Genomic DNA, 144,179 nt, shown 5'->3' with positions numbered 1-144,179 from the left:
GAATTTGTCAGTCCGGGCTGGGACCCGAGTTCTGCCTTTCCAACGGACTCCCAGGGATGCTTCTGCTCTCGGTCACTGGGATCAACCTGGGAATAGTGAGGGGCTGTGCTTCTCACGTGTGATTGCACACTGGACTTCTCTGGGGAGTGGTAAAAATTTTTGGTGCCAAGGTTCCACCCCTAGAGATTCTAACGTAACTGGTCAGGGTGTGGCCTGCACATGGACATGTGTAGGAAGCTCCCCAGGCGATTCTAGTGGACAGCCAGTGCTGAGAACCAGTCACACTGCGCTGCAGATGGCCTAGTTAATGCTTTTTAAAATAACCCGATGTCCCAGAGAACGTAGCACTTGCTTTATAATAATCTCCAAAGGGATCTTATTGGTACACAGCCAAACCTTCAGGGAGTTTAGACTGATTTTGCTCATCCTGTCTAGAAACAGGAAACAGGTTTTTGAAAGTCAATCCAATTAGAGCAGAGGTGGCTCTGGAGAGCCGGCTGGGGTGCGGAGTGCAGAGCTGGGAGGTCTGTGAGAATGACCCCGGGGGACATTCAGCCTGTGTCTGCCTGCTCCTCTCAGATCTCCGATGGGGATTCTGTGCCATTCTAAGGCCCTGTGGATGCTGGGCTGTCCTACTCCTCCTCTAGGGACTGGAGGCCATTGTGGCTAAGACCACCCGGAGTCAAAGTACTCGGGTATGAATTCAGGCTTGTGATTTATGCAACTTCCCTAAACTACCTGGGCCTTGACTTTCTCACTTTTGCAATGGGGATGAGTATAGGACCTTCCTCCCAGAGCTGTGGGAAGATGGACTGGTTCCCTGCACTTGGTGAGCAGCTCTAAGCATCACCGTTATTATAACTCTGTCACATCTCTGTCCCACCCTCTGTGCTTGAATCTCCCTGAACCACTTTGCATTCCTTAAGCCCACACTCCTGTCTGCTCCGGGGCCTTTGCACATGCTTGTGCTTCCTTCATGGAATCAGCCCCTTCTCTTTTAGACCTACTTAATGCCTGCTAACTTTCGTAGATCACTTCCCTGGTGAAGCCTTTCATCTCCTGCCCTTCTCAGCCCCATGCTGAGCAGCACTTGGTATACTTCATTCATTCAATACACAGTGTTTGAGTACCTACTACGTGCCATGTACTGTTCTCAGCTCAGAGAATACTGCTGAGAACAAAAAAGACTAAAAGAGAAAAAATAAAAGAGAAAATCCTTATTCTCATGGAGCATACATTGGGATAGGCTACCATGAACAAGGAAATGAGAGAAAAAAGAGAGCAGGCATGTGGGTAGCCATGAGGCCCTCCATGAAGAGTGATCATAGCGCAAAAACCTGGAGCAGGTATGGAGCAAGCCAGGTAGATACCTGGGGGAAAAGCATTGCACCCACAGGGAACAGGTTCATTGCTAACACGCAGCAGAGATTATAAACCCCATGGCAGTTGGGGAGGGGGAATCACACATTTCCGTTCTCCGTACTCGGCTGTTAGGCGTGGAGGAGGCAATCACGTACTATGTGTTGAATGAATGTACTCACAGAATATTCCAGATTCCATTCCTGGGGACCAGGCTGGAGAAGTAGTTATATATTCACAGAAATAAACCTGCTGCCACTCTTTATACTTCTCCCCTGCTCAAAATTAACTGTCGGGAGAAACATATCTTGAAATGGAGTGCTATGCTTTGTTTATGTGCTTTTCCTTTAAATGAGCTTCCTGATATCCAGCCGCAAGGATCCGTCACATCGGAGAGGATTAGGATTGTATGGCAAGAATGCAGAGAGGGAAAAAGAGCTGATGTTCAGATTTTAATTCCTGAAATAGGCACTTGAAACCCATTTCCCAGAATTCAAGTTATGAAAGGCCATGCTTCTGATGTACAAAACTGGTGTTTGTGAAAGAAAAACGTTGAATATCTTTATAGAAATGGGGTATTTTCTTCCTCTAAATCAAAAGGCAAAGCCATGAAGGAGGAGGGCATAAATGCATCTAAGAGAAATGGATTCAAAAGCAAGGAGATGCGGTAGGAACCCCAAGCTGGCCGTGAGAGAGGAGGATGGAGGAGACGGAGCAGGTGGGGCTGCTGGCGGCTGGAGGGTCCCTCAGAGACCAGACTGTCAGCCTGGAGAGGTGGCCGGTCCACTGAGCCAATCCAGGTCCCCAAAGGGCGGCCTACCAGAGACCCTTCAGTGAGGAGGCCACCACCAGGTACGGGCAGGGTGACGGAAGCAGGAAAGGAGGCAGAGGCCCCCTGGGCTGCACCCTGGGAAGCCCTATGCATCTCAGCCTGAAGAGGTGAGAGGGGCTTGGGCTTCTGAGCGCAAGGATGGCTGGCACCACGCGGGAGCTGTGGGAGGGCAGAGCCACTGCCTGAGTACTGGTGTGGAGGCGGGAAGGAGCAGGGAAGGAGGAACGGCTGCTGGGCCCTGCGTGGCCTAAGCCCCGACTACCCAGCAGGTGCTTGGTGGAGGGGGGCATCCTGCACCTCACCGCTGGGCCCTCCACTGAGATCCGCCACAGCCGCGCTGAAATTCCTGCCAAGCTCAGACCCACGCTGACAGCACCCCACCTCCAGCACACCCTCTCTCTGCCCAGGGTCTTCTCCAAAGTGGGAAGCCTTCTCAGTCAGGGCCTAAGAGAAGCCCAGGAATGCAAGGCTGTGGGAGTCCTCCTGAGCAGCTCATGGGCAAGTCCCGGGGGCACCTCAGCCTTCCCAGAGGTCGCAGCACATGCTTTGGCTTTGACGACACTCCCTGACCCTGACTTTCCCTCCCTCTCTGCTCCCTCACTCCTGAGTCGGGAGACCAGCTCTGCCACAGGGTGGCTGCTCTGGAGGCAGGCTCTCCAGATGGAATTTGGGGTGCAAGATGCTTTGTAGGGAATCAACACCTGTGAAAGGAAGGGGAAGAAGCAGGCCTGGGCACGGGGACAGGCTGAGACAGGATGCAGGCCTGGCAAAGCCTTGGGCAGCCCAGCGGGGAGCTGGAACAAGTCCTGGGAGTCCTGTTGGGCTGAATGGCCAGGCCTTTCCGCCCCCACCTCACTCAGTCTCCAGCTGTGAGTGCTGACGGGAATGCCAGCAGCCCCCCAAATGGCAGGCTGACCTTGGGCAACACAGCCACTCCCTGCCCGCAGGGCAATCAGTCCTTCCTTGAAGGGGGCTCTGAATGGGCATTGCTGCATTCACCACAACCTTTGAGACCCTAGTAGTGTTCAGTCCTGATCAAAGGCTCTGCTTGTGAGGAAGCTCAAAGAAAGACAGCAGAGGAGGCACTACCGGGGTCAGCGGCCCAGGCACTGAGCAGGGGGAGAATGAGAGGGAACAGCCTCGTCATGGGGGACCAGCACGTCCGTCCAACAAGCACGGCTCACGACCAGTCCTGGGCGTCCCAGAGAAGCCTTGTGAGCCTCGACTGCCTTCCTCTGTGACAGTCCCCCAACTCCAACCGCCCCCTGCGTCCCCTGGCCAACCTGGGAGGCCTCCCAGGACACTCAGAGAACCCTGCAAGAGGGTGTCTTCCTGCCCTTCCTCAGCAGGAGCCACACTGAACCTGCTGACATTCCCTTTCAACTGCCACCTGAGCTAGAGGGTCGTGAACTCTGCCTCTGTTTGGGGATCACCCAGTTTACATCATTACAACATTACACTGCAGAAAGTGTCGCTTCTGGCACCACCCTTTGCTTTTATGACGTCTACCTCATTTGCTAGATGGCGAAAGTGCGACTCAGAGAGGTTAAATGACTTACCCGAAGTCATACAGCCAAAATCAAGATAGACACCCTGACTGACTCCAGAGTTCATGCTGTCGGCATTACGGGGCACTGTCTCCGTGACTTCTCTGCCATGTACTCCCCCCATCACACCTGCTGAGGCAGAGCCATAGGCTGGGCTTCTCCAGTTGGTTCAGGATGGCCAGGGAGGCCAGACAACATTGCTGGCTGCTTCCTGCAGACCACCTGCCTATCTTCAATCACAATGGAACAACCCCTGCCTGTTCATCACTGCATTTCATTCTCTTGCCTCCTCTGATTTCTCTCCATATCCCTATGATGAGCCGTTGCATAGAGGGTGATTTACGGTCTCCACACTCATCTGGCTAGGGTTTAAAAAAAAAAGAGGAGAATTAAATTGGACAGAGAGCCCAGGAACCCATCTCTGGCTTCAGCCCCTCTCGTTTACCAGTGATGCGTCATGCTGTGTTCTAATGCGTCGTAAGGGGCAACTTAACCTGCCATTATACCAACTCTGGCAGCACCCCGGCCGGATGCCTGGGCCATTGCTCTGCCTGCTGAATCAGGGTGACTGTGGTCACGCCTGTCCTGAGATTGGTGAGGGTCCCAGGAGGAAGGGCTTTCTTTCTTCTGGGCTCACGAATTCAAATGCTATTGGGACCAGGGAGGCAGCATAGGTGAGGCGAGCTGGCGGGTGGGGGCTCTGGCCACCTGTTTAAAGGGGCAGCGCCGGCTCAGCTCTCTGGATTGTTGGCTTGTGGGGAGGATTTGGGTCAGATCTTCCAATTTCTTGACACAAACCAGGAATGCAGAGTTTTATGTATAATCCTCCCCTTTTAAAAATGTCAGCATCTATTTAAAGACATTTTTTAAACACCAGGCAGGCCAAATAAAACATGTCAGCCGGCAGCTTTGGACCTGACTGTGAACCCCGCCTCACAGAGACCCCGAGACTCCCCACTGTGTCCTTCCTTGCCCCAGAGATTTCCTACTGCTCTGCTCAGCATGGCTAAGAAAATAATAAATTGGTTATTTCACTACCCAATTAGCAGTCTCTGACATTCCTTCCTCTCCCCCCAAGGAGGAAAGAAAACAAACAGGAAAATCTGCCCTGTTTTGATTTGGGATCAAACCAGCACTGTTACTACCTATTGGAGGCACTGTGGGGCTTGAGTTCTGGAAACAAATGCACGCCTCTGCCCCAGACGGAGCCCGTCTTACACAGGGGTCCTCAGCGCCAAGCCACAGCCACAGCAGCCCTGCGGGAAAGGGGGCTCCGCGTGGGGGCAAAGCCAGGACTGGAAACCAGTGAGAGTGGGCCTGGGGGCACGGCTGGGCTGAGGGGTGTGTTGCTATGGCAACCTGCAACTTCCAGAACCATCTCCACCCTTTGGAGACCCCATTTATGGGGCTCGAGGGTTATCTTTCGGTCAGTCCTCTAAAGTCTTGAGAACATCAAGGCAACGTGTTCCCTTAAAATCCTGAAAAGGTGCCTTTCTTGAGAGCAAGTACCAAGTGTGAACCCTGGAGCTAAACCACTCAGGTTTGTGTGTCAGCCTCCACTTAGTAGCTGAGGGAACTGAGGCAAGACACTTAACTCTGCACCTCAGTTTCCTGATCTGTCAAATGGAGCAAATATTTGAACTGATCATCAAGGTGAGGATTAGATGAATCAGAACATGTGGCAGATAGCCCGTAGTTCCTGGTGTATAGTAAGTGCTATGTAAGTGTTAGGTATCATACTAATGAGAAGAGCAATTTTTTTTTTTTGAGAATCTGCTACCCCCTTTGCTGAGATGGAGTGTCCTCGATCGACTGGATCTCCCATGAGATATGAATGAGCTCTCTTGAGAAGGTCAGATTCTTCCTGCCCTAATAATGTTCTCTTCCCCCGAGCTTCTCTGCTGAAATTTCCTCCAAGTCTCAACCCCACTGCCAATACCACACCCTCCTCCACACTAGCTAACAATTATCTTCACCTTCCCCTCAACTCACTGTCTACTCTGTTGGCACAGTATACGAGAACACTTAACCACCATTTGTCTAGGACCAGAGCTAGGTGTGGATATGCCTTATCTCCCTGGAGATGGTGACCTCACCTTGGTCTTTATACCCATCCTAGCTCTGTATCTTCCACATAACAGGTGTTAAGTCAATATTTGCTGCAGATACGTTAAATGAATCCACGAATTGGATTGCCTGAAGTAACCAGGGAGATTCAGTCAGAGCAAGTCAGAAGTGTGCAAGCTAAGAGCCCAGAGACTGGATTTAGACTCAACCAAGGAAATTTCAGGAGCTCTCAGTCAAATAGCAATTATCAACAGCAACAATGGCAGCATCTATTGGGTGCCTGCTGTATGCCAAATGCTGTTCAAAACTATTTACATAGAATATTTCCTGAAATCTTCACAGCTGTCTTGTGAGACTTGTTCTGCTTTTTATCATGTGACTATTCTAGGTGAGGACGCTGACGGCCAGATGACTGGAGTGGTGTGTCCAAAGGTCAGTGGCAGAGAAGGGATTTGAACCAGAAATCTTGGTTCCTATGGAAATGGACCCTGACGCAAATATCGGAGCACCAACAGTTCACATGGGAGGTGGTCCCAGGGAGCACTGCAGGGAATGGGGGGTGAGATGGAGGGCAGCAAGCCAAGGGAATGCATTAGCATGTAGGTCATCTCCGTAGGCACCTGGGGCTCAGTCCGGCAGGGCCCTCAGGAGGACTCTACTGGACATGCTGGGGTGTTTATGCACCAACCCCAATTCATCTTTAGTCGGAGCTGCTCCCGGGGGCACATGTAGCTGTGCCTGGGTATGAGCTGAGCATACCCCTGTGGCCACAGAGAGCCCCAGACAGGTGTCCGCACCCAGCAGCGGCGAGTGCCACTGGGAGGGGGCCCGACATCACCATCCCCACCAGGACAGGCTGATCGCAAAGGCGTTCCTCTTTCCCCCAGACCACAGGCCAGTTCTGCTCAAGAAAAGGCTCAGACAGCTTTCTGGTGCTCCCGTCTGGACAGCACATGACTCATCTGTGGACATTTTAGTCAGTTTTTAGTAACCCCTTGGTGTCCATCACCTTGCTGCCTTACTTTATACATCTTAAAGCACACACACGCACGCACACACACACACACACAACCTACAATCAGATATGCAGGAGAGACAAGCTCCATTATGGAGGAAGTAAGCAGAACTTGCAAAGGTTAAATACCCTTCTGAAGGTCACATGGCTGGCTCAGGCCCAAGCAGCAGACAGGTGTAGGTCCTGTATCTACAGACTCAGAAATTAGGTTTTCTGCTTTCATTCATTCATTAAGGTGAAAATATTGGCCTATTGACCAACCTGATGACTATCATCATTGCTGGTGCAGCTGATGATAATGCAAGACACGTGGACAGGCTGAACTCTCACAGAGGTGTGTCACACAGACGTCCATGGGTTGCTTTCTTCCCTGACATTATTTTCGTACCTGGGAACACAGGAACAGAGAACACCAGCCAGGAAGCATCATTTCATCTCCCCGCCTGCCTTCCCAGGTAGCCCTCTGGCAGGCAGTGCAGGTAAGAAGTGACGAACTCAGACTTGGGAAACCAATGTGCCCAGGGGTGAGTTATTAAATCTCTTTGGGGTTTGGTTTTCTCACTAATAAAACAGATCTAAACAACAGTACCTGCCTCCAACTGTTATTGTGGGTGTTAAATGAAGAACGTGCACACAGCAGCTGGCCTACTGCCCAGCTGCCAATAGACAGGACTCGGTCTGGTTGGGGGACAACACCTAGGCTCTTTGGCAGTATACACGGAGCACTACAGACGAGGCTGAGGCGCAGAGGGTTAACCACAACCTGCACAACTTTGTTTCTGAGTTTTGAAGCAAAGAACTCTACCACATAAGAAGGTTTATCAACTATTAATGTATTAACAAGTAAGCACAAAAATAGCTGTATGACCGATTTTGTTGCAGCCAGCCATTGGCAAGAAAAGGGTCATTCATGGGAGCATGTAGGGATTTTGCCTAGTGATTTTCTTAGGGTAAGTTTACAGACCTCCTTGAATTCCTATATCCTGTTCACAAAAATAGGTGGCATGTCTGTAAAGATTTAAGCTATTCCAGATACCATTTATGTCTTTAATTTCATCAATGAAAGCACACTTTTAATATTCCTGAAACTGGTCAAAGGTCAATATTTACCCGTCCGCACACACACATAACCTCATTTTTCTGATACTACGGATGCTAATTCACACAGTTCTGGTTGTTCCTCAAGATCTGGGAAATAAAATGGCTTGCAGTAGCCCCCTCTAAGATGGGCCTCTCTGGCCTTCCATGGACCATTCATTTTTGAAAGGGCAGCTCTCCGCATCCCTGGGTATTAGACTCAGCTCTCATAATATCACATGCAATATGCTGAAGGACTTGAAAGACTATCAGAGACGTCACAAACCCGGACCGTAGTTAGCATTCAGTAACTGATAGTCAGCAGTAGCTCTTAGCATGCCCCCTCTGATTCTCCAGCATGATCTATTTTCAAGAGGAAAAGGCCAAAATGCTAAAAAAAAAAAAAAACAACAACTAAGAGACTGTGTAACTTCTATCCAGTTACCCCTTGCAAAGACTTCGATCAAGGGGAGTTGCATTTCCTAAGCAGCACATTAGGACTAAGAGCATTGGTTATAGTAATGCACCCTCAAGATTGCCCTTAAGAAATGAGGTATTTAGGGCCCCCGGCTGCTGGGAGAGCTGCCCACAGACCCAAGGGGACTATTTTAGCTAAAGAGAGCTGTCTAGTCACCCAACACCTCATCCCCTTGGTGTGTGTGAGGTGGAGGTAGGTGGGGGGCTGCATCTAGTGACTGATTGACATGGGGGTGTAAAGTCTTGACCCCACTCCCACCACAGCTCCAGCTCAGATGTCTCTGAAGGGTGCTCCCAGCAGAGAATTCCCTGCAGAGTTGGCTGAGGCCTTCCTTGTGGCTGGATTGCAGCTCCCCTTTTCCCTCTGCCTGATTCCCTTCCCTGCTCACCAGTCACCATCTCAGCATCTGCTTCCAGGGTTACTCAACATGCAAAAGGCAGACAGGGTGAAACTGAGCTGCAGCACAATGTGTGTTATTCAGAATGCCGATCTGGGGTGCATGGTGGGTCAGAGATCCTGATGTCTTAAGGGCAATGCCAGGAAAACCCTTAAAGCCAGGCCCCCAAGGGTCAGCACACAGAGGCAGGGATTCCCACATTCCCAGGCTTTCCAGTGCATAGCTGGGAGATACAGGATTCAAGCCTGTTAAAAAGAAACAGGCCCCAAATGGAGTCGCTTAGGGTTAAGGCCCACTGAGACTTAACACCTAACCTAACTGAGGTTTCAGCCTCTCCCAGGAGTGCAACTGGAAACTAATCAGTCTGGAATTTTCTGATGGTGAGGTAATCTGCACGACAAGCCCCCCATCCCCTCCTGCTAAGGGGAAGATGACATCAACTGAAATAACCCTTTCCTCCCTTTTGCTGATAAATCCCTCCTGTTCCTATAAAAACCTTCTGTGTACAACTCCTCAGAGCATCTCTCCGCTTGCTAGGTAGGACGCTGCTTGATTCATGAATCGCTGAATAAACCAATTAGATCTTCAAACATACTCAGCCGCATTTTCATCCTCTAACAAATCTCAGGCCAACTTGCCCTTGGGCTCTGTCCCTTCCCAAGATTTTTCTTCAAACATCTAGAAACCAAGAGTTCAGGAGCAGGGCTTCAACTGCAAATGGATTCTGAGGTGTTCAGAGGAAGCCAGGCACTGTCAAGCCCTACAGATCACTGGCTCCAACCTGCTACTGCCAGATGAGACAACTAAAGCCCAGAAGGCAGTAGAGGCAAGTTCAAGGTCTATACGACCTCGTGGCACGGTTGGGACAGAGGCCCAGACTGCCCAGCTCTGTCCTGGGTTTCCTAATTTACCTAACTCCTGATTACCTAGTTTCCTAATTTACCAAATTGTGAGGGAGGTAGAAAGGCAGATGGGGAGGATAGAACAAAGACTACAAACAAAAATCCCCCTGGCCAGGCGCAAAGCCTCCTCAATAATAACAATGGCCACCTTTTATTGAGCATTTACTATGTGAAGAGAATTAAATTAAGCACTTTGGCTCCTTTGAACCATAATCTCCTTGAATTCTCACCATAACCCAGTGAGAGTGGGTCCTCTTATTGGACCCATGTTTTAGGCGAGCAATCGAACTCAGAGAGGTCAGTTCCTCTGCTCAGGGATACCCAGCCCACAGTGTCAGGACAGCTTCACTTCAGAGCTCCTCCTTCCCCGCATAACTGACTATGCTCTGCTCTCTTTTCTAGTCCCCTGGGCAACTTGATTTCTGTCCTTGGTCTTTTACCACTCCCTTGCCTTTTAAAACTGTAAGAGAAGGGAAATTATCTGCCCTGTACGTGAGAGTTTGTGACCACAGCAGCCTGGAATGGAGGTGGGGGGCTGAGGGGAACTAGGGATCATAAGGTCCTAGATTCAAATCCTGACTCTTCCTTGCTAGGTCTGTCTCCTGTCTGAGTCTAGAGCTCCTCACTGGCAAAATGAGAAGTAGAAAACCCATGGTTATAAACCCTTGTATCCTATCCAAGCAAAACCATCCAGACCCTTCTGTTCTGATATGTCCTCACCCATACAGTTAGGAGCAAAGATGGTTTCAGGGCTGATAATTACTAGAGCAGGAAGAAGGATGGAGGAGGAGGCAGGCAGCTGATACTCAAAATATTCAAACTACCAGTGGTCATGGACCTTGGGGCTTAGTCCTCCCATCTGTACAGTGAGAATGAAGATAGCAGAAACCACCTCCTGGGCTTCCAGCAAGACTTGAATGAAATGATGCATGGGAAGTCCCAACCCAGGGCCTGGTATGCCACAATGAGCAGTGAAGGATAACACTTATCATCATCCCAGGACCTGTGGCTTACAAGTCCGAAGAGTCACCCTTGGACCATGCCAAGAAGCAGAAACGTAAGCTAGAACCTGGAGAAGAATCTAGCCTAGTGGTTCTCAAACTTCAGTGTGCCCCAAAATCACCCAGAGCAGGGCTGACTGCACAGGTCTGTGTTCTCTGCAGTAGCATGGGGCCCCATGCTGGAGGCCTCTGTGTTGGGTTCAATGCTGTGCTGTCCACATCTTGAAATTCTTAGTAACTTCTGAACAAGGGGCTCTGTGTTTTCATTTGGCACCAGACCCCACAAATTACGTAGCCAGTCTTGCCTGGAAAACTTATGAAAACACAGATAACTGGGCCCGCCTCCAGAGGTTCTGGTTCAAGAGGTTTGAGAGGTGGGCTCCCAACATTTGCATTCCTGCCAAGCTCCCAAGTCAGGCTGGGGCTACTGGTCTGTGGACCACATTTTGAGAACCAATGATGGAGACAGTGGCTGTGAACCCTAGCCTGGGTCTAGGTGGGAAAGACAAGAAGGTGATGGGGTGGCTACATTTTGGTGATGCGATCCCTCAGTTGCATAGTCTACGAACAACTTGGAAAAGGGCAACGTGCCTCAGCTCCCGGTAGTGCAGGAAGTCTTCGTGTCATTTGACAAAGCCGTATGTTAGAGATCGTTCTCAAAGTGGAGTCTGAAAAGTTCCCTCCTCTACAGATAAGGACTTCAGTGCGTGTTTAAGAGGCTGATACTCACCCCAGAGGAGGTCTTTTGCTCGACCCATCAGAACCTGGGCCAAAGACTTGGCCTCTATTCCTAGCCTAGTCATTTTCTCATTGTGAGACCCTGCATGACGTCAGCTGTCTTCTTGGAACCTATCTTCTCAGTAGCGAGACTGGCTTAGTGCCCATTGTTTCATGGCTGCTTCTGGACATCAGAACATGAAGGGTCTTTTGACAGCAAAATTCCACACCAAATATTGTTCCCATTATTTCTGCCTAATGTAACCCCTTCCCAACTTTCCCACATCTTCCAAGTAAAACAGACCAAGATGTGACATGCTTCATGCCCCGATCAATCCACACATTTGTACTGAGCTCCCCAAGAACTTATCATCAGCTGGGTGGACTGAAAATATAGACAGGGAAGAGACATTGAGCATGAATGGGAAGTGAGTGGTACAGAGACTACGTTCTTGAGGAGAACTTTCCAGAAAGTTGAAACCAAGGACAGTTTCCTGAGAGTGGGTAGAGAAGAGAGTGTTCCGGGTACAAGGTATGGGCACCATGAACAGCAAAACTGTACATACGGGTCAGCGAGGATTCAGGCTGACAGGAGGTGATGTTGGAATAGATTATTTTTGAGCTGCAAGGCCCCTAGACCAGCTCACTTCTGCAGGGAAACTGAGGCTTAGGATGAGGAAATGCATTGATGAAGCAGCTTTCAGTTACAGGTAACAGATACAACAGTCTCCAAGAAGCCTGAAGCACTGCCTATATAGAGATGATTTTTTGGCAATTGAAATGCCTGGCCCACCTGTAAGGGGTACAGTTGCCTACAAGCCTCGTTCGCCAGAGCACTGTCATAAATTAATCTTTAATTTCCACCGCTGGGTCTGTGGCGCAGCTAATCACGACCACTAATTGCAGCGACAAGCTTCTCCCTTCTTTTTTATGTTTCTATATTAGCCTGTTTAGTATGCTTTGTGTCTGTTTATTTTATGGCCGGAAATACTTTTAATAGCCTAGTAAATTGAAAATGGACTTTACTGCCATCTGACTTTACCAGAGTTTTACAACCATTCAATCAATGGTATCAGTAATCTTCCTTCATAATTAGGCAGTTAGTAGCTTTGTCAGGCACTGTTGTTAACTAAATTAGTACTCAGCACCCACCTAATCGTATTTTGGGGGGCTCCAAATGGGGAACTCTCAAGCTTGGGGGCTGCCAGGATGAAGTGCCACTATTAGCTGGCTGTAAATACCGCCTGCAAATATATGGTTTATTATAGTGATAACGGGTGTTTGTAGCTTACATAAATCTGAGCATTCCTGCTGACAGAGGAGAAATGGTTTTCCCTGGTTGCTAGGAAATAGAGTTAGTTCCTGGGTCTCACATGCTTCACTGCCTTTTCCCAGCAGCTGATAGATTCTCTACACAAGGGAATCGCAGCCGTCAGCTGCCCCCAAGAGCAGGTAGAGAGCATCAAATCTGATTCCCCTGGTGCACACCTCCAAGCAGGTCTACTCTGTGAGAGATGGATGCCAGTGAGCTCAAGTTATGTGTAAAATGCAAGCGGAGGCCGAAGCTAGAATACACAGCAATGATGATCTGAGGGCTGATTTTTAATGTCTGAAAACAATCACAATCTCATATGCCCAAGAATTTCTGCCAACTGTCGTACTTTGAGACGAGACAGATTGTTTAAGAACATGAAGAATCGGCAACTGGTAACATATAACCCAAGTGGTCCTATTTCCATACCTACAGCAATTAAACTCTCCAAATATATTTCAGTATTGAACAAAAGAGTATGCTCCTTTAAAAAAAGAAATAAATGCTCCCTCTTAGAAATAGTTCAACAACTCAAATATTTCTTGTAATTGAAAAAGCAAAAAGACTGTAATTTTGAGACACATGTGCAAGAAACATTAGCCAATTATCCAACAGATTTCTGACACTGTCCTGCATGTCCAAATAGTGGATTCCAAACACTGACTAATACTGGAATTCCATGTTTAAAATCTACATATCTGCCAGCTTTCCAAAACTTATGAATTTGGACAAGACCTGACATTTGAATGAGTTGGTCCAGAGGCCCTCATTAAAGGTTTGAAAAACAGGGTCTTGTGGGAACAGGAAAAAGTGAATAGATCTATTTGCGCTGAAGCAGTGTGACAGTTTAACTAACTTTAATGAGGAAGTCAGTATCGTAGAAGCGAAATAAGAGTTGAGTTATGATGTTGCCAATGCCTGCTACCAGCTGTGTGACCCTAGGCAACTTGCTTAACCTCTCTGTGTCTGTTTCTTTCTGCATAAAAAAAGGATAAAAGTATGTCCTTATGGAACTGCTGTGAGGATTAAGTGACAATGTAATGTAAAGCACTTGCTCTACAGGAGGTCTGACATCGATATTAGCTGGCATTTTCTCCTTGCTACCCCTCAAATGTCCTACCTACATTCCACCCCTCTGCATTCAGTTCAGCCAATGCCAAGTTCTGCAGAAGACCCCAAAATAAGGCCCTGTTCTCAAGTAGTTCTCATTCAACTGGACTTTTTACCTCCCAAAAAAGACTGTCATTGGAAGAGATGAGATCTTTTCTCAAATGTTTAAGGTGTCCATGAAACTTCTGTCATACAGGCTTCCCTAAAATTTGCTCCCAAAGGTGTGCATATGATGCAAATAAAGTAAACAGAGAAGCAGGAACTGATTCCGTGGCGGAGGGGACTTCAGAGAAAGTGATGGCAATCATCAGATCAGCAGTTGGCTGGTATTCATCCAGCCCCAGCAAAATCAGAATCTAATTGGTGGGCATGACTTTCCAGTCACTGGAAGACCATTCCCTGATAGTTAAGGAAAAATCACTTTCCCACTTTTATGGCCATAAAATGTCCTGCTCATTTGTAAGAAACTAAGGAAAAAAGCCAGAGAGGCACATAGGAAATGGGGCAGGCTCCGGGTAGCTTGGAGAGATGGGCAGGAGCCATAAAATAAAGGGACTTGTAAATCACTTGAAAGGTGATTTTATCTTAGGAGCAATGGAAAAGCATTACGGAGTGTGAAGTGGACGATTCACAAGGTCAGGAGACTTGAGAAGGTGAGAGAGGAGTGTAAGAACTCAGACCGTGGGCTCAGACTGAAGACGCAGGACACGCTGGAAATGTGCCAGAGCTGTTTTTCCTAAGGTGCGTGCTGCATGGGGTGGGGGTGGCAGCTGGAGACACCCCAAGAGCTGACAGCTTAGGCCTGGGAGTGAAAGCCTGTGAAACTCTGATGGGTACTCAGCTGTGTCAAGCTGAACTGAGGAATGAGGCTGTATACATGTAATTTATATACCTGTTTGAACCTTGGGCTTGCAAATAAATTTAGCTCCTGGCCAACAGCCTGAGCACGTGGGCTGGATGACTGCCATAGTGGAGGACAACCAGAGTGGAAATTGAGACCAGATGACATCCTGTGTGACTGCTCTTTGCACAAAAGCCCCCCACCCCCACCCCCCACCACTCTCCCACCCTGCGGAGCTGAGATCAGGTAAGAGTTCTTGGGACAGAGCCTCATCACCCCTCCTAGTTACCTCATCTTTTTTTCCAAGGTCACATTTACGAACTGTGCACACTTGGGCAAATGAATCTCTCTGTAGCCTCAGTTTCCTCACTATAAAACGGAAATGATAAAACAACCTACCTTATAAGGATTAAATAACTCATATGTAGAACACTTAGAATATAGCCTGACACTTATAAGTACTCATTCAAGGTGAGCTGCTGTCCTTATTACTGTCACAGTGACCTAATATAACACAGTCTTTGGACCCTGTTCATATAACAATCATTCAGCGCCCACCTTCTGTGGATTAGATGCAAGGCAAACAAAGGTAAATAACACACAAGGTCTGTACTCCAGGAGTCCCCAATATTTGCATTTTAAACTGGAGCTCTAAATAATCTCACCCAAAGATGGCAGAGAAATTTGAGAATTTCTTGCATTTTGGTAAAACAGTAGAAGTTTTGTGTACAGAGACTTTCTGACAGGTAATTGTTGCTTTTGCATCCCCTGAATGCCAGGAGATTATCCTCCCACTGCACCAGTGAGGCAAGCACTATAATTGGCACCCCTGTTTTATAGACTGAAAAGAGATCCTGGTCTTTGCTACACAACAGTTAGTTACACAATTAATAAGGACAGAGGCAGGATTTGGACTAATTATCTAACTCCAGAGCTCAATCTCTACAGCACTGTGGGTTACAGAGTCTCTCAGGGTAATAGGATGCGGATGCCCAGGCAAGTAGAAGTTGCTGTAAACTGCAGTAACATTAATTCAGGGAGGTATTTTTGAGAGCAGGGATTAAGACAAATGGGAGCCGGTCAGCCAGGGAGAATGGCGACAACTCTCTGTAAGTTTAATGGATTCTATCTATTAAGGCAAAAAAGTCAGTTAAACAATGTCTCAGGGCACGACACTGATCCATGGGACCCACGTCATCCTGCCACTCCAGGGCCCGGAGTTCTGACGTTACTGCCTTTATAGCCCAGGAAACCTTACAGCACGAGGACACCTTCTTATCAAATACCAAAGCAATAAAAGGCTCTCCCCTCCAACTCATGGCACAGCTCTGACCACGGGGTGAGCTTTAACATACCAACTATTAGACTGCTAATGAAGCAAGGTGATTAAAAGCTTAGAACCCAAGTTGGTTGCACTTAGGAGCAGTACCACCTTCCCCAGGCGTGTTTGGAAATGTGTGCTTGTCCAAGTGACTGGGGGCCCCGCTGGCATTTTGTGGGCAGCAGACACGGTCGCTACACATCCTACATGCATACGACAGTCCCACTCAGTGAACTGTTCTCTCTCAAATACCCATAGCAACTCTGTTGAGAAAACATGGTAGACATTTCCAGGTGCCCAAACCTTGCTGAAACCCACCCATGCGCATGAGGCTGTGTTGAGCAGACAAAGCCTAGCTCCCCGGTTGTAGAGCTGGGGATGGTGACCCGGAGCCACCCACTTGTGGACTCATTTTCCAGTTAGATCAATTTGCCCTCTGTCTTAGTCTGCTCGGACTGCCAGAACAAAACACTGTTATGAAGCAAAAGAAATCAATGTTCTTATAGTTCTAGCAGCTGGGAAGTCCAAGCTCAAGGTCCTGGCTGAGTTGGTTCCTGGTGAACTCTTCCAGCTGGTAGATGGCTGTCATCTCTCCATGTGCTCCTATGACCTCTTCTTTGTGCATGCACAGAGGCAAAGCAAGTGAGCTGTGTGTCTTCTCATAAGGGTGCTAATTCTATCCTGAGGGTCCCACGCTCATGAACCTTCTGATTGTCTCTCAAAGACTCCATCTCCAAATCCCATCACATTCAGGGTTAGAGCTTCAACATGTGAATGATGGTGGAGGGCGGGGGAGACAAATGAATCCATAGCAACCTCACTGGGCCATCTGCTTAATGGCTATCGGAGCCCTGAAGAAAGGGCAAATTAACTCTGTATCTTTTCCGTGCAAAGGCAAGAACCCTGGCTAAAAAGCATGCAACCGCATTCCTCAGCCACAAAACCAAATGCAGACATTTTACAAGAGAGGCACTAAGAGCAAAGAAAGTCAAGCTCTGAGAAGTCTTCATCAGCAGATGGGATGAAATGTTAGTGAAAACCCTGATGACTTTTCAGCAAACAACTGTAGCATCGCCCCCTGAAAATCCACTCCTGGGGTGCTCCTTTGCTTTATGAGCACTGAAACACTTCTAGAGATAAATTTTAAGAGCTTTTACTGTGTCATTTCATGAAGTCTGCATTTGAGAAGAAGGGGGCTTGGGAAGAGGTCTTCCTAAAATGTGAGGCCAGTGATGTCTTTTGAATCCTTTCTGCTTCGTGCTTCGTGCTTGTTCTCACAAATGAGGGCAGGAGCCGTTCTGTCATCCTGGTAAGACCACTGTGTCCTTTGGACAAGTCCCATCAGTGAAAAATAAGATTTGACGCTAAGAGAAACAGTTGGCTTCCCCTTCTCAAAGCCATGTGTCAAGATCCTACATTAACTCCCCTGGGGGTGTGTAGTCATGTCAATCAGAATCCAGCTGTTCTCAAGTGATGGAGCCCCCATATACCCACTTGCTTCGGTGACAAACAGAATCAATCAGCCTGTGTCATCAGAAAACCAGAAGATGGGTCCTGATGTTTTCAATAATGCCATCAGGAGGTCCCAGCCCCTCTCTGTGTCTCTCCATCCCTTCACTTTGATTTTGTCTACACTGATTTTACCTACACTGGCTTCAATCTCAGGGCAGCTGTTTTCCTGTCAGAGCAAGATGGCTGCCCTCCACCCACTTGGCGGTGTATAGTCCCCGGGATCCCGGGAACAAGCACATCCTCTAGACAGTGCTAGCAAAGTTCCAGGGCCAGCTGTGTTGGTCCAGTTGGGGCTGGGGCTCCAGGGCTGTCCCTGTGGCAGGAGATGACAGGGCCTGGGTCATGGAAGCACGCATTCTTAAGGCAGTGCCACTGGAACCTCACAACCTGAAACTGGGGACTGGGGCAAATTCGGAGGAGGCCCCAACTGAAAGGCCTGGCACGCTTCACTCCTACAGCCACGGCTTCCTAGTGAGGCGCCGGTGGCTGCCTGGGGGCTTCCCCCGAGAGGACAGCAGGCTCCACGCACGGGGCAGGGCAGAAGTGTCAGGGACCGAATGCCCCAGAGCAGCCCTCAGCCAAAGGCACACAGGAAATCAGGGGAAAAGACCCCGGCTTCCTCACCCACCCTCCCTCAGGTGGGACAACATGGAGATGGATTCTGCACTGTCTCCCAGAGGTCCCCGGAGGGACTGAGCCCTGGCTTCTGACAAGCAGACACCAAGATGGGCTTAAATATGCAAGGCCTTTATTATGGAAAAGACTCACAAGAGAGAACAGAGAAGGAGGTGGAAAAGCTAGGAGAGCCCCCGGTGCCTGCCTGGCCCTAGGGAATGAGCCAGGGAAGGAAGGTAGTGTGAGAGCATGCTAGAGTGTGTGCAGACCAAGGCAAGTTCACGGGGGCTTAGTGCCAAAGCCACCCACTAGTGCAGTCTGCATCTCTCAGGAATGGGTCTGCCTCAGGGTCCCCATTTGGTCATTGCTTGGCAGCAGTCTGTAGGAAGCATGGCTTTGGTATAAATGTGCAGAGGGCTCCCAGAGCTCAGCACCTAGCTAGCTACAATCCCTGCTGTGTGCAGGGCACACTCTTAGCAGCCGCATACATTATTAACAATTCCCCCACGCGCAGAGCATTCAGATGCTTTATAATACCTTTCCAAGTCCAAGCCTCAGAAAGCCTGTTTGGGGCTCAAAGAAGAGCACATCCATGAAAGCCAGTACTAAGAAATAAATAAATACACATATGCATGCATGCCCAAGAGCCAGTGGGGTTCAGGCTCCGAGGAGCATTGAAATGTGTGGCATTAATGTCCCAGCAACAGAGGATTCTGTCTGGAGGTAAAAAGCAGGCAGTGAGCAAAACCCTCTTTGGATGCAATGGCTCTGCTATCCTCTGCAAGTCAGAGGGCACAGCCCATTCTACATGTGGCAAAACCCCAACTCCCTATGTTTTCGCCTTTTTTTTTTTTAACTAGCACCTCTTGGACCATGTACGTTTGAAAGGAAATCTGATCACTTTAATGTCAGGGCCATTAAAAGTCATTAAAATCTCTCATCTTCTAGAAGCTGTTTCAGAAAGCCCTGCAGCCTCTGTGTGCATTTCCTTAGGAACAGAGTTGCCATCATTTGCTAAAGGTAAGTGAGGGGTGTTCAAGAAGATGCTCTTTGGAACCCCTCCCCATTCTAGAAAGAGCATTTGTTGTTCCTGCCCCGGCAGACCCCGTAACTGCTCAGACGCCAGGCCAGGAGCTGTCAAACTACAGGCCATGGGCCAAATCCACAAGCTGACTGGTTTTACAAATAAACTTTTGTTGGCACACAGCCACACCCACTGGTCAGTCCTCTGCCTGCGATCACCTTTACTCCACAGCAGCTGGAGTAGAGCAGTTGCCACAAAGACTATGTGGCCCACAAAATCTAAAATGTTTCCGATCTGGTCCTTCAATAAAAAGTTTGCTGGCTCTCGCTTAGATTATTTCCAAAAGGCAATCAGAGGGGGAAAACAGGAATACAGGAAAGCATAGGAGACAAAAAAGGACATACTGAAATGGGGCTGACACGAAATATGAGGAAACTGGAGGCATGAAGAGCTTAAAAGACTCGCTCAAGGTCATACAGTCAGTAAATAACAGACCTGGGATTTGAACTCAGGTCTCTCTGACACCAAAGGCCAGGCTGTTCAAAACTACCCTACTTGGGAAAGCCACCATATCACCAAGGGGTGACCTCAGCATGATTTTGTACCCCAGTCAAATACAAATAGTCATTAATATGAAATTTTTCTGAATGGTTTATGAAATTTGAATGGAGGCCCCTTTTAAAGTCTAAGAAAAGTCATGTGTTTGCTGTAGGCCAAGTCCGTCAGCGCTGAGATATAACCAAAGGAGCATCATTCTTTCATACAGAAATGTTGGAAACACACCTAATCAAGACTGCGTCACTAGGGCCATCTCTAAAAAATCATCATAAAGTGAATAGAGCTTGCATTCAGTGTCCTCGGATGCTTCCCACGAATGCCTTAACGATCCTGAGCCTCAGCTTCCTCTTCTTTAAAATGGGGATACTCAGAGTACCTAGCTCTCAGGGGTGTTCTGTTCTGAAGATCAAATGAGATAATCTGCATAAATCAAGCCTGCCTTTGTGCCTGGGACACAGCAGGTGCTTGATAAATGTGATCCCTTCAGTCCTAGGCAATGCCTATCTGGACCTGCTTTTAATCAAAAGTTCCCAGATTTACTGTTCTATGTTCTGAAGTAAAACTTCACAGTCCGGTACTCCTTCCCTCAACGCTTTGATCTGTTTTAAACAAATTATTTCCTGGGGAGTAGAGAGGGAGATGCATAAATAGTTATGGTTTCTGAAGGCATACTGTCCTCCCCAGGAAGACATTTAATAATATCCATGTGCCTGAAAGTCTCACCAGTTCTTCAAAATCAAAATGTTCCGAAGAGTATTCACACTCCTCCCCACTGACCTGTCCCGCCACCCGACCCAGATGCCTAGCAATGCCTCCACTCGCTTGGGCTTGAGCTTGGAAGCAGCCTCTGGCTTGGCCCCCTCGCTTGCACACCTCATTGGCCTCCTCACCCCTCTGCCCACGCCCTCCTGCTTCATTCCAGCTGCCTCGGCCCCAATTCCTGAGGCTAGTGCTCAACTAGTCCATTTCCTAACCAGTCTCCTGCCTCTAATTTCCTCCTCTTTCCAATGAACCTGATCTAGAGCTGCCAGACCCCACTCTGGCCAGCTCAGTGCCTACACAGAAACCTTCTAGGGCTCTCCAGAGATAAAATCCACACACCTGGGCTTGGCGCCCAGGGCCACTGTGACTGGCCTGGCTTCCCTCGCCAGCCTTAACTCCATCAGCCTTACTACAACCAGGGGCGGTGTTAAAATATTTGACAACCAGCCATAGGTACTGACCAAGTAGACTAAAAGTCACTGGTGCCCAGCATTAAGCCTTTAGCTTCTGGTTCAGGGGATGGTCTGGTGGATGACACCTGCTGAGCAATGGCTTTCTACCCATCTTTCAACACTTGGCTATCAGACCTCCTTGTGGCCAGACAGAATTTACTATCCCCCTAACATGCCCTTTACATTCTTCTCTGTATTATAAATCCTGCCTCTTCTTTGCAGACCACCCTGATTGCCACTTCACCATATAGATGGCACCTTTGCATTATTCTGAATTCCTAAGCCATTTCCCTAATGCGTCTCTTAGGGCACAGCATTGTCCCATCACATCACAGGTACCAGCATGTACATTACGTCCCCTTCTAAAACGGTAACTTAGATTTGTAAACTGACAATCCACAGACTCAACTCGGCTTGCAGAAACTTGCTCAACCTGGAAGTATTTTCTTTAGTGGGAGATTGCAGATTCCAAAACTCTGTGTTTTCAGCTTCTCTTGAGGCCTGGGTAAACCTGGAGATACTGAGTTTGGCCCCTGTTGTAGCTCCAAGGGGCTGGATCGGCGAAGCAGCGCCCCCTGCAGGGGCTGGAGCGCTCCACTTCCCCACAATGCCCGCCTGGCCTACTTGCCCTCCTCTGCATTTCCTTCCTGCCTGGTCCCTGTCAGCGTGTGTGTGGGTTTGCAGCCCTGCTGTGACAACTTTGAGGGCATAAAGTATCCCTTTTTTATCTTTTTTCATTGGTCCCAAACCTCTTACGGTCTTGCTTAAGGCTGACGGTCACTAGCTGTGCAACTTTTGGGAAGTAACTTAACCTTCCCTTAATCAGGTTTTCTCTTCTGTAAAATGTGAAAAGTAAATACCACAGTGCCTGCTTTACAGGATTCTCAAGATGGTGAAATGAGTTAATCTATATGCATAAAGTACTTAAAACAGGGTCTGGCATGTAGGAAGTAATCCAATGTCAGCTTTAAAAACTGGCAATAGTTGCAATAAGGGAGCAGAATATTGCTCACAGACCCTACCACACCTAGTAGGCATACGAACACACCTGGAGAAGACATTAAGAAATTAAGTAATATTCAAAGAGCCTCATTGACACCTTGGGCTAACCCAGATGAAGGCCTGGTATGATGGAATGCCCATCAACATGGGTAGCCTGGATATTTGAGGGGCTACTGGGTATTACAGGGCTCCCTCAAATTTTGGCCTATGCACGTATCAAGAGAGAAACCATTTTTGCTGAATGGTGGAGATTACAACATGAATTATCCAAGTAGCTAATAAAGTTTCAATAAAATTGTCTGAATTCCCACCAGTGGCTCTGTACAATAATTTTTATCCCAAGGGGCTGGGGGACTACATGGCGGAAGCAAAGGGGATGGCTTAGGGCCGTGGCAGGAGAATGTATCTGCTGAGAAGCCTGCTATTTTGATTCAGATTGTATGTTTCATTTGGAGGGCTGAAGAGGGTTAGTTGATGGAAATTATGGGGAAATTAAAATTCCTTCCTGTACCAAACCTCCTCCAGGTACAGCTTTCAGTCTATATCAGCTACCATACACTTGCTGAAGGAACTAGTCACGAAAATAACACTTACGTTCAAATGCTGAGAAACAGACATTCCGCTTCTAGAAATACCCCGCTCTCCGCAACGTCTCTCAGAAGGAAAAATATAATGGAGCATACTAGGGTGTTCTTGGCTCCATTCCTGAACCTGTGGTTTGGGATTCTAATGAAAAAATGATTTGTATCCCTATGGTGGATACTTTATGGATGCGATTTGGCCAAACGCAAACCAGAGGAGGGGTACTCCCTAAAGGAAACTTCATCATCCTCACAAAAGTCCAACAGCTGGAAGAAATTTTACACCCATTCTCATTAAGGTAGGTGATTTTTTTTTCTTTTTCTGGAATTCCTTCAGGAATGATCTCAAGGAGATTGATGTCAGTGGATTGTCATCTTAGGGCCAGACGTTCTTCCTTCTCACAAGACCCCAAACCCCACCTAAAATGGATCAGGCAAGCCGTGGGCACCCTTCGTCCGCAGGCCACGACTCAGCCCCACCTTAGTGGAAAGGTGAGCCCGGTGATTGTGAAAGCCGGAGCCCAGCGTGCAACGAAGCTCGTGTGATAACAAGTTCACAGCCCTGAATCTGGAAGATCTCCAAGGAAATTTCTCTCCAGAGGATCAAAGGAAGCCAAGAGAGATTACAACATCTGGGGCCATCGCTGAACATGTGAAGGTGATGATTGCTCAGGGAAGTGATTTACTGATGACCTGCAGGGAAAATGAAGTCAAGCAGAGGAGGCCACGAACGTGGCGGGGAGAACACGCCAGGAGAGGCTGCGCGTGTGAATCATAACTGGCCCCGGGCCAAGATCAAGTACCTGACAGTGAAGGGAACGAAAACGGGCAGAGAGAGCAGGAGACCTGATTCTGATCCCAGCTCGGCCACTGATTTCCTGTGACCTTATGTGACCCGCTTCTCTGGACCTTGCTTGCTTCCTCTATAGTGTGGGAGGGAGGAGATAAGTTAGCAGTTAAATCTCAAATGCCTTCAAGTGTCCCCATGGACTAGCTGATGCTCAGGTCACAGTCTGCTATAAGCCTCTGAGTGTCTGAAATCCTAAAGTGAGTCTACTAAAGACACATCTCCCACTCTTTCTTAAATGTGAAGGAAATGGGGCTCTGGACTGTTTGGATTAAGAGCAGCGGCTTCATGGCGATCTGGGGTTGAAGCCCCTGCTCAGTCACTAAGTACCATTCTGTGTTCCTTTGTTTGTACTTCTGACATTCAGCAACTCTGAAAACCAAAAGATTTCCTGTAGGTTTGTGGAAAATGCATTTGGAGGCAAAACGGACCTGAACTATTTAGAGGTATTATTTATACCAGTGGAAAGTTTTTTCCGTAAGGGCCAGAACATAAGCCCTATAGGCTTCGCAGGCCACAGCCACTCAGTTCTGCCACTATAGCATGAGAGCAGCCGTAACAAGTGGGCATTGCTGGGTTCCAATAACACCTGATTTACCAATCTTGCAGAATTTGGCCCTGCGTGCTGTGTTTGCTAACCACTGATACATAAAACTTAGCATGAATATTCATATGTTTTGACACAGAAATATGAATGATTCTGACTACTGGTGCTCTCCTGGACACCTCTGTGGTTATGGAAGACACAGTAACGGCCTCCAAAGATGCCTGCAACTCAATTCCTGAAGCCTGCACGTACATTAGCTTACATGACAAAATAAACTTCTGCAGATCTGGCGGAGGCCTTGGTGGGCCCAGTGTAACCACATTGGTCCCTACAGGATGCAGGCAGGAGGTCAGAGACATGAGAGTTGTGATGACAGTAGCAGAGGTCAAAGGTAGAGAGGGAGACTTGGGGATGCTATGCTACTAGACGGAGGAAGGAGCCCCTCCCTGCCAACACTTTGACTTTACACCTTCTACCTCCAGAGCTGTAGAACAATACATCTGTATTGTTTTATGACATTAAGTTTGTGGTCATTTGTACAGTAGCAATAGAGACAGAGAGATAGAGTGTAATATATGGTATATGCCCTAAAGTTCCTTTCTAAAATAGAAAATTTAGGAATATATAACTCTTGTCTGAAGAGTGTTAGATACTGGCTTGTGGAGTCATAGTCCTACAATCTTGATCAAGATCTTTCAGCCCCTCAAATCTCAGGTTTCCCATCCACAAGGTGGGTATAATACCAAATCTTTCCTCGAGGTCATTGTGAAGGACATAGTGGTTCTTCTCCTAGATCCCCCATTCAAGGAAGGCCTTGAATGTCCAAATGATCAGCAGTGTTGTTAGTACTAAACAGGTCAGCTGAAGAATCGACAGGCTGGTAGGGATTGTCCCTGCGGTGGAAAGCCCTTCAGGGAGAAGGCACATTTATGCCTACGAAGGCCTGGCCATTTCCACAAAGCTGAGAGTCAGAATTGCCAGCTGACAGCACACATCTCACTCTAAACTTTTAAAACTGGGGAATCCATGTGGACATATCAGAACAGTTTGCTAAGGTCATAAGACATACCTTATACCTCATCATCTAATATCCAGGTAGAGTTGAGGATGACAGTAAAGTTTTTTGAAATGAAGTGTAGTTTACCAGTTAATTATATAAATTAAAATCAAAGTATTTAAATAATTCTAAATAAACCAGTGTTTTCAAATGGGAGGTTATTTTTAAAAGCACAAGAATCCAATCAAACCATAAAAACACAAGGATATTCAGTAAGCGGTAAAAAACTCTCCAGGCCACTAGCTAAGCCACACCTACAAACTTTCAGCTAGCCCTCACAGGCAGAGCTGGATTTGCCTGACCCCAACTGTGATGAATGACTGTGTGCCCTCAGACTGCCATCCAAGCTTTCACCTCATGTAGCTTTAACTAGGAGAGACTGTATTGACCCTGCAGCCATTATAACTCAACATGCATGCAGAGGCCCTGTGGGAAGCTGTCAACAGAAACTGAACCAGGATTTAGAAACTTCTGGAAATCCCTAAGCAAAGAGGGGGAGAGGCTGCTTCAGCCAATCCAGCCTTCTTCCGAAACAAGGTGGGGAGGCTAGAAAAAGAGGAACCCTAATAATTCTGAATCAGTGACAGCTTAACACAAAAAAAAAAACCCTTCAGGTAACAAGAGGCTTTCCAAGAGAAAAAAAATTCCATGGCCATTCAATCGACACATTCACTGGAAGTCCCTGGCTTTCCTGTACATTCCTGTTCGGTGTCCCAGAAATTCCAGCAATAATCTTGGGTTGGGCATTGCCTTGTGTCCCTTCCAGATCCATGCTGTACCTTTTTCCATTTCATTCTGTGGCCTAGGTAACTGGACTCTGCCTTTCGGTGTCCCTACCCTGTGCTCACACTTTATAAAAGGTCCCTTTATTAAATTCTCCCCAAGTTATGCAATTAAGCCTTCCATTTGCTTCCTGCTGTGACCCTCATGGATATAAATATGTGGCAGCACTGTGCTGCTTAATCCCCCAAGAATTCCATGAAGGGGTATTATTCCACCTTACAGAGGATGAATCTAAGACCTAGAGAAATTACAATCGCACAAATAGAAAATAACCAGCCAGGAGCTGAACCCCGGCTGTCTGAGCACAAACTCCGATGTTAATCACTGTGCCAGACTGCTGTGAGGATTGTTAAAACCTCTCCATGTCCGCAACTTCAGCACATCCAAAAAATACTTTCAGAAACCGGTCCCCCACCCCCCACCAGCACCAAAAGTGGTACAAATAGATCAGTAGCTGGTCTACAGCTGATGAAAACGATCAGTATTGCTGATGACTTGCAGATATACTAACTCCATGTAGCCTGTCTACTTCTGAACCATGATGTCTATAGGTGCTGGAACAGAAGTAGGAGTGAGTGAGGGGAGAGAGAGAATGAAAAAGGTCTAGACAGGCAGGTCATGCTTAAACTTCAAGTCATTCCTATCCAGTCTTTGCTCTTCAATAAGGGGGCAGCAGATGTACACATTCTGAGTGTTGACCTTTGAAAGCAAGAGCACGCTTTTACAGACAGGATCTCAGTTTCTGCCCAGTGGAGGGAGAGGCTTCTGTGCTCTAGATAATGAAATTTTTCTCTGCCAAATGAGACCAGCCAGTGGTAAACCAGCGGTTCTATAAACTGTAGCTCTCACTTAAGGCTGCTCTAGATCTCTGTCGTCTCATCTCTCTTTTTCAAAGCCTTCTGAATATCTTGCACATAGACGACCTTCAGACTTCATTTAGCAAGTTCTTAAATCTAGCCTATACTGCTGGGGTTTGAGTGGGAAAACGTGGACTTTACGATGAATTTCAGGGAGACCCGCTGTCATCTCCATTAGGCTCTTTCGTTGTGGGCAACAGAGCCCAAATCCGGCGAACCTAACCGAGAGGAACTTATTGCAAGGACGGCGGGGGCTCGTGGGATTTAGAAGAGACACACATGATTTGTGGGGACTATTGGTCTGGACGGGACCTGAGGACATTGCACAATGCAGAGGAAACAATCTGTAACCTGCAACAGTCTTATCCAAACGCCTCTTACTCCACGAGAGACTTCCAAGCTATCCCTCCCCTTGAGCTAGCTGCTCAGGACTCACAGCGTGCCGAGCAAGTTCCTGGGGGGCTCGGCTGAGGTCTTACCTTCTCTGTCCCGCCTCGGCCCAGCCCTCTCACCAGCTGGAATGGAGAGAGGCAGGATCTGACTTCCCCAGTGGAGAATGGTCCCCTGAATTGCCCTCTGCAGGAACTGCTGTCAGAGTCCACCGCCATCCCCTCGGCCTACCCCAGAAGTCACCTAACAGGTTCACCTATACAGGACGCTCCTCTTCCTCACCAGAGTACCTTCAACCAATGAGGGACAGGGTTTGGGGGGTCAGGAACCCAGTTTCCCTGCTTCTTAGGAAGAAATTCTAGAATGTGTTCCTTCTCAAAGGGTCCTCAGTGTGGTTGAGCTCAGCTGATCCCCGAGTCTTAACGCCAGTAAGGGCTCCCGGCTTCCTCCGCCCCGTGTCCCAGTTCCGCACGCTCTCAGTGCCTCCTGGATCTTCTTCCAAATGAACCCTCTTCACTCAAATCCCTGCCTCAACGTCTTCCAGGGGAACCCAAACTAAGACATTTTAGCCAGGCTTTCTACATAAAGGAACAATCAAATTCCTAGTAGGAACTTGAACTGTTATGAAATAAAGGGAATTGATAATGAGCGCCTACAAATGACAAAACAGTCACACCCCTTAACAATAGTCTAAAAAAAATTTTTTTTAAGACTTTACGGAAAAAAATTCTAAAAGATGTTCCCTATTAGAAGCACTTATTTTGCTACTTTTTGAAGAATGAAATAAGATTCTCAAGTTGTGTCTTCATGTCATTTCGAAGTGCACCTGTATTAATTATCCATTGCTGGCTAAAATACTATCCCACAACTTGGTGGCTTAAAACAATAAACGTTTTCTATCTCAGTTTCTGTGGGTCAGGAATTTGGGAGCAGCTTAGTTGAAGGATACTGACTTGGGGCTCTCATGAGTTGCTGTTGAGGCGTCTCTGGGGGCTGCTGTCATCTGAGGCTTAGCCAGGGCCCCCAAGATGGCTCCCTCACATGGCTAATGGCAGGAGGCCTCAGTTCCTCACCATCATGGGCAGCTGACATGACATCACTCACGGCTTGAGTGATCTAAGCAGAGCCTGGGCCGGTGGAAGCAGCAATGTCTTTTGTACCTAGCCTCAGAGGTCACATCATACATTTCTGTGGAATCCAACTGGCTACACAAGTCAGCCATATTCAAAGCGGAGGAGGTCTACAGCAGGACCTAAACATAAGGCTATAAATATTAGGGGAGTGGTGAGGAATACTGGGGGGCATTTTAGAGGCTGGCTACACAGCACCAGGTTCTTCTAAAGCAGTCAAAGTGTAAATCTTTATAAAGCTGACTGACTGATAAAGATAGTCTACTGAGTAGAGTCAAGGACTCCCATCCTACATCCGGTTGGTCCACAGCTGAATGCCTTAGGGTAACAGTTTAATATGTAGCCAAACAGACTTGTGAAAATAAAGACCTCAGTGCCGTTCATTTCACTTGAGCTTATGATTCTGGCCTGGAGTCTAAGGATAACCATATCTCCACAACTGGAACCAAAATGTGACTTGTGCTGGACAGATGTAGTTTGGACAGACAATCTCTCCCCTTGCCAATTCTTCCCCTCCTCCTCCATGGTGATCAGATCCTAAACTCCAGCATGAAATAAACAAAAGAGGGAAAATTCCTTTGTCAGCCCACCAGAACCTAGTGAAAACAGAGCCATATGCTGCAGAACCCAATCCGGAAATTCCAGCTTAACATAAAAAATATAAAATAGCACGCTCAATGTGCCAAGCTTTTACAAAGATGAGTGACTTTGCCAACCCAAATAAGATGGGAGGCCAAATGAGTTAAAGCGCCAAGCACATTTTAGAATTACCCCACCCCCTGCCAAGTCATAAATGCAATGTAAGTAAGGCCTGCAGACGAGGGTCCAGGAGGTTATCTTTCACCCACCAAGCACCCAGGGCTTGGTGTGTGCATGTCTTGGATTGTACTGACCCCCGGCTCAAGGCAGAATAACACCATTACCTGAGAATCAGATCCTACAGATACTCTAACAAGGGCATTTGTCTTCATGAGAAGTGGATATTAGAGATATTTGGAAAAGCACTGAAATTTATACAATAGTAGTGTCATATGCATTGATTTAAATAGTGGGTCATTTCATTGCAAATTTGTAACATAAATACATTGATTCGGATAACAAAATGCCTGACATAAAACAGCATTGCAAAGCTCTTTCACAGAAATGTTAATTGTGTGCTCTCTGGGTCCCTAAGTCAGTAATTGGCGATTGCAACCATGTGGTTGCTCAGGGCAGGGTCATGGTGAGAGGTATGTTTTCTGGATCCATGAGCACATCATGGTATTTAAAACCATGGGCCTGGGACAGACCACTCAAGGAGGGTAGAGATGAATGAAGGGAAGGGCAGGGAGAAGGGTCTATGGACAAAGTCTTCGTGCACTTCAACATGTATCAACTCTGGGACCAAGGACATGGATCCCTGGAAAATGCACTTCCCTCATCAGTAAAGCGGGAACATGCCTTTAAAAGTGAATGGGGCCCTATGAAGTGCTTTAAAAATGGGAGAAACTCCTTATTTCTGCATCAAAAGGTAAATAATTCGAAACAAACCGATTACCTTGAGTCAACTGAAATATTTTATAACCAGTTGTTATAAAAATAAGTTGTGGTTCGGTTGGTTTCAACATAGCTCTTGTTTTCATCCTACTTTGTTTTCTTCTAGCAGTTTACACACTTGGGCACAGCCTGTGAAATGCCGTGTACATGTGAAAATTGTTATTAAAGGTGACTGTAAAACCTCCTTCCTAGTTCTCTTGTTCTGTGTTACAATTTACATCCCTGAATACCCTAAGGAAAAGGATTTGGAATATAAACATCTAAGAGAAGAGAGGAAACATGTCATTTCTTTTCTTGTCTTTTTTTTTTTCTTTACACTAAATGCTAGTCACCAAATTTTTAACTTCTTCCTGCCAATCATGAATTTTTAAAATGAGAAGAAAAATGGCTAACATTTCTTGAGCACCTACCACGTGCCAGGCCTTGTGATTACCATGTGATTTTTCTTTTTTTTCCAGCTCTTCTAAGAGGTGGGTATTCATGAATGCATGTTACCGTTGGGAGAAACTAGCCCAGAGAGCTTGAGTACCCTGTTCAGCTGGCCTGGGGCAGAGCTGGTTTGTAGACCGAGCTTACAGCAGCCTTGAAACACTTAACCTTTCCTCCTGCTGCTTTGTAATTGTGATCTGTGTTGCTTCTGTGCTATTACTGCTATAACCAACTACCACAGTCAGGGAATTAAAACAATACTTATTTAATACCTTACAGTTCTGGAGTTCAGAAGTCCAAAACAGGTCTTCTGGGCTAAAATTGAGGTGTTGACTGGGCTGTGCTCCCTTTGGAGGCTGCAAAGAATCCAGTCCTTGCCTTGCTGTGCTTCTGGAGTCTTACAGAGTTGCTGATTCAACAGTAGGTCCAGGGTGAGGCCTGAGAATCTGCTTTTCTTTCAAGTTCTCAGGTGATGTAGATGCTGCTGGTCCAGGGTCCCCACACTGAGGACTACTGCGGAACATGATATTCCCTCTGCTAAAATACCATGCATTCTATTTTCTAGTTGATGCCCCTGATTGAGTCCATGGCCTTCGCTAAAACAATGCATCACCCAGATCCCACCATTTGGTTTGTATCTGGGATGGGGTGAAGCAATCCCAACACCTACCTCTAACCTGGGCCTTCCCATGAGGCGGAATCACAGTTCCTTAGCTCGTGGCCTCTTCCAGCAATTAAATCACTCTGGCATCTGCTTCAGTCATCTCTCTGACCCCCCTGCCTCCCCCACCCCCTTATAAGGTACTTGTGATTTCAACAGACCCAATTATCCAGGATAATTTTCCCACCCCCAGATCCTACACTTAATAAATCTGCAAAGTCCCTTTGCCAGGCAAGCTAACTTATCATCAGGCCCTGGGGAGCGGTGTGGACCCTTTGGGAGCCAGCATTCTGCCCACCACACCTGCCTGGCAGCCCCTTCATGTTCCTCTCTTTCCACTCAAAGAGGAAACTGTGACAGAACATTCCGAGGTCTTCCCCCAGTGCCAATTCCCCTTCTGGGCCTGTGCCCACCTGTATCCGTATTTTTGGCACAGTGAATATGAGGCCCTCTGCCTCCCCCCAAAATTGGTCCCCCCATTCATTTCCCTTCTCCACGGTGGCTACTAGGACCCTGGAGAAAGTGGAGGAAATGGGTGTCCCCCAGCCTTCGACAGTCTGGAGACTGGACTGCTCCCACTTTGAAACCACTGCCCTCATCCCCACACCTTCCTCCCAAGGGAGGGAGAGAAGAAAGCAGACGAGTCTGACAGTGTGAAGGGAGACTGTCTCGGCATTCAAGGCCCTCTGTGGTTTGATCCTTTTCAACCACTATCCTGCTTCCCCACTAGCACAGCAAGCTCTAAGCACAGCCAACTCCATTCCAGCTCTGAATAGACCCTGCCGCTTCACAGGTCACTGCCTCTGCACACACGCCTCCCCCTCTTCCCTGGGCTCCTCTGATGGGTGGGGACTGACTTATCTTTGAAGATGGCGCGTGAATCACATCTTTCAGGAAACCTAAGTTGATCCCCCTCATCAGGATTAGTGGGACTGCCCTCTGCCTTCCCAAGCACTTTGCTCATATCTGTTTTCAGACAGGGATCCTCCAGCTACAAAGGCCAAAGCCCAGCTCAAAGCAGAGGGATACAGGGAACTTACTGACTCATGACCTCCAGGAGTAGGGCCAGCTTCAAGCGTGGCTGGATCCAGCAGCCGGGCAATACTGTCAATTTCATTAGTTTCCTCTCTCCTTCTGTCCACACCTCCCATCTCTTAGTTCTGTCCTTTTCCATATGTCCTGTTCTATGCAGCTTGGGACAACGACTGCCATCTATAGATAATCTCAGTTTAGCAAGTCTGGGAAAAACAGGACCCTGTCTCCTAACGCACAAATCTCACCCCTGGGGAGGCATCACTGCCCTGTTACACCAAAGCCCATCAGTGAACCCATCTCTTCAGCCAGGTAGGATAAGTTGTCTGTCTCTGACCACCCCTGATCACAGGCCTCACATGGCATGGAGAAGGCAGGGCACCTCAGGTCACCTGTGGGGGGCACCCACAGCTTGGGGAACAGATTCCAAGAGAAACATGCTGAACAGACCAAAATCACACTTGCCACAGACCTCCAGAGCCCAGGGCAGCACTTACCACTTTGTATTTCCTCTCATCTGTTATACAATTAGCTGTTACTCACCATCACTTCCACCCTACTGCTTGAGCCCCTACTTTTCATTCATTCAACGGACACTGACCAAATGAATGCCTATGCATGGCAGGCACTTAATCAGACTCTGCCTTACTCCTCGCAACAACCCTGCAGGCGGGGGGCGTTCATCACGCCCACATCAAAGATGGGAGAAGTGAGGCTCAGAGACTTCAAACGACAAGCCAAGGCTACACAGTTGGGTAAAGACAAAAGCAGAATCTGAAGGAACAGTTACTTGACTTTAAGGCCTGGCGTTTTCACACTACCTTGCGTGAATGAGCGAATGAAGGGATGTCACTCCTGGGGGAGAAGGGATGTCACTCCTGGGGGAGACCCGAGCTAATCTGCCTGAGACACTCGGAAAGGAGGTAAAGCTGCACTGGTGGGACCCTCCGAGACCAGCTTCTGCAGCGGGGGAGGGAAGCGCGGAGGGGATGACCGGCTGTGTCTCCATTTTGCTGACACCCTCTTCCTTGTTATGGGTCACAGAGTGTTCTGGATTGCACTGTGTCCCACCCCACCCGTCCCCACATTCCCAGGGTGAAGCCCCAGTTCCCAGCATCTCAGAGTGGGACGACGCTTGGAGACAGGGTCTTTGCAGAGGCAATCAAGCCAAAGTGAGGTCACTTCAACATGACTGTTGTCTTTTTTAAAAGGGAAATTTGGGCAGGGAACTATGCACAAGGCAAGATGACATGGAGACACAGGGAGAAGCCAGCCGTCTACAAGCCAAGGACAGAAAGGAGCCTGAACGAGAGTCTCCCTCCCAGCTCACCCTGACACACCGCGATCTCGAACTGACTGCCTCCAGAACAACGGGGCAAGAAACTTCTTTTATATTATCTAGCCAATCTGTGGAACTTTGATGCAGCAGCCCTAGGAAACTGTATCCATGGATTTACTTGGTGCATCCTACACACACACACACACACACACACACACACACACACACACACATTTTCTTCATTAAAATAAAAAAAGTCCCTAGTAAACAATGACACAATAATAATGGGCACTTCACATATAACTCAACCAGATTTCATTTATAATCATCACACCCTCCCCCCCATTAGAATAATTGGGCCCTTTTTAATGAAAGTAAAAAAAAACAAAACTTTTAGGTCTCCTACCTCTACATAAAAGGATCACTCTGGGAATCACTGTACGACATCCAATTTTATCCGGGTTTTGTTTGGGAACAGCCTCACCGGAATGCAGAAGGGGATCGAGAGAGGAGAGAGAGGCCTTCTGGACCCCACTGGAGTATTGCTGCTTAGGAGGGAGCCCATCAAAAAGCCAGGAGTGGCAAAGGTGAGAAACGCCACAAGGGCCACCGACCGTCTCAGTGGGCCTGGGATGGAGGGTTTCCCAGGACGTGGCGCTTTCAGGGCCAAAACTCGGACAGTTCCAGGCACACACGATGCTGGTGTCCCGCCCCTCCCTCGCAGGACAGTGTGGCAGGTTCTGAGAAGCGGATCTGGAGTCAGACAGCCTGTGGCTGGATCCCAACCCACTTCACAACAGGTCAAACTAGTTACCCGCTGAGCCTCACTTTTCAGAGCTCCCAGATGGAGCTAGTAAGATCATCTCTAAAGGCACCAAGAGATGTGGCAGTAGCCTCTGGACGTGCCCAGTGAGACCTGCCCCTGCCCAAGTGCAGGCTGGCAGCAGCGGCTCACTCGGCCTTGCTAAGCCAGGTGTCCTTATGCATGATGCTCCAGGGCTTTCTGTGCTGCAGGAACTTGCTTGGCCAGTGCCGAACGTGCCAGAACAGTAGAGGGGTTAATGCCCCCAGGTGCAACCTTCTATCATCTGGGTCTGAAAGCAGTGGATAAGGGCTCTAACCTCCTTGGCCCTCAGTGGACATTTCTGGGAGGTACTGCCTATGCTTCTCAGAGACCCCACTGCAATCATGCCCTGGGCCCTAGAGCAACAAACTTGGCAAACTGCCTTATGTTGGCCTGGTCTCCTTCTCCATGTCCCTCTCCCCACCATCACTATTTCCTGAAATCAACTCTCAAGTAAATCTCCAAGGCTTGCTCAGGCTCTACTCTCAGGAGCACCCAAATGTAGAAAGGTGAACAATCACAGGCAGGCTTAGCAAATGCCAAGCAGACATTTAAAAAATGCCCATTGCTATCATTATTCTTCCAGAGTCTAGAGTCCACGGGCACTGGGGAACCTTGTTTCTAAAGTGGACTATCTCAGAGGCCAACCTGTTTCCCAAGAGACATCTATACGCTTCCAGCAACAGGCTAAAAAATGGACTGTGTCCACCTGCAGATTGCTGTCACCTGGCTAAACCAAAATCTGTTCAAACTGGAAACACCAGGAAGGGCCTGAGGTATTGCATCAGGTCAGATGAGAAGGTTTACCCCTCTAACTCCATAGAGGTGTGCGTGTTTAAAATTACAAACTGTCCCCTGCTGGCTTTTATGTCCTTGGTGCTGCTGAGGGGGAGGAAGAAAAAAAGAAGTCTGCCTAATAAGCAAACACAATGGTGTGATATTTCCAGTGCCCAGAAGGACTTTTATTGTACCTTTCCAATGCTCATTAAGCTTTTTAGACAAATAGCTATAGGCAAAACCACCGTGTAACAGAAATATTCCTGAGTTCAAGGCACAACCCTTTTGACGTTAACTGAAGACTGATGTACACAGGTTGGACATGGCTTTAGGGTGTTAGGAAATCTTGCTACAGTTCCTTGGAATCACACTGGATTCAAAAGAAATGCCAATGGTTTTCCACAGCATGCCCATTTGAATATAAACCATTTACCATAAGTATTTCCACCCAATGCTTCTCCAGACACAAGGTCAAGAGGGTTTTAAATTCAGCTACTGGAAGTGTGGCTTCATTCTTGTTGGCAGTTGATCAATGGTGAGCTGTGCCGAGCTTCCCCAGCCATCAAAGAAGAGCCAGTTGGGAAAAAGACAGCCAGAGGCTCCAGGGGTCAGAAACAGAAGGGATTCACCTCTGAGAACCTCCTGCTTCCAGATATCTTGAAATAGAAAAAGCAAGAAGAATAAAGAGCGCAGGAACTGAGATCCTGAAAACAGCACTTCTGGCATGTTTGTGTAGATTTGAATCCCCTGGAGGTCTTGTTAAAAATGCAGATTCTGACCCAGGGGTCATTTCTAACAAGCTCCCAGGTAATGCTGATAGTTCCCGGACCACACTTTGAGTAGCAAAGCTTTAAAGCCAAGGGACTGTGAAACTGCCTCCCAGTAGACGCGGCGTCTGGCCCAGGACTTTGGTTCCGGTGCTGATAGCTTATTAAAGTCTCTCATCAAATCACCATTCCTGGGTGTGTGAGAGACAGTGATCCAGAGCCTGGAAGCAGAGAGAGAGGTAACGGTGGGGAAGAGGGAGAGGGGAGAGAGGGAGAGAGGGGTGGGGCAGGGACAGGGGAAGAGGGGGAAGGAGGGGGAGAAAGGGAGGGAGACAGACTGGAAGACATACGTCACAACTTCAGTGAAATCAGAGGACGGAGCTAATTTCTCCTGCTATTATGATTTCTGTACTGAGAGATGCTTTAATTAAATAAATACACTCTTAGTGACTATTTCCTAAGTAAACTGTCGGTACCTGGCCCGTTAGCAAGAGAAGCAGGGAGCGTTGGTCCTGGAAGGGCCCTTAGAGATCAGCTTATCGGATCCCTCCCGTTCCCCCCAACACAGGCCCTGAAAAGCAAACTACAGGAAGGGTCAGACCGCGAGGAAGGCCTTTGTCCAAAGCAGCCACTAGGACACCAGCATCAGCCTTCCCATCTGCGGGTGCAAATACGGTCCACCTTCGCTTTTGTAATGCTTCTCCCAATAGTGCCCCGCGGCCCCACGCAGTGCGGGCTCCCCTCACTGACCGTGAGTCTCTCCCTGTATCCGGGCCGCCACTTCTATCAACCAGGCTGCCTTTGGCTCATAAGGCTGAGCTCATTTTAAAGCTTCGATCTAAGATCTGACTCAAAGACTTGCCTGCTCCTCCCGTGGGCGGCCACAGAGGCCCTGGTGCCCTCTCCCGCAGCCCTCGGGCGATGGAGGGAGAGAAGGGAAGGGGGCTGTGGCTGCAGCCTTTGTTTCTATCATCGTTGTTTCTGGGCTATCTCTGGAGCTATTCCAAAGATTCCTCCGGGAAGTGTGCTGCGGGAGGTTGCAGTTGCCCACCCCTTAGAGCACAGCCTTGGCCACCTTCTTAGGCAGCAGAAAGCTGCAGACATCATGCCGTGCAACTTCTGAGCTAGGGTGAAAAACGTGATCCAAATCCCACCCTGCTCTGTCTTGGGAACCCTCGCCTGGGGACCAGACACCACGCTGTGAAGAAGGCCAGCAGCCCCGGAGAGGCCATATGGAGACGGACCAGCTGCCAGCCTCAGAGATGGTCCCAGCCAAGAGCTGCGCCCACCGCCAGACAGGCGAGCGAGGGAGCCCTCGCGGTCTCAGCCTTGGAGTCCTCCTGGCTGAGAATGAGCAGATCAGAGACAAGCTGTCCTTGCTGAGAATCGCCCAAACCACATATTCATGAGCAAAATAAGTCCTGCTGTTTTGTTAAGCTCCCCGGTTATGGGGAGGTTTGTTACACAACACTAGATAACCACAGCAATGGTTGGTTCTCTGGAAAGCCCAGGGGGGGATCTTCCTGTATATACAGACCCCCACCCCCCCACCCCCCCGCCAGACGCAAGAGATCTTGTTCAGATGCGACTTCCTCCTTTGCCCACCCCCAGGTCCTGCTTTGGGCCACCTGCTTCGCGGCTCCTGGCAGCTGAGATCCCTGCACCCAGAGGGTGACCCTCCCAATGGAAAGAGCCAGCTACTTTCGTTGGTAACCACTGGCCTGTGTGTCTCGGCCCATTCAGGCTGCTGTAACCACGCACCACCAGACTGGGGGGCTTATGAACGACCGAGCTTTATTTCTCACAGTTCTAGAGGCTGGGAAGTGCCAGATCGAGGTGCCAGCAGTTCAGTGTTGGGAACACTAAGGCCATTCATGGGGGCTTCATCCTCATGGCTTTAATCACCTCCCAGAGGCCTTGCCTCCCAATGACGTCATCGTGGGGGTTAGGATTTCAGCACACGAAGTTGGGGAGGTATGAACAGTCAGTCCATAGCACCAGGGGAGACGGCCACATCCCTGCTAGGCTTTAAGGTGGGCCTGCAGGCTACCCCACGTTTCTCCTATGGTCACTGGCTTGCCTCTTCCACCTCCCTCCTGCCCCTTTCTCCACATGCAGGAGCTCCTGAGCTGGAGCTTAACAACTTTGGGCCAAAGAGACCATCACTAGACTCGTCCCGCACTCTCAGTCTTGTAAGAGGTAGAGGGGTCAAAGGGAAAAGGCAGCTCCTGTCCCATACCTTCCTGTGACCCTCAAAGTACTACCTCCAAGTGGCTGGTCCTTGTTCTCAGAATGTTCTCAGAATTTGGACTGAGACGTGCTTAGTTAGCATCACGGCTGCCATGTAGGCCTGACCAGGTTGGTCACTGCACAGCTCTAGGGCAGAATGGTACAAACTTTTACCGTAGCTGGCCAAATGGTAAATATTTTAGGCATTGCAGAACCATTCAGACTCTGTCTCAACTACACAGCTCTGCTGCTGTGGTGCAAGATCAGCCACGCACAATACATAAACGAATGGGTATAGCTATGTTTCAGTTAAATTTTATTTACTAAAACAGTGAGCAGATTTGGCTCAAAGAGGCGGTTTGCCATCCCTCCCTCACTCTAGGGGATTCTATTCGCAAAGCTCAACACGCACAGTCCGAGCTGTGCCTCTGCTCAGCGCTGTCTGCTCCTGGGGCTCAAGTCTTAGGAAACAGGAACAATCCCAATGAGTAGCTATCACCTTCCTGGTGGAGTGGTTGGCAAGGAGGAAGCAGAATCCCTTGGCATCTTCCTTTCCTGAGAGGGAAACCTCCTGGGTTTTCATTCATTGAGAAGAAACCCTCTGAGCACCCGCTCTGTGTCAGACACTGTGGCCAGTGCTGGGAATGCAACCAAGAAGGCAGACAGGGTCCTGGTCTTTCTGGAACTTGCAGCATGCTCGGGAAGACAGACTTTGAACAGGTAGCCATAAATGGGATGAGTCTTACAAGCTAAGGGGCAATGGGAGCTCTCATAGGGGGAAGCAAGGCCATCCAGGGGGTCAGGTAGAAGCTGAGGTCCAAAGGGTGACAAGGCATTTGCCAGGCAAAGAACTGGGGACAGTATTGCAGGCAGAGGGACCGACATGTGCAAAATGAGTGGAAGGCATGTGGGAGGGAGGCTCAATGTGCTCTTACTCCATGTGGGGTCTCCCCCACCCTCCTTTTACCTTTTGTAGATCATCAAGACCAAGGTCATAACCTGGCATCTCTCAACAAGCCTGCACATCTTTGCTACTTGGTCATACATAGTTGTTAAACCATTAACAACTATTTGATAATACTGGAAAATCAAGGGATTGCAAATAAAATTTAGATCTCTGACTTCATGAACAAACCCTGGCCCCTGGGTCCCATTCCTGCACAGTGACAACTAGCTTGGAGCTCCTGGCAGCTGCCCCTTTAGATGGGATGGGTTTTGTCCCAGTCCCCATCACTCCCAGTCGCCTCGTACCAGGTCTGACTTATTTATATTGTTTGTCTGGCCCATGCAGGCATTTGAATTGATGACACAGAGAGATGTGGATTCAAGATGGTGAGAAAGGAGTCGTTTATAGAGGCCCCATTCTCCAAAAATAAGTATGCAGTGTGATGGAGATTAATTATGCTCACTAGAAAATCCAGTCACCATTGCCCATTCTGCTGAATTCCTCAGGCAACGCTCTTGAGCCCCAGTGCTCAACATGCACAATCTAAGCTGTCACTCTGCTTAGCACTTGGTTGTACACCAAGACAGGAAATCTCTTTTCAGCCCCCTTGCGGAAACCCCGCCGGGGCTTGAAGGCAGCAAAGGCAGGCTTCAGACACAGGGGGCTGAGCTAGAGACAGGCCCCAAAGGACACCTTCTTTTCTCATCAAATCAGGGCTCTTCGTCTCCAGAAAATCAGTTCAAGGGTGTGGAGGTTATTCTCCAAGGCAGAATTTATCAACGTGTGCCGGAGAAGAACGTGAGATCTAAACCATCCTGAGAGGTGTTTCAGAATGCAACAGCCCAAAGTCAGGGAACTGAGGTGGGTTAGGTCCCTGGAAGCAGACACTTAAGTGGAGGAATCAGGCAAGGGTGGGCTCCTGGGACAACCTGGAACGCGGGAGCAGGCGGTTTAGGAATCAGGCAAGGGCAGGGACTTGTGAGCGCAGGCAAAATCCCACAGGGGCAGCTGTGGGCTCTGCATTAGCCTCAGAGCTGCCCCAAATGGGACAGTGTGTTGGTCACTGGTCAAGGGCTGCCCTGAGGAGAGGAGGTCCCATGGCACATTCCACTCTGCCTGCAGGCACATGAGGTCCTGGAGGCTGAGGAGAGCTCTCTGAAAAAGAGCCCCGGCTGTTGTGAGAAGTGAAAGCACGCTGAAACGGGGTGGGACAGAAACAGGAACCAGGGATCTCAGGGGCTCTGGGTGGAGTTTTCTGTCTGCTCCTTGCAATTCTAAATGATTTACCAAATTAAAAATGTTCCTTGTCTGCGGAACTTTTCAGAGACTGTAATGGGCGCATTATCACCTCTACGGAAAAGGCTATGATAAGGAGCAATTCCCAAACCCATCTGACTATGAGATTCCCTTTTCCTTGAATTCCTAGAGATGCCAATTTGGGATAATATCACTCCAAAGGGCTTGTGGGGTGGGGAGAAGAGAGCAGGAAAGGGCTTTTCTTGGCCTCAGCTGACTGCTGCCCGGAGTCCTCTGAAGGCCCCGGGGAAGCCAGCCACCTGGCCTCGTGGCCTCAGGGGCGCTCCCCACCCAGCATGGCCCCGAAGCTCAGTGTAGGATGCCCACGGCACTGACAGCACAGGAGGCATGCACAGTCCCGCCCCTCCAGGGAGCCTTCTGAGGATGGCCCTTTCAGGCTTCTTTCCACTCTTCGAGAGCACCACACGTCTGCACCCCAACTTCTGGAGTCAGCGTTCTCCACCAACCGTCACATGTGACCTCAACCTAACCCTCCATTTCCATCTCTCACTACGGGAGCCTCCTGCACCCGCTCCCCCCAAAGACTTACCAGCCCTCTCCTGAACTAAATACGCTTGCAAATGGAACGTGTTACAACAGGCAGGGACTCGGTTTTCTTGCAGGGCTTCTAATTTTTCCCGTGCCTTTATGTGAACCTGCCAGACCAGGTTGGGAACTTACTATCATCACTATCTTCATCTTTGTTCTCACAGACGCATACTGAGTGCAGCTATTGGGCCAGCAAAGATGCTGAGAAGGGTGCTCCGGCGAGGAGCCAGGTGTGAACAGCTCTTTGCTTTGTGAACCCCCACGTGGGGCATCTCTCCCATGCCTGACCCCTGGAAGAAGATGCTCCATCCTGATCGCATCTCAAAATGAGCCATAATGTCCTTGCTTGTGGGAGAATGTTAACAGCATTTGAGAAATAACCTTGAGCCTTCAAACCCATTCCAGAGGATGTGCTGTCCTCACAGGGTGGCAACTTCTGGCAACATGCACCCCGTGACATTTACTGAGGAGGCCCTTCTATGTGCTGGCCCCTGAGGTTGGAGGGAGATCGGCACTCTGCCATCAGGTAACTGCTGTCATTCCAATCTTGCCTCTCTTTCTGCACGTGGACCTGGGACAAGGCACTAGAGCTGGGCCTCAGTTTCCATACCTGTAAAGTGGGTACAGCAAATGGCTTTTCACAACAAGGTGAGATACAGATGAAACACACACTTAAGGCACTTAGCACTGCGCCTGGAGCGTAGCGAGTGCCCAAGAGATGTCCCTGTCAATAAGTAACAATAATGAAAGGTGCTAGATTCTGGAACTCAGCCTTCACCCGCTTTACAATGGTCCTACGGCTGAGTCTGGGAACTCTTGTCTTTTTCCTCCTGATTGCTTTCTTGCCTCTTCCTTCCTTTTCCCATTTGCTTCCAAGTTCTTGGAGTCCACGGTGTGTTTCCAAATCCTCTGTGGAACTCTCTAAAATCAGATCCTCAGACCACAGTGCAGAGAGTCCGTGGGACTAGAGAGGCTCTGGGATCTGTATTGTGACAGACCCCTCAGAGAACATGGCTGTGTGCTGTGCAGTGAGTGTGACACGCTGGTAAATGGGTAACAGGAGCTTGGGGTACTGCAGGGGAGCCGTTTTATAGCGCTTGCTATTACTTCCACCTTGGCCAGTGTCAGGCTATTCATGCAACAATGGCTGAACACGGGCTGGGAAGTGACGTCCAAAACCGCACGACGGCATGGTGCTACAGGTACGAGGATGGACGCAGCTCCGAGAGCACCGAGCACAGTACCAATCACTGAGCTAACGAGGACGTGACGAGTTACTTACCACCTGTGTTTTCAATATCACTTACTAGGTAGTAAGATTACATTTAATATTTCATGTTTATGCTGATCAACCAGCTCACAAAATTCCTGCAAATGTAACCATTAGCCCTTGTAAGTGGGTGCAGGCCATCCCCAGCACCCCACCGCAGAGACCTGTAATGGGTGGATGGATACTCTGGTTCCCATCTCCCTAGCAAACTGCTCAGGCTGCCACCATTTTCCCGATATTCTTGGAGAATTAAAGATATCCCAAGCCCATCACAGGTTTTGGGGTGGTGGGGTGGTGGGGTCCCTGCCCTCCTGATTCCCTCAGAGCTGTCAGAGCATCCTGAGGGCTGGTGGGAAGGAGGGAGGGAAGGACTGAGGCAGTGTGGGAAAGGAGTTTTGTGATTTTTCCCGTTTCCCGTCCTTAGCCTCTGCCACCCCTGCCCCGTGCCTTGAAGTGATGAAGGGTGTCCCCACAGGCTTGGGGGAGCTCTGCGTCCCTGTCAGCTCCAAGCTCCTGATCTCCCTCCGGAGCTATTGGGGCCACCCAGCTGGTGCTATCTTAATCACAGGCTGGTGACAGCCACAGCGAGTCCAGAGGGCCAAGGAGGGGCCTTATCTCCTCTCCCTGCATCCGGCTGGAAGGCAAGCTGTTCTCTCTCAGCGAAGGGTTTGGAGCAAGAAAGAACAAGTCAGTGCCCTTAGCAGACACAGAGCCTTAGAGGGAGGGGCACAGGGCACAGGAACTCAGAGAAGCAAACGCCTACTGTGCTCCGTGCTTCCGAGTCATTAGCACGTTAAATCCGGGCGATAGTTTCTGTACAACTAGTATCTTCATTGCACAGAAGGGGACCCGAAGGCTCAGAAAATCAACTGGCCACTGGTAGCACACGGAGCAGCAGAGCCAGGATTCAGAGGCTCTTCCATTTTCTGCTCTTGTCCTTACATTGAATCCTCCTAGCAGCCACTGTCCCCACTTCCCAGATGAGAAGACAGCGATAATCACTCAAGGGCTCAGAATCTCAGGACGGGGCCCCGCCCTAACCAGGAGGACTCCCCGCAAACGGACGGGAGTCTTTCTGAGACTGCATTTCAGTGATAGCAGCAGCAGGAAGAGGAAGAGGCAGGAAGGGAGACAGGCAAGACTGGGCGGGGGAGGGGGGCTGCTGAACAATCGCATAAAAGAGCAGCAAGGGCGGAGGCGGCGGCATCTGCGCCTGGCAGGCAGGCTCCTGCTTCTGGCCTGGTTGGGGGAAAATTCGAGGAGGGAAGAGAGCAGAGCAGTAATGACTCCCAGGCACAGGGGCCAAGTTCATTGGATTTCTAAGATGAGGTCATGAGAGCGGCTCCCCTTTGTTCTCATGGCAACTAGACCTACCCGCTCCGCACCCCCAGCTCCAGGTTCACTAGGAACTGGGGGCTGGGGGAACGTCAAACAGGCATGCTGAGGGCTGCAGTCACCACCCAGGCCTCCGTTATTCAGAGGGTTACCTAGTGGTAACCATGGCAACTGGCCCTGGGCGCAGCCACTAAGAAGAGGTGGATCCCACCCAGGGGGCAGGGCTGAGAGCTGGCCATGCCACCTCAGGGTGCCCCCAGGGAGACCACCCCAGGCCCACCGCAGCCTTGCGCATGGGGGTCTCCACTGCTGCCACTCCAGGCTTCCTTGGCTCACATCTCAGGCTTAATATGTGGACAAAACTCAGGCGGGTCACCCAGCGCTGAGCCACTGACCCCTCTGGTCTCTGCAGCAGGCATTCGGTGACCATCACCGTCGCCATTGTCGCAGGAGAATGGGCAGTGTGGCTCGTCAAGGGATGGGTCGGACCTGGCCAGGAGCCCCAGTAACTGAGACAAGTCTTCTCTGGGTCCTGGGTTGCTTGCTGTACGGTGTGAGCCCATCATCACTTCTACGCTTGTCAGGGTATCTAAAGGACTGGCTGTGTGTCTTGGGCTGGTCTTCCCTGGGGGCAGAGCCTGATGCTGGGCTTGGGTGCAGGCAGTTTGATCCTGACAGCTCAGGCGGGGGGACTGGGAAAGTGATGTGGGAGTGCGCAAGGGGGAAGCCACTGGTGAGCAGGTCCTTGAAGAAGCACGCGAGCCAAGCCTCTGAATTGTCCCACCGAGGGACATGGAAATTGGGGTATTTTGATAACCAACTGCTGTGGCATTATAGGGAAAGAGGCCTCAGGGAGAGAGAGAGGCTGAAGTTTGAGGTGGGAGGCAGGCCCTGCGGCAGGTAAATTCAGAGGTAGACAGCAGGCTGGGAGGGATCAAGAGCCACCACAGAAAGCGCCCAGCGTGTGCTGGCACAGAGTGGGTGCTCCAGGAGTATGTGTGTCTCTGGCCCTTTCCATAAAACAATGGCCTGTTCTCACTCTGACTTCTGCCACTCACACGCAGACGTTTTTACTTTCCAGAAGCTACTCCTATTTCCAAAAGACCAGCCTAGTGGAGAGAGCCTGGGCGCTGGCCTCTTTGGCATAAGTCAGCCCGATACGAGGACCAGCTCTGTGTCTGTCATAGGCTGTCGAGGCTTGGGGAAGGGCCTGCATGCTTCTGAGCCTTTGTCTGCTCGTCTGTAAAAAGGGACACTGATAGTACTTAGCTCACAGGGTAACGATGAGAATTTAATAAGATAATGTACAAGGGATTGGCAAAATGTTTCTGTAAAGGGCCAGATGGTAAATATTTTAGGCTTTGCACACCATATGGTCTCTGTTGCAACTATCCAACTCTGCCGCTGCACCAGGAAGGCAGCTGTAACAATATGTAAACAAATGGGTGTGGCCAGATTCCAATAATACTTTTATTTACCAAAACAGGAAGTGGCCAGATTTGGCCCAGCAGCCATAGTTTGCTGACCCCTGACATAATGCCCAGAACGTCATGCCTGGTGCACAGTAGGTGCTCAATAGGAACCAGCTGCAAAATTATTGCTACAGCTTAGAGGTAACTCAGGCCAAAAGCTCTCTATGGGTCTCCATGGTAAGTTTCAACTTTAGCCTCTCCCAGGTCCCTTATCAAGCATTCCAAACACCAATCTGTGTGTTCGAGTCCTTGCTGCTCACGGTACGGTCCTCACAGCAGCGATAGCACCATGCCTTGATGTTCCTAAGAAATGCAGAATCTTAGGCTTCATCTCAGAACAAGCAGGTCAGAAACTGCACGGAACATGCCACGTGCTGTCAGTGCTCATTATAGCCCCAGCGACGCTGTCGGCATTCATCACCGGCCTTACCTTCCCAACCACCAAGGCCTTCTTGTGCCAGCCTCAGGGCCAGTTCCTCCAGCTTGCTCACCACCCCACTCTTCTCACTTCCTAATCTGGGTCATTTTTTGCCTCGATCGCAGGCATGCTCCCCAGCTGTAGGTCCAAACCCCTATGGTGAGCAGATCCCCCCCCTCCACATCATCCCTTGGATTCTGCACAGAGATGTCTGTAGTGCCTTTGCTCTGCCATGTCCCTGTCTGTTCTCCTCTCCTCCTTTCTTCTGCACGAACAAACCTTCCAACGCAAACACCCTGCAGGGTACTGGTCCGGCAAGGTGATGGCCACTCCCAACCTGTAGCAACTGAGCACTTAAAATGCACTCGTCCCAAGTGAGAAGCGCCTTAAGTGCAAAATACACACCGGGTCCAAAGACTTAGGAGAAAAAAGAGAACGCAAAATACCTCGTTAATGCTTTCTTTTAGTATCGACTGCAGGTTGAAATGATATCTTCAGTAAGAAAAATGTTTCAAGAATTATTTTCACCTGTTTTCTTTTTCCTTTTTTAATGTGGCTACCAGAAGATTTTAGATGATCTATGTGGCTCTCATCATTGTTGTATTGCACACTGCTGGTCTGGTGGGACAGAGTAAAGATGAAGCATGCAGGTACCAGAGTCCAGCCGCCTGTATTCTATTAGAGAAAAGTATTCTGGTACTTGTTAAAATAACAGGGAAGCCTTCATTCAACACTGTTGCAATGGAGGAGAGAGATCAGGCTCAATGGGGAAAAAAGCAACAAGTGGGGATTTACAGCCAATGAGCAAAGTAAGACAGTGGATGGAAACTACTAAGAGGAGACATTAAGGGAAGGGGAATTCTTGGTAAACTGACCTCACAGGATTCTTGGGTAGGGTAGGTCAAGGACTTAAACATCAAAGATGGAGCTTGAGTGAACATTAAGGGCGATCAAGTATCAAGAACAGGGGATTCTCTCTGAACAGACTCAGCATGATTCTTTGCTAAGGCTGGGCTGGACACACTCAAGAAGTATGGTCAAGGAAGAAAGTGGCAGTTCAAATCCCAGTTCTGCCACTGTCCTGCTGCGCAGCCTTGTTGAAACTGCACAACCTCTCTGTGCCTCATCTAGAAAATGGTGATCTCCAAAGCACACACCTCCAAGGTTGCTGTGAGGGTTAATGGAGATGATGTGTGTGAAGCTTGGCACTTTGCCTGGCACAAAGGCAGCACTCAAATCTGAGCTTTTGTTCTTGCTCTTTACCACAAACCCTAACACGCCGTAGACCACAGATGTCTAGAAGGGTTGATTCTGAGACCTCCAAGAATCCTGGACTCTGAGCATTGGAAATGATGACACAGATCACTGGCTTTGTCCTGAGTTACATGTGTCCCAAAGAGTCATGAGCACCCTGCACCATTCTCTTCCCACAGGTGATTGTTTCTATAGTCTACAATTCTCTCTCCCACCACGTGGCCATTTTCACCAGGAAACAAAAGTTCTACCATGTCAGGAGTTCCCCAAAGCTAGGATGCTGATAGCCATTTCTGCCCCTGCCCCACTACAAGACCCACTCAACCTCAACAGCCCCAGGATACACACTGTCCAAATCTGTGTCTCCTCAAAAGGGCAAATGGCTCCAGGTCAGAGACCTGGGGATCCTTCACATTAATAGTGGGTTTAGAATAGTCCCTTTTCTCTCTCTTTCTCTCTCCCTCCCCACGCCCAGTTTGAGATCCTCAGTAACCCCAGGGTGTGCAGATTATAAGGGAACATTTGTCATGGGCAGACAGGCAGGCCAGGGCCACTGGCCAAAGCTGGGCCATTAAACATCCGTCACTGTTGGGACGGGCGGCCTAAATCTCCAGTGAGGAGATTTAGAATTCTCCAGAGAGAAGAGAAATCCATTTTTTTTTTGCCAGCAATCTAGCTCATCCCATTAGCGAGGCCTTAAAAACACATCAAAACAAAGACAGCTGACTGTGGCACTCAGGCTCACATGGGTAAAGTCAGCCCCATTTTTTGGACCCAGACGTAAATTCTGTCGAAAGATCAGGCTCTTTGGGGAAAGGTTTTCCTGAGAGATCCTGTGCGCAGCAGAGACTTCAGGTAAACCCCAAACAGCAAAGAACCCTCCCTTCTGTTCTCTGGCATCCCTCTCTAAACTTACCTTTCTTCAGATGGCCAGACCCTTCATGAGAGTGAGTCTCTGATTAGAACGCACCCTACAATCACCCAGAATGTCAACTTAAAATACAGGTTCTGGAATTCTACTCCCAGCTCTAGAAGGCTGAAATACCACTCAGGGAATCTGTGCTTGGATAAAACACAGCCCAGCTGAGGCAGTAATTCTAACAGAGCTTCCTCCTTGACCCCTGCCAAGGTGTACAAATCCAGCTGGGCCTGACATCTGGCAAAGGCTGTGCCCTCTCTGTGCCCCTGAGGGGAGGCAATCTGAGGTCTACAGAGGAAGTTTCTATCCTCTCCCCACTCCCGCTGGACAAATGCCTGCGCTGACCAGTGAGGAAGAGAGTCTCAGGGTGCATTTGCTTTTGGTGTACAAGCAGGAAATTTGTTTTGATTCACAAAAGTGCCTCATGCTGCTGTGACTTGCTTTACCATTGTCCTTGACTAGGGTGACCCACGCCAATCTGGCCCCGTCCCCGGCTCACCCCACCCCTTAATCTTTCCCAAGATCTGCTCCCGAGTCCTTTTCCGCTAGGCCAGCAGGTCTGCACCCCTGCACCCTGGCTGCATGGGGAATCGGTTGCAGGCTTTTGTTTAAATGCCAATGCCCAAGCTCTCCCCCAGATCAGGAAGTTGGAATCTCAAGGAATGGGTGGGGCCTAGTGGTGGTGTCTTTTCACCCCCTCCAACCCAAGGTGATCTTAACAGCAATCAGGGTTACTCACGGTTATATGTCGTTTTCTGCCCTGGCTGCACAATGGACTCCCCAGGACAACGTTAAAAAACCCTGCTGATTCCCAGTGCCTGCCACCAGAGAGTCTAAGTTAATCGGTTTAGTGTTCTTGTCAGGCACTGGAGTGCTTTCAAAATCTCACTCGACTGAGAACCACTGTCCAGGCCCTTAGCTTCTGCAAGGGAAGTCCCAGTGCACCCTCTTCCTGGGGTCATTATTGACTCACGTGACATGTTCAGGCTCCTTTAGGTGCCTAGGAGTGAAGTTTTGCCCCTCCCAGACTCTGTGATGCCTGAAGACAGGGAGTTGCAGCACTCAGTTGGAGTGCCACACATGTCCATTGACAAAGAGGACTTTGCCCAGCCTGAATGCACATGCTGTAGTTCAGTGGTTTGCAATCTTTAATGCAGTGCTACTCAAAGTGGGGTCCCCAGACCAGCAGCAGCAACATCTGGGGAAACGTTAGAAAGGCACGTCTGCAGGCACCATCCCAGACCGACCAAACCAGGGACGGTTGCTGAGGTGAGGCCCTGCAGTTGGCGTTTGGCAGGTTGTCTGAATTCTGATGCATACCAATGCTTAGGAACCTCTGCTTTCATGTACGTAGGAATCTCTGAAGATGCTGAATTAAAATGCAAGATTCTTGTACTCACCCCAAAAGAGTTCAATCCTCGAAGTCTGGAGTAGGACCCAGGAATACATGTGATTAGCCAGCACTCCAGGATAAAAATGGTGCAGGGCCCAACTTTGAGAACCTCCAGAAGCTGATCACCCACAGAGACCTGCACTCCATCTGTTCACATTTCCCACGAGTCTGCAAGGACTCCACTCTTCTGCCCCAGGCTCACACCCCCACTCCAAAGCTTTAAGACACTCAAGCTCCCAGCACCTGCTGGCCTTCCCTAGAACAAGCACACCAGCTCCAGGAGGGCCTATTGAAGCTTCTGGGACCTCTGTTGGTGTAAAGAGCTGTTCGACAGGTTCCAAGAGGATGAAAACGTCCAAAGGCTCCCAGACGTTGCTGGCCTGGACACATTTATTTGTAACAGTGCTCCTGGCCACACACTTCTAGATGGACCATCCCAAAGAGAATGATTTGTTTCCTCTCATCTTCCTCCACAATGCATTTTGTGATTGCAGAGGGTCCTCTTGCCATGTGTTTCCCTCTCATCTGTAAGTGCTTTTCCGTGGGCTCAGTTCTTGGCAGCTCCCATATTTACCGAGGAGAGCCCATGCCCTCCACGGCTGGCTCCCGTCCAGCCTCCTCCAGGGTTCAGTGTTTGGAGGCTGGCAGCAGATGAAGCGGCATGGCCTCTCTCTCACTGGCTCAAACTTGCAGGGCGTTTTGCCCCTGGAGCTCGATTTCAGTTATCTTGGAGGGGGCTTGCCTTTTAATTTGTTTCTCAGGCAGCTATGCTAATAAATGGGACACAGCTGAAGAGCTGTCTGAGAAACAATAGCTGCTCAGCCAATTTGTCTCAGGCCCCTTTTGTTATGAATCCTCTGAGCCCATTAACCCCTGAGCCTGGGAGATGGTATCTCCCTATGGATGAATTACCTGCGTTTCCAGACATGTGTTTGCTCATTTAGCACCCTGTTCATAAAAGCAGCCCTGTTTGGGCATTGTTTTCAGGAAATGGAAGGGAAGAGCCTCCCCCACTCACAGGAAGGACACCCAGTTCAGGAAGAGCTGCTGGTCATGCCTAACAGTGACAGCTGACATTTACTGAGCCGTTTCTACCTGGCAGGCACCAGGCGGAGTGCTTTTTTGCATACTGTTGTTTCCTTACCACAATCCTGGGTTCTGGGTGGAACCAGGAACTCATTTTGCATTTGTGCTCTCTGAGGCACACAGAGGTGAAATGATTTGCCCAAGAACACTCAGCTTAAAAGTGTTGGGGCTGGGATTCAAACCCAGGCACCTGCTCATTTTAAATCCATTTATCTTAGCACCTGGCAGAGCTCCTACCCTTTATCTCTCCTCACTTGGGATGGGAACAGGATGAGACATTTGGGTCACAGGAAGGAAGAGTTCATTGGTCTGTAATGATTCTTACCAAAGGATTTCACTTGCAGAAAAAATATGTATTGCCCAAGGTGCCATATGTGACTATTTTTAATTTGCTTATTTTAATCCTGAATTTTATTTTTGATTATACCCAGTTTTATTCATGTGGGTAAAGGGACAGAAAATTGCAGTTAATATTTCATAATTCTGTCATCGTTCAGCTTGAATTGACATTTACCTGCATATGCTCCTGCACGTGTAGGATGTGACCAGGGCTCCTGCTGGTTTTGGGTGGTTCTTGCTCTGAAAACCTGATAAGATGGAAATGATTCATCTCCCAAAATTAGGTTTCTGATTGTTAGGAGCTGTGCTAGTTTCATATAACGCAAGTAAAATACCATAGTTTAAAATACAGTTTGTTCTTTTATGCAAGGGTTCATTCTTTAACACAGTGTTCCCAACCTTAACACATCAGAGTCACCAGAGCAGCTTTGAAAAATTACGATATTTAAGCTGTACTTTAAAAGACTGATTACATCAGCATCTCTGGAGGTGACACCTAAGCACCAGTATTTCTTCAACACTTCCCGGGTTATTCCAATGTGCAGCTGTTCTTAAGAACTAGTGCTCTAACATAAAACAAATCCTGACATCATTCTAGTGGTGATATATGGTGGCTCCAACAAAGTCAGTGAAAATCCTTTCTGTCTTTCTACACTTCCATCCTCAGCACCTGGCACTCATTCTCAAGGTGACCACATGGTCCAATACAGCTGCTGAAGCTCAAGCCATCACATCTGCATTCCAGGTGGGAGGAAAGGGAAAGGAAGGGAAGGAACAAATGACATAATGCCTAGCTGCTATGGACTGATTTCTCCCCAAGATTCTTATTTTGAAGCCTTAAATCTTCAGTGTGAATGTATTTGACACAGGGCTTTTATGAGGTATTTATGTTAAATGAGGTCATGAGGGTGGAGTCCTAATCAAGAGGACTAGTTGGTTGTACAAGAAGAGGGATAGAGATCTCTTTCTCCTTCCACCATGTGAAGACACAGTGGGAGGGGGTGCCAGCCCGGAGAGGGTTGTCACCAGGGAACCAAATTGGCTGCTGCCTTAGTCTTAGACTCCCGGCCTCTACAACTGTCTGACCATAAACGTTCAAGCCCCCCAGTCTGGGGTATTTTGTTATGCCAGTCAAGCTGACTGGCACACAGCTGAGTCAGCAGCCTCTTATCACCCTTTCCAGAAATTCCATTAGTGCTTCTGTTTTTACGTTACTAGCTAGAACAAGAAGGAAAAAAGGATATTCAGTGGCAGCTGGCAGTCTCTTGCCCCAGTGTCCTAACAACAAAGGGAGTAGGTGGGGTGGGGGTGGGAGAATGAGAGACATGAGCCCGCCTAGGAGAGAACACTTTGGAAACAAGGAAATTAAGCTTGAGTAAACTTGTATCACACATCAGGGAACACCAGAACAGAAGGCAGGATGCCTGAATCGGAGCTTCTGCAGGACCAGGCAATCCCGCTGCCTCTCCCAGAATCACAGCTGTTGGTAAAGAGGCCCCGTGTGCAGTCCAGCTGTCAGAAGAGCAGCCTTTCTCCCGGCTCGGTCTTGGGATGGCAGAGACGTTAGCACAGGGGCCCCTGATGTGCACAATGACTCAGACAAGCAGGGTTTTTCTCTGGCTTTATCCTGTGCGCCGAATGCGGAGCCAGCATAAGGCGGCTAGGTGAGAGCTGGAGAAATCTGAGGTGAATAGGCATTGCCGGGAAATACAGGTCAGTAGCCCCTCTTCTTTCATTCGGCAAATACTTGTGGACTTAGTACACGCTGGGAGTAGAGAGTGTGGGTGCTGAACAGAGAGACGGGTCCCTGTTCTCAGGGTCTCTGTTGCCAGAGGAGGAAGAGGAACAGTAAACCCATCAACAGATAAGACAGGGGCAAACGGGGGAGTGGGGGAAGGGTGGGCTGCCTAGACAGCGTAGAGGGGTTCTCTTTGCAGCGGAGGTCCTGAGCTGAATGGTGAAAGGGGCACAGGGGAACTAGGGAAAGAATGTTCCAAAAGAGGGAAGGACGCCAAAACCAGCAAATGTGAACAAGGAGCGGGCGGGAGGGGACGTTCAAGAGATGGCAGAAGCTGGATGATGGAGGGCGAAGACACAACGGGAAGATTCTGGTTCCTCACTGAAGGGCAGTGGGGAACTACTGGGCAGTTTGAAGCCAGGGAGAGACACCATCTGGTTACTTTTCTAAAGGTCGCTTCAGCTGCCCTGTGGATCATGCAGGGTCAAGGTGGAAAGAGTTTGAACAGGGAGACAAGTTTGGAGGCTTGGGACTGGTCCAGACAAACACAATAGGGGCTTAGAGTTGAACAGGGGTCAGCAAACTCTGGCCTGTGGCCCAGTGTTTTTGTAAATCAAGTTGTGTTGGAACACAAACATGCCCATGTTTACTATTGCCTATGGCTGTTTCTGCCCTAAAGGTAAGAGGCATGACTGTAACAGCCCTTGAGGCTGAAAGTACATATTCACTGGCTCTTCCCAGAAAGTGTGTCAACCTCTGGACCAGAAAGGAGTGGGGGGAATGGGGACACATTTTGGAGGGGGTAGACTGGGATATGTTTTAAAGGCAGAGCCAACAGGATTGATAATTAGGTTGGGTACGAGGGAGGGAGAGGGAGGGAAAGATGGAATTCAAGTTCTAGGCTTGTGACTTGGGGATTTGGCAGATGGGGGAGCCATTTACTGAGATGAGAACATCACGTTTGGGAAGGCGAAGTCTTTTCCGGGAATGCTGAGATGCCTCCTAGCACAGAACAAGCAGAGCAGAGGGCATCTTCCTGTACACGGTCCGCTTGGATTCTCATGCCGTTCAGACAACTCAGCGGCTATTACAGAATCACCCGAAAAGGGACCCAACCTTCTCATACAGAGGAGCATGGCCCCTGGGGTAGCCAAGAATCCAGGGTATGTTCACAGGTACAGAGTGGGAGACCTTGCTATGCTGAGAAAGATCAAGATAGCAAGAAGCTGTAATGATGTAAGCTTTGGATAAGGCCAGAAGGGCCAAGCAATGACTATGGTGGTGTTAATGTCCCTTTACTAATTAATAATGGATGCCAAATTAAAACTACAATGAGGTATCACCTCACACCAGTAAGGATGGCTGCCATCCAAAAGACAAACAACAACAAATGTTGGCGAGGCTGTGGAGAAAGGGGAACCCTCCTACACTGCTGGTGGGAATGTAAATTAGTTCAACCATTGTGGAAAGTAGTATGGAGGTACATCAAAATGCTCAAAACAGACATACCATTTGACCCAGGAATTGCACTCCTAGGAATTTACCCTAAGAATGCAGCAATCAAGTATGAGAAAGACCAATGCACCCCTATGTTTATCGCAGCACTATTTACAATAGCCAAGAATTGGAAGCAACCTAAATGTCCATCGATAGATGAATGGATAAAGAAGATGTGGTACATATACACAATGGAATACTACTCAGCCATAAGAAAAGGGCAAATCCTACCATTTGCAGCAACATGGATGGAGCTGGAGGGTATTATGCTCAGTGAAACAAGCCAAGCGGAGAAAGAGAAATACCAAATGATTTCACTCATCTGTGGAGTATAAGAACAAAGGAAAAAATGAAGGAACAAAACAGCAGCAGAATCACAGAACTCAAGAATGGACTAACAGGTATCAAAGGGAAAGGGACTGGGGAGGATGGGTGGGTAGAGAGGGATAAAGGGGGGGGAAGAAGAAGGGGGGTATTAAGATTAGCATGCATGGGGGGTGGGAGAAAGGGGAGGGCTGCACAACACAGAGAAGACAAGTAGTGATTCTACAACATTTTGCTACGCTGATGGACAGTGACTGTAAAGGGGTATATAGGGGGGACCTGGTATAGGGGAGAGTCTAGTAAACAAAATATTCGTCATGTAAGTGTGGATTAATGATAAAAAAAAAAAGCAGTTCCTGTGTGGTGACCTCCAATGAGTTCTACACAATGATATAAAGGGCATATAAAAGTGTAGGCAAAGGGTCTGTTTGTGTTTATACAGAGGATCAAAGCCTAATTTGGCTACCCCAAAAATGAACTAAGATACAATATGAAAAAGAACTTCCAACATCAGCACTCTCTGGAAGACTCATGCCAGAAGATGATCATCAAAAAACCCCAACAAAGATCCACGCACTGCTACAGCTGTAGATGCACTCATCCCACCAGTTCCTGGACTTGCCATGGGAATGAGGAAGGAGATATCTAAGCTGGCCTGTGCATACAGTAAAACAACAAATTGGACTGGATCTATACTGTTGGAACTCAACCAAGAATTAGGAGAAGTGCAAATTGTAGCGCTCCAAAATCTTAAAACTACAGACTATTTACTGTTAAAAGAACATATGGAATGTGAACAGTCCCCAGGAATGGGTTGTTTTAATTTGTCTGATTTCTCTCAGACTGTTCAAGTTCAGTTGGACAATATCCACCATATCATAGATGTTTTCACAAATGCCTAAGGTGCCTAACTGGTTTTCTTGGTTTCACTGGAGATGGCTGGTAATTACAGGTATGCTTTGGTTACATAACTGTATTCCTATTATGTTAATGTGTGTGCGCAATTTAATTAGTAGTTTAAAACCTATACATGCTGAAGTTACTCTACAAGAAGATATGTCAAAGAAATAATCAATCTTCCCATGTTTTCTTCCGCCTGCTACTTCTATAGCTTTTCTTCTTCCTTCTTAATTACAACCCTTAAATAGAATTTGTGCCTCATATTGAATTTACTGAGTATCATAATTCTTCCAAGTGGTAAAGATACCTCAAGACAAATGCTGGGCATAGAAGCCACAGGGCATAAATATGCAAAGAAGTAAAAAGCTAACCTTTTCAAACAATAAGGCTTCCCTCTCACCAACTTCACATTTCCCTGTATGGCCCCGGAAGATGACTGGTTAGCCAGAAACGGGTAAGATTCCTCAAGGGAGGAACAACCTAAGACAGGCACAGTCGCAGGGGGTCCATCAGGTGAGAAATTGGGGATCAGCAGAGGTGAGGCTTAGAACCTCACCCCCCCGTTCTGAGAGAAATCTTCTGCATACGTGGATGTTTTATTGCCCTTGTCTAGCTTGGATTAACACATAGTCTACAGGCACACACCTGATCATCTACATTTGCTCTCTTACAACACTAAACTATGTTTTCTACCTTTATCTTGTATCTACCTACCACTTCAGCATTTTATTAAAAATAATAATAATAGAGAAATGTGGTATCCACATATAAATCAAGTATAAAAATCAAATGAGTATTCATATTTGAACTGACTGTTTATAGTTCATAATGCATGAGCAAAACCGAAAGCTTCTGTGATGACTGCCCTTGTAATGTTCACCATGTAACTAATTCACTATGTAAGAACTTGTTCGTTATGCTTCAGAAGATTGGAGACTGACGAAAATTAGGCTTGGGGTGGATTAATGATTGTGCATTGAGCATTGACCCCCCTACACAGAATTTTATTGTTGTTAACAACCATTTGATCAATAAATATGAGAGATGCCCTCACACACACACAAAAATATATATATATATACACACACTTCCAATTGTAAAATAAATAAGTAACCGGGATGTAATGTATAGCATAAGGAATATAGTCAAAATATTGTAACAACTTGGTATGGTGATAGCTGGTACCTAGAATTATCATGTATATAAATGTTGAATCACTGTGTTGTACACCTGAAACTAATGTAATACTGTGTGTCAACTACCCTTCAATAAAAAATAATTATCTAAAAAAAAATAATAATAAAAAAAATAATGGATGCCAGCATTCTGTTTATGTCTCTACTTAAATGGTGCCAGTTGGAAGACTTCAGTCTCCTTTTTCACCCCCAAAACCATTTCCCTCCCTGAGCTGCATACCATTGTCTCAGATTTCTACACAGTCAGCCCCTTCTAGGGGTCACATCCTATATGCTCACTGGTAAGACATGGACGCTGCCTTTTACCTTGCCTGATGCAACCGTACACCTCCTTGCCCAAATGAGAAGCCCTGTAATTCCCTCATTCATTCATTCCTTTGAAATGTCTCCTAAATCATCAGTCCTCATCCTTCTGCCCTGAACCGAGACAATAGCTGCCTAACTTCCCACGTGGTTTCCAGGGGGACTGGCCCAGGACACACAGCTCATTGTAATGGACAATGGAAGTTCTGTCTGCCAAGAACAGCAGCTCCCTTCTCCTGGGGCACTGCTCAGCGCCTCTGGCCCTAGCATGGGGTTTTTGATGGGGCTGCTGATTCTGGTCCTCTGGCCACAGTGACAAGTAAGTGGATGACCCTGCGTGGGTTATTCAGAGATTTCCCACCCCTCCAGCCCCGGAGGTTTCGTCAGCACCAGTGGCACTAAGAGAAGCAAGCTTGCCTTTCCCACACAAGTTCAATGTTTCGGTTGACTGAGTTGACAGAAAGACAGGAGTTAAGCGGGCCAATGAGGGGAAGGAAGAGCTCTAAGAAAGGTGCTCTGGGTGGGTGGAGGATGCAACTGGGGCTGAGGCCTGGTGGTGGGAGGCAGCAGGGATCCCACCAGGCGCAGAGAGGTCCCGCAGCTGGGGTGGGAGCCAGGCGGGCGATGGGGAGCGGTGGCGCCGCCGTGCCCGTCAGCCCCAGCAGCAGCCCTGCAGCAAGCACTGATATGGTGACCAGCATGCCAGCCACCGCGCTCACCACTTTACACAGTGCAACCTTCAGATATACAGTAACACAACAAGGTCAAGATTATTAGCACCCCAATCTCACAGGGGATGGAAGTAAGACAAAAGAGGTCAAGTAACTTGTCTGAGGCCCTATATACCAGTGTGTGAGAAGGGCTACAGAGACAGGAGGGTAAAAACAGCAGGTGGTGGGCAGATGGCACAGACCCGGTGGGCACCGGACACAGAACACCCCCAGGATATTGGGCCGTGTGGCTGGTGGGGTCAACAGCTGGTTAGGCCCAAAGGGCTCACCAGTGCCACAAAGGGTAATGTCGGCTTAAGCAGCACTCCCCGGGGTGGCTGTGACCAACCTCTGTCATGTGTTCAGAGGCAGCCAGCTTTGTGCTGAGGCAGCATCGCCCCTCAGCCCTGTAAAGCCAAATGTCAGGGCACAGAAGCACCTACTGGAAATCGGGATGACCGTCTGAGCCTCACCCGGCAGCCACTCTGCCGATGCGAAGCAGGTTCCTGGATTTGCCTCCTGTCCCTTCTGCTGCTTTTCCACATGGCTGGATTTATTTTCAAAACAGTTTATAGTTACATTAAATATCAAAGCCACTTTGCAGGTGGTGTTTACTGCTTGAGGAGTTAACAAATGTATGTTGTGCTGTATGAATGGCAAGACCCAATTTGGAGCGCTGGATGCCTTGGGCTGGGTGATAGCAACACAACAGCTATTTCCATAGTTTAACAAGGCAGTATTGTCAGCGTGGCCGCATTATGAGCATTACATGACTGGGCAGGAGGGACACACAGGTGCCGGCTGAGCACTTTGCCGTGGATAAAGGCCTGTTAGCCTCCACATTGCTGAGTAGTTATTCATGAAGGCCAGGGTCCTTGGTCACATAAAGTCCAGGCCTGTATGGTGTCCTATTTTATTACAGTAATACTTTAATACTGTTTTTATTATGGGACCTCCACCATGTGCCCAGCACTGGGATGAGAACACTTTACTCTTTATATGACATATTCATTCCTTCTACACATGTTTATGGAGTACCCACCCTGGGCTAGGCACTGCACACAGAGAGAGACCTGGTCCCTGCCCTCCTGGGGTTTACATCTTGAGAAGGAAGACAACAAGAAGCAAATATGCAACCTCAGATATAAGTGTAGACTGAAGTTAGCACCAGGAAAGAAGTATGTGTGATGTAGAGACGTGCAGTATCATGGAATGGGATGGAGGTGGTGAGGGAAGGCCCCTCTGAGGAGGTGACATTTAAGCTGAAGCCTAAAAGATAGCAGGGGTCAGCCATGAGGGGAGTCAGGGAACAGAAGAGAGAATAAGTACAAAGGCCCTGGGGCAGCAAAGAGCTTGGCACAGTCTAGCAACTGACAAAAGACCAATGTCACACTGGATAGGTAAGAGCAGAGGAGGGGGTAGGTGATGTTATAATCCCCATTTTATAGACAAAGATTCCATGGCTCAGAGAGGTTAATTTTTCCAGCTGAGGTCACACAGGCAGTAAGGGTAGTTTCTGATTCGGCAGGTCAGGGGTGAAGCCCAAGTATTCCTGTATCTAACAAGCTCCACAGTGATGCGCATGCTGCTGGTCTATAGACCACACTGCCCAACACCAGGCCGACTGAGAGAGTTTGCCATCGTTGCAAGAATGGGAACCGAGACTGGAAGCTCTGACATGCCTAGCACTTACTCTGTGCTTAAATAAGTTTATGCTTATCTGTGTGATACTGAATTTTCAGAGCAACCCTTTGAGGTAAGTAGTATTATTGTCTCCATATCTTTATTTCTACAGATGGGGAAACTGAGGCACGGAGCAAGTGGTTAAAGTAACTTGCCTAAGTTCCCACGGCTAGTTCATGGCTGATCTGGGACTTGAGCCCACCGCTTGGGCTCCCGGGTCTGCCATCCAGTGTCTCTGAGGGAAGCATTTCTTGTTTCCTTGCCTCTGGTATCATTCACTCAAGTAATTAATTAGCTCACTGATTAACCTTGCAGTCTGCCGTTACCTCTGCAGCCCCCGGGGCACTGAGATTGTGTGCCCTGCACGGTGTGGAGGGTTCCTTTTCCCTTTCCTGCCTTCCTTTCCTGATTAGTTCAGCAAATATTCAGAGAAGCGTGTGTTCCCTGAGTTCCCTGTGACTGACGGGGGTCGTCGGACATCCAGAGAGCAACCGTCCGAACGCCGGGCCGGGTGTGCCTCTTGAAAATCCCCCTTTTGTTTATCAATCCCACACCCTTGAGGGTGGAGGGGTCAGTGCCCTTGAAGCCGATGGGATAGGCCAGGGGCTGGGCTAAATGTTTTCAAACTGTCAAACCCTTACAGCTAAGCTGTGACAGAGGTGTGATCCGTAGTCTCTCTCTACAGATGGAGAAACTGAGGTTCAGAAAGGCAAAGAAAATTGCTCCGAGTCTCATAACGAATGAGTGGCAGTGCCAGGATCTGATCCCACGGGTGGCCTGGATCCTGGCTCTGCCGGGATTGTCTGTAGTGAGAGGCTGAGAGCACCACAGCCGGTGTAAGAAGGGTCCAGGCCCCAGAGTCGGGTGCAATGGAAGGAGACTGATTCTCAGGGAAGAAACCCATCACTCAACTCTTCCAACACCATCTATGAAAGATGGGAAAATAAATCCCAGAGATGAGAAGCAATGAACTTCTCTTCTTTATAATACATTAATTCAGGCTTTTTCAACCTTGGCACTATTGACATTTTGGGAGGATAACTTTGCTGTGTGGGACTGTTCTACATATTGTGGAATGTTTAGCAGTGTCCCTGGCCTCTACCCACTTGATACCAGGAGCACCCCCACCCCAGTTTTAACAGCCAATGGTGTCTCCAGACATCGCCAAATGTCACCCGGGTGTGTGTGGGGGTGGCAGGAGGAGGGCAGGGAGGGGAGGGGTGGAGTGTGCAAAATTGTCCTGGGTGACAATCCTGTGTTAATCTGATCAGACCACTTGCTTGGTTAAAACTCCTCAAGTGTCCCATAGTTTTTCTGGACAAAATCTAAACTCTTTTACTAGGGCTATCAAACCTTCAGTGATAGGGCCCTGCCAAAACTTTGACTCTAGCCAGTTCCCTCCCCCACCCCAGTAAAAAATCATAGCTGCTGAATACTGAGCACTTCCTATGCATCGGGCCCTGTTCTAAGTCAAGTCCCCTCTTGGGGTTACCATCCCTTTGTCATAGCTTAGAAAACTGAGGTTTCTAGAGCCTAAGAAACATGTCCAGGGACCCCTGGTTAACAGCCGGCAGATATCTGACTTGAATCCTGGCATTCGGATGGTTCCTGATCCAGCCACTCTCTGCTTTATGATTTGGCAGTCAGCAATACACACAACCTGCTCCTCAAAAGCGCCCTGCCCGCTCTCTCCCTGTGCTGTGCTCTGTCAGTGCCCTTCCCGGTGGCGGATGCAGCCTCCCCACTTCTCTGCACCCGTGATTCCTGCTCTCCCTGCCCCAGGAGAGTGAGGACTGTGTCTGTAACCCAGTGCCTGGCACCCACCCAGGCTCTGCCAGGGTTTGTTAATTTAGGAGGCGTCAGGCCAGGCCTCACCTCGCCTGGAAGGGCTGTCTCCATCAGGGATCATTTGCTAGGCAAAAACAAACTCACTTGAGCTAACTGAAATAAAGGGAAAGCAATTATGAGGAGTTAGGTTATCTGGTGGGCCCCAAGGGCAAGAATCCATTTGGGTACCCGCTCATTTAAGACTAGAAATTCTTCACAAGAGATTGGTCCTGGGAATTGGGAAGCTGGCAGGAATCAAATCAGCTCTTTATTCTCCTCCTTTCTGGGGCCATGGGGAACACTTTCCTCTTTGTCTACCGCACGCCCCTGTTTTATGGTTGAGACCAGCTCTCCAGTGCTTTCTGTTTGTACATCAGAATTTGTGGCCTCCGAAAGGCTGCCCAGCCTGGCTGTCCCAAATACCACAGACAGAGTGGCTTATAAACAACAGAAATGTTTTTCTCACAGCTCTGGAGCCCGGAAGTCCAAGATGAGGGGGCCGCAGGGTCAGGTTCTGGTGAAGGTTCTCTTCCGGGTTACAGACTGCCAGCTTCCTGCTGCGTCCTCACAGGCAGAAGCAGAAAGGATCCCTCTGGGGTCTCTTTTATAAGAGCACTGATGCCATGAGACCACAGCGATGGCTGCTCCAACATGGACAGTCCCAACCCGAGCCTGCCTGATTCAAGTCTGAGCCCAAAGGCCAGGCATCCAGGACGGGGAAGTCTGACTAGAGATGAAAAGGCACAGACTTCCAATTGTAAAAGGAAGAAGTCACGGAGGTGAAAAGCACAGCCCAGGGAATATAGTCAATCGTGCTGTAATATCTTTGTGTCGTAACAGACGGGATCTGTGCTTATCATTTCGTAATGTAGGTAACTGTCGAATCACTATGTCGTACACCTCAAACCAACATAATACTGAGTGTAAGAGAACAGCAAGGAGGCAGCACTGTGCCAGGCAAGACCCAGAGGAGGCAGCCTCCTGCCAAGTCCCCGTGGCGAGAGAGTATGGGACATAGAGACTGCCAGTGTAAGGCTGGAGCTAGAAATGGTCAAGGGAGAGACAGAGGGACAGAGGGACAGAGAGGTGGGCAGGATCCAGAATGGGAGGGGCCCAGTAGACCAACAAGCATAGACTTGATCCTGGGGCAGGAGGAGAGCCATTGAAGGGCTTTTGCAGGGGTGTGCCTTATAGATGTATGTTATTAGATTTCCAGGCTGTTTCCCCCTCAGACATGGGCCCCCTGAGGTCATTGCTCAGGCCCCATCCTGGGCCTCCCCGTGGGTCAAGGACTCCAAGCTGCCAAGGGACACGTGCCCTGGAACCTGTGGCCCCTTCCAGACTCTGCTTTAATTCCCCAGAACTGGGCATTTCTTGCTGCAAAGACCCCACCCCTACTACTAGGCCTTGTGCAAGCCTCTGTCTCTGGTCCCTCCTCCTTGTCAAGGGAGGCTGCCACAGCCTTGTCCACAGCCCTGGAACATAGGTCTGGTCAGAGAGGCAGCTGCGCATTAACAAGGAAGGGCAGGTGGGGCTTGGGTTTGCAGACTATGGGGATCTGCACACATATGGAGCTGGAGGTGTGAACATCGCAGGCTGGGGCCTCCACTGATACTTTTCTCCCAGACCCCTGCAAACAGCACGGGCAGGGCTCTGAGAGATTTACTTCTTGGCTGGAGTGAGGGGAATGGCTTGGGGGAGGCCTCCAGACTCAAGGGCTGCAGACCAGTCACCAAGCTGTTGCCAAAAATTCCAGCGAAAGAGAACAGAGACTTGCAGCTGAGTTGTGGGAGGCCAGAGGAAGAGAAGCAGACACACTCAAGGGCTATTTAGTGGGGGACCTCATACTGTTCCCTATTTTGTGTTTAACTGCTCCTGGGAACAAATCCACCATTTCACAGAGAAAAGGACAATGTAATTTGACACTGGAAGGGGTTTGAGGTCGAAATAATGGCCTTATCCAGACCATATATGATAAAAGTAAAAGAAAAAAAAATCAGTGACTCACAAAAGCTAGTATCATGTCATTTCACTTTCAAAAGAGCCCTGCTGAATCCTAGTGATGACACTAACCTGTGACACAGGGTAAGAGACAATGAGGGGAAAAGAAGACATAGGAGGGAAACTTTGGGCTTATGTGATATTAAGGCTGATGGAAGTCTCATGGCCTCTCTTTGTCCCAGCCTGACCTGAGCTGTCAAAGAAAGCCAGGTGGTTTAAAGTAGAGCCCAGTTATCTGGGGTGTCCTCAGGGCCTGCTTCTGGAGGCAAGGGGAACACAGACCACACATCCATTCAACCCCTGCGGACCCTAAAGGCCCAGGGGAGACACTTCTGTGTACAGCCACAGGGGAGCTCATGCTCATTGGCCATGACTCAGCTCCAGGGAGACTTTTCCCATCACCACCAGCAGGGGGGAAACTGCGGAACTATTGGCCACTTTGGAAACTTCCAGCAAGTAAAACAACCTTGGTTGGCTGTTGGAGTGATCATCCTGATAAAGGATGACATATATTAAGAATTAACTGCATATCAGATGTTTTGGGTACTAATTCAGTTAATCCTCATAATCACCTTCTGATTTACAGGTAACATTAGTCATATTTTGCAAATTAAGAACTGATGACTGGAAAGGTTAAGGTAGCTTTTTCCAAGGTCACAGGAAGTCTGCCCCAGAGGATAATCAATGGACCTGGGTTGGGGGGGGGGGTGCCCATTAGTGTTGAGTTTTTTCATCTCCACTGGCCTTCCCCACAGCTGTGTCTGGGATTGGCAATCAGGTCTAACACCCCTTCCAACTCTGAGAACCTATGTCATTATGGCCCCCTGACGGAGGAGGGGAGAGAGGCCTGGTTCTTAGATGGATAAACAAGACCTGAAACACCAGAACAAAAGTCTCTTTGGTGATTTTTCTAAACTGGAAATATCTTCTGTTCTGACAACAAATGATTAATGTAAAAACTGCAATGAATACAGAAGTAAAAATCTACCACCCACACCAAGGCCCCTAGTGTCATATGCCTCTTCCTCAAAATACATGCTTCAGTGGCTTGGTGTACATTCTCCTAGGCCAGCCCTTCTCAGAATGTAATTTGCAGGCCCTAAATGGCTTGACAACTGTTCAGAGGGTCCTTGAGTCAAAGTTATTTTCACAATAGTACTAAGACGTCTTTTATATTTTTTACTACATTATTTGCATTGATGGTGCAAAAGCAATGGTAGCTAAAACTAGCACCTTGGCACAAATTAAGGTATAGCAGCAATCTGCACCAGTAGTCCTTTTGCTCTTCACCTGCACACTTTTACAGTTAAGTGAAACTGGATTTTTCTAAAAATTGTCCTTGATGAAGCATGACAAATTGTTAATTTTATTAAGCCTCCACCCTTGAGGACACATCTTTTTTTTCAATATTCTTTGTGGTAAAATGGGAAGAATGAACAAAGCACTTTCTACTGCGTGTTGATGGTCAATGGCGATCTCAAGGGAAAGCATGTGTGTGATGTTTTAGTCGCCAGCTGGACGAGCCGCATTTTTCATGGAGAACCATTTTCACTGGAAAGTATGACTGTCAGAAAAGCTTTGGTTATTTATTCTTGGAAGTCTGGCAGACAATTTCTAAAATATTAACAAAGCAGTTTGTCATCTCACAGGAAAAAAACTGACAGTATTTGTTGCCAATGAAAAACTTGCGCTTTAAAGGGAAAAATTGGAATTTGGGGAAACTTGGGTCTTCTGCCATGTGCTTGACGGTTCCTCTGTGCTTAAAGACTTTCCTGATGACATCAGTGTTGATATTAACAAATGTGACATTTCGATATTATGTAATGAAATGTGTCAACATTTGAAAGACCTCCATAACTCAGTGAACTAATGTTTTCCACGTAATGTGACAAAATCATGCATGGGTAAAGTCCCATTTAAAACACAACACAGACCAATTGAGTTTAATATAATATAATATAAAAAGTTCACTGATCTGGCTTCAGAATTCATATTGCAAATATCCTTTAAAAACCTCTTGTTGAGTTTTGGTATAGTATCAAATTATCACCTAAAATTACCTAAAAAGGCTATTAAAATTCTTGCTTTTCCAACTGTGTGGCAGTAAACTTTTTTTTCATATATTTCAAACAAAACAACACATCACAACAGATGGAAAGCAGAGCAGGTATGAGAATGTGGCTATGTTCAATTAAGACAGGCCTTGAAAAATTTTTCAAAAATGTAAAATATAATTACTTTCTACTATCTTTTGGTCAAAAAATATTTATTTTTCATAAAAATACAATAGATATGTATTATATAATGAATGTATTCTCCCCAAATTCATATGTTGAAATCCTAACCCTCACTGTAGTGCTATTAGGGGATGGGACTTTGAGAGGTGATTAGTTCCTGAGGGTGGAGCCCTCACAAATGGGATTAGTACCCTTATGAAAGAGACCCCAAGAGATTCCTCTGCCTTCTGCCATTTGAGGATATAATGAAAAGTCAACAGTCCACAACCCAGAAAAAGATCCTCACCAGAATTCAGGCATGCTGGCACCCTGATCTCATACTTCAAGACTCCAGAACTATAATTATTTTAAACATACATTTTAAATAGGTTTTTGGAGTCCTATAGTTCTAAAGGTATAAAGACTTCTAAGATTAAATTTTGAGAACATCTATCCAGACTATCTTATACATAAACCGACTTTTGCCCTTAAAAAGTATCAAGGACATCCTTTCATGTCAAATATATCCACTAATATAAATAATTGCTACCTGTTATCAATTGTTTAGGATGTGTGCAGAGATTGTGCTAAGCAGGTGGCATAGATCAACTCAAATCCTTTTATTCTGCACTAAAGAACTTGTATGAGATAGCCACTATTTCCCCTTCTCTACATACTAAGAAACTGAGACACAAAGAGGTTAAGCTATTTGCCCAAGGATACATAGCTAATTAGGTGATCCAGTAAGTTTTAAACACAGGCACTCTGATTGTAGAGTCTGAGGCTTCATTATAATCAAAAGTATGCAGGTCCCAAGATGTCTGTGAATCAATGCACTTTGAATAGTTTTAAATGACTAGAGTAATGTATAGGGCTCTGGTGAGGAATATCTACAACATAATTTGGGGTAGTTGATTTATGCATGATGGGTCATTAGGCACCACAAGGAGTCTGTACTTCTTGGGGTGCCTGCTGTGTTTTACACATGCCTTCCAGTACCTGAAAAAACTCAAAGCCATGGGAAGACCCACTGTTGGCCTGCACTATTTCCAGACCCTCAGCGGAAGCTAGCCATTCCCCTGTCCAACTGTGAGGGGTGCCTTCCCCAGCTCCTCCCAACCCCCAAATCCACTGTCTGCCTTCTTATATCCTCTCCCATGACTGCGTGCTTCTCCTTTAGTCACTTATCCCAGGGTGAAATGATCTATTAGTTGTCTGGATTGCTCAGACTCCTCCCCTAGAGTGGTGCTCCCCGAGAACAGGGGCACCGGTGGCTTGAACTTGTCCTTCTAGCCTCTGCCCCTAGGACAGTGTCTGGCACACAGAACTGCTCAGGGCACACACTGGTTAGATGAATGGCTGGGAAGCAGACACTCTCAGAGCTGTGCACCTACGCTCTCAGATGCCTTTACTGTTTTCAGGCACATCAGCTCCAGATGTGCTGTGGCTCCCCCCAAACTGCACCTGTGCCTCTTGTGGGGGCTGCTGGAGGCAGCCTGGCCTGTACTAGTGGAGAGCTGGAAGTGCGGGAAAAGGTATGTCCTGGGGGCAGCTCTTAAACAATGATAATAGGTGAGAGTAGCAAGTATAAATCATCCAGCCCTGGCCCCCCTCATCAAGACACACTGAGTGTACCCTCTTCCTAACGCTCCCCTACAGGGCTCAGTCAAGCACACCCCCCCATGGGACTTCACTTGATACGCACCCTAGCCCGCTCCCGCTCCCTTCTCCACAGTTTTTCCCCAGCCACACTTCCTCAGGAGGAACTCAGACCCTTGCCTCCAGGCCTGCTTCAGGGAACTCTGCCTAAGGTAAACTGGGTTGGGCCTCCATCACCTCTACACCCCCCTGTGCCTCTTGGACACTTCATTGCTGAATGAATGGATCCTGGAGTCTCATCTGCAATCCTACGGCTCTGGGGCAAGATTTAAGGAGGGAAATGGTTAGGAAAGAAGCTACTCCAATAATATTCCCTAGAAATCTTGGTAATTAAGACCTTTGAGAATGTGGTATCAACAGTGGTATGCTGGACCTGGTTCAAACTGGCTTTTGATAGCAAACTGTTAAATATTCAGGAATTTTGTCAACTGGTTGTTAAACTCTCCAGAGCTTGAAATTGGCCATGGTGGGAGTATTTACACCATAGAAGTTGGCAGATGCTACACATCAGTCTCCCCACCTCCAGCCCTCCCTAAACCACCCAGCCCCACCCCCCAGAACCCAGTTTACCACCCTACCACTGGGAATAACATTTCAGGGTTAAAAAGAAAAAAAAAATGAACAAATAAAGTATAGTAGAATGATTAAAACTATGAGGCCTGAAATCATAGTGACCTGGATCCAACTGTATTGTCCTTTATGGATTCTATGACTTTGGGCAAATTATTGAACTTCTCTGTGTCTGTATTTCCTCATCTCTATAACAGGGATAATATCATCTGCCTCCTGACATACTACATTCCAGAAGCGCTCAGCTCAGTGCCTGGCACGTAGAAAAAGCTCAGTGAATGATCGCTATTGTTAAGTCAGAAGAACCAGCAAACGCAGAAAGGCCCCAAACATGGCCTTGTGGACCATGATGGTATGCCCCTGTCAGCCGACCACCTCAATGGTTTGCTCCTCAGGTGTCGGCCCAGCACTACCCGGTGACCTTGACCGAAAGCTGTGGATCTTGGTGAACTCTTAGGAAGATGAATTGCTGGTCTCAACTCAATACTAATCACATAGAAGCCCCAGGCTCCGCCTGTTGGCCTGCTCTGTGGACAGCTCAAAGAGGGAGTGAGCAGGATGCTTGCCTCTCTAGCTCCCCTCAAGAAGAGACAATCCATTCATAGCAGGCGATCTATTTATTAGTGGGTAGCTGTGCCCAGGTAGCAGAAGTCCCATTGTCCCTGAAAGACCCATGCCCCCGGGGCATGGCAGTGATGCCATCATCCCATCAGTTTTGGCAATATGAATCCTGCGTCAGACGCAAAGGGTTGTCTGAAACTTCAGCAATCCAAGGGTGCTGTAGCTGAAGCTGCCAGTACCCTGCCCATGGCTCTTTGGGACCAACCTTTCCATACCTTATGGCTTCCTACCACAGCCACCTGCGACTCTGGCCACAGGACCATGCCCTGGGGAGCCGCCCTCAGCAGTGATTGACAGGAGCTACCCCCAGCTTCCCCACCCCTTGAGTGATATGAGAAGGTGTGCTCCACAGCGCCTCCCCGAGGTTACCAGTGGGACTGCGTGACCTACTGGTTAACGCACCTTCCCTTCCTCACTTCACCACTTTTTTACCAGTGTTTCCTAGGTTCCAATCCCAAATAAAGTACTGACACTCCCTGTTGTGTCTCAGGGCTGGCCTCTGGGGGGAATCCAACCAAAGACAGATGGATGCCAATTAGTCAACACCTACCATGTGCCAGATGGAATCTGGTGCTTTCCTCTGTGGACTGGCATTCAGCTGAGACTAGGATAGGCCAAGTGACAGACAGGGACCTGAGCCTAGTCAAAGCGGGCACAACAGGTTGGGGTTTCAGATGAAGACTTACTTATCTTCTGCTCTGCCTCCCCCCTTCTAGGGTTTTGACAGGCAGTACGTACTCAAACTTGTAAATGTTGACTGCAAGCCTTTTACCAAGATTCAGAGTTATGGGTTTGCTGGAGAAACCCCGGAGAAAATGGAGCAGACATTTAATATGGAGCTTCCAGACTGGCCTTTTCCAGGAGTAATAATAAAAGTATTTATGAAGGTCTTATTCTTCATCAGATACTTCAGACATGAAGTCATCAAAGGCATGGATGCCACAAGGCTTTGTGGTAGATACTATTATATCTCTTTTTATGGGTGAGAAGCTGAGTCTCAGAGAGGTTAAGTCACCTGTCTAAAGATGTACAGCACAGGTAAGTGGTACAGCCGGGACTGGGACTCAGAGCCTGGGCCCCTGTCCCATGGCTGCCAACATGCTGAGTCCCAAAGTGTGACGAAGTTCATCAATCAAATCCTCCCTCCCTTGCCCGTGAACTAGAGTCATGGTCCATTTATCCTGGGAGCAGCATTCCTCTGATTGGTTCTCTTTCAACAGGGAGCTGAGACTCTTCATAGAATACTGCAACCACCCACCCCGCTACCTCTGCCTTTCTGCCTTTGAGACCCCCCGACACACTGATCATAGGTACATCAGGGACACAGGAATGGAAGCCACTGTGAACAGCGAGACAAAGAAAGCCCACCATTGCCAGTTGCCGGGGACCTGCCAACCAGTCATTGTGCTTTAGTTTTCCATGGAAGAAAACTAAAGGTCCTGTGTGTCAGTCTGAATGCTGGCTGTGAAGTTAATATTCGGGCCAAATGACTCACAGAAGACGGAAACGTTATTTTGGTCACACTGGCGCTGGCCAACATTTCCCAAAAGAGCATTGCTCAGGATCAATGGAATCTTCGAATGAAAGAGAATTTCATCCTGTTCTTCAGTTTACATTCCTCGTCAAGTTACTCTGACCTCTGTTCAATGCCAGTCTCCATCTTTCCACAGGTGTAAGTGGTCGGCAGGGCATTGAGCTACAGAAGGGATGACGTAGAAACTCACTCTGTGATCCCTGATGAATTGAGAACTTCATTTGTGGAGAAGCTGGCTGCGCAAGCTCGCAGCATGCAGACTCCCGGAGGAGCTGGGATCAGAAAGCTCTCGGTGCTGGCCGGATTGTCTGGGAGACAGGGGTCAGGAGGGCATGCTTTCAACAAGCTGGCTTTGATTACTTGGCGTTCAGCTCTGTGCTCTCAGAGGACCCCCGAACAGGGCCTGGCCAGGTCAGTCTGACTCCAGAGGCCTGTGAATTGCCATGTGCAGTTAACTGGCCCCTGCTCACCAGGCTTGGAAGACACAAGTCACGGTTGCTAAGGCTTCTGTTGGCTGCTCTGACACCAGTTCTTTTGGCCTACAAATGATCATGGCTCCTGAGGGAACTATGTGGGCCCTGGGCCTTCGAGTCCTCATACACATGCCTCTGTATTGGCTCCTCTGCTCTGCATCCAGGGGTGCACAAGCAGGGGTCACAGGGGCAGATGGGGCTGTGGGGACCAAGACGCAGCTCCCTGAAGGCTGGGTTTCTCAGGCTGCAACATCAGCAGTGGCTGGGATTGGCCAGTGGGGCCATTAGCAAGAGGTTGGAGGGCTGGAAGAGGAGAGAGTCCAGGGAATCTCCCCAACGCTCTCTCCACCTTAAGTGATCCCAAATGTGAAGGAGCCAGAATCCAACAGGGCTGGGATTTAAGATGACATAAATGATGCCAAGGTGTGCAAGTCAGTCAGATCCTGATATTTTGTTCATTGTGGAATTTCTGTGTTCCTTTTAATATGCTTAAAAAATTGCACGGAAATATTATTTGTCTTAATAACTGAGTTTTTTACATCCCCATAGAATCTGCAAGTGAAACAAGTACTTCTGACACATCTACACACACAGAAAAATAATCTACCCAAAAGGGTCTAACCCTAGTGATGCTCTGAAAGCTGCTTCTGTTCACTCAAAAATATGTTAGCTGCATGTTTTTATTTCAATGAATACAGTTGTACATTATCCTTTTGCTTGAAATCATGTGTTATAAAATATTTTTACTAACCCTTTCTGGATGGGCCTAGCGGTCTCTGCCAGTGCCCCACCCATGTCCCTAACATTTCCATGTACTCCAGCCAAATGCCGCTGCCAGCATCTATGTTTCTGGGTTGGAAGGCTTGTTCCAGAACCGCAGAACACCACGCTGCCTGTGAACACAGCAGGGGCGAGTGCTAGAGAATTAACACCTGCCAGGAATAGCTCCCAGCCGAGGACTGGGTTTCCTTTGCCCATTGGGTGGGCACCTCTGAGGTCTGTGGTCTACACTGAGTCCCAGAGTTTTTCCCATGGAAATAAGTCCAGGTGCCCACAGTGGTACTTGTCTTAATTATGTATCTTTTACTGGCTGCTGCCTGTTCTCTCAATCATTTCTCCAGTCCCGCCTGGGCTTGTGAACATTCTGCTCTCCAAAAAAAAATTACACTCAAACACTCGTCTCAGGATCTGCTTGTATTAACATGGGCATTCATATTATTCCAAATTTTCACTATTTACATTGTTGCCACCTTTATATTCAAATGCTCTTTTGGGGCCGTGGTCCAGACAAGAGGGTCTTTGGTAAAATCGAGAAAGGAAAGAGACTATTAGCATGACAGAATTACAGTTATACCAGAGAAAATTATTATGTTTGGTATGTGCTGTGGCATCAAAAGTGTTGAGAATAAACTTCTCCCCTACCAGGTGAGCACTGACTTTTGTAGCTGTAGTGACTGGCACAGAGATTATCAATAAACACTTTTTGCATGAATATAAGGAAGCATAACAGAGCAAAATACTCTGAACCTCTGCTGTGCTGAGCACATGAGACTATGCAGTTTACCTGAGTCGCTGAGCACCTGTGCCTCGGGACTCTCTACTTCCATAATCAAGACAGAGAACAGTGCAATACTAGGGTCAGCATGGTGAGGTGGGGACGCTCCAGGGACATAAAATGGGATCCAGCCTTTGAAGATGAAAACATGCTCGGGTCCTAAATGGCAGCAAGAGAAAAATCTTCTTGAAGCGGGAGCCAGACTTTACCTCCTCCCTGGAGAGGACCTCTGTGTCTGTCTGTGTGGGCAGTGGGAGGAGGAGATTTTCTGTCCCGAGTGTGTGGAGGGGTGGCGGCCTCCACCACCACCTTCAGCCTCTCCTTCTCTTGCTCTCTCATCCTGGCAGCAAAGAGCCAAGTATGACTTCGTGGGATCCCTGAGCTCTGTGAATCAGCTCTAGACCTGCAGTGAAAGCACGCTTTTGCCCAGACTGGACACCTCTCCTATGACAATTGCTGTCAGTTGATAGTAGAAGCATTTGTCTAAAAGAATGGGGAGAAATCTAGTTCTTGCAAGAGCTTCAGAGAGAAGGCTGTGAGTTACACTGAAGTGTCCACAGGGAAGCCCTGGACCTCCTCTCTTGTCCGCCATCCCCACCCAGCCGCCAAGGTTGACCAAGGTTGAATTTGTTGAAGTTGCTCTTAAACGTCGTCTCCCAGTTACCCAACTGACCACTCCTAAGCCACCCACCCTCTCTTCCCTCTGCTCCTCCCCACAGCAAAGATTCCCGTTTTGTCTTGAAGAACAAACTCTCCCCTGCCAGGACCTCTAGTCTTGCTGGAAAATTGTCCTAAGCAGCAGCGGGCCCTTTGGGAAGAACCAAGAGGCTGGTCAGCCTTCCACCTTTGTGTTGAAAGGCTTAACATTTTATTTCCTGGATTTTGTGTGCCTCAGCTTGGCTGAGTTTCTCCTCATTTGCCCACCCTCACATCTTTGTCCACAAGGAGTCCAGCCTGGAAAGGAGTGCCTGACCCAGCCCCCCACTAAGCAAACATCCTAGACGGCACACACACAGTCTTTCGCCTCGGAATCCCCAGGGACTGATGAGGAAGGACAAGCTCAGGATTTGTGTCATCTGAAGGCTTCCTCCAGCAGCCTGACTCCTTTCTTTTACCAAAAGAGCAACTTTTCCTTTTCGTATCAATCATCCACGTATCCTCAGCATATCACCTTTGTAGGGTAACTGTGGAGACATGGCCTTCCAAACCAATGGACCAACCTAAGCAGGTTAGAAGGACTTCCTATAAAACCTCTTGGCGGCCTTGTGCATCCAGGCATGCTAGAGATCAAGTCCAGATGCTCAAACACGCTTAAGGTCTCTGCTTATGACATGATGGCTCACTTGCCACTAATTAAAGCAAACCTCAAGTCAGTGGGAATGTACCCTCATCCTTAACAGGGAAGGGAGGAGAATGAATGTTTGCTCAACCATAACACAGCCAGTCACACTATCCCTCCAACCTCGTTGTGAGCCCTCTATGCTTGATTTCCTGTTCAGCCACATTGAATGTACCTGCTCTCACTAGCCTCAGGGCCTTTGCACAGGATCTCCCCTCTGCCTGGAAGGGTTTTTCTCTTTTCAGTCCTCTGTTACTCCTTCTGAGCTTTTGGATTTATGTCCCCCTCTAGTTCCTCAGGAAAGCCTGCTGTGATCCCCAGACCAGGCTGGCGTGCCTGTGTAAGCCTACACTCTGTACCATGCACGGCCCTTGGTCACTGCCTGCTTACTCAAAATCACTCTACTGTTAACCCTCTGACAGTTTCCCATCTCCATGCTTTGGCTCCTGTTTCTGGCTCCCACCTGTGATCTCCTTCTGTCTGCTCTTTATCCAACTGGCACCTTCTTATAATTCATAGCTCCGCCTAAATAAACGCCACTTTCCCTGGGCACCCAATTTAAATAGCACCCAATTTAAATCATCACTTATAACTGGCATGTTTTCTCAGTCCTTCAATCATTAGACTAACACGTATGCCCCAGTATAGGAAGGCTCCTTCTCTTATCTGTCCATCCCTGTGTCACTTGCCAGGCAGTAGGAACGTAGATATTATTTGAATAAATTAGCAAATCTGGTAATAGTGCTTCAGCAGCTCTCAGTATCTATTAGACTGTCACCCATGGGATGTCTGGAGTCAGATCTGTCTGCTCGTTGTCATACCTTCACTGCCTAAGACAAGGCCAAGCAGGTACCAGGAATTCAATGAAAATGAGTCCATCGTCTAAAAGACAGCCCTAGATTGCATTCCCACGAACAAGGATGTCAGAACAAGTAGCTAATTTGGGAGGTGGCCCGATTGAGAGGGGCCGTGAGGCAGGGAAGGGAAGGATGCCACATTGGGGGTGCCCACAGGTGCTGCAAGGGACCAGGGCACATGCTTTATAACACCCCATGGGGTTACCCCGAGAGAGGGATAAGGGAGCTGTGGCATTTATCCACTACCTCCCACCAGGCATTGACGGAGGGCTGCTGGGGGCCTGGGGTCATTCACACCCCGAATTTCTGGCCTGTTCCATATCAGGGGCTGAGCTGGCTTGGGCAGCCAGGGAAAGCACTCAGGCACCAACAGTGGGAAACCATGCAGTTAGACCTGCTTGCCCAGGAATGTGGGGAGGTGGGCCCAGGAGGGGCACCAGTGTGTCTGTGACAGACTGACCGAATGAATGAACTGCAATCCAAGTAAGGGTGCAGACAAGAGGACAGCAGGAGGAGGAGTGGGACCATCAGGCAAGGGGAGAAGACATGAGAAGGGCCGCTACCCGCGTTCATGGCCATGTCCGAAGCAGCTCAGGGGTCTTAGCAGGGAGGGACTTGCTATTCGTATGACTCACCCACAGGCAAGCTCAGAGGCCAGGCTCGGAGCCAGTAGTAGTTATTTGGCAATGTGCTCCTGGTTTCTCAGAGGTAATAGCCAAAGCAGAAACAGATAGTGTCGCTGCCTTTTAGAAGGCTTAGAACATTCCAGAAAGAGACCTAAATTTAACAGCGGGAGAGAGGGGGGAGGGGAAGTGCTTGGAGAGTCTGGAAGGGAGCCAGGAATCCTGCATGCTCTTCCCCCGCCTCTGAAGGTATGTGGCACGTCTGAGCAAGACCCTTCTGCCCTGCGGCAGGCAGCCCCCCAGGGTTGATTTTCAGGTTCAGGATAATGCAGGCCCCTTACTCATACCAGGGCTTCATCTGGGGCTGTTCCACCACCACCTCCTAAGATGTGCAACCGAGAAGGAGAAAAAGAGAAACAAACAAGGAGAAAACTCAAAGCAGCCAGGCCTTGTGAGCAGCTCAGACCAGGGATTGGTTGCTGAGCCAATTTCTAATGGAGACTGACCTGCCCTTGGGACCTCCTGCCTTTGGAACCAGTGACAACTGGAAGCCGGCCCAAGGCCGCATACCTCGGATCCTATATTTCTGTGGTCCTCTCCGCTGTGTCCACACTCTCATCTCCTCATCTTCAGTTCGGCTTTGGGCTGCATCCAAACTGACGTTCTTAACACTGCTTTAAGCCAAACACCGCCTGTCACCTGAGGATGCTGGTGCTCTTCTTCCCCTGATGACCTTGTAGCGGAGTGGTTAAGGACCCAGCCCCTGGGGCCACGTGGCCCGGGTTCAAATCCTGGCCACACCGATGACCAGGTGCTCACCCGCCAGCCCCAGCTGCTCTGTGCCCGCCTCCCTGTGCCAAGGGACAGCCTGCTGTCCACCTTCACCTACAGCTCAGGGAGGACCCAGAGAGCCGGCCCCACCCATGCAGACATGGCTACCCTCTCTCTCCAACCAAGTCCCTTCCCAGAGAATTTTCAAAGGCGATTTTGACTATTAGCAGTTTGTTTTAGGCACAACTTTAGAATCTTCTTCTGTCAAGTGAATTGTATCAATGTCATTTCTCAAAGGGTGGTCCCAGGGACACCTGCTCAGAATGACTGGCGGGCGGGGAAAGTTTATAAAATGCATTGAGGTCCTTAGGCCTCACCACCCGTGAGTCCTCCCGTTTGCTTCTCTTAAAAAACCCTGGGTAGGAGCTGTGATCCTGAGGCCCTTCCACAATAGAGCAAACAGGAGGCTCAGAGAGGTGAAGGGATGCGCCCAAGGTGACTGAGGTGAGGACTAACAGAGCACACCTTCAAAGCTGCAGCCTGTGCCCAGTCACAGCTGCCAGAAACAAGGAGAGCCCACCATGTGGCAGGTCACAACCCAACCGCCACGATCCTCTGGGGAGGCTGGTTTTGTCTCCCCTCTGAACAAGTACACACTAGAGTGTCATAAACAGTTCCAACAAAGTGGACCTTTGTGGCCAGCCATCGTCACCCCAAGACACTCTGATTTCATGTCCCCCAGCCTCGCCATTTCCCTGTTTCTCAATTGCTTGACTTTTTATTTGCAGGGAACCCTGCTCAAACAGGTCACACAGTCATTCAACACACATATGTAATGAGCACCTTCTATGTGCCAGGGGCTTGCTTATTCCAGGCGCTGGAATGAACTGCGTGCATAAGACAAGCTCCCTGTCTTTATGAAGTGGCTATTAAAAGGGAGCAAAGTGCTAGCAAGCCATGCTAGGCAGGGTAAGAAGGCTGGAGTATGAGGGGAGAGTTGTTGTTTATTTGAACTCTAAAAAGATAAAAACTTTTTACAAAGTATAACCCCAGTGCCATTACCACATTTACAACATTAACAAGAATTTCTCCATATGCTCTCCTAGTCCCCATTGTCAGTGTTCAATATCCCCATTCTCTTTGGTATTTTGCTTGCTTGTGTGGTATTAACCTTATTTAGATTTCGATTCAAACAAATCTTCTCGTCTCTAGCTCCCCATCCATTTCCTCTGTTCGTTTTGGTTTCTTAAAGATTTTTGTTGAAATGATCAGGTTATTTGTCTGCAGAGTTTCCCCAGTCTGGATTTTGCTGACTGTACCCCTGTGAGTCATTATACCTACTGGGAGGTGCCTTTTTAGGCATGGGGGTCCCTCCAAGAAGGTGACATAGAGAAGGGACCTGAATGAGGGAAGCCGGAGAATAAGGCCTGCAGAGGAGCATTCCGGGCAGCTCCCATTTTGTCTTAGCTTGAGTGCTCACCGGCTGGACCTCTGAAATCCTGTTATTTTTTCATATAAGTGCCCTCCCTGCTATGACAAATAACCCTGCTGCCTTCATCCATCTGCAGGGAAATATTTGTGTTAAAAACACCTGGCCTTAAAAAAACAGAAACAACCCAAATAATGTATCAACAGAACAAACCAACCACAAGCAGTGGGTGTGTGTGTGCAGTTACACATGATGGAATACTATTGAGCAATGAAAAATGAATGGCCACTGATTCAGTGTACACATGGGTCAGTCTCAAAATCATGACGCTGAGTCAAAGAAGCTCCATGCAAGACACAGTATGAGGCCATTTATGAAGTTCAAGAAAAGGCAAAACTGATCTTTGGTAATAAGGGTACTTTCTTTGGAGGTGACAGTGTATGATGAGAAAGGGCACAAAGGAACCATCTAGAATGTTGGAAATGCTCCATATCTTGATCTGGGTGGTGGTTACATGGGCCTACACATATGTAGTAATTCACCAAGCACAATTGAGGTATATGATTCCCTGTATGAAAATTCTACTTTAATTTTTAAAAATAAAGATGAAAAGGCAGGTGGACATCAGATCCAGGTAGCCCTAGCCTTTGGTTAACAGTTTAATCTTTATCAGGTTTCCTAACTGATCAGGACCTCAGTTTCTTTAGCATAAAATGGGACTGATACCACTCACTTCCCTGGCACATCTTGCACAGAGTCTGGCACACAAGAAGCTCTGAAAAAAATAGCTATTATCTTAAATATCATTCTCATACTCCTCCCCCAATCTCTGGTAAACTCAGGGTAAAGCCTCAAACCAGCAGATTCCACATTCATCTCAATTCCATGGACACTTATATTCGTCACTTGTTCATTAACAGTAAGCACGTAACTTGCTGCTACTATACTTTAAACATGTTGCTTTTATTGATCTAATTGAAGCCATAGTGTGTTTAATCACAACAGTTTGTGGGTGGCTTGAAGAAGCCAACGGCTTCTAGTATATGCTGGGCTGCCTCACTGCCAGCCGCTGCCACAGCTCCCTGGAGCCTGGAGGCAAGGCAGTTATTGGGAAAACATCCTACTCATCTGGAACCTTCTCTCCAAGGACAGACTTGGCAAAGCTGTCGCTAAACACTTAGAACTGGTTGATTGAGAAATCAAACCTTGCTGGGAGGTATAATCTCCAAATGAACTTCTTGAGACCGTTTGCTTTCTTTGTTTTTGAATCTTGACGTTTTGGTTGTAGCAAAAGCTTGTCTGTCTTGTGCGGATCCACAGAAAGAACTGCGTTGCGCCCGTCTCTGCTAGGCTTAATTCCCACTTTCCTTTGGGTAACGGCTCACTCGGTGACCTATTGGTTCAATTCTGAAACTTTTCAGCCACTTGCAGTTATTAGAAAAGCTCATTGCAAAGTATTAAGACAGTATTTTTTGTTTAAAATTTAAAATATTTTTGTGAATGTATTTAAGTATAAAAGACCTATAGGAAATTACACAAACCACAAATGTACAGTTCAGTGAATTTGCATAAAATGAACACATCTGTGTGATCTCTATTCAGATCAAGAAACGAAACAAGGTCAAAATCTTAGAAACCTCTTGGTGCCCCTTTCCTGTAATCACTACACCTTTCAAGGGAGCCACTGTCTTGACTACTGACACCATAGATTTGTTTTCCTTCTTTTGGAATTTCCTGTGAATGGCATCAAATAATGCAGATTCTGGCTCCATCCATTCAGTTTGGTTTATGAGATTTATCCATGTTGCTGAATCTTGTTTTAGTCTGTTCACTCTCCTTGCCATATAATATTCCAGTCCATGGTCCTACCCTATTTTATTTTTCTACAGCACTCACTCTAGAGTTTTAAAAATTTCAGTCTCAAACACAATTCGGAAATTCAGTACAGGCCACTGGGTCTGGCCCTCAGTTATTTACAGCTGGGAATCGTTGGGGGAGAGTAGGAGCAAGGGGAAGGGGGGTGGCGAGTAGTGACCCCTTTTAAGAAGACCTCAACCCCATTTATAGCAGCATCAAAAATAGTAAAATACTTAGGAATCAATTTAACCAAGGAGGTGAAAAATATGTACACCAAAAACTAAGACACTGATGAAAAATACTTAAGATTCAAATAAATGGAATATTATCCCTGTTCACGGACTGGAAGAATTAGCATGGTTAAAATGTCCATACTACCCAAAGCCATCTGTAGATTCCATGCAATCCCTATCAAGATACGAATGGCATTCTTAACACAAAGAAAGAAAGCAATCCTTGAATTTGTATGGAACCGTGAAAGACCCCCAAACAGCCAGAGCAATCCAGAAAAAGAATAAGGTGGAGGCATTACACTTCCTAATTCCAAATTCTATTACAAAGCTCTAATAACCCAAACAGCCTGGCACTGACATTAAAAACAGACACATAGGTCAGTGGAACAGAACAGAGAGCCCAGAAATAAAACATGCATATATGGCCAACTAATAATGTCTGAGAAGAGAGTCAAGGACACTCAAGAGAAAAGACTGTCTCTTCAATCAATGGTGCCGGGGAAACTGGGTATTTACATGTGAGCTAGACCCCTATCTTACACCACTCAAAACATTAACTTGAAATGGATTAGAGGTCTAAATTTAAGACCCGAAACCACAAAAGTTTTAGAAGAAAATTATAGGGGAAAGGCTCCTTGACATGGGTCCTGGCAAAGATTTTTTTGAATATGGCACTTAGAGCACAAGCCAACAAACTTAAAACATAAGCAAGTGGGACTACATCACGCTAAAAACCTTCTGTGCAGACAAGGAGGCCCTCAACAAAATCAAAAGGCAACCTATGGAATGGGAGAAAATATTTGCAAACCACACATCTGATAAAGGGTTAATATCCAAAAGTATAAGGAACTCATACAAATAAATAACAAAAACACAAATAATACAACTGAAAAATGGGCAGAGGCCCTGAATTTTTCCCAAGAAAATATTTAAATGGCCCATGTAAATAAAAAGCTGCTCAACACCACTAATCATCAGGGAGATGCAAATCAAGGCACAATAAGATCATGTCCTGTTAGGATGATATTATCAAAAAGACAAGGGATAATAATTGCTGGCTGTTGAGGATGTGAAGAAAAGGGAACCGCTGTGCACTGTCGGTGTGAATGTAAATTGGTGCAGCCACTGTGGAAAATAATATGGAGGTTCCTCAAAAAATTAAAAATAGAAATACCATATGATCCAGCAATTCCACTCCTAGGTATATATCTGAAGGAAATAATATCACTCTCCTGGAGAGAAGTCACACCCCTCTGTTTACTGCAGCATTATCTACAATAGCCATGATACAGAAACAACCCATGTCCACTGACAGATGGCCAAAGAAAATGTGGCACAGATATGTAATGAAGTAGTATTCAGCCATAAAAAAGGCTTGAGGGCCTGATGCTAAGTGAACAGACTGAGAAAGACAAATACTGTATATCTCATTCATATAGAGAGATCGGATTTGTGGTCACCAGAGGCTGGGTGGGGGTACGAAGATGGTCAAACTTCCAGTTATAACTCCTGGGGGTGTAATGTACAGAATGGTTAACAATACAGTTTTGCATATTTGAAATGTGCAAAGAGAGTTGATCTTAAAACTTGGGGGTGGGGGGAAGTGGATATCAACTTAATCTGGTAATCAGTTCACAATATATACATACCTCAAATCATTAGGCTGTGCACTTTAAGCTTATGCAATACTATATAAAATAAAAGATTAATAAAATGGGAAAGAAAAAGAAAAAACAACAAACCTCATTCCTGCCCCCTTCGGTGGGGGCTTCCTCAGTGTTGAGGCCTGGGAGAGAGAGGGGAGGCAGCGGTCTCCTTACCTGAGTGCCCACGGGTCAGCGCCGGCAGAGTGGCCCTGGAACTGCTGGTCCCTGTGGCTCTGTGCAATACTGTCTCTGTTTTTCCCAGTCCCTCTCCAAAGTGAGTGATTTGTCCCAGAGAGGCAGTCACGTCTCCTTGTGGCACCAATTTGAACTGATGAGCGCCACTTTTCCATGGCAGACACCCACTTATGTGGCCCACTGGCTGTCCCAGCAAGCAGAGAGCTCCTTCCCAGATTCTCACCTCTGTGCTGCTTCACACAGAGCTGCAGGAACTGCTTGTCTGCACCCTCCAACTGCAGTGGGCTTTGTCCTGGGGTCGCCCCATCGTCCTCCAACCTCAATACACCCCGGCTCCTTCCAGCACCGCTGTCAGAAGCCACCTCTAAACCAGAGGCAGGCACAACATCGCCCCGCCGCTTGTGAGTTTGTCTGACGACTCTCTCAGCACGCTTCTCAACAATGGTGACACCGAGGGTACCTGTCAGCCTTGGCAGTTCCACAAGCAAGTGGCTGGCGGATATGAGGCCAGTCTCTGCTCCAAGTAGGCAGCAGGATGCTCACAACAGAGTAGAAGCGCTGGTCTCCCCAGGGATCTCTGCAGCTGTTGCTCTTTTAGTATCCACGTGCCTGACCTGCAACTGACAGCACGGGAATCTCTTTGCCTCAAAGCTTCTCTAAATACCAGAGCCCACCCTGAGCAAGCACCCAGCAGGCTGAACGTGCCAGAGAATAACACCCTCCGGGACCAGCCCATAATCAATAGCTCTCCAAAGTTGGTGGACAAGCACCCCAGCCCCTTATGTGGAATATCTCTGCGGGCATGTTCTCTACCAAAGCCCAGAGACCTCCAGTGGAATTAAGCTCCAATGGTCCATCGTTTTAAGGGCTGATTTCCCTTCCTGACTCACTTCCCCATTCCCCTACCACGGGCCCCTCCCAACTACTACTTGCAGTAACATTCCTGTCTTAGTGCCTGCTTCTAAGGGAACTCAAACCAAGACAACCCACATGTGGATAAAATGAGAGTTCCTGTGACCAGGATTCTCACCTGGCTGTGGTTGACTAGCTCACGGCACACCTGTGGGTAATACATGGCTGTTGACTCTATAAAAAGAGCTCCACCCAGTGCTCTGGGCATGACATGGTGGCAGGGCTGCAAGGCTGCAGGAGAGCAGAGGCTGGAGTGGTGGCAGCGCCAAGGACAGAGGCCCAGAGGACAGCTGTGTGGGACAGCTGTGTGGACAGAGGGGCCCAGAGGAAGAGACTGGCTTGCTGCCTGCAGACTCACTCTGAGTGAATGGGATTCTAGTGACTGATCTGCCACCTGGAAATAAACTTGGCTATAACCCTTTCACCCCAAAAACGTTTTGCTGTCAATTTCTTTGGTCACATTGAATCTATAGCGAACTTGCCCGGGGCCAAAACCCATTGGCAAGACACCACGATTCCCTGGCAGTCCCTTTGCTTGGCACCAGGAGGGGGAAAGACACTCCCCTCTCCCTGGTGAGGAGACAGAATAGCTTTTAGAGAAGGAGGGGAGGGAGAGAGGTGGAGGAGGAGGACACGCAGGGGGAAAGCACCCCATTCCCATGAGCCTGCACATTTTTCTCTCCTGTTCTGTCCTTGCAAACCGTCAGAGGGTGGAAAGGCAGAAACCATGGTCAGGGCCACTTCTGGCACCTCAGTGAGTCCTGGGGACAGAGTGTGCCTCCCCACTCTTGTGACTTCAGAATGTGGTGTGGGGCAGACATCGGAAGGCAGGGCATATTGAATGCCTTTTCTCCCCAGCTTTGGGCCATTATCAGCTATTCCAGGACAAAGGAGGATCCCCCATGGACAGTCTCCTGTGACATCTTTTCCAGGCTGGTCCCAACCCTCCAGTCTTCCTGGCTTTGCCCAGACACCAAGGCTTTACATCCTCATTTTTCTTCACCTTCCCACCAGGGGCCACTCAGTGGGGTGTGGAATATTCTAGCCTGCCCCTTCCCAGTCCTGGATGGCTGCCTCCTAAAAAGAGAACAGCTCTTGGCTCCCCTAGCAAAGCAAAGGACTGAAAACTGCTCCACTAATGGTCTCCACTGGGATTTCCGAGACAAACTCCCATTGTAAGATTTCTGGGTCAGAAAATTCTGCCAAACTCCAGAGTGTTCCTCTCGTCAAGTGGGAGAGACCCAGGCTCTGAAATACTCAGGTTTCAAGGTCCTCTCTGCCTCTCGGAGACTGTGAGCCTCACTGATCTGGCAAGTTTCCAACATGATTTGATTTTCAGGTGGCTGGGACGACAGCAGTAGGCAGAAACTGCCTCAGCGCCCTTGACAGAGGGTCCAAGAGTCCCCTGAATGCAGGTCTGCTGGCAAACTGGGGGAGTATTTGTTCACCTGTATTGTTCTGAATGGGCTCAGAGCTTCCCCAAACTTCTCGAAGTGGTCTAGGACCCTGTATCTTAATTTCTCCCTAGTAGCTGGAAAGCTGATTATTGAAAAAGTAAGTTACCTTCCCAGGCCCCAGGACCCCACATCAAGTTGACCAAAGAGATACATGTAACCCAGTTATGGCCAATGGCCTTGGGGCTGGGTTCTAGGTCATGCTGCACCCCAAAAACAATACAAACTCAGCTCCAGAAAACCCAGAGGAGTGATGTAAGGCTCTCCCACGAGGACCTGAAGGGGTAGCAGAGACTGAATCGCACTGTGTCACATGTGCTACATTTCCTCTATAAGACATCACTTTTTCCAAATTCTCACTTACAGAGGCAGCTGCTCTCCCCAAATCCCCATTTTCTGCCTCTTCCTAAATATTCTGTCTTGCCCCTTTCTCCCATTTTTTCCATCCCATTTTCCCAAGTAGCTTTGATCCTTTTCTCATGTAAATCTATTTTGCCTCTCTTAGCATCTTACCTTTCTTCTCTCTGCCCATCAATCTGGGCAGCTCAGAGAAGTAGCTGAGGAGCCAAACACCACGGGCATAGAAGTTTCTAGAAGGTAATGGAAGCAAGCTCTCTCCAAAAATGGTACCCCAATAGTTTTGTTCCTGTCATACACTCACTGGGTAGGTAGAAATGAATTGAACTGAGTTGAAAACACAGGACTACTAATCAGTGGGCTTGTCCACTGATGGCTAAAAGCCTTGCCAGGTTTTTCTGCCAGCCAGACATTTGAAGTTTGCTCATTCTTGTCCACTCTGATGTCCCCTTCCCCTTTCTCCACTGCATGTGCAGAGCATGGTCATCTGCACTGACCTCTGGTGTGGGGGGAGAGAAAAGCAAAAATACCACCCCACCCCTGGCTGCTGCGTGCCCCAGGGACATGTTGACTTAAATTTGTCGCAGAAGCAAACCTCAAGCTAAATGAATCAATCAGAGGTGGGTGGCCCTGGTGCTCCGTTCTCAGAAACAGCCTCAATGAGGGTGCAATTCAGTTACCTTTCAAGCTTAACCTGTACTATGAATAAAGTGAGGTGGAGCTATTTGAACTGACATGGAAAACTAAGACATAATAAGCCGGGAGGAAAACGAGGGTGAGGCCAGGTGGGGGTACACCAGTGGGACGCTGAGAGTGAGCACCTCCTTAAATTTTGCCCCCAGAAATCTTACCTCCCTGCCTCCTGGCCCCGATATTGGACAAAGACAATTAAGCAGAGCCTTCCTGCCTACCTGTAGGATGACCTCATAAGTAAAGGCTAACACGTGCATCCAATATACAGAAAGATCTCGCAAGATCCCAGCAAAACTGTAACTGTGGTTCACCCCAGAGAGGGGGATTGGATGGAGGTGAGTGGGCCTTCCCTCAGAACTTTACCCATTTCTGTACTGTTTGAGGTTTCGGCCTAACAATCATGGACAGCTTTAGTAATTTTAGACAAACCAGAAAAATAAAATAATAAACCTATTACATGTCAAAGGTATTTTACATGCGAAAACAGTAAAACAAAACAGATTGTCAGGGCGTGCTTCTCAGGGTCAGATGCAAATGGTGAGAAGTGAGCCGCGTGGACGATGCTTTCCCTGCTGCCCGTTTCAAAGCACCTTCACTCGGGCTGTTTCTGAGAAGGCACGGCCGCCACCCACCTCTGATTCATCTAGTTTGAGGTTTTACTCACAGATAAAATCATCATTCTCCTGGCACACGGCACAACAAGCGTGGCGTGTTTGCCTTTCTCTCCCCTAAAACAGCGGGGCCGGAAGGATGCCCAGGCGCTGCTCTGTCCGTGCAGGGGGAAGGGAGGGCAGGCCGGGAAGGGGCAGAGGGGCTGGCAGATGCGCCCGGCAAGGCTTCCAGCCATCAGTGAGTGAGCCCACAAATTAGACTTGGTTTTTTTAATGCTAAACTTTCTCATCAGGCAAATTTATCCACCTGTCTTATCTAGGTTTTCCAGTGAAACATTTTTAAAAAATCCATGTTAACTCTAAGCTGAACAGAAAAGGGTCACTTCACTCTTTTCCTGCCCGGCAGCCTCTGCGTGTCCCTGGGCCCTGGGAAGGGTTCTCCACCTGCTGTACCATCTCCACCAATCTGCAGACCAGACAGGCAGGAGGTAGACAAGCCCTGATGCCCAAGAGCTGGTTATCAAGACCTGAGCCGCAGAGGACTGTGAGCCCGCTGGACTCGCCCTGGATGGCCTAGAACTGGGGTTCTCAGCTAGGGGCAGTTTGTGCCCCGGGGACACTTGGCAATGTCTGGAGACATTTTTGGAGGTTATGTGTAACTCCGGCGGGGAAAACATTTTTCCAGCCCAAGGCAAAATAGCTTTGAAACCAAAATCAGTCAAAAGGAGAAATAAAGTGGGAGAAACCCTTTTATTGCTTTCAAGTACTTGTCCATTTCTGTTTGCCCATGTCCCTTGCGACCCAGCTGCAAAAAGGGGCCCCACCTACCTCTCCAGTCCAGATGTGCCCTCACTCCTCCTTGTAATTACCTATTGATATGGAGATGCACTAAGGTAGGGGATTCTGAAAATATTACAGTTTTACCCACATCATGTCTTGGGGGAAACTATTGGCATTTAGTGCATGCAGGCCAGTGACGCTGTGGAGCATCCTGCAATACACACACAGCCCAGCCCCCCAAAATCCAGAATTATCTAGCCCAAAATATCAGTAGTGCCAAGTCTCAGAAACGCAGCCCTAGAGCCACGCTGTACAAAGGATGGTCCTTGGACCAACAGCGTCAGCGTCCCTTGGGAGCTTATTAGAAATGCAGGATCGCAGGCCCCACACAGACCCCACACTGAGGCACCGCAAAAGATGAACAGCCCCGGGTCAGTCAGAGTGGGCTACGTATGGTCAGCATGCTCTCTCTGTAAAGGGCTGGATAGCAAACATGGTACCTTTTGTGGGCCACAGGTTCTCTGACAGCTACACAACTGCCAGACCCACTCAGCTAGGCCTTTGTAGGGTGAGAGCAGGCAGAACTGATGAGTGAATGCATGGGCGTGGTGGGGCCCCCATTGTCGGAATGGCATCAGTTTGCTGACCCCTGGGTGAGGTCATGCTATGAAAACAACCCCAGAAATAGCAGAGAGAGCTTCTCGCACACAGTGCCCATTTGTCCCTGGCTGAGAGCCTGGACCAGGGTCACAGTCTCCACCATTACACCCTTCACCGGTCACCAGGAAGGGGGAAAGACAGCATGCAGTGCGCATGCGGTGCACGAGCCAGGCACACACGGGCTCCTAAAGCATCTACCTGGAAGTGTCACCCACCTCTCTCGTTTAATGGCCAAAGCAAATCACATAACTACGCCTGACTTCCCAGGTGGGATGTGTGCCCAGAGGGCTGGCATTTTCTAAGGCCTACCCAGATCCCCTCTCCCCAGAAATCCCAGCCCTATGCTCAGTTCACCCTGTCTATGAAGTCCATCAAGTATTTGAACAGAGCCCAGCAGATCTGCATCCCAGGTTAGGCAGGGGCCGCTTTGCAATGGACTCATCTCCTCCCACGCCTTCTGAAAGAGGACCAGCACACATACGTGGAGCCCATTGTCTGCTCTGTGCCCTTAACACACTTCACTCCTTTCATCTCTCACAAGAGGCCTGGAACGGGGAACCAACCAGTTTCTGATGAGTAAACTAGACAAAGAGGTGATGTGGCTTATCCAAGGCCGCTGGCTGGTAGATGGTGGAGTTGGGACTCAAAGTCACGTCTGTCTGATCTCAAAGCCCTATACATTTTAACATCAGGTACAGATATTTTCTGAATACCTACTGGGTCCCAGGCAGAGAGAGAGAGAGAGAGAGAGAGAGAGAGAGAGAGAGAGAGAGAGAGAGAGAGAGAGAGAGAGAGTGTGTGTGTGTGTGCTTTAAATCTCCACAATAACTCCACAGTTATCATTAGCCCCAACTTACTGATAATAGGAAAGGCCAAGAGTATGTCCAAAGTCATACACTCAGCAGTAGAATCAAACTTCCAACCCAGATCTACTGTGCTTCTGACAGTTTCTAGGACTGAGACATGTCTTCTGTGGCTGAGGCCCTCAGGCACTGCAGGTGCCCTGCTCAGAGTGCTGGGGCCCTAACACTGCCATGTGCATCAGCTGATCACCAGCTCTCGGGACCTGCATCACTTCACCTGGGGACCTTCTCAGGAGCCACACAAGGGAGGCTGCTCTAACTAAGCCCAGGGGAGCCAGGAAATGACCACCACAGGACCAGTACCTCACCCCAAACCTGTTCTCAACCAAAGACTGCTGCAGTGGGTGTGAAATACCCCAGTTCCCTTGCCTCCTGGGTGTGGAAATTCTGGGGCGTGTTCTTCACTGGTTCCCAGAGCCCCCAGTGGGATGAAGATCTAGTCACCCCCCAGTAGCAGCTGACTTGCTCAGGTACCCATCACTGGCTACCATCCCAGGTTGGCAGATTTGATAAATAAAAATCACAGGATCCTCCAGTTAAATTTGAATTTCAAATAAAACTGATCTATTTTTTAGTATAAGTATGTCCCAGGCAATATTTGGGATATATACTAAAAAATTTTCTTATTTATTTGAAAAATATTGCACAGGGCATGCTTTTATTAAAAAGAAATTTGCTGTGTATCTGAAATTCAAATTTAACTAGTGTCCTGTATTTTCCTGCTGCCATCCCTTTCCCAGGCACATCCCATCTCCCATATAATGGCTTGTACTTGGATCCTCATCTCAGAGTCTGTGCTAGGGGGACCTCAGACTAAGAGGCAGGGTGGCATAACAAGGGACAAAACATACCTGCCCACAGCAGAGGTTTTGTGGATTTTTTAAGGGTCATCTGGATTCCACAGGAAGCAGGGCCATAGGGCCACCAGCCAACCTCTACAAGAATGATGTTGCATAAAGCTTATATGGAGAAAATAAACTTTTCCTCCCATATTGCCACTGCGACCACAGCTTGACCCTTTATCTCCTTGCACTCCCTGCCCAATAGCACTGAGCTGCAGACTTGTCTAGACACCTTTTATCTGAGATTCCCACCACTATGTTCAACATCAATAGATTAGACAACCATTCAGGATTACATGGACCAGATTCTGTTGCTGTCAAATGACCATTCCGCCCTCCGTCTTCCTTGCTAACACATCCAAATTTTATTCACCTTCCTCAGAGCAGCTGCATCCTTTTAGGAGAATCTCAAGCTATTTCCAGAGTTTGATTCTTCTTCAGTCAAAGTCAACCATTGTAACTCCACTGCCTTTAACAATAAGTGGTTTAGAAATGGGTATGACAGACAATGATGGCCAGGGGGATGAGCAGGGACATATGAGAAACATACCTTTGCCCATAAAAACAGATGGGTTGCGGATGCTGAGTGTACCACCCTAATCGCCCTTCAGGACACAGGCGCTCATTTCTGTCCCTTCCAGGAGGGCCTTACCCCAAGTTATGCCCCCTCCATGGTGTCAGCCTATACCAGTGACTGTCAATGTAAAGGTCTGGCCTCTCGTCTCAACTTGGAAAACTCCACGATCCAGCCCTCTCTAGAGTGCCCTATGCGGCCTGCTAAAGCTGCAAATGCATCTTGGCGGACTCCTTTCTCTGGCCAGTCCTGCCAATCACTCCCAGAAGATTACTTTTATGGAGATACCTCACCAATAACCTCCCTGCATGCACATTTCCATTGAAGGAAAAGCTCAAAGCTGACCTCTGAGGAGCAAGTTTCCTTTTGCACTAGAAGATGTTGTTTTCTGCACATGCAACTACGGCAGCCACAAGGGCAACCAACCTAAGAAGACAAGTTCCAAGGAAAATGGAGCAAAAAGATGGAAAGAACCTGGGCCACTAGAACAATGGTGTCACTGAGTCAATAAACTAAGCAAAGCTGAACAGTTCTACTTTCAGGCTTCTAGTTATGCCAGCTAACAAATACTCTTTGTTAGACAGGTCCTTATAGGTGGGTTACTTGCAGTCAAAATCATTTTAAATTATATACTACATATCAGTAGGAGGCATGGGGAAAGGCTTTAAGATAAAGAAGAAATACTGCTCAGAACAGCATAGGATCCAGAAACCCAAAGACCTGGGTGGCAAGCCAAGATGCTTCTCCAGTTCCACGTGAAGTACCCATCCTAGCCACAGTGTGGCTTCTCTCCTTTCATGCCTCTGTTGCCTGGTAGAGCCAGAGACAAAGAAGAAGTGGGCAAGTCTGTGTACAACTGAGAAAAAAAGAATCTCCAGATAATCCCCCTGACAGCTTATAATTCATGGACCAGCCGGGCTTCTATTTTACTTTCTCTTTCTTTTCCTTGTTACTTAGAAAAAAGGAGCAGAGAAATGTGTCATGCCAGGAAAGGCTAAATCATCCCAAGTGATGCCTACCTCATAAATACTATGAAATACTATAAGATGCTCAAAAAATATTTATACGGTTCTGCCCCTCTTGTGATGAAATAAACCACTCAGCTGTGTCCCCAGGCCATGAAACACCTCAGTAGCTCTCTCTTAAAGGTCAGGGGGTGCCTTCGGTACACAATCCATTGTCAGTAAGCCACAGACCAGAAAATCAGTGCATTAGGCAGCTCAATGGACTGCATGCTTGTGTCACCCCCAAATTCGTATATTGAAACCCAAATTCCAGGGTATGATATTTGGAAATTGGGCTTTGGGACAGCAATTAGATCATGAGGGTGGCGCTCTCACTGTAGGATCACTGACCATGTAAGAAGAGACATGAGAGAGCTTTCTTTTCTCTCCCCCCCTCTCCCCTTCATCCACGTGAAGACAAGCAAGAAGTCAGCTGTCTACAAGCCAGGAAGTGAGCCCTCACCAGAGGCCAGATCTGCCAGAACCTTGGTCTTGGATGTCACAGCCTCCAGAACTGTGAGACATAAATGTTTATTGTGTAAGGTGCCCAGTCTATGACATTTTGTTATCGCTGCCCGAACTGACTGAGAGAGTAGCCAAACTCACAACTCAAGCATATAGCCTCTCTGGCCCAAGTCTTTACTTCCACCAGTTAATATAGAAGATGGGGAGTTAAGATCAAGGGCTCTGGAATTTAACAGCCTAGGGTTAAGTCCTTGACCTTGGGCAAGTTATTTAATCATTCTATACTTGTTTCAATATCTATGAAATGGGAGAACTAATAGTGCCAGTGAGCTTAGGCTAAGTGAAGCTACAGTAACAAACAGCCCCCGAATCTTAGCAGCTTGCAATGACAAAAGCTCATTGCCTGCTCAGTGTCCGCTGTGCGCTGGCTGTCACTTGGTTCCATGTGATCTTCACTGCCCAATGCAGGCTGACACAACAGCCTGTATCTGGGTCACTGCCAATCTCATGGCAGAGGAAAGAGATCCTGGCAGAACATAATGATTGTGAAAGTTTCTGTTTGTAAGTGGCACACATCACTTCTGCTCATGCTTCATAGCCCTGGACTTGCTACACAGCTAAGACTACAGCCTTAAGGTGGGAAGCATGATCCTCCCACTTGGAGAAGGGGCCAACGTTTTTGAATAATAATTCCATCTCCTACACTTAGTAAGGATTGAAAAAGTTAAAATATTAGTGTTATCACTTTAAGTTCTAGATTAGTTAGCAGGATAAGGGACTTCTTATAAATGGGCTCTTATATTCAACAGTCGTGTAGAGTAAGCCTTTGAAGGCACTGACTCTGTGTGAATAGGTTGTTCTTTATTAGGTACTGTAAATCAGTGACCAGGTAAATAAAGTATATTCAAATGCAAAATGGGAATAAAAGTAATGCTGGGAAGATGAAATGAGATAATCCATGCAGTAGTAGATGAAAGATGGCTGTAAATTCTTTGTTCCTTTTCCCTTGAAAGTAGAGTCTAAATTCCCTTCTGCTTGAATTTGGACTTCTTTAAGGGACCTACTTGACTAATAGGATGTGATGGAAGGAATGTTCCAGGACTTCTGAGGCTAGGACATAAGAAGCTTGCTGCTTCTGCTCACCCCTCTTAGAACGAATATTGTTCTCGGAGCCCTGAGCTGCCAGGTAAGTGAGAGAGGGGGCTGGTTGAGCCCAGCCTTCCCGCTGTCTGTGCCAAAATGCCAGACATTTGAATAAAGCCAGGTTCAAGCCATCAGGTTGGCCTGTCAGTTCAATACCACCAACTGACCTCAATTGATGTCTTACAGAGTGTAAAGAATCACCCGTCCAAACCCAGCCTGAATTTCTGGCCCACAAAATCACAAGACAATAAAATGGTTGAGCCACTAAGTTTAGGGTAGCTTGCTATTTGGTAATAGCTAACTAGAACACAAACAAGCCCTTAGCACTGTATCTGACTCACAATTGATTCAGAAAATCTTGCTCGTATCATCAGATCTTGGGTGAACTCCCAACTCGTACGCCCCACTAAGTTTGGAACATCTGTGACTTAGAACTGAGGAAAGGGTGGTTGAGACACTTCTTCAGTCAAATGTTTCACAGTTTCCTCAACTTCCTCTAAATGTAAGAAAAGAGGAGGAAAATCTCTACGGCCTATAAGTGAAGCCTTAAGGAGGTAAGACTGATAACTCAGAGGAGAGCAGAAACTCCAGACTTCCTTTGGGTGTCCTTGTACTTAACCTTCCAAGAAAGTCAACATTCAATAATTTTAATTCCCTTAAGACTTCCGGTAGAATTGCTGCATCCACATGACAGCCTATACATATGCTCTTTGGCTTCCACCACATACCTTCTGGAGACCGAAGCATTTTGAGAAGCAATGACCTAGAGTCTAGAGCTGGAAAACTCCCCTATTCTGAAATAAATATGCAAATAGTGTCTGGGTTGGTGCTCTCTTTGTTGTTGTTTGATTTGTTTTCTTGGTTTTTTGGCCACCAAATTGCATCTCCTGTTCTTAGGGACATAGCTAGGCCATATTTCCCAGTATCCCCTGCAGAGAGATTGGCCATGTGACTGAGACGTGGCTGGTGGAATGTGGGCAGCAGTGATGGACACCCCTCCCAGGCCTGGCCCCTGGTAGACCTCCTCTGTGACCCTTCTACTTTCTTCCTCATCCAAAGGCACTTTGTGGGAGGACCCTGAGCCCCTAAGGGATGGTAGAACCAAGGGTGGAAGGAGCCTGGCTCCCTGCATGACTGAGGGGAGCAGAGCCCCACTACTCATCCCCGAGCTGACCAGTGCTGGGCTGTGACATGAATGAGAGAGAAGCCCTTATTACATTAAGCCCTGAGATTGGAGATTCTTTGTTGCAGCCCTGAGCCCTTCTTAACACAAGAGAATTGGGTGGGGAGCAGACTGGGCCTTTCTCCTTCCTCTAAGAGGAGGCTGGGGAGTCCCAGTGACTTTGTTGGGGAATTTCACCAACAGCACTCAGGCTCTGTGTTACAACTCCCAGGAGAATGGGCAGAGAGGCTCCGAGGGCTGCCCCTGCCCTCCCCGGACTCCTAAGGGTCTGAAGCATGAATCTTCTATTCTCCCTTTCTCTCTGCAGGGGAACAGCGGGAAGATATCTAGCACATCATGTTCTGCTGGCTTGTGACAAGTAGATGAAATTCTATCACTCGGCCATCAGGAGACCTCAGAAGTGACTAATTTAATCCCTAAGGCCTCTTTAGAAGGAGAATCCTCCACCTTCTTAGCAACTCCTTCCTTTGCTCAGCCTGGTTTCCCCGAAACAAGATAGTCAGTTGCACTCACATCAGCTCAGCAGGGAGCAGATATTCTTGGAGGGATTCTTCCCCTATTTGGCTGACTGAATTGAGTAGCTGTTTATTCAAGTTCTAAAATCATGCCTTTTACATAATGCGGCTTTGGTATCATACCCTGGAAATCACTCTGTCCAGAATACAGCAAAGGAGAGAGATGGCACTTGTCCAGAGGGGCAGGATACACCAGTGTCAGGGCAGGGCCAGGCTGGGGAGATGAAGGGCTTTGGTGGGGACCAAGTCAGCATTTGCTCCTGACTTCTTCGGCTTTGGGGCTCTGGATGTCCACAGCCACCATCCCTAGAGACTGGAATCCTGGGAGTTAATGTAGTGGTGGGTCACTCAGAAAGCAGAGAGCCCCCATCTGGAGGTCACAGAGACCTAGGCCTGACTCCCAGCTCCGGCACATATTGCCAGCTGTGTGATGTAGAGACATAACTCAACCTCTCTGGGCTCCCATTTCTATACCTGGGAAGTGGGGACTGATGAAACCTAGCTCACAGAGTCCTTAGAAAAGGGCAAATGAAACGAGTAAAATGCCTGTAGTCATAGTAGCTCTTCCCCCCACTCCTCTTCTATATCTGGAAACACACCTTTTGGGATCTTCAAAGTCACTACTTTCTTTAAACCCTTGGGCCTCACCAGCTTACTGTTCCTCATTGGCTGTTGTATGAAATTTGCAGTGGAAACAAGCTAGGAAAACAAGCCTGAACTTTCAGAGTAGGAGCCACTGTGGACCCCGGGGGTTAGAGCTGAGTAGTACCTTAGGGAAGCGTAGGGAATGATAACCCCATCTAATGTTTAAAAAGGTCCCTATATAACCCCGTATCTCCCACCTGCCCCGATCTCTCCCTGGACTAGTGAAACAGGACAAAACCAAAGGCTGGCTAGAAGACCATGCCACACCCACATGCTATCTCCGAAACCCATTGCCAGATTGCCTCACAGGCAGGGATTGCAAATAGATGGCATGCACCCTGCTACTCTCTAGTTCTATACCTGTGGCAGACATCACTAATCAGTCACAGCACTCCACCCCACTGAGCTCAGACAAAGCATCCTTCCCCAATAGCATTCTGGCAGACACCACTGATCAGTCAGAGATGTCATGCAAGTGGAATCTATTTACCAAACCATAAATATTTGCCCTCTGGAGTGGTCTAGCCATGGAGGGAGAACAGGCAGCCAGACAGACACAGTAAGGACAAAACCAAAAAAACAGATAGGTGAGCTGCCAAATGCTCACAAAAACCAGTGCTAATAAAATCTGGATAAAACAACGCAATTAGAAATGGAATCCAGGTTGGAAGGGCTATTTCCAAAGCATGATTCCTGCACTCTCTACATATTGCTTTGCTGAACATTTTCTTCCCTACGGCAAGGTTTTCTCAGGAGAATGAGTGAAGCACACCAAGAGGAGGGTCATTTTCAAACAGTCCCAGGCATCGTTAGCCAATCTTAGTCTAACTAAACACGGTTGTCAGCGAGGCCAGTTAACCAGAGCTCATCCCACCTCCAGAACTGTTAACAAGACAATGACATACAGCACAGGGTGTTAAATCTTCCAAGGCAGGAATCCTTGTCTTTGGTGAATGGCCATGAATCAACTAAACAGGATGGGCCGGGATGTTTAAGGCAGCCATATATTTATTTATGAGTGAGTGGCCAGTTCAGTATTTCTGCCAGTTACCTTTATGGTTTTTATGAGATTTGGATAACATTTATTTATCACTCATACCATTTCCCATTCACAATGGAGCTTTGTTTGACATTTAGAGACATTTCTAATGCTTTCTGCTGGTCTCTCTGGCATGAATAGAGGGTTCTTTTTGCTTCGGGTTTCTGAAAAGAACTCATGCAAAGCTAATTTGGATGATAAAATGATACCATTTCAAACATCTTCATGCACGGATTACATTAGTTGAACCTTTTCATAGGAAGAGATTAATCATGTGGTTTGCATCACCAACCTTATAATCTTAATAACAAGGCTGGTCAGAGGAAGAGCCAAAATATATCTTTTACAATGGAATATGCTACATCATGAAAATGTCTTCTATTTTTATTGTCGTACTGTGCTATGTCACTGGCAATCGGAGAGGTGAATCTGTTTCCAGAATGGACATCATATATCCAAAGTGAAACTATCACTTATTGCTATTGTTACCTATGATATTAATAAGTTCCATTTATTGAAATGTCCCAACGGTTTTCACAATCTCTAAGCCAGGGAAGAAGATCCCTGGTGAGGGTTTTTTCTCGATGAGGAAACCGAGACTGCACATTGGCACATGACACCACCCAAGTCCCCCAGCCGGTACGGATAGAGGCAGGACTCACAGGCAAGCTGGGCCAGAGCCAACGTTTGTCCCTCTCCAACTATGCTCCTGCATCCTTGTTGCCTATGCCTGCAAGATGCCTTCCTCCCCCAAGGTATTTCATGTGGTCAAATCCATGAGAAGAAAGTCACGCTGGCTGCCAAATACCACGCAGACATAACAAAAAGCTAATTGACTGCAACTCTCATTTTCCAGTCTACTCTTGTGGTTTTGGAAGAAGCAATCTCAGCCATGGAGACAGCAACCCACCAGTTTGAATAGGGCCCCAGGGGCTCTGCTGTCCAGCTCCGAGGAGCCGCAACCGAGCATCACCTCCTCTCTCCTTGATGCCAAATACAGTAATCTCCCCTGATGACATCACTCGCATCTGGCTCTTTCCCCGTCAGGACAGCATCACTGCTGCCATCATAATGGCCCTCAGTCATCACAAACCATGCCAACAGCCTCACAACAGCTTCCTTTATGGCACACCGCCTGTGCCAGGCAATGCAGAGCTATGCAATATATACTACATGGCTATGGACTTGATGGGCATGATCTCATTTTATTCTCCCAACCTCTTCAGATATAAAGAAAGTAGTCTACCCATTTTACACACTAGGAAACCTCATTTAACCTGAGTTTGCCCAACGTCACACAAGCAGGTAGAAGAGCTGGCTACTGGGACACAGGCTGCTAACCCCAGAGACCAGACACTTAACCTCCCATTTTTAGAGGCTGAGGAACTTTTCCCGAAGGAGCAAAGCAACACCCTCCAGGACAAACCCCTAGGTAATGTCAGAGCTTGGATGATGACCAGGGATCACTCCTCATTCTAGAACTTCCTCCACAGTGCCACAGTGCCTCATTCTCTTTCCCTGTTTGTTTCCCAGCAACTGGCTATAGGCTATTGGCAAATATACATCAAGAACAGTGCTATATGCTGACAGAGAACACAGGAATGACAATAAAACAGAAAATAATCTAGAAAGAAGTCATCATTCCTGTTCTCAGCAACCTGAGGCAGACTGCCCTCTGTTAGCTCCCGGCTTTGCTAGCGCCTAGCTTTGTAAACTGGGGAGATCACTTCCTCTATCTGCACCTCAGTTTCCTTATTCATAATATGGGATGATGTAATATGGGATAACCTGCTTTATAAGGTTACTGTGAGGATAAAAAGAAAGATAATGAATGCAAGTTGAAATGGGGTAAGGTATATAAAGCTCCTGGTACATTCTCTGGATACTTTTAAGCTCTCAGATATGGTGGTAGCTATTTTGTTTTTGCCAACACATTAAAATAGCCATATAATTACACTCGCAAATTGGTGTCCAAGTGCCCATCTAGACTTACAAAGAGGAATCCTACGGGAGGGAAGCAAGCTGGGAGTTGGGATGGTCTGGGATGCTCTGACAGGGGGAAATACAGTAATTTGGTTCTGGAAAAGTTGGATACACAGAATTCAGATGATGAGTAATAAAAAAAATTGTGACTTACCATTTCCTATGTGCTACAGTCTTGATATAAGGCATTCTATTCCTTACAATCCGATATGTCTACATAACCACATTTAATTGGTAGGAAGAAACTGAAGTTCAGAGAGGTGAAGTGACTTGCCTAAGGCCACACAGCAATAAAACGGAAGAACCAAGAGCCAATCATCCACAGCTGTCTGACTCTCTGGCCTGCTCTTCCCTTCTCTGTAAAGGTCACTGGGGATAACCCAGAGAGGGGTCGAATGAGAAAAGCTACCCCTGTATCTTGTGGAGAGTGGAGAGTTCTTACTGCTTTGGATGGTACCCATGGTATGTGGACAGAATTCAAGAGGTCTATGAACTTAGATAGGAATAAAAATTACATCTTCTTTTTCATTAACATTTATGCAAAATTCAGCACTGCCTTCCACTTTGGATCTAGGCAATAAACAATAGGACCACATTCAGTGCCTGGGGCTTCCTCACCAGTACATCTGTCAGCCAAAGCCCCACAGTGACCAAGAGTATAATTTGGCTCTGAAGCTACAGTTCTCTCTACTCTTCTCCACTGCACACTTCTATCCGTAAACTTACCACCCTGGGTCTTCACTGCTTGCTCACTTGATCAGCTCTTTGCCTAGAATGGAACATTACTGAGGCCAGAATCTCTCTCTTGTTGATCTCTGAATGACAGATTTTAGCACTTGATCCACAACCTGGCACAGAGTAGGGGCTAAATAAATGTTTGTTGCCTGTGGTACACAGCCTTCCACAATGGCTTCCAATGACCCCGCTTCTTGCTATTCATGTAGGGCGTGCACTAGGGTATAATCTCTGCCCTTTGAGTGTGAACCTAGGGACTTGCTTCTAATAAATAGAATGTGGCAAAAGGGATGAGATGTCGCTTGCATGAGGTTATAAAAGGCTGTGACTTCTGTCTGGCACCCCCTGGCTTTTCTCAGCTGCTTGTATTGATGAAGAGGGCTGCCTGGCAAGGATCTACGGGCAGCCTCTCTCCAACAGCCAGTGAGGAACTGAGGATCTAAATCCAAGAGCCTACAAGGGATTCTACCAGAAACTGGTGAGTGACACAGAGGCGAATCCTGTCCCAGTCAAGCCTTCAGATGAGACCATAGACCCTGGGCCAACACTTTTATTACAGTGAGAGACTCTGAGCTGGAGGGTCCAGCTAAGCTATGCCCAAATTCCTAACCCACAGCAACTATGACATAATAAATGTGTGTGTGTTTTAAGCTGCTAAATTAGGGGCAGTTTGGTATAAAGGAATAGATAACCAATTCACTGCCTATCAGAATCAAGGAGAGAGGGGAGAAAGAGGAAGTGCGAAGGGAGCAGGGCACAGAGCCCTCTTTCACCACCTTCCCTCTGGCCTTCATCTGGGGGTCACTCTGTGAAACCACAACCCCCTACTCTAGACTTCTCCTTGTCCCCCCTCAACAGCAGTAACTGCAGCCCAACCTTATCTGGGTTGAGGGCCTGCCTCCAGGACTATTCAGACTTTCCTACCACAGTCATGTCATGCTCAGCGACTCATGCCAACATTTTATTGTAACCAAATGCCTTGCTTCATCAGGACAGAGGCCAAAAGTGGTTCATGTTCTTTTAAACCTCTTGTAATGACTCCAAGCCCATCCAGTGAACTGCACAAAGCCCATTTTGTTATCATCTACTTGGCCCCCAAAGAATTTCCAAGAATCTTGGCAGTGAGGACCTCTGGTCCTCAAAACCACTCGGACACGATCACTTGCCTCAGCCAGGTGTCCTTACCCAAGCTCTCAGGACCCCACCCCATCCACCTGCCAGAAATGTGGATTTACAGCCACTCTCACCCATCCATGCCCAGCTGTTGCATGGTTCCATTTTAAACTCATTGATCCTCATGTTATAGTCAAAAGATTCAAATGGGCTTTTGAACTGGGGGGCGGAAGTGCTAGCTAAGAGCCCTTCCTCCAAAATTACTCTCAGAACCCCCTGCCTGCCTTCTTTGGCTCAACCATGCCGACTCTCCACTGAACACAACGCTCACCTCCCAGGCTGCAGTAGCATTATCTGCAGTGCTTCAGTTCCTACTTTCTAGTGCAGCAATCATAGGAATTCTCGATTTGATCACAGATTTTCACCTGGGAAAAATACTATCATACTGAATGTGCACATTGATTTTTTTTTATAATTTCAAAATCTATTGAGTGATAGTTTACATACCATGAAATGTACCCATTCTAATTATACATTTCAATGAGCTTGACTGTACCCCCATGGAACCATGATCAAACTTAAGACATGAAACATTTCTTTTGTCCCCAAAAGTACCCTTGTGTCTCATCCCAAATAATTCCCCCCACCCCTGTCCCCAGCAACCATTGATCTGCTTTCTGTCATGCTAGATTAGATTTGTGTTGCCTAGAGTTTCATGAATGTAGAATGACATGACATGTCTGATTTTGTGCCTGGCTCCTTTCATTCAGCATAATGGGTCTGAGGTTCACCTACAGAGTCAAGTAGAATGCATCCAGCATGATAGCGGATTCCTTTTTAATGGCTGAATAGTATTCCTACCTGTTTATGTTTTTATATGCTTTAATTTGTTCATTTTCCTACTTTACCAAAGAATGATTGACATGGACTAAGCTATAAAGTATATAATTTGATTAGTTGTAACATATACATTTATCTATAATGTATATATAGATTTTTATACATCCGATGTTTTTTAAAAAAATTAGTACAGTTTAGAATGGTGCAATAATTCCTTTGTTCAAGTCTTCTCTGGGAACTCAAAGTGAATATTTGCCTCACATTTGGCTAATGAGAATATCTTCGATGACTTTTCCAAAAATCATATCTGTTCTAAGGTGATTTGCTGCCTCTAAAGAAGAACCTTTTCAAAGCCGTTCTTTTGTTGAAAACAAACAAAAATAAATAAAGCCAAAAAACAGTGCTAGGTGGGCATCTCCTTACATACACTATTGCTATGATTGGACTCTCAGCTGCAGTGACATGAACCCAACACAAACCAGCTCAAGAAAAAAAAAAAGGAGGGGACAGTGGACTCTGTTGGCTAACGTGAATGGAAAACCCAGGGGCTTCAGGCATAGCTATATCCAGGAGCTCAGAAATCACCAGAACTCAATCTTTTTTTCTTCTTTTCCTTTCCCTCTCAACCCTATGTTCCTCCCTGCTAGCATCATTCTCAGCCTAACTCTCCCCATGTGGTGACCTGCTGCGGTTCCAGATGACTTTACTCATATATCATCCATGGAAACAGAAATTAGTTGGGGTATTTACATTGGAGAAAACTTAATGCACAGAATTGATTACATAGGTGATGGAGTTACTTAAAAGACAACCTGGCATGTTGACCAATGAGAGATCAGCCAAAGTAGGAAGACACTACCTCCCTTATATCAGAGAGACAGAGCAAGATGATATAACTGGAGCCCAGGGGCTGGGGACCAGTCTGCTAAGAGCCGGAGCCACAGAGGAACTATAGCTGCTGCTGGAGACATTGCCCAAGACAGGGTGGGGTGGGGGAGTGTGGTACAGGGGGAACTTCTATGGTCGCCTCCTACTTTCACCCAGTGCCTACCATTGCCCAACCCCGCTGGGAGCAGGATACGCAGCCTACAGGGCCAGCCCTCTGGAATACAGACAAGAGTAGAGGAACAGGAAGGAAGGAAGAGACAGGATCTGAGGGCAAAAGGCCCAGGACAACCCCCATGGAAAGACATCATTTTAATGAAGGCCTGGAAAGATGTCTGGTTGTCCAGGTGTGGATGTCAAGCTCAGAGGGGGAAGCTGGCAAGAGACGGGGAGCCAGCAGCACAGACACCAAGTGCAGCAGGACAGCCCCAAAGCAAAGGCAGATACTCTTACCTGACACAGACGCAGGGTTGGCAAACCCAGATGCCCCCCGCACGCTGCTCCCAGGGGGTGGGCACTGGAGGCTGCTTGATTGCACATGGTCCAACTTGGGTTATTTCCACACAGCAGAATTTCAGGTTTGCTATGATGCCAAACTATAACCAAGGTCAGGGTCTTACTGATACGTTCCCAGTCCCTGGGAAGGTGGGAAAGGGAAAACATAGGTGAGGAAGCCCTATTTCTGTCCCTTCTAAGGAACCTCCCTCACTCCCAAGCCTGGGGTTTGTGGCAGGACATCCAGGGCGTAAGTGGGAAGAGTAGCTTAGGAAACCAGTTCCAAGAAATGCAAAACACAAACACCTAAGTGGTCTTCAGTGGCACTTTGCCTTCTGAAGGAGACACTTTGCAACCCAAACGCTGAGGCCAAAGGATTTCCTGCGAGTCTTTTATGATCTCTATAAATTTCAAGAGAGAGAATTGGTTAGCAACTGGGCTCTGTCACTGTCAGGTCGCTGATTGAATATGCCTTTAATGGAGTCTCCGGCAGCCATAAAAATGCATGAAAACAGCCTGCTGGACACAGGCGAGCCTGATAGATGGGGCCGTGGCACCCAGTAGAAGCAAGATGGGCTGGGCTCGTCCCCAGGCCTGTTAGAGAGAATACATCTTGGTCTCAGCATAGAACTTGTGCTCAGAGGAACATTAAGTATTCTACATGAGATATCTCCCCAGGGGAACACACACACACACACACACACACACACACACACACTCAAAACTTAAACATTGCACGAGAATGGCTGTTGCACAAAACAGTGTGCCCCAGTAGTTAAAAGTGTGAGCACTCTAGTGGATTTAACAGTGTCCCCTTCCCAATTCATGTCCAACCAGGACCTCAGACTGTGACCTTATTTGGAAACATTTTGCAGAGGTCACTTGGCATTACTGTTTAGAAAGTCTTGGTTTGCGAATCTACAACTTGGGGAGATTGATAATAGGACCTACAGGTAAGATGAGCAGAGGATACAGAGCGTATATTATCACTTTAGAAGTGCACAATAAATGTTGACTACTGTTACTACTTGTGAGAAGAAGGAAGGGAGGGAGGGAGTGGGGCGTGGCATTACAATCTGGCTAATACTCATTGTAATCCTGAAAGAGCAAAGCAATGGCCTAAGGGTGCACAGGACAGAGATCTCACCCGGCAGTCACACTGCCTTCCTTCTCCACACCCCTCCAAATATGACACTCAGGGCCTCGTCACTGAACTCTTCTTAAACATGAGGGAGCACCTCTCTCTGAGTCTAGATGCATATGAGGTTCTGCGGTGATGAAGCAAGCCCGCAGCCTGGCCCTAGACCTGCTCTCTCCTGGTCAGATGGTCACCTGATGGTACAAGCTGGTCCGGAAGTTGAAGAACCCAACTCAACACTCAGATAAGAAAACTGCACTGAACCCCTTTATTTCCTGACATGGGCATATGGTCCAAATCATTTGGCGTGCACTACATTATTTTAGTACTCATTTATTTTGGAATGTGTATGAAGTAAGCAGAACAAAACCTGTTCCATTTTCAAAAGAACTCATTCCCGCTGCTGGGGGCAAAATACCTCTTGCGGGAAGGTATTCATTGAAAATAAATTACCTTCAGGAGAAGGCACATGCTTTTCTAAAGGGGAACATTGTTCTCTGAAAATTTCTAATTCAAGGGATGTTTCTGTGTTGTGCACATACACATATGTGTATTAAATGCAAAGCTGGAAAACCATTAACTGTATTTAATAAAGACGGAAAAAGCATGTGTACCCCAAACAACAGTCTAAACAAGTTAGAATTTTTTTCTCACATATAAATTAGAGAAATCTAGGGTCAGATAATTTAGTGATATTATGGTGATTCCATGGTATTATCATACATGCATGCTCCTATTTTTTGCTTTGCAAAATTCAAAGTGAGTGGCTTCCATCTTTAAGAGTCACCTTATGGCCCAAGATGGCTGTTGTAGCTCCAGCTACCACATGCGTATTCCAGGCCAGCAGTGGATGAAGTAAGGAAAGACAAACGAATGCACCTTGCTATCAGCTTCTCTCACAGTCATCCCCCAAAGTTCCACACACTTAATATCAAAGGAATGATGAAATGAGAAAATGACCATTCGGCACCCATCGTAATAACTGATCCCATCAAGAATCATCAACAGATGCTAAAACCAGTGGGTAAAATTTTGAAGAGCAACAGAATATTAACATAGTCCCAAAGTATCTGTTCACAATACAATTAATTGCAAAAGGCAAAATGAGACTTTTCCTGGGAAAATGTGGCAGACAGCATTTTAACCAAGTGACCGAGGCTAACATTACCTGTGAGGGGCAGGCAACACCTGGGGCGTCTGGAGACAATGCACAGAGAAGGACCACAGTGGTGTTCCTGCCACAGGTGTACAACCGGAGTCCATCCATGAGATGCTTTATGAAATGCCCATCCCCCACACGACAAAAATGTTACTGTCAGGAAACACAAAGACAAGCTGAAGAACTCAAGGACTCTTCGTATCCGAGAAGGCCAAGGAGACACGAGTGCGACACACGATTCAGGGCTTCTTTTATCATGAAGGATGGTATTGAGACAATCGAAAAAAATCTGAATAAGGTCTGCAGGTTAGGTAATAGTATTATAACAGGGCACGCTGTGTGATTGTGAATATAGATCTTACATATTTATACATTGTATATTTTACATATATTATTTATATAATATAAAACTTTGACTTAGCATCAATTCTGTAGTGATCATACAAAATAATGTCTTTGTTTCTGGAAAATACATGCCGAAGTAAAAGAGAATTCATGTTTGCAACTTACTCTCAATGGTTTGGAAGAGGAGGAAAATATATATGCACAGAGAGGTGTGTGTGTGTGTGTGTGTGTGTGTGTGTGTGCGTGTGTGTGTGTGTGTGTGTGTATGTGTGTGTGTGTAAAGGGAAAGAGAAGAATCATGTTTGCAACTTACTCTCAAAGGTTTGGAAGAGGAGGAAAATATATATGGACAGAGAGGTGTGTGTGTGTGTGTGTGTGTGTGTGTGTGTGTGTGTGTGTGTGTGTGTGTGTGTAAAGGGAAAGAGAAGAAGCCAGAGAGGGCGAGAGCAGGCTCATGGCTGTGATAAAACATTAATGTTAGGACTGGGAAGTGAAGAGTATCAAGTAGTTCTGTGTACTCTTCTTGCAACTTTTCTGAAAGTCTGGAATTATGGGATTATGTCCAATGTTGAAAGTTAAGCACAGAGCCCTCTGAGACTCAGGAACCCTCACCAGACTGAACTCTCCTCTCTGCTTCCTCCCCACTTTTCCTTCCACCATGCCAAAGAACTTCCAAATCTCCTCTCTCAAGGGGTGCTGAACACTAACCCACAGCTTTGTCTGAATGGCCAATAGATCTGCCACACGGAGACCCCACCAGCAGACTAGGACCTCAGGGGCACAGATTCTCCACAGATGCCCAAGTCCCACCCCGGGATGTACTGATTTGATTGGCTTGGACAGTACTCCTGGCTTCAGAAATTTTTTAAGCTCCCCGGATGATTCTAACGAGTAGCCAGGAGTGAACATGAATGTGAACCACCTGAGGGTTTATTAAAATGCAAATTCTAACTAAAACAAGGTCTGGGGGAAAGGGCGCCTGAGATTCTGCATTTCGGTCTCCCCGAGGATGCTATGTCGCCCACACCTTGAGGAGCAGCAAACAGTCTCATCCACAGCATATTCCACTTGTTCTTTGCCAACAGCCCTTTACCATCTCACATTCTGACAACTGCAAGAGGGCAGATACACCATCTGTTTTATTCTCTGCTGAGTATCTAGCACTGGGTGTTCCAGAAATAGTTTTTGAATGCGTGTGTGAATGAATGAATGAAAGGCTCCCTGGTACCAGGCACCCTCCGCTAGTAACTCCCACCCTCTAAATATTAAATAGTGGTCATATTTTGCATTAGAATCACCCCCATCAGATTTCCAGAAATCAATGGCTTTTGAAACTAAAAACCACTTTGGGACAAGAAAAGTTGGCAAGATCGCACTCCCCTTCAGGGGCCGCCTGGTGCAGGTGCAAATGACGAAAGCGGCCTGCAAGTCAGCTGCTAGCCCTTCTTCTACACTTTTCAAATCATTTTCGTATTAGCATATCTCTAAGTGCATATAATTTTCACATCAAAGAGTGTAATTTTTTGCAGAAGTGGAGTAGAGAATAATTTACCCACTGAAGTATCTCAAGCAGCAGTCTCGATAGCATGACACAAAAATTACACAGAAGACAGACATTCAGAAAATTCGGTGACAGAATTTGTATTATTTAAGTAGATGTGGAGAAAATTCCCCTATTGAAACGAAAATATATATTTTTTTGAGCTAAATTCAGACTCTTGCTTTTGTGATGAGAGGACAGTCTGAGCTGATTACCCATCTCTGAGCTTGTTGAACAGGGAGAGAATCCATGGTCTTTCTTTCCTTCTGGGACAGTGGTCGACTAGGGACACAGGATCCACCAGCCCTGCCTGGTCCCCTATACTCCTCTGGCCTTGAAGCTCCCAGTGGGTGCAGCCACCTCAAATCCCTCCACCAGGAGTCCGTTTGAGAAACAGCCTGGCCTGAGGTGAAAGGCATGTAAAAAGTACAACCCCAACCTGACTCCTCAGCATGAATTCTCCGTGCGTCCAGCCAGGCTCCGAACGCAGGCCCCCGTCCTGGAACACCAAGGTCTACGATACCCTGCCCTTTGCCCCAGTTACCATATCATTGGACCCCAAAACCCATTCCTTCCTGAGCTGAAACCCTCTCGTGGTAGGCTGAGTAAGACCTCCATATGGGAGCCCTTGACTACATACACACATCCCTAATATATATACACACCTAATATACACACACACTCCTAATACACAGACACTTAATATAGACACACAATACATACACACATCTGTACATGCACACACACACACAATTTTTATTTTATTTAAGAGAGTATGTTTGTGTTCCTGCCCACCCCTTACCCCGCCCCCCGACGATCTATCAGTCATATCTCCCAGATTTTGAGGTCACTTTTCAGGTGTATGACACTGTAATTCTGAAATATTTTTGAGGCCCAGTCCAGGACACTGCAATGCAGTCAGGAAAGAATGGTCTTTTCAATGGTAGTTGATAGGGCAATTAGCTACTTCTATGGGGGGGTGGGGAAATGTATCTTAACCTTCCCTCAATTCCAAATAGATGATAGACCTAAATATGAAGGGTAAAAAAAAAAAGCTCTTAGAAGGTAGTGGAACAACTTTGGAATCCTGTCACAGGCAAAAGCTTCTTAAGCAGAACACACATCGGGGTTGATGATAAAAATCACAAGCAGCACTATTCATAATTGTCCCAATGTAGAAACTACCCAAACGGCGATCAACGGTAGGAAAGATAAGTTGTGGTACAGTCACACAATAGAATGCTGCCCAGGTGAGAACTCCAGACACACACGCAAAATAATACAGCCTCCCAAATTTGTGCGAAAGAAATAAGACATAAAAGAGCAAATACTATGTTATTTTGCTTATGGAAAGCACAGATACAAGCAAAACTGATTTGTGCTATTGTGGTTTGGGACAGTGGTTCCCCTCGGGTACTATGATCTGGGCACGGAAGGGGCTTCTAGGATGCTGGCATGTTGTGTTTCTTCCTTAGAGTGCTGGGCATGCAGGTGAACCATCAGGTTGAACACGTAGAGTGTGGGTCATTTCCTGTACCATCAGGTTGAACACGTAGAGTGTGGGTCATTTCCTGTACCTACACTAGGCTTCGACAGAAGATTTTCTTAAGTGCCATCCAAGATAAATAACAATTGACATTTGGGGCAATGTTGTGTCATTGTGTCGGTTTTGAGGAGGTGCTTTGTTACCATCTTTTATTATTTAATAGAAAGAAAAGTACATACATAGGGTTTAAACGCAAAGATTCAAACACTGCACAAAGTGTACCATAAGCACCCCAGACCCACAGCCCCCTTCCAGGAGAGCCACCGAATTCCATGTATTTCCTGGAAAACTAAGCGTTATAATAATACCTTATCTGCTCAGAAGAATCTGCACTTTGTAAGTGTGTTAGCTGTGTGTCCTTGGGTGAGAACAACTGATTTCTCTGAATTTCAGTTTCCTAATCTGTTAAATGGGACTAATGTATGAAATGAGTCACCTTGAAGGTTAAGAGAGAAAACACATGTCAAGTGCCAGGACATTGCAAAGACTCAATAAGTGTTGGTTACCAATATCATGTTTATTCCAAGTTCATAGCTCCTCCTCCAAGACCCTGGAGCTCAGAAGCATTGAGGGAATCAACCTTTCAGTTTTTATTAGAATTAGAACTTTTCTGGTATGTGGCGAACTATGTGATAACCCTAGTGGGTTGAAGCCAGCAGGCAATAATTAAACACACTGGTATTTCTGTGGCAGGATGGATGAATATTCAAAGAAGCAGGCTTAACCACATGTATTAACCAACAGCATCAGTCAGCATAAGTCAGGTTTAGCCAAAGTGATTGGAGGTCAGGGCAATCAAATCATGGATTCATTGAAACGCCAAGTAAGTAATGACAAAACTTTCCATTTTCAGAACTTCTCCCTCTTGCAGAGAAAGCCACGTGTTTCTGTACTTCCATCTGAGAGACCCAAATCTTTTGTTTTCCATTCTCCCCTAAGAAGAGGCAATGGAAATAACCGTGTTTATTTCCCAAAGCATGACATGCTTACATATTTTTAAAGAGAAAAAACACATTACATTCTCCCAAGAATGATATATGCAAAAGAAAAAGAAGTCTAAACTTGAAACTAATTTTAGTAAGAGCAATGGATTTAAAAAAAATTTTCCTCGCTCACAAATTCGAAAACAAAAACTGTCACACGGACGTGTCTTCCCAAATTTGGTTGAAACATCCCTCCTGGTTTTGGAGAGGTCTTCTCTTGAGCTGCAGCCAAAAACACATTCTGTGGCCAAGTTAAAGACTTTAAAATCGCACATGCAAACACAGAGAGGCCCTTCCAGTAACAGCCAGCGTGTGACTCTAGTGGTCTGGACACCTTCTGAGCTATGTGATTACCTTCTCTAGTGAGGGACCCTCCCTGGCAATGCTACCTTTTGTCAGGCTCAGAAAACATTTCAATTGCCAAAAGTGTGCAAATTCTACCCATTTCATCAAATTGTTCTGAGATCCTTGTCAAAGTAATTAATGCACATCCAAAATATAAACACAGTTTCCCTCCACTGGGAGTTGAACACTCAGAGAGAGGGCAGGATGCTGAGCTGGGGACAGCAGCTGACAGGCATGCCACCTTGGAAATCTCAGGCATATAACAGGTGTCAGGGAAGATGCTGTTTCTGCTTACGGCTCCGTGCAGCTGAATTCTGCCATATAAATTATTAAAGAACGTGCAGAACATTACACAGTTCATGTACTTAATGATTATAGTTCACAGTCTAGGTCAGATATAATTAGATGTTACATTAAAATAGCTTCACAGAGCCATTTATTCTGATTTAATTACTTAAAATGATAGCATAATGAGCAATGCTTTCAAGGAAAAAGTCCTCTTTTAAATGGGCTCATTTTAAGTTAATATGAAGAAAATTAATCATTTAACTAAATGTAGGAGACAAGTCGATGTCTTAAGCAACATTGTTTCCGTGTCACAGAGGTTATTTCCCTTTGATGGTATGTTGCAAGTGATAGGGAAATAAGAGATTCTTTTCCCCCTGTGGGAATATATATTCTCATTTTTACCATTCCTTCCAAATCTTACTTTGTTCCACATGAGCCTAGCCATAGGTGATGATGACTTTAAATGCCAGCAGTGGAACTCAAACATCCAAATGAGACCACCTGCGTGAAGACTAGGGGGTGACGAATGGGCCATGAAGTTTCCAGGTTGGAAACTAGTCAGAAGTAGCAAATTGGCACAGTGGTTGTGTGTACAAACTCTGTAATCTGACAGGGACAAGGTTCAAGTCCAGCTTTACCTTTTGCATCTATGAGACTTCATAAATTGGCATGTCTGGGCTTTGTTTCCTCATCTTGAAACTGGGGATAAAAACAACACCTATGCATAGGGTGGTTGTGAAAATCAAATGAGATTCTGTATGCAAAGCACTGAGCACAGGGCCTAACATGCAGAAGCTGGTAATAAGACTTTGCTCTTGTTATTAGAAATGAAGATAAGCAATACTTTGCTGGCAACTGGCCCCCAGCCTGCATGCATGCCTCAGAATCTTTAGGCTCCTGCTGCATTTTTCCAGTAGAAACTATAAAAGTCATGAAAAGAAAGGATGGAGCCTTCCCAACCCAATTGCTCCCTTCTGTTTTTAATATCCATAAATGATAAGAGATCCTCATCTGACACTTTTAGAATAGTATCAGTGCTTCTCAAAAAAGAGAAGAAAGAAAGAAAGCAAAAATCCTACATGGCTTAAAAAAACATATGGCAATGTTTATCTGCTATTTTTTGGTCCTGAATCGGGCTTTGTAGTGAAAATATTCAATGCTGCTTCTCAAGGGAAATGGGGAAAATTTTTTTTAATCAGGAAACTTCCTATGAATACCTTCTTAAGACAGCTGTAAATACTACTCAGGGGATGCAGTATTTATTTGGGTCCTGGGACGCTTAGCAAAGGTGATGACAGAAAACACTGGCTCATGGATACAGAGGGGGCTGTGGCAGCCAAAATAATGTGTCAAACTTGGCCTTGTGTGAGCAAACACCATCCAAAAGAGAGATGACACAATCTCCAATCATGTAATGTTCTGGATGAGAAAACCCAGAGAGCCATAGGCTTTTGAGGGTGTGGGCTGTCATGGGAATTGCTTGTGCTCAAAGTGAACTTTACGATGCCCCTGGGGTGGAAACTGTGTGTGTGTTGAATCAGGGAAGACAGTAGTGTAGAGGGTATCTAAGTTTGAGTTCCTCTAAAAGTGGACTCTAAAGCCAAAATTTAGGCTCAAGGAGTTTATTTGGGAGATATGAAGGTCAGTTTTATGGGTCAGCTTGGCTAAGCTATAGTCCCAGTTATTCGATTCAACACTAGTCAAGGTGTTGCTTTGGAGGTGGTTGGGAGATGGTGAACCTCTACAATCAATTGACTTGGCTTAAAGGAAATCGTCCTCTGTAACCTGGTGGGCCTGATCTAATCAGTTGACGGACCTAAAGAGCAGAACTGGATGGCCCTGAGGAAGAAATTTCACTGGTCGACTACAGTGCCAGCTTCTGCCCAAGAGTTTCCAGCCAGACCTTCTTGATGACCTGCCTTAAGGATTTCAGATTTGCCACAATCCTAGCCAGCCACCAAAATGGTATAGGACAATTCCTTTTGATAAATCTCTTAATGTATATGTATATGGGAAACATTTTAATCTCTTTAGTGATTTCTTTCACTGTATATTTTGAGTTATTTCCTTAATGGTTGCTCGTGAGCTTACTATTACATCTTAATATATCAGAATCGGTTTCAGATTTACATTCACTTAATTCCAGTGATACATAGAAATGTTATATATAATAGCTCCACTTCCCTTTTCCCTTTTGTGGGTTACTTTACACATACCATATCCATAAATGTTAAAAACCCTATAGTGCATTGTTATAATTATTATGTTTTATAATTTTATGTCTTTTCAAGAAGTTGAGAGAAGAACAGAGATTAAGTTTATATTTATAGCCTCTGTTATATTAGCCTCCTTTTAAAAATCATTTCTGGTTCCCTTCATTTGTTCCTGTAGATTTTGGTTACCATCTGGAATAATTTCCTTATTCCAATACAGCTTTGCTCCAATCTTCCTTTTCTGTGCTGTTATTGGCAAATATATTACATTTCTACATGTCATAGACCCAACTATGAATGATATGCATACTGTCTTAGGCAATTTCTTTTTAAATCAATTAAGAGAAGAAAGAATATTCATTCACAGTGTCTCATAATTAATTACCTTTACAGGTAATTTACTTTAATTTTTTAATGAGGATTCAAATTATTTTGAGTTACTTGTTTTCTTCTGAAGAACTTATTTTAGTATTTATAAAGTGGGTCTGCTAGCAATAAAGTCTCTCCATTTTTATTTATCTGGAAATGTCCTTCTTTTGTCTTCATTTCTGAAGGATAGTTTGCTGGATAAAGGATTCTTGGTTGACTTTTTCCTTTGAGGACTCTGAGTATGCTATCCCACTGCATCCGGCCTCCATAACTTCTGAAGAAAAGTTACCTGTTAATCTTATTAGGGTTCCCTTATAAGTGATGAACCATTTTTCTCTTGCTGCTTTCAAGACTTCCTTCTTGTTTTCAGCTTTCAGCATTTTTACTAGGATGTGCTATTTGTGGATCTCTTTCAATTTAACCTACTATGAGTTTGTTGAGCTTCTTGAATAAATGTTTCTTCACATTGGGGAAATTTCAGCCATTATTTCTTTAAATTTTTTTTTCTGTTCCTTTTTCTCCTCACCTTTTCACACTCCCATTACACATATGTTGCTGCATTTAATAGTGTCCCACATTTCTTAAGGCTCTGTTCATTTTTCTCATTCCTTTTCTTTCTTCCATTCTTTGCATTGCATCATTTCTATTCATCTATCTTCAAGTTCACTAATGCTTTCTTCTATCAGTTCAAATCTACTGATGGACCCTCTAGTAAAATTTTCATTTCATTTATTATACTTTTCAAATCCAGAATTTCCATTTTGTTCTTTTTTATAATTTCTCTTTATTGATAGTCTCTATTTTATGTGAAATTTTATCATACTTTCATTTACTTCTTTAATAATGGTTTCCTTAGTTCCCTGAACATATTTATAAGAGCTACTTTAATTTTAAATCTGACATCTGGTCACACTCACAGTGTTTTAACTGTTTTTTCTCGCCCCAACACCCAAGTATATGGGCCGCTCTTTCCTGTTTCTCTGCATGTATTATAATTTTTTGTTAGAAACTGGACATTTTAGATTATATATTGCAGCAATGTTGGTTATTAGTCCCCCTCCTCTGTGGTTTGTTATTGTTACTTGCTTGTTTACCCATTTAGTGACTGACTGGAGTATTTTAGCAACATCTATTTCACCCTGTAGAGTGAAACCTCTAATGTTTCTCCTCAGGGGTCATAGCCTGGGGTATATGCCCAAAGTCATCCTGGGAGACAAAGATTTTGGCAGACTCTCCTTAACTTTCTCTTTCCCCAACCATACCCACCTGTTAAGTGTTACTAATTGCTGACTGATTACTCTATTGTCTTCAACAATGCCTTAGGCATAAATTACCTCATAGACTGATCCAATAAAATTCCATTTCTTTTGAAGGGATAATTGCTGGGGTGAGTGACATTTTTTTCTGATTCCCATGAGGGCTTTTCCCTGCTCTTTCCCTGTTCCTCTCCAGCAAACCAGTTATCTATACATAGTTTGGCCTATATCTCCAACAAATCCACCAAACTTTAAATTGCCTTTTACTACAACCACCAGTTTTTGAGAGAGCCCTGTGGCTTGAACTCTCCACACATTGTTACAAATGAAGTCAGTTCCTTTGGGGAGATACTTGGGGCTCTCCGTTTTGTGCCCTGCTTCTCCCTCTAGGGCAAAATCTCTAAGCCAAGTTTCTGGTGCTGGAGACGAGGACAATGATGTGTTTCCATATGAGCCAGATTAAGGGCTAGTTGGGCCCCAGTATTCTCAGCGGTGACACGTCTGAGATATGGCCTCCATTCTATGAGTGGGAGCTGGGGAGAAGAAAGGCATTTCCACTTCTCAGCACCACTTGCCCCAAACTAAGTCTCAGGAACAGGTAGTGGGAGGCAGGATGGGAAATGTTAACATCCTACCCCTCCTAGGAAGATAGTCCTCTTCCTGGGAGCTGGGGTGAGAGGGAGCCCTATTTCTTGGCTGTATCTTTCTTTAATGGGGTTTCTGTTTTGCTGAGTTGAGAGGGAGCAGGTCTTGGTTCAGATATCACATACTCTCACTGTTCTTACCCAATATTAATAGTAAATGTGTGCTCATTTGTTGTGTGCCCTCAGGAGCATTTCCAGACATGTAAAGTTTTTCACTGGGGATGCATCAGCAGAGGCCACCAGAATGGAAACCAGCTGAGTATTTAAATATTAACTTGACTCATAATCTTCTTGGATGAGTGACAAGAAAAGGAGATTTATTCTGAGCCTTATTTAAAGGATATTGCATATCCTGTTTCCACTGGCTTTGTGATTTCAGGCAAATTTTTCTTACCTCTTCATGTCTTTGTTTCCTCATCCATTTTGATGAGGAAATTTGATCCCTACATGTCTGAGCTGTTGTGAGGAACTGAAATAACACATTCAAAGAGTTTGTCACCCAGTAGGTTTTCAGAAAAATGAACTGGTTTTTATTATCATTAGAGAGAGTTCAGAGAAAAAATTGGCCCATAGAGGAAATGGATCTCAGAGTCAGGAATACCTAATAGTGGCTCCAACTCATAATTGTTCTTTGATCACAACCAACCCTCCCTTGGGATGATGTTGGGCCATTCTCTCATCCCCTACAGCCCTATTCTTACACACACACACACACACACACACACACACACACACACACACACACACAGTGTACAATTCATTCAAGCAGAAAGAGAAAAACAATAGCTGTTTTCTCTCTCTGTCTCTTTCTCTCCTCTCTCTCTCTCTTTGTCTCTTTGAGTCTAGTTATCAATATAACACTACCCTGGGAAACCCTTCCATGCTCCAGGGAACCTTGCAAAGCAGAGAATGGCAGCAAATGAGTTATATCTATAGCTGATCAAGTAAGTAGAAAATATGGAGGGGAGAGGACATGCCCGGGACCTTTCAGCAGTGGTTCTTCAACTACAAAGTATAGAAGGACCACAGGAAATTTTGTTGAAAGTGCTAATTCCTGGTCACCTCCCCTTTCTCCCTTGGAGATTCTGTTTCTAGATCTCTGGGTGCAACTCTGGAAATGGCATGATTAACACCCCCCAGGGGACTCTGATGCAACTGATCTTGCTACTTGGAGGGACAACTCTCCATTAGAAGCTGACTCAAGCCTCTGTAATACCTTCCAGGATTTTCCTGAATACAAATACATGAAAGATTCATACACTGGGTCCTCCTTGAGATGCCTTTAGGAACTCGGTAACTTCAGTTCTTAATTCAAGCCCCCTCACTCAGGCAAGTCTGAAGGCAGCCCAGGATCCCTGTACACCACCAGAATTCCTCCCATTTCTTCCTGCTAAGAAGAGGAGTAGGCAGGCCATCCTGGGCCTCTTCTCAGATCCATTTTTCCCACCCTCCCCCAGTTTCACTTTGTGTGTCAAAGGAGCTATTTCTGGGAGCTGTATTTCCTAGGTTCCTAGGTCATCTGACTGCTAGTTGAGCTGGTCTACCCAGTTGGGGGTACCGGGAACACTTCTCCCTCTCCATCCTGTCCACTGCAGCAGCAACATCTCCCCCATGCTCCAGTCCCCGCTGGACATGCCCACCAGGTCCCCACTTTCTGGATGACCCACACCACTGGGAGGCCATCTCACCACTGTAACCCCACCTCCTCCCTTTGCCTCCACAGCCTACAGGTGGTGGCCTGTCCCCTGGTCTCTCAGCTCCTCCAGTTCCCCACATTCAACTCCCTCTATGGCAAATAGTTGAAGGGGTTTCTTCTATCTTTCTGATTAGGCCCTGATTAATACAACAACAGGTCTGGCAAATACTGCTGAGGTTTGTAACGGAGAGAGGAAGGTACCCTCTGAAGACAACAGGGGAGAGGAGGGCATGACCTGAGGTCCTCATCCTGAAGAAACGTCACTGGTCAGCCCCCTACCTCCCACCTGCACTAACATGGGGAAGGGGAGTGGTGGCGGTGAGCTAGAACCAAAGGACAGGAGCAAGTAGGGCCAAAGCAGACCCACTTGGTCAGCTATGTCACCACAGGGCAAGGGGCCCTGACTTCAGCTCTACTGACGTTTTCGGGTAGCTAACTCTGCTGTAGACAGTCCTGTGCACGACGGGGTGTTGGGAAGCTTAGTTGCTCTGTATGCACCAGATGCTAGTAGCACCTCCTCCGAGTTATGTCAACTCAAAAGGTCCCCAGACATTGTGTATTGTCCCCTGGGCGGCAAATGCCACCCCCTCGACCCCCCAATTGAGAACCACTGACCTAGACTCAAAGGCAGAGTTCAAAGGCCCCCTAGCCATCCTTCTGCCGCATTAGCTCGGATGAAGCCAGAGAAGTCAGCTTAGCTGGGAATGAAAGAGTTACTGCCACTTGCTCTCAGGAAGAAGCCACAACCAGACCAAACACTCAGAGCTGTCCCTAGGAAGCACGGTGCCCCCAGCACACCTCTCTGCTGTGCTGCCATCCTTTGCTTCTCTTCCGCCACTAGTCCTGGTGAAAATAGAGAGAAGCAAAAGAGAAGCCTGGTTTCAGAGGCGGGGAAGTGGGAGGGGACAGGCAAGATCTTCCCTTTTGCTTAAATTTCATGAGGCTATTGGGAGCATTGGCTCTTGGTGCCCAGCGCCTCATGTCTCTGGGGTACGATAAGGCTAAGGGGCCAAATAGACCTGGATTCTAAACCCCAGCTCCATGCTTGCCACCTGCATAGGGTTGGACAAGTCATTCAGTCCCTCTTGCCTCACTTTCCATACTTGTCAAATGGAACTAACAACTCCTCCCTTACTGATGTGTTCTAGGAATGAAGGCAGTGCTCGGAAGTGTAAAAATTAGGCACTCACTGGATTAGAAATTGGGAAACGATAGCCCACAGTCAAATCTGTGTCACTTAGATTGCCAGATGTAGCAAAAAAAATAAAAATTCTTTTTATCTGACTGCCCTACCCGCTGGCCACATGCTTTCATACAGGAAGCGTTACTGGACACAGCGCTGGCTGCCCGCTCCCAACACACTGCCGGCAGCTGCTTTCCTGCGCGGGGGGAGTCGGGCCACAGACCACGCGGCCCACGTGGGCGGGGGGTGTTTACATCAGTGCGTCTGCTGGCGCCGCACATGGCGGTGATGAGCAGCAGCGAACACGGCGGTTACAATGGGGACCCGCCGCCGCCACGACCCTCACCACAACTACCGCCGCTGCCACGACCCTCACCACAACTACCGCCGCCACCATGACCCTCACCACAACTACCACCGCCGCCACAACCCTCACCACAACTACCGCCGCCGCCACGACCCTCACCACAACTACCGCCGCCGCCACGACCCTCACCACAACTACCGCCGCCGCCACGACCCTCACCACAATACCACTGCCATGACACTCACCACAACTACCGCCGCCGCTACGACCCTCACCACAACTACCGCCGCCGCCACGACCCTCACCACAATACCACTGCCATGACACTCACCACAACTGCCACCGCCGCCACGACCCTCACCACAACTACCGCCGCCGCCACGACCCTCACCACAACTACCACCGCCGCCACGACCCTCACCACAACTACCGCCGCCACCATGACACTCACAACTACCACCGCCGCCGTGACACTCACCACAACTACCACCGCCGCCGTGACACTCACAACTACCACCGCTGCTATGACCCTCACCACCACAACTACCGCTGCCACTGCGACCCTCACCACAACTACCACCGCCGCCACGACCCTCACAACTACCACCACCGCCGTGACACTCACAACTACCACTGCTGCTACGACCCTCACAACTACAGCTGCCACCACCACCACTACAACCCTCGCCACCACAACTACCGCCGCCACTACGACCCTCACCACTACTGCTGCCGCCGCTGCCCTCCCAACTACCCCTGACACTGCCGCTACGACCCTCACCACAACCACCACTGCTACTCCTATTACTGCCTCTACTACCACTACTACTGCCACTACTACCCTGACAACCACAACTCCCACAACTCCCACTGCTGTTGCCGTTACTAGCACTATTCCCCGGACCCTACGACAAGTACTACTACTACCATCACTGCCACCATTACCATTGCCACAGTCACTACTACCGTCACTGGTGCCGCTCCTACCACTACCACTACTGTGACTGCTAGCACTGCGACCACCGCCAGCACTCCCAGTGCCGCGATGGGTCACAGCCCCCGTGAGGATTCGGGGAGATACGCCGGGGAGGGGTCTGGCCATGGCAAACGCTGGGCAAAGGCCCTCTTGCCCCCTGTCCGCTGCCCATTTGCCTGGTCCCTGCCTGTCTGCCCACAGTGGGTCTTGGGCACTGGCCCGAACTGTCAGCTCTGCCTGAAGGAGAGGGAAACCTGCAGGCTCTCCTGCCCCGAGTCTAGCTCTGACCTCTGACCCCTAGGGCCAGCTCCCTGCCCCTTCTCTCCCGGGTCCTCTGGCCACTGCACTCTGAACAGCACCCCTGGGCTCAGTCACTGTGTCCCCCTGACTCTCCAAAGCTCATCTCAGGTCCTCAGACCACACACACTCTCACAGTTGCAGAGAGCAGAGGAGGGGGGAGCTACTCACTCCTCCATCTCGGCCTACTTCCTGGGATCTGGCTGAGAACCTCAGGCCTTGGAGGGCCTGGCTGAGCCCTGCAGATTAGGGTACTATTGGCCCCATAAGCAAGAAACACTTTGGGGGCTCTATTTTTCTTTACCTCCACTCCACTCCCCTTAGTGGGGCTGGCTTATCCTTGGAGGCTTCACGAGGAGGGGGGCTGATGAATCAGAGTCTCATGTTCTGGGCCGTGGTCCTGAGGAGTGTTGTACTCTGTGTGGGTGGCTGCAGGGCCAGGGACAGGAGCTGAGGGGGACATGGGACAGAGTGTGAGGACACTCAGGACCCCTACCCCCTCCCCACAGTCACAGGAAAAGCTAGAGGCATCGTGAGCCTCCCAGGTGCATGACCAATGTGCTCCTCACCAACACCAAGTCCTTTGGCCCCCAGGGGCCTGATCACAGTCAGAGACCCACCTGGCCCTCACCAGCCTGGATTCCTGATCCCTGGATGAGGTGAGCAGGCAGCTTGACTGGGAAAGCGGGGCTAAGGCGTGGCAGTGACACAAAGCCCTCCACACAAGCGCCTTTGTTACCCCACCTTCCCGGCCCCCATCCCTGAACTGCCTCCTCTTCTGCTCTCTGCCTCTTCCAAACACAGCCTGGGGGTGTGGGGCCCTGACTTGGATATCGGGTAGACCTGGGTTCAAACCCTACCCCTGCCACTTCCTAGGTACCCAGCCTTGGGCAAGGTCATCATCATCTCTGGGCCTTCTTTTCCCCATCTTTAAAATGTGGGTGATGATGCTAATAGTACTGACGTCACAGGTGATAGGACCAATTGAGAGAACGTCGTGTCTGGCATCCACAGTAGGTTGTCCGTAACAGACACTCTTTTAATAGGGCAGATAACCCAGCTTCACTTTCTGCTGGACACAGCAGGAACTTCGCCGAAGGGGAGGGATGAAGCCCTAGAAACCACTGGCACTTGCAGGAGACCCTGGGTCCCTCCCCACTGTCTGTGCCCTTTCACCGCCCTCTTAGCCTCTTTAGCATTCCTAGCAGCCACAAACACTGACTGAACGCACACCATGGGCCGGGCCGGGAGCTGGGGATTCCAGCCCAAACAAGACTCCTCGCCTGCCCTCCAGGCTCTCCCAGGCTCTCTCACAAGTTCCAGAGGAGATACATTATTCCCAGGGATTTATGGCAACAGGGGATTGTTGGTGGAGACAGGCAAAGATGCCACCCCTCAGAGCAGGGAATGCTGATAAACTGGCTGTCTCGGTTGGAGAACTGCGTCTGCCTACGTGGTTGGGCTCCACTGTCTTCAGGGCTGGTGCAGTGCCCCACCCAGAGGCCCCCTGAGGCAGAAGCCCTGAGGTTGCCCATCTCTTTGTCTCAGGCCTTCTGTGGTGCAGGGAGTAATGCCCTGGAGCGCCCCTTGGGCATGGGAGGGGAGGATGGGTATGCAGCCTCCTTGCCCCTGCGGTGGTCCTGCCCTGGGTGGGAGGGCCTCAGGGGTACGGAGCCCAGGCGCCCCCAGCAGCAACTGCTCATGACATCACTGTAGATTGGCTGTCCTCCCTTCCCTGTCCCACTTCCCTGCTCCTTCACTGTGCCCCTGGGATCACCTCCCACGTAAAGTCCTTGCACCCAAATCCTTGTCTCAGGGTTGACGGAACACCCAAGACCACCCCTCAGTGAAGGACCCAGTGGGGGCGTGGTCGGCCTCTCCCAGGCCAGGCCATTTCCGCAGTGCTGACAGGTGACCCCTGCTGGCTCGTGGAACCTGAGCAGACTGCGGAACCTGTCATGCTGCCCGGTGGGAGAAAGGGGGGGAAGAAGACTGAGGAGAGAGAGACAGCTGGGCCTCTACCAGCAGGGCCATGCTCTGGTCCCGTAGCTCTCTGGCTACAGAGAGGGAAGACGCGGGACAGGGCGAGCCCCGCCTACCAACCCTGGCTTTTTAATGCAGTGACCCCTCCACCTAACAACACTGGCAGGTGCTTTTGCTCTGAGAGGGAATAAAAAGAGCTGGAGGCACGTGGACATCCTTCCCTCAGAGGCCACCAGTTCCTCCGCCTTCCTCTCTGTCCCGCCTGGGAAAGTTCTTGGAGGTTTTGCCAAGCCCTGTGCAATGGGGTCCAGAGATGCAAGTTGTGCCCTGGCCTCTACCTGGCAGCACTCAACCAAACCCCTTTGAGAAGGAACGGTGTGGCCAATAGAGAAATCTGCTTCCCCAGAATGTGCTCCATTAACAGCCATTGCCTTACGAAGAGAATGACAGGTTTGTAAGGCTTGTATGACACGGATGAGCCAGACAGGGTCTGTCCTTGAGGAACTTTAGAATCTAGCGGGCAAACTGACATGGACCCAAACGACTGCAGAGCAAAGCAATGATGAGAGGTCACATGGCAATGGTTCTTGAAGAATGCCTATGGGAAACCTCTCCTTCAGTTGGAATAGACAAGAAGCTTCCAGAAGGAGGAAGTATTTTAGCCAAGGCTCCAAGAACCAGCCCTCTAAGCCAGTGCTGTCCAATAAACCCATAATGTGGACTATAATGGAAGCCACATATGTGCCTTTGTATTTTTTAGTAGCTACACAGAAAAGGGTAAAAAGGAGTACGTGGAACTAATTTTAATCCTATTTTATTTGATCCCTACATAATTCAAAATATTAGTTCAACAAGAAATGTATTAATTTGACATTTTACAGTCTTTTTTCTTACTGTCCTTGAAATCTGGTATGTACTTTACACTTCCAGAGTACCTCGGTTTGGACTAGCCACATTCCAACTGCTCAGTGGTCACACATGGTTAGTAACTACCATACCAGACAGTGAAGCTCTAAGTTCTTGCCACTCAAAGTGGGTTCATGGACCAGCTTCATTAGCATGGCCTGAGAGCTTGTAAGAAATGCAGTATCTCAGGCCTGGCCCCAGACCTTCTGAAGGAGAATCTCCTGAGATTTCACGTTAGACTCTGAAAAGCATAGCTCTAAGCCTTTTCCCTCTCTCTCACTCCACACATCCAATGAGTCACCCTGTCCTGTTGACTTCAGCTCTAAAATATCTCCTGATCCATCCCATTTGCTCCCTGGCCTCTGCCACCTCCCTGATGCAAATCACCGCTCTGTCACCCTATTCTGGGTTGAATTACGTCCCCCCAAAAGATGTGGCATCCTAACCCCCCGTGCCTATGAATGTGACCTTATTTGGAAATAGGGTTTTTGTAGATGATCACATCAAGGTGAGGTCATTAGGGTGGGCCCTGATCAGGGTGGCAGGTGTCCTTATGAAAAGGGGAAATCTGGACACAGACACAGCCAGGCAGGGCGCCATGTGAAGGTGAAGGCAGAGATGGGCGGGAGGTGCAGCAGAAGCCAAAGAACCTCAGAGATGGCCGGCAAACCACCAGAAGCCAGGCGAGAGGCGGGACACGGTCCTCCCTCATGGCCCGCAGAAGGACCAACCCTGTGAACACTGATTTTGGACTTCCAGCCTCCAGAACTGGGACAGAATCCATTTCAGTTGTTTTAAGCCACCCACTTTGTCATTCAGCAGCCCTAGCAGACTAATACTCTAATGGCTATATTATACACAAAAATCACCCTAACAGTTCCTAACACCTCTATCTTCTTCCATGAGGGCCAATTCTCCCCCTGAAAACTGGACCTACAAAGGGTGCTCCACTCACGACCAGAGGGACTTTGTTAAAATGAAGTGGGAGCAGAGCACGCCCCCGGCCTCGCTCCCTGGGTCTCTCTGCTTGCCGTTTCTGACCAGCCCCCAGCTCTTAATATACAGCCCCCGCACCACCTTCCACACACGCACACAAGCATCTTTCCGTTCCTTGACAAGACAAACTCTTTCCCTCTCTGGGCATTAGCACATGCTCTTCCTTTCCCAGAAACACGAATCCCTGCCCATCTGCCCTGAGCCATCTCTACCCAGCTTCCGGGTCTCAAGTTCTCAAGAGTCCTTTGCTGGTCTCCCAACCAATAAAAGGCCCCTGTTATTCCCTCTCCTAACATCCTCTCTCGCCCTTAATAGGGACCAGAGCATGAGCACACTATGTGTCTGTATCAGCGTATCATATTTGGTGTTTAGAAGCTTTTATTGCAGGTTGACGTTGCTGGGACCTCCAAGCGAGGGGTCGGGGGACTCCTCTCACTGAACAGAGTTGAGGCAGGTTCAAGCAGTGCGTCACTCACGAAGTACGTACTACACACCAGTCATGCCCGGTAGGATCCCAGAGCAGCCTGTGATCAGTGAGAAATGGGAAGTAGCCATCCTTGCCCACAAATATTAGAAAAGGAGGCTTCATAGAAACCAATACAAATAACCCTATTTTAATTGGTCTGCCTGTCCATAGACTGAGTTTCACGACGGTGGTGACTATACAAACCACTCACCGCCGACCCCAGGACACACCAGTGTCGCACAGAGAAGGAGTGTGCTAACTCTGGAACATACGAATGAATAGGTTGGATCGTGACAGGCAGGGTGGGTAGAACATTCTAGGGGGACAGAGGGTCTGAGGCCAACATTTCAAGGTGAGAAACCTCTGGCAAACCAGTGAGGGCCTGCAATATTTTTAAAGCCTGATGACTTCACATTAAGGAATTTCTCAAATCTTAACATGAGGCCCAGCTGGGCAGATGGAGAATTCCAAAGGAATAGATAGATTCTTTCGATCATGGGCTGTATTCTGTTCTCACAATTGTTTCTGGCAGAACCCTAAAAAAAAATGCAAACCAGATGTAGAGAGAAATATTTTCTTTGTCAGGAAAAAAAGAAAAAGTCGCTTATCCTGCTCTCACGCTGCTGCCCCTTGAGTGCAGGCCTGATTCCCAAACTTCACCTTGAAGAGCTTGCAGAGACTCCAGAACCTTCTCCAGCCTTATGTGCTGCTGCGGAAACTGGGAGTGGCCACGGTCCCCTCCCTTTGGGACTCTCCAAGCTGGAGAAGCAGAGAAATGTGATTTTTTTTTTTGCTTGTCCCCATAGACAAGCGAGCCTGGGGTTGCATAATAATGAGGCCGGAGCTTAATTGAAATAACCAAGAAGCAAGCTGGGAGAGCGGAGCCATTTGGACGTTTGGACGGGCTGCAGGGAACTCATCTTTCCCTTAGATTCTCCCAAGACACTGCTGCTTGCTAGGGCCTCGCTGGCCCTTGTCCAGCCCTCAGACTCCCTGCCCCACTGCCAGTGACCAGAAGCATCAGCTTTTGCCAACAATAAGAGAGCAAGCCGAGGGTGCCTTCCATAACCGACAAACCCCGCGGTGTCCCCAGTCCCCCAAGTGCCTCCTGGCCAGTTACGCTGCCCCCCACCAAAGCTGCCATCCCCTTCCTCAGCCCTGACAAAGCACATGTGTCTTCCAGGCCACTCCCAGCTCATCTGAGAACCTCATCTGTGAGCGTCTGAGAAGGTGCTATGGGGAGAGATCATGCTCCCCCAGTGCTTCTCAGAGTGTGGTCCCCGGACCAGCGGCAGCAGCCGGGAGCTTGGCAGGATTGCAGCTTCTCAGGCCCTGTCCCAGACCCCTTGCAGCTGAAGCTCTGCAGGTGGGCCCAGGGAGCTGTTGCAACAGGCCTCTGGGTGCTTTGTACGCGTATTCAAGTTTAAGAGCCACTATGCTACTTATCACCTGCCCCTCGATTCTCACACTCCGGTCCCTAAGGGGCCAGGCAGGGGCCCACTGAGGGGACAGGAACGTGCCTGCCCATCCAAGCCAGGACCTGCCAGCCAGCTCTAACCAATGGCTTCCAGGTAGAAGAGGGGCCTAATTTTGCCAGATCTTTCCATTTTTCAAGAGTAGCTGGAAATGGGAATATTTTTTCAATGTGAGATCTCCTAACTGTTAAACATTGGCTTAATTTTTTTCTAGACACTGTATAGGCCTATTTCCATCCATGACAACATCACCTTTACCATTCCACGTACCAAACAAGTATCCTTGATTCAACTCTCCGGTTCCTACTTCCTGTCTATCAGGACATCCTGTGGGCTTCACCTGCTCCCTGGTCCCAGCTCCCACCCATGGCCTCTGCACCTGAGTTTCAACAAAGCAGCCAGAGCCATCTTTTACACATGTTAAGGCAAACCGTGTGCTGCCTCTGCTCACGGCTGGCAATGGCTGCTCCTTCTGCTCAAGGTGAGAGCCAGAGGCTCCCCAGGCCCCACAGGACCTGGGCTCACAGTCCCTCACCCGGTTCCCTCCCGTCTCTCTGGCTCACCCTGTCCCGCTGCACTGAATTCCCCGCTGCACCTCCAAAGCCAGGCACACTCCCACCGCAGGGCCCTCACGCTGGCATAAAACTGCCCAGGACATTCCTCATAGCTCATGCCTCACCTTCTATTCAAGCATTTCTTTCTTGATGAAGCCCACAGTGGCAGCCCTATGTGACATCCCCTCCCTGGTGCTCCCAATCCCTCCCCACCAGCTCTATTTATTTTAGCACTTAATCACATAACATACCACCTACATATATACATTTACTTGATTGTCTGCTTCCATCTGCTAGAATTTAAGCTTCATGAGGACAGGAATTTCTGCCTCACTGATGGATCCCCAGCACCTAGATCCATAGCTGGCACATAGTAGGAATTCAGCATTTAGGGGTTGAACAAATAAACGAATGGATGCAGATTCGATGCTGCTGCCAAACAGTTCTGCATTTATAGTTCGGTGGGAATGTCTTCAAGACTTGCTCCAAACCCAGTTCCTGCCTCTGCTCATAGAAATTTCAGTCCTGTTGCCAGGCAGGCAGAGGGCAGTTTAAGGACAGACAGTATTTCTGGGGACCTTGAATCAAGAGCTACCCTCCCTTTCCTGCACCAAGTGCCCGTCCTGCCCGCATCCAGATGAACACTCATGCCTCTGCCAAGCTTTTTCATTCTGCAACGTGGCTTCTCCGAAGCCTGCACAGTAACTGCCCCCTAAGCCACTATTTTCTAAAACATAGTCTTTGCAGCACTGGTCCAGGAGATGGCCCCAGAAAAATAAGTTCTGGAAACACACACACACACACACACACACGCACACGCACACACACAGTCTCTCTTGTTGGAGCTCACAATACATGTTAACATTTTAAAGGCTGCAAGAGGTGTGGTAGCAAATTCTCTTTATTTGCTCTTGTGTTTCACAAATTTATTGGACCGCACAAGCCCTTCCCAATGAAACACCAATTAACACTCCAGGACACTAATGTTCCAAGCAAGCCCTTCACCCTTTTGTGCGGCAGGAGATGGAAGCTCAAAGACAGTATATCCTATCCATTTTTCCAGCTGGATACACGTCATGAACTTGCTGAGATGCTGAGACTTCCTCACGACCACACTTTCAAGCTAACAGTATGTTTTTCTCTGTACTCTTCTCCCCAACTTGCACTACTCGGCCACCCCCACATTAACTATACCAGCTAGAGCTCTCGCCATTACAAGTGACAGAAAAACAGACTCAAAGAGTCTTAAGAAAACAAACGGGGGATTTATTAGTTCACATAGCTGAAAAGTTTTAAAGTAGTGTCAACTTCGGGCATGGATGGATCAAGGACCAAACCATGTCATTAGGACTCAATTTCTATCCATCTTCCAGTTCTGCCTTCCACTCCAGACTCTCCCCTCTTGGTGATAATATGGCTGCCAGAGCACAAGCCTCACCTCCTTTCAGGTTCAACTCCAGCTAGACAGAGCAGAGTCAAAACCTTTTCTGAGATCCCCCTCAAAAATCTTTAGCTCTCCTCTGATGAAACTTGCTTAGGACATGTGATCATCCTTGAGCTGCTTCCAGAAGGATGGGATGCACTGGCTGGCTCGGGCTCAGGCCCTATATTCCATGCCTGGAGCTAGGCTCAGCAGCCAGGTAACAAGAACTAGGTGAGGAGTACAGATGCGCTACACCCCACCTCAAAAATCAGACATTATTGCTGGAAGCAGGAGAGATGGATACTGAAAAGGCAATGCTCAAATGTGCACAACCCTGCCCTTTGCACACACATCGAAACATGGCACCTCCTCCAGGAAGTGGTCCCATATCCTGCTGAGCCATGACTAAGCACCCCTCTTCAGGAATTGACATACCAATAAATACCTATAGAACATAGTAGGATGTTTTCAGGTCCACGAGAGGAAGCTGTAGTCGGTAGGAATATGGTCTGAATGTATGACCTTGAATGAGTCATTTAACTTCCCTGAATTGCAGTTTCCTCATCTGCAATGATGTGAGATTTTTTGCCATTCCCATTCATGGCGGGGAATGTCAATAATGAAGCATAAAGAGCAATCTCAAGTCAGCCATTATCCTGGTTCCCTGTGGCTGGATCTTGCACATTGCCTGCCTCCAGACCTGACCTTGTTCACATCAGCCCCAAACAACAGGGTCATCTCTCCCACAAACTTCCGCAGGGACTGCTGCTCCCTGGCGGCTGGGAGAAACGTGTTCCTGTCTTACGGCTGGGCCAGTAGGGCGCTCTTCCTCAAGGTCTCGCCTGCAGCTCTGCTCATTACAATTGAAGCCAGCTCCCAGGTTCTCAGCCTGTGCTTCCCCCACCCAGACGAGACACAAGACCAGAAACTGTGTGTCTGGCAGCTACCCAGACTCACACGCACCAGGCAAGCTCTAGGGGTAAAACAGAAGTAAATACTAGTATTCAGCTTCATGCTGTACAAAAGCCCCACTGACTTGAGATTCAAATGAAAAAGCGGTGCCCAGTCACCAAGCAAGCATCCTTTTTTTTACCATTAGGAGACAACCAGTTGCATGGAGAGGAGAGCCGCAGAGCGCATTCTAGTAGAGGCAGAGAGAAACCAGGGAGGAGGGGAGGACAGAGGAAGGGGAAAGGAAATGGGAAAGAACACCGGGCCAATGGCATCAGCCAGAGGGCTCCTGTTGGAGGAGAGGACCTCAGGGACCAGGGCTCTAGGAGCCACCATGCACTGGGGAAGGCGGACACACTCCAGAATCCTCATGGCAGCTCTGATGCACGTCCGCTCATTCATTCATTTACTTATTCACTCCCCAAATAGCCATTAAGTGCATAACACGTGCTGAGTGTGTGGGGCGTGGGTGGGCACAAAGCCCCCTGCTCTGCCCTTGCTGAACTCAATCCAGAGGGAAAGACAGGTGATAAACAAGCAAACCCTTCAAATAAATACGTAGCTACAACATATAGTGAGCACTAACAGGAAACTCACCCGAGCAATAAGAAAGATTAACGGGTGAGCCGTGCATGCTTAGGGTGATCATGGAAGGGCCCCCCAAGAAGGCACCTTTCAATCCAAGTAGGGAGAACAAAGAGGGATCCCCACGGATGCTGAGGCAGGAAGGACCCATGTTCAAGGACAGAGAGAAGCTGGAGCTTACTTGGTGTGTGATGAAGGACAAGATTGCAGGGGGGCTAGAGGAGGGTGGGGGTGGCCAGATGATGTGAGGACACATGGGTCCTGATGGAGTTTAGATTTTAGCCAAGGCAAAGCCTCTTTTGTAAACCACCACCCTCCACTGGCATCCTATTCATGGCACTGGCACACATTTAAGAAATGCATTTGCACAGGACCTCACTTACTTGGCTAATAAATGGCATCCACAAGGGTGCAGGGGCCCTGATAGGAACCCCCCAGTTCTCTCAGGGGCTGTATAGCCCATAAGACAGGCATCCCCCTGACCTGGAACATATCAAGAGACACCCAAGGAGCCTCAAATAATATAAGCAAATGAAGAAACAAGGGGACAGATGAAACAGGGTGACTAGAAGCTTCCAGGGAAGCCACAGAGCAGCATAGCTGTCTCCCGCCTCAAGTCCTCACCCAGCCTAGGTATAAGCCCCCCACTTGGGCAGCCTCCAGAATCAGAGCCACTGGGGAGGTTGGCAGAAATGCAGGAGGTATTGGTGACCTATGGCTGCTGTAACAACTTACCACCAAGTAGCTCGAAACAACACAATGGCGTTGCCTTACAGCTCAGTGGTTCACAGGTCTGAGACAGGTCACTCTGGGCTGAAGTCAAGGTGTCGGCCGGGCCGCATTCCTTCTGGGAGCTCTGCAGGAGAAGCCATCCTCTAGCTGCCAGAGGCCACCCACATCCCTTGGCTCGTAGCTGCATTCCTCCCGCAGGCCTGTTCAAGGCCAGCAAGTCAATTCTTCCTCACATATACCACCGTGGCCTCCCCTTCTTCTCCCTCTTTCACATTTAAGGTCCCTTCTCATTCCACTGGGCCCACCTGGATTATCCAGAATAATCCCCCCATCTCAGGGGCAGATGATTAGCAACCTTAACTCTGTCTAGAATCTTCATTCTCCTCTGCATATCCCCTGACATATTCCCAGGTTCCAGAGATTAGGGCCTGGACATCTTTGAGGAGCCATTCTTCTGCCTGCTGCATAGACCCTAGGGGTCCATTCCAGACTGACTGAATCAGAACCTGCCCTTTAACAAAATCTGCAGATGGCTCAAGGACATATTCAAGTTTGAGAAGCACTGGCCTCTTGGCCAAGACAGGGCAGACACCTCTCAGGCGGGGCTCAGGACTGCCAGCCTGACATGCCCCATCAGGCCCTGAGGACCCCTCCTGAATGAAATCTGGTTTTCTCAGCTCAGTTGCCAAACTGCAATCATTTCCTCTCTTTTCACATGAACTCCAACACATTGTGTTTGTCAAAAAAAAAAAAAAAAAAAAAAAAAAACAACCCAGAGGTTTGTCCAGAAACCTGAACATGGTGGAACCTCTTGGAGGTGATTTGAGCATTCTGAACTGCTCCCCAAGGGCAGGATAATGGAATTCACGTGTGGGTAGGAGACTTGCACGCATCTTGGCAGAAGAATAGAATTTGCTCATCCCCCAGTGCAGGTCCAGGAATGGCTGGTCCTGGGAAGAGGTCAGCCAGGCTTGGCAAAAACTGATTCTCTGCAGCTAATTGGAACCACGGTTCCCAGAGCTGAGGGGAGGGGGCCTTGGAGGTTTCACAGATGAGACACCTGAGGCTCAGAGAGGCTGTGACTTGCTCAAGATCATACAGGTGAGGAGTGGACAATTTCAGAGAACAGGGAGCCAGGGCCAGCAGGGCGAGGCCACACACTCTGCTGTTTCTAATTGGCTGTTTTGGGGCACAATGCCTCAACTGAGGGTGACCCTCTCATAGGAAGGAGAGAGCAGAGATTAAGACTACCAGACTTCTCTGGCTTGGTCTGTTCTCAGGGAAAACAACTGCCTGGACTGAGCCTGATCTGGCCAGCTCCTGTGCAGCCTGCCAAACCTGGAATTTTCCAAGCAGCCAGTTGGGCCATGGAAAGTAAGGACCCCAGGCGGCATGACCTGGGCCCCAGCAGCAGGATGAAGCACATGCCCTCCTGGGAATGCTGACCCAGGGCATTTCCTCCCAGCCCTGGCACATGTCCATAACTGGCAGCCAGGGCAGGGTATGATGCCAGAACCCCAGACAGGTGCCAGCACCTGGAAACTTCTGGAGGCGGGGGTCCACTCCCAGAAAGAGCCTTTCCTTTGCTTGTCCCTGAGCCCCCAAAGGAGCTGACATTTGGAAGCTTCCCTGCACAGCCCAGCGATGCTCAGCTTCCCTGTGCTGATGAAAAACATCTGGCTGGCTTGGCACCTAAGCTGGGTAAAAATAGCATGCCATCTTGTGAGCGGGCACCATGCCATCTCAGCAGATGGAGACCAGTGCTGGCAGCCAAGAGACCACTGAACGGTGTGGAAGGCATTTGAAAAGGGCAGGATTCGCAGCTGGAGGGGTCACAGGGCTGAGCACCAGGACCCTAGGTGAGAGGGGGCGGGAGGTGAACCAAGGAAGTCAGGGAAAGGGGCAGGACCCCTTTGCCCTCACAGACAGGGCAGGGCATGAGAAGAGAAAATGCATACGTAGCCACTGTAAGCCAGCAGGACACAATGGCAAAGACTTGGTCTCGGAGCCAGATGGACTCGTGTTCGAAATATGCTTCTGCTTTGACCATCTGTGTGACTCTGGGCCAGCGTTTAACCTCTCTGAGCCTCAGTGTAAAAGCTACCTTGCAGGGCTCTGTCTAGATAGTCCATCATTCTGTCAATCAGGGAATTTTGTTGTGTGTTGACTATGTGCCAGGGGCTGGGCTAGGTGTGGGATGTGGTGGTGAGAGTGTACCAGAGTTCTCTTCCAGTGTAGGAGACAGGCATTCACCAAGAAAATGACACAAATAAAAGTAAAATGTCAACTGAGATAAGTGCCTCCGAGGGAGGGTTTGTGGTACAGTTAGAGCATCTGATGGGGGCGTGGGGGAGCACAGGCAAGCCAGCTGAGGAAGGTGTCCCCAAGCAGTGACAAGGTCTAAAGGGTGACTGGGGAATTAACCAGGGGGAAATGAGAGAGGGCATGTTAAACTCTTAGCACAGTGCCTGGGACCTGATAAATATTGGTGCATGGAACTGATCATTAATGACTACTTAAAATAAAATTGTAATAAGAGCCATCTCTTCCACCCAGGATTAGAGCGGAGGGCTTCAGCCCTCAGGACCCTGAGCCATCAGGCCCAGAGAGAGAGTCTGACCTCTTGTCTCCACTCGGAGGAGAGCCAGAGGCAAGGAGATTTTAAAAATAAAAACTCATAAAAATATCTCAAGCCTCTGGTGAGGCCCCTTTGGAGGCCCCAGATGCTGCAGAGGTCAAGCAACAGAGCCCCTGGAAACCCTCCTCTCCCATGACCTTGGCTGGTATCCGAGCCAGGCTCCATCCTAAGCTCTTTCCGCCTGTCTCTAGGCACCTTGGGCAAAAGCCAAGAACTGACCTGGTCAAGCCTCTGCTGGCCTGGCCCGGCACCCGCTCCCCGGCGTCCCCGCGGACTGCAGATCCTGGTTACCGAGCATGAACCTCACCCTGGGGGCCGAGCCTGCTGGTAGGCTGAGCAGGATGCAGATTTCCTCCTGAGTCCATTCTGCTAAAGTACCTCTCAAAGAATGTAAAGACTCTAAGGAAAAGAGCTTTGGGACGTGGTGTGAAGTCCCTAATGGGACATTGGGCGTCAAACTGAGAAACGCTATGCTGTGCAGAGAGCCAAAGGTGGTGCCTTTCCCACAGCTGGGGCCCCCCACCAACCAGTGTGCAAACCCCAAAGGGCCTCCACTACCCTGACATTAGGCAGATGTGTGCATGTCTGGCAAAGAGGGATGGGGCAGGAGAAGTGGCAAAGGGTGTGCTGTACCGGACAGCTCTGGTGCCCTGCCCAGTGGCCTCCACATCTACCTTGGCCTCCAGCTAATGCTGCAGCAATCACATATGCCCAGGTGGCCCTGGCAGTGCCTGACCCCACACCTCTCACCTTCCCCCAAACACTGGCATGCCAGTCTTCATTCTGCAGCTCTGCTTCCTGGGAGGAACCCAAGCCAACACAGTTGCCTTCCTGCCCTCTCCCCACCTCTGTAAAAAATGATTCCCAGGATCAAATACCTCATTTTTAGAACCTAGCATGCAATCTCTTATTTTTTAACATACCAACATTAAATGACAGATTGTGTAGTGAAGTGGTTTTGGGTATGTACTCTGAAGTCCAATTGCCTGGGTTTATTACCAGCCCTGCCCCCTCCTAGCTGTGTGACGTTGGGTAAGTTACTTAATCATTCTGGCCTCAGCTCCCCCACCTGCGAACTAGGAATGAAATAAAAGCTCCAACTGTGTTAGTTCAGGTTCTGCCAGCAGCAGGTGCCAAGATGAGCTGAGATGCGCAAGACAGGTATGAGGGGAAGCACCTGTACAGGAGTACGGGGAGAAGCCAGAGAGCCTAGAAATGGTGTCAAGCCTCAATACAGACCTAATAGCTGCAAAAAAAAAGAAAAAAAGAGGGAAGAAAAAGCCTTAGGTTAGGTTGCAGTAGAGTTAGAAGAAAGTTTTGAGTTAAAACAGGTTGAGGAGTTCTGAGTCAGAGCCAGCCATCAGAGGAGTCCTGTGACTCCCAGCAAGGGGCTGCCTCAGTATCCCCGACACATTTGGTCACTGGCTAGGAGCGGCCTGTGAGCAGCGAGCCCTTTGTCCGACGTAGAAGTGGCTTCACAGTCCACAAGTTGGGCCCTTGGTCAACCGCCTCCTGCAGTAGGAGATCTAAGAAGCAAATTCTCAGGCCTGTCCCAGCCCCACACCAACCCCAAGAGGTAGGATTGAGTCCATTTACATAAAAGCTCTTAAAATAGTGTCTGGCACACAGCTAAGTGCTCTGTATGTGTTGCCTTAAACTAACAAACGAGGTTATGAAATCAGGATGCTTCTTAAATCAATGTGTATGCCTCATTGTGATGGTCATTCTCTCTTTATATTGAATCCTGAAAAACTAATTAAACTGCTATTACATCTTACAAACAGCACATCTTGGCACTGAAGAAATGCATTTGGAAAACTTTCCAACAGAATACTAGAGACTTGTGTTAGCATACCAAAGGTTTGGGTAAATCCGGCAATAATAGACAGACCTTTCCTGCTTTGTTCAACTTCCCGCTGTCCAACTCATTTGCCCACATACCTCTGGTTTGCCTATGCTTCCAATAAATACCTTTCCTTTAGTTAGAGACTGGTTTCTGTTGTTAGCTGTGTGACCTTGGGCAAGTCGCTTAATCATTCTGGGCCTCAGCTTCCGCATCCATAAATTGGGGATGAAATAAAAGATCCAACTGATACATATGCGGTCTCAGTACAGGTTCCCCTGGCTATCTGGAAGGACAGCCTTCCTGTGACAACTTTCATAAGCCAAAATGCATAAATGAAGAAGTAATTGCCATGAATTTATACGGAAAATTTTCTGAGGGTTGCCAGTCCCAAAAATAACCTCTCTCAGGCTTTTTGATACCTTGGGACACAGCTTGCTAACAGATGCACAAAATAAATCAAGAGAAAGCACAGAATCTCACAGACACAGTTCAAAGCCACAGCAGCATGTGGTTCCTGAGGAGCGAGCTCAGTGGGGCCACTCTTGCCACCCACTGCCCTGGACGTGGGCTGCATCTGCAATGCTTGCCGCCAAACAAACATTGAACGCTGTTTTCCCTTTTCATCTCCTCATAAAAGTTAAAATCCTCTTTGGATTTCTTTTGTCAGCAAAAACAGGTACTAAGGTAGGTCTTCCGAAAAAGCAAAGTGGCGTAACATGAACTTGCAAAAAGCAGGGACTACCTGTGCATCAAAGAAGCAGAAGTTGGAATCGCTCTGGTGAAAGATCAGGTGGAACCGGGACTAGAATTCTGTGGAATACATGTTGGCAAATGCCACGCTTGGCAAACGCTGGGCACTGCTGTTCTAGATGCCTTTCGGGAGTGAGGTTCAAAGTAAATAGAGCAGAGAGAGAGCGACAGGAGGATGGGAGAGGCAGGAGGGAGGTCTCCTGGTAGCCCGCCCCACTCTGCACCTTCTCCTGCAAGGTTCCTAGAGGACATGATTGGAAACCGTCATGAGTCGGCCCCTTCCTCAGAGTTAGCTCAACCACGTCACTCGGTGAGCCGGGCACCTTCTCCATCCAGGCTCCAGAGAGGCATAAAGCACCATGGAGTAAGAAGCCATGGCCAAAGCATCCAGAGGCAGGCAACCATGGACAAATTCAACAGGACATTTCCCCTCCTTTCCTCAGGTACTGCTGGTTTAATGTCTGCTCTGTGCCAGGCACTGTGCTCAGAAGTGGCGATTCAGATGTGACAGATGCACCCTTTGCTGTGGGTGGTACCTTTTATGCACTGCCTCAGGCTCCCGCCATCCAGCTTTGGGTCCTATGTGGGGTCCGTCACTTCAGCTGCCCAGGGAGTCTCCCACTTTCTGCAGGGCTTCTGGGTGGTGTACGCAACCCCAGGAGCCTGTTTGGCCATATGGCCCCTGGCAAACATTTAAGTGCAAACCCAGGAGCACCTCTAGCCAGCGTGGGGACAAACAGTCCTCTCCTGCATGTCCTGAACGGGCCGTGCTGAGATGGGCTGGGCACTGCTCCTCAGAGGCTCTCGTGTCCACAGCAGTGGCCCTCCTCAATAATGCATGCACTTGGACTGGCCTGCTGCTCGCCCCAGTCCCCCACACCCTTTCCCAAGAGTCACTTCTTCAAAATAAACTCTCTGCACTCAAGCTCTTGTCTCATCCTGTGTTTTTTAGGGGAAACCCAGGTAGGCCTTCTTTTGTTGTTATTAATAGCGATATTGCTTTACATTTTAAAACGGCATGTACTTCTATGAATTTGTGTGACCATTAGAGAAACTGGGAATGACATATAAGACTGGCATCCACATCATTTAGAGCTCAGAGAGGTCAACTGACTTGCCAAATGCCACACAGCTAGGAAACAGCAAAAGCAAGGGCTTCCACATCTCAGGCCAAGCTGCTGTTGCAAGAGATGTCAGATCAGGGCCTGAGAGCCTCCACCCAGCCTCAAAAGTGAACCTTCTGACTTCCCTTAGGCTGAGTTTTGAAGAACAGTTATGAATTAGCTAGATGAAGAATGGGGACAACAGAGGGTGGTGACAGGGTTTCTGACGGAGGGAACAGCAGAAGCCCAGAAATGGGAGACATTCATCAGGTTCTAGACACTGCGGGTAATGCGGTTTGGCAGAATCATAGGACCAAGGACGGCATGCGGTTCGCTGAGAGGTCTAAAACAAAAAAATCACACCGGGTCCTGGGGACTATGCAATTTGACTATTGACTGATGAACACTGGGAGGCCATGGGGTGGCAGGGTGGGGAGAGGAGGTAAGGCTTGCAGGAGATAACCTCACATCTCTGGGTTTTGCCCAGAGTCAGCTGGTCCATATCCAGAGCCCACCACCTGGCAGCCTGGACAGCTCATTTCCTAAGGGCCCAGGACTCCATGCTTGCATGAGTCGCTCATTCCACTGTTCTTGATTGTCTAAAAAAAAAGTATTCTTTTTCCCTTGGCAAGAGATGTATCTTGAATCTCTAATGAGTAACTAACTACAGCCAATGAGGGGCTGGAAAGGAATGCAGTGCACTTCGATAAGTTCAGAATCAGCAGGCTACCACGCCCCTCCTCGGCATCCTCATCAAGCTGTGGTCACTTCTGCAGGGGACGGCTGGGAGTGGCTCTCTAATCCACTGAGTTAATTGCTAACAACCCCAGGCCTTGTCTACACTAGGTAGAAAGAACAGCATTTAACAAGTGATCTCACAGAGCCATGCACACACACAGGTACCTTAGCGTATACCCTTCCTGGCTGGTGGGAGCCGAAACCAGCCAGAGCTCTCTGGACAGACATTTAGCAGCATGCGTCAGGAACCTTAACAACACTCATACCTTTCATTGCTGCCGTTTTCCCTTCTAGGAATTTGTCCTAAGGAAAGACTCAGATGCAGAAGGATGCTCGTGCCGGCCTCATTTATAGTAGGAGAAAATTAAAATCAGCCTCAATGTGCAGCAGTTGGGACTGGAGTGCATTAGAGCATGTCCATTCAATAGAAAATAATACTGCCATTAAACAGATACACAGTATGTGGCAGACGGATGGCCAAAATATCCACCATTTTTCTTCTCTCTCTATGCATGCCCTCTGCAGTGTGACTTTGCAGTGACTCTCAGCAAGGGATGGGGTCTGTCTTGCACCCCCCCAGCCAGGTGACTCAGTTTGGTGAACAGAATACAGAGAAAGTGGCAAGGTGCCTGCTCTGAGCTTATTCAAAGACCTCCAGCTATCCCTGTGCATGGACTGTGCCTCACACGCTCTCTGTTGGGAAAGCAGCCATCATGCAGCCTACTGAAGCATATGTCACCTGGTCAGCCGGCCAGTGTATCTGCCCCCACGAGAAGGGAATGGGGCCCTCGTCTGCAGCACGTAGGGGTGCATGCAGTCCCCCACCCTGCATGGGCTAGCAGAAGGGCCCAGCACTGTAAGAGACAAGCGCACACCCCCGAGGCTGACCTTGCTGCATCTCTTCTCCTGTCTGTCACGAACACATTGCTCCCAGCAGTGTTGAGGCCTCCCTGGTGACTCTGACCCTCTACAGGAGGCGGTGGGGCAGGCCTGTGGTCTCTTCCTTCCAGCGGTTGGAACTGCTATGACCTTTGCCGTCCTCCACACAGTCGGAGTCCTTACTGGGAACTGGTAGCTCCATCTTCCCTCTCAGAATCCTGCGACCGCCGTGCACTCAAGCCCAAGCAGGCGGCATGGGGGAGAGCCCAGCTGTCTCAGTTGAGGCCGTGCTAGACGGGCCTCCCACCAGCTGACCCCCATCCACGTCAGAGAGCCTGACCAAGGTTAGTCCAGCCCCCCTGCCCGGCCATAGGTGATCGCAGACACATCAGTCAACCCAGCCAGGCCCTGAAGAACCACCCACCCAGCTCAACTGAAGACTTGTGAGCAATAGTAAATACTAATTTTTGAAACCCAGGAGTTGTCAAAGTGTGATCTGGAGAATCCGGGAGCTCCCTGGGATCCTAATAGAGGGTCTGCAAGGTCAAAACTCTCTTTGTAATACTGTGAAGGTGCCACTTGCCTTTTCGCTTTTCTTCTCTCATGAGTGCACTGTGGAATTTTCCAGAGGCTGCATGACATGTAATGGCATCATCAATTTGCTAGCTAGGGAAATCTACACTTATGTATTCTTGATTTTAAGATATTCTCTGTTTTCTCTTCCAATACCATAAACATTGATAGATATAGCTGACATAAGCAAAGCCTCTTTGAGGTCTTTAATGACTGTAAACACGTAAAAAGGTCCTGAAGCCAAAAACATTTGAGAATCGCTGTGTTAAATCTCTGGGCTTGAGGGTAAGTTGTTACACAGCGGCCCGTAGCTGATACATGTGGATGTATATAATTGATATGGAAAGAGGTTTATACTACAGTGCCTTTTACAACATTTAAAAACACTGCCTGAGTTCCACTTTTGTTTAAAAACCTGCATATGAAAATATGCATATAATCAAAATGTTAATAATAATCATCTCTGGATGATTGGATTGTGGGTAATTTGGGTGAAATTTTCCTCTTTTTTTGTACTTACCTATATTTTCTAATTCTTTGTTAGAGATTTCTTGCTTATATAAGAAAAAATAGCCTTAAAATAAACTTGGCTTTTCTCTACAGACATATTAGTTTCAGGTGTATAACACACAATGATTCAATACTTGTATGTCCATGTCATCTTTAGAAAGAAAAGAGACCACCCCTCTTTCTCTGTCAACTTGGCCTGTCCCGTGGGAAGGTTTTGCTGGAAGGTCATCAGCGAGGTAGGCTGGCCAGCTCTGTGGCCCTTTTTACACCCATCCAGAGAAATTCAGCAAAGGAACCCTGAACTTCTACCTCCTCAACTGCTGGGGGCGGGTCAGGGCAATTTCTTTCATTGCACTGTTTTCAAATAAGAAACGAGGACGGTCATTCCCAGTGAGAGAATCCCACCCTGAGATGCCCCCAAACGAGAAGCACACAGGAGCCATTTCATATTCCTGTGTGCGAGGACCCTCTAGAAGTTGACTGCGTTCCAGCAGCCGTTGCCTAGGGAACACCAGTGACATAAAGGAGACTTGAGGACACACTAAATAACTTTAGCAACTATTTACATTTGGCAGACGGAGCCAGGGACAGGCCCTACATGCCTCCCCATGGAAAAGACACAGGAACCCCTGTAGGAATGGGAACCAGCCGAAGCAGGACTAAGACCCACAGTACATGAAGGAGGGAGGCACTCATGAGAGGGAGGCCTTTTCTTTTTAGTGAGGGGGTTTTTATGGCCCCTTCTCCAATACCCGCTGTGGCCCGAGATCAGTGCAGTGAGTTCCAGAACTGTACCAAGGCTTTGTGCCCTCGATTTGACCACAAGGCAGGAAACCCCAGGCAGGACACAGCCTCCTCCCAGGCCTGGCTTCTCCCACATGCCCCTGCAGCCCCCAGGGTCTTGCTCCTGTTCCTGCTACCTTGGAAGACAGGTGACAGGATGGGCTGGGAGGCTGCCTGGCTCCACACGGCTGAGGCGGTTCCCTGGGACCCTGTTCACCTGACAGGTGTGAAGTCTGAGCCGGGCGAGGTACGGGAGAGGCAGCCCTCTGCCAAACCAGGTCCTTCTCTCGTCTGTCTCTTCTCATTAGGGCTGAGCCAGGCCCACAGAGCCCCAGAGGAGGAGAGGCAAAGGAGCTATGCCCTCCCCTGCGTGGCCTGGAAATTGGAGCTGCTTGACTGGGCCCTGCAGGGTTCCTTAGGTGAGACCCTCCAGCCCCCAGCAGCCCAGAGCTTCCTGCTGTCTGGGTGGGATGCAGACACAGACCCACAGAGAGGCCAGCATGAGAGGCCCATATCAAGCCTGGCTTTTCTCACTACCCCCCTCAGAAAGTAGTAGTCAGATCAGATTATATCAGAAATGAGTGGCTGCTTTATTCCCTCCTTCCCTCCAGCCACCACCCTCCCCAGTCTGACCACATCTGTAGGCTCCATTGAAGCACAGCCAACATAAACAACAACAAGGAAAATTCTGGCAGCCGGTGAGGGCAGGGACGCGCCACCCATCTGGGCAGTCCACACGCAGGGGCTGGGCTGCCCGGGCACACCTCCTGCTGGTAAAAACACTGCTTGGGGGGGTGACCCAGACTGGGGCTGGGCAGGCCTTGGAGAGCGAAAAGCACCATGTACCCACACGGGGTAACTGGACAGGAAGACAGAAGGACTTTCCCGAGTGAGCATTAAAACATGTGCAGATTGAACGACCCTTCTGAGCAGGACGGCAGTCAGTTGGCTACGTCCACAACGTGGCTGGCATCATTGGTCTTCCAAATTGTTTCCCTGTCTGAAGGGCTTCTGGACCTTCAGTTTCTACATAGGTATGCCTTAAAGAGATTCCACTTAAAACCATACAGGGGTTTTTAAACTGAGAACATTCAGAGTTGGCAAAAGCAGAAGAGAAAGAGACACTCTGGTAGATTGCTGGGGAGGATGGCAACCGGCTGACACCTCTGGAGGCCAGTCCAGGCTCCAAGACTGCTTGCATATGTCCATGAACGAGACGCAGACACCATGGTGCTGGGAAGTCAGGGATTTTACAGCCTGAGGCGTGCTTTTTTGCATTGAAACTGTGCTCTCATTGCCGGCACTGGTGAGCTGAAAATCCACCACCCTTCAGAGTCCCAACTCTCTGTTGACACCAGCTCTTGGTGGCCAGGAACTCCCATCACCACTTGGGAGAAATGAACGGAATGCCCTCTGTGCTATACTCACTTGGACAGGTCACACCAAGGGGCTTAAGCCCCAAAAGCATTCGAGTTTAGAGATAGCTCCTCTTTAGGTGGCAGCTGGAGCTACTTTCTTCTAGAAAACACATATGCTACCCAGAGCTAGGGCAGGTGCTGGTATTAATTACAGGGTACCCAGACCTCCTTCTCCCTTTGATGTTTATTCTCTGTGAGACATCTGGTTTACCATATCCCCTCCGATGGGGGTCCCGAAACGGGATCACCTTCTGAGCTATCTAAATTCATTAGTCCTCTCAGTATGTGTCTAAACCGAAAGGTGGGCAAGTCATGAGACTTCAATTTCTCAGAGGTTGCAAACAGACAACCAAAAAAAGCGTCCTCATCTAATTCAATTTCCCAGGTCATTCAAATTCTGGTCCCAACTCAGCCAAAATACCATTACATGTGCCTAGAAAATGACTGGACGATGCAGAAAAATATACCAGCAAGCACCCCTCGGGGAGGTGGTATTAAACTAGTTTCTGCCTTTCACCTGTTTCTTTGCATTACAAGAGACTTTATGTTCTTCAAAGGGATTTTGAATCTGTAAGTTCAGGGGTGCGGCAGACCACTGACAAAAATGGCCCCAGTTATTCCCCTCGTCTTTGCAGCCTCTCCCATCTGTTTCTCCCCCATGAAATGTGGGCTAACCTTGTCACTTGCTCTGACCAAAAGAATATGGCAGCCATGACAGTGTTACTGATTTAAGTCTAGGCTCCAGGAGGCCTGTCCACTTTGGCTTTTCTCTTGTTTGCCAGAGACCACTGAGGCCAGCCTGCCGGACGATGACAGACTGCAGGAGAGAGACAGGCTGTCTCAGCCAGGCCAGTCCAGCCCAGTCGGGCCCCCAGCGACCCGACCGCTGACCACAGGTACATGAGCCAGCCTAGCCCAAACTGAAGAACTGCCGAGCTGAGCCCAGCCCAAACTGCTCACTCCACAGAACCATGAACTATATAAACAGTTGTCGTTATGAGCCAGTGAATTTGGGGGAGTTCTCTTTATGCGACCAGGGCTGATACCCAAACTAAGCAGGGCAGGTATTCTTGCAGCCAGTTTAGGAATCAGAAAATGCTGGTGCAGGACTAGAAGTTTGATCCAAGGCCTCAAGGCCAAGTAGTAACAGATCAAAACTTGAACCCAGATGTCCTGCCAACCTGTCTTTGCGTTTGCGCTTCCTCCAAAATGGCAAGTTCTGGAGAAGCTTCTGGATAGCAGCCCTTAGAGGTCCCTCCTGAGAGAGCCTGGTGCATTTTCTTGGTGATCAGTCCTATTTCACCTGCAGCCACCCTACTCCATCACCCTGGCTTGCCTCTAGCCCTGTAGGCAGCAAGGCCACACCAGCCATCAGCAGCCCACTGACAAGCCCCCGGCGCCGCCAGCTCTTCCAGTGTGCAGGCTCAAAGGGCTCTCAAGCCAGCCAGCGTCCCCACCCTGTGCGGGCAACAAGGGCGACAGCCTCGAGAACGCACAAACACATCTTTTCAGTCACACTGAATGGGACCAGTGGGTGGGCCTGGCCACTTGTCCCCGTCAGTTGGAGATCAAAGCAAAAGCAAGATGGAGCAGGCCCAAAAGGGGGCAGCAGGGAAAAGCCCCCCTCCACACGCTCCGAAGCAGCCAGGGCTCCTAAGGGGTAGATGTGGGACTAATCCTGATGGAAACACAGCCCCGCCACAAGGAGCCCAGGGAGAAAGGATGAGAAGGAAACAGAACGGCTGGCGGGCGGGGCCGTGGGGTGGAAGAGGAAGCCACAGAAAATACAAAGGAAGGAAGGAAGACGATTGAGGAAGCAACCCCACCCTCTTGCAGCTTCAAAGAGGACCTTCCTTTGCCTCAGGACCTTCAGGAGGGCCCGGGGCCTGAGGGGGAGCCCGTGCTCGCGGATCCCGGCTGTGCGCGCTGGCACCAGCGGCCAGCTGGGAAACAGGCTGTCCTGGCTGCAGAAGGCAGAGGCCTGGTACTCTTCTTTCCTCTGAAGAGTTGGAGAGAACAGAGCCCAGCCCCTTGAACCTGGCCAGGCCCAATTTCCTCCCACAAGGCGAATTCTTCCTGTGCTTGGGAAACACACCTGGCTAGAATTCCCATGCCATGGGCCAGGAGCTCAGAGCTTTCTGCCCAGCAGATGGTCCCGAGGAGAAATAAAATGCTTGGCTGAAAGCACTTTGATGTCAAAAAATTGTCGGAGGGAGACAAATACCAAGGAGGAAGGGCTGCTCCGTTTGCTCTGCGTCAGTAGTAGTCACAGCAATGGTGACGGCAATAATGATATTAGTGATGACAACACCACCATTTAACGAGCACTTACAAGGTGCCAGGAGTTATTTTATTGCCTCTTCGCAACAGCTCCTTGGGGCAGGGACCAGAGATGCTGGCAGAGCCCCCCCCACCGCCACCCTCATAAACAGTGCGCGCCAGCCTGAGGGCAGCTGCCAACTCCTGCGTCTCTTTGCGGAAGGCTTCCCCCTGCTCCAGCTGGCCCTGCTCACGCACGGGCAGGCCAGAAGCGCCAGGGGATCACCAATCCCAGCGCAGAGCGACTCCGGCCAGTGAGGGGCAGGAGCGGGAGGATCAGCACCCCAGCTCCTCTGCCCGTGAGGGGGATGACTCTGAGCATGGGCCTCGCTGGCCCCCAGCTGCTCTTAATCCCAGTGGTATTTGGCTCTGGAGACCCGGCATAGTCATTTGCCTTTAAGGCACCTGGCACGGGCTGCTCCCCTTCCCTGTCTCACCTCACCACCCACTCCCCATGTTTCCTGGGGGGACGCCTTCCAAACCAACTCTCAATGCTAGAATCCTTGTCCCAGGACTGGCTTCTGGGGGAATCCGACATCAGAGAGTTAGAGCTCCATTTTATAGGTGAGAAAACTGAGCTTCCAAGGTTCCAAGCACTCCCCTGCTCTGCCTGACTCACAGCGCTCCGAATGACTATTACTGCAATTACTGTGATATTTGCTGAATCTTTTGGGTGCTGAGGAAACTTCGGCTCAGGCCAGAAAAAGCCCAGAGGAGTTCCCGGCATGGGGATGTGGGATCTCGTGCGGGGACTGGAATTAGGCCCACTGGCTAAGAAGACAGGCCTTGGCGTTGGGAGACCTGTGTTCTCCTTTGGATGTACCACGTGGAAGATCTACGGCCACGGGCAAGCCCCTTAGCCTCGCTGAGTCTCCTGGAGGAAGGGAGGCTACGGCAGGTGCCTGGCGAGGTGGAAATTGAGAGGAGAGCAGCAGAGAGGGGCAGGGCGGCCTGCAAACTAGGGACACTCGCTCGCTGGCCAAGGCTTGGGGCAAATCCCTTCTGCTCTTGCTTGTCCTTCCCCCTTGGTAACGTGGGGGGCTTGTTGTGCCCTGTAGATGAAACGAGACCGTGAAAGTGAGGACCTCGGCAGGCACCCTGATTCAGGAGCAGGAGTTCTTTTCCGGTCTTCTAAGGGTTTATGTTGAACTAGGTTGATCTGAGTCCCCAGAGACATTCAAATAGACCTAGCGTTTTAAAAACCAATCTGATACCAGAGCACTTCTCACCGACTCCCGGTGCCTAATTAACATTCTGAATCTTGCCTGAGAACCAACCCCTGGGGGCTTCAGAGCTGAGCTGGCTTCTCTAAAGGGCCTCCCAAGCCTGGGGGCCAGGCATAGCTGGAGGCACAGCCATGGGCCATTGGCCAGAAACCTGCAGACCCCCCCTTGGAGAGAAGATAACACAGATCAAAGAACCCTCCAACCTGAAGGGAAACGTCTGGGCCCCTGAGCCGCGGCTCTCCGTTGGTAGAGCCTGGCTCCCTGGGATGCATCAGACCCTTCATCTGGGGACCTCCCACTGCTACCATTTTTCTCCACCCTGCTCCGTGTCCTGGAAGGCTGCCCCGGCTGAGCGGAGTGTATCTACAGGCGCCTTTGCCCTCTGGCTGCCTGGGAGTACTGACAGGGCACTGGAGGGTGGAAGGAAGGAGTGGCCTGGAAATTTATCCCCATGAAGGTTCATCACAAGTTAGCGGCATCCTTCTAGCCCAGGTTACACCCATCAGGCAGCCCTTGCCACCCAGCTGTGCTCCCTGGCTTCCAGTGGTGGCTTCCTCCCTCGTTCTTCTAGCCTCGGGATACAACAGCTCCTGGCTGGCAGCCCTGGGGCACTGACCAGGCTCCTGTGCTTTCCCCAAACCCCCCAGATGCTTTTGTAAATGGTCCCTTTATGAAACTGTCCTCCATTACCCTGTTGGAGTATATCATCAGTTCCCTGTTGAGACCCAGACACAGCCACCAAATTTGGAACACAGTGTAAAACTTGTTTTTGCTACAACAAAGCTTATACACTATGGCCCTGATGTGGGCCTGTCTCCGTGCCCTGTGAGTGGGTCATGCAACACATCTGCTGAAAGGCCATTTGGCAACAGAAAAAAATGGATTCACACTGGCTTCAACAGACAGGGGCTATTTTCTCCCATAAAAGAAAGTCTGCAGGTAGGCAGACACTGATAGACTTGAATGACTTCAGAGCCATTCTCTCATGATACAGAATGGCTGCTGCAGGGCCAGGCATCTCATCCAAGCTCAAGTCAGGAATAAGCTGGCCACTGCAAGAAGGGGTAGCATCTGTCTCATCTGCGCAGGAAAGAGCAGCATTTCCCAGGGGCCTTGCCAAGCCTACCCCCACCTACAGGCTTGACCTGCATAGCCACAACCCTAGCTCCAAAGCAGGCAGAGGGGAAATTATCTGGGATCCTACCCTCCACATGCAGAGAGAGCAAGGAGAAAGAAGGATGGGAACTGAGTCAGGGTAACCAGCTGGCAGGGTCTTCTAGGTGCAGCACAAAATGACACATGCAGGATGTACAACATGCGACACACCTTGTGATGAGCAGCACCATGGGGGCACAAGCCAGCCTCCACTACCCACCTTTCCTGTGTTGACTGGGGCGAGTGAGAGTTTGGCTACTCAAGGCAATAAATGACCCATGCAGTCAGCAACCCTGTCCCCCTCAAGTATGCTGCCCAAAAAAAACTTGTATTTTGAAAGCCTAATGGGCCCACCAAAAAGTTAAGGCAATTCATGTTTTCCTGGTGCTCAGAGGCAAATTCCAGGCTTTCCTGGAGTTGCAGGGCCCAGAGATTTGGGGCAAAGAGTAGAATCCTCTGGGTCACCAGTTTGAGAAACTGAAAACAGAATGCAAATTGGGACCCCACCCTCCTAGCAACCCTCACCCACCCCACTCGGCCTTCCCACCACTGTAAAATGACATAAATGACACCAGACCAGTTGTTATTTTCTTCTTCATGACCATCTGTCTCTTCTCATTTTCTTGACAATGACCATGTACAGTGTGTAATCATTTTTTTCAGTTAGTTTTTTTTTTAAACAACAACAGGCATACACATTGGATGGGAAATGAGAATACCACCCTAGCAACTTATACTTCTGCCTGCATTCATCCCTCCAAGGGGGACCGAAAAGATACACCCCTAAACGGGCACGAGCAGCTGCCAGCCACTTGTTGAGTCAGACTTGAGGGGCAGTTCCCTTCGGGGGCCCTCCACCCATCCCCCTCTGAGCTTTCTGCATCAACCCGGGAGAGAAAGGTTAATTCCGCAGTGTGTTTGAGGTTCATCAAACAGCAAGGTTTCCGTGAATGGTTTTGGAGATGACCAAGCAGTGGAGCGACCCCACAAGTCACTTTCCCACTTGATTTCGGAGCCAATGTGTATTTTGATGGAAATGTAATCCATCTGTTTGCTTCATTTACACATCCTCATCTACACGGGTCGGAGAGCTGGCTGGTTGATACCCAGAGGCCCTCAAGACCTTCGGGGGAATTTGTTCCTCCAAAAAAGGAAGCTGCCTTTGGTGGCAGCCGCAGGGACTTGCCTGCCGGATGACTCAGAGCACGTATAGAAGCCGAAGGTCTGGACCCGTAGACGGAAGATCAGATATCCTGCTTTGGGAAGGAGGCGCGTGGCTCTTTTCCATACCCAGTATCTACTAAGCACCTACTATTTACAGACTGCACTTGGGGGCAGGAGGAGCAAGGCAGGTGCAAAAGTGACTCAGCTGTGGGTTCCCTTCCAGGAGCTGCCATGGACACTGGGGTCACAGCGTTCTGCGCAGAAGGCCGACTAGCGAGTACTTTCCTGTACAGGCCAGAGGCCCATGCGGCCACTCCGTGACTCTGCCGTAGTAGCATGGAGGCCATTACAGACACAAACAAATGAGGGTGGTTGTGTCCCAGCAAAATTTGATTCACAAAAATGGGTGGAACCGAATTGGCCCACAGGCCACAGACTGCTGACACCGGCTCCATGCAACATGACGTGAAACTGTTGATGGTTGGCTATCCAGACCTCCACCAAGGGCAGTTTTGCATGACTCCGACTGATGGCTGGGGAGATTCAGTGGACACAGGCAACTCTGATGTGAAGAAGAAAGTACAAAAGGCGATAGTCATGGTCCAGATGGCTTCCCTGATGGCTCTTCTGAAACCATCTTCTGAGGGAGCTAATGACTCTAGCCAGGGGACCTCACACTCATCTGCCATGACCTTGCCCAGCACCAGAGATACACTAGGTCAACCTGCATTTCCAGTGTGAGGTGAGCAATGCTGGGTTTCTGGTGAAATTATGCTGGAGCTTTATAGATTTTGCCAGCATCATGAAAGAGGGCGGACTGACATGCTTGGGGATGCTGAGAAGCACAGGGGTGACTGTTGCTACACAGGCCGGCTCCCTGCAGGTCTTATCAGAGACTCCGACATGTTAATGGGCTTCTAGAAGTCTCCAGCTGGGGCTGCAGCATGAAGCAGCTCCCAAAAGATTTGCTCGGGTAGCCCTTCTGAGTTGTGGTTCTGGGAGCTACCCCATGGAAATGCTGCACTTTGTGTTCCTAAGAAGGCCAGTGCCCCCTGATCACAGATGTCACCCCCAGGGCCATGTGATTCTCCTGTGATGCTAAGAGCAAGATAAATGGAAGAAGGTGGGTAAGGCAGAGATTCTGCTAACGACCTGACATCTGTCCTGGGCCCAGGGGAAAGGCTGAACTGGGGCCGGTCCCTGAGGCAGCCCTGGTGAGATAGTGGCCACTTCCCATTTCCTGCTTTAA

This window comes from Manis pentadactyla, chromosome 1 (assembly GCF_030020395.1).
Source record: "Manis pentadactyla isolate mManPen7 chromosome 1, mManPen7.hap1, whole genome shotgun sequence".
Classification (NCBI taxonomy): domain Eukaryota; kingdom Metazoa; phylum Chordata; class Mammalia; order Pholidota; family Manidae; genus Manis; species Manis pentadactyla.
Note: the sequence above shows the minus strand (reverse complement) of the source record.